General features: G+C 38.3%; 1 protein-coding gene, 1 non-coding gene and 1 pseudogene across 2 annotated transcripts; all 3 read right to left on the reverse strand.

Annotated features, from left to right (window-relative positions):
* Positions 1-19,585: 19,585 nt before the first annotated feature.
* LOC145158638 (endoglucanase 25 pseudogene) lies at positions 19,586-51,068 on the reverse strand (annotated as a pseudogene).
* Positions 22,528-22,634, reverse strand: LOC145161908 (small nucleolar RNA R71). The gene has a single exon (XR_013738765.1). It is a non-coding gene; the product is annotated as a small nucleolar RNA R71 (small nucleolar RNA).
* Positions 51,069-55,950: 4,882 nt separating the features above from the next.
* Positions 55,951-57,773, reverse strand: LOC145161398 (2-oxoglutarate (2OG) and Fe(II)-dependent oxygenase superfamily protein). The gene is made up of 3 exons (XM_079080907.1): positions 57,152-57,773; positions 56,732-57,062; positions 55,951-56,366 (listed from the first exon to the last, which is right to left on the reverse strand). The coding sequence occupies exons 1-3, from the start codon at positions 57,646-57,648 to the stop codon at positions 56,118-56,120; spliced, it is 1,077 nt and encodes a 358-aa protein (XP_078937033.1). The 5' UTR covers positions 57,649-57,773; the 3' UTR covers positions 55,951-56,117.
* Between the last annotated feature and the right edge of the window lie 86,406 nt (positions 57,774-144,179).

The raw sequence follows: 144,179 nt of genomic DNA on the forward strand, positions 1-144,179 counted from the left end.
ACTAGGAGGTGGAATGAACATGAAATACTTGAATTCGACCAAAATCATTGTAATCGCAAACCAAGTAAATATCAATTTCATATGTGCTTCATGCGTTGGCGTTGAACTGGATAGGATGACATGTAGACCACATTTAGGTGGAGACGAGAACATCTCTCAAAGAAGGTTGTGGAGCCATCATATCTCGGAAACAACATTGACGATGCCTCAATATTCTGCCTTGACACTCATTCATGAGATCACACTTTGTGGTTTGGAAGGCCAAGAAATGAGGTTACTGTCGGGAAACACACATTAATCGGATGTGGACCCTTGAGCATCTCGACAACTGCCCTAGTCAATATTCGAGTAAGTGACAAGGTCATATGTAGTGTTCGTGTGAATCTGTAAATTGTGGTCAAGCATGCCCTATGCATAGAGAAGAATGAGCTTTAACACACCAAAGTGCTCCTCATGGGGATTGACGTGTTATTTTTACACTATATTTTTATCAAATTTTATTAATCCTAATTTGTCATGACTCAACTAATGCACATATGTAGTGAACCCGGTCGTGTAATAGTATAGTGATGGTAAATAAATATATTGAACTCTCGGGGAACATGAATGATTCAAATTCAAAATTTTACTATTAATTAAACTAAAGAAAATAATACGAAGGGGTTTTTTTTTCTGATTTTAAAGTTTACAAACTTCTACACTCAATTACTAACGACTAAAACTAACAAACCGTAAACAGATAATGAGCAGAAAAAGATATGAAACAAGATTTTAAAGGTACTTCCATTTAGATTCAATTTCCTTATCTACTCTGGTTAATTTCTTAATTAGTGCAATGGATTGAACTTTGTTATTTACCGATTACTAAATTGATTAGTTTTCTTGATTAGATTATCAATCATTTAATTTTAATTGATTCATAAGTGCAGTGATCAATTGTATTAGGTAATATAAACATTGGTGTTCAGTTCGGAATATGAGAGACTTGATTAACTATTGAAACCATAGATAATAAATTCAATTTAACATATACAATTGGTTTATATATATATATATATATATATATATATATATATATTCTTACACATTAAAGTTATCAATTTTACTATATAACCTTAGGTTTTGATTAAACACTAGTCATACAATCTTACAACATATAAAATTAATATTATTCAAGTATAGAAAGAAATGATGATCATCAAACTAAGTAATACTCAACAATAAATAATAAAAATAGTAGCTTTAACACATAAATTTTTTTATCAAGCAAACATATGTTATAAACAACTGATTTAATCTGAAATCATTGAAATCAACACATAGTTTTGAGGTCTATCCACTGTAAACGAAAGTAAATGGTTTTTACCCAATCATCAAGTAAGAAATATAACTGGAAATCATAAAAACTATGTTAGACATGATTATAATAACAAACCGAATGATTTCACTACGTATCTTTGCTTGATTCCTTCTAATCTCGCTCTGATGTTGATATATGTAACACCCGTTTCAGGTATGAGTTAATTTCTAATCTTAAACTTTCATTTTTGGTGGCCATGACATGGTGGAGCTTCACCATGACGTGGCGGTACTTTTTATAATTGCGGGATTTTAATGACCCGCCACGACGTGCCCATGGGTGCCACTGTATGGTAGCTGTTTTTGGCGAAAACCCTAATCCTTGGGCTTTGGGCCCTATTTAAAGAACATTATGGCTAGAGTTTCATGATCATTCAGCCTCCATCACCCTCCCAAGCTTAGAAACCCTAAACCTAGCCTCCTTTGCATATTGTGAGCTAGTTTTTGGTACTTTTATGATCATTGAAGGAGAAGGAAGCCTTTTGGTGTGGTGGTTCACCTTGCAAGCATCATCCTCATCTTCTAGCTTATCTTCCGGACCTAGGTGAGTGTCTAAGACTCAGTCTTTATGTTGCTAAGATGCTAGATCCCTAGATTTGTTCCTTATTCTTCATGTCTTGGTGGTTTGGGATGGCGAGGTCTCATAAAGTTTACAACTTTATGAATCTCTGGGACATTTGGGGTGTTTGGTGCCTTGGATTTGAAGTAAGAATGAGTTTTGGTGTCATGCATGAAATCTTGGTCATAAAACCTTTATTTTGAACTAACATGAGTTGAAAACATGCATTGGAAATGTATGTATGTAAAGCACACATTTTTATGATAATTTTTGGTGCTAGAAACTCTTCTGGAGCTGATAGACAAGGAACTTTCAAGATTTAGTGCTTAATGCTTAAGTCTATGTTATGTTTTTCCTTGGTTGGACCTAGGGTTTGAGATCTTGATCTCTTGGAGGGGGTCTTAGGGGATAGAAATGGAAACTTTATTCATCTAGAAGATAGGAAGGACCATATCCGAGCTTCGGAGCTCCTAGAATCTAAGAAAACAACTTAACCCATAAACTTGTTAAGACGCCAGTGCCCACGGCGTGACCTTATGTCACCACGTCGTGACGTCTAGGAAAATTCCCATCTATGTTGTCATTTATGGGCACAACGCGGTCATGGATGGCCACGACGTGGCGGTCAACTAAAGTCAACTTTGACAACTGACTTTAACGGTTGACTTTTGACTTGAGTTGACTTTTGGTCAAACTTCTAGTTTTGGAAGGAGGGCTAAGGGTTTACCTTGTGCAACAATATATGTGGTTTTTAGCATCTATATTTTGGATGGGAGAGCAGTAACAATTGATTATCGTCTCAGAGGTGAGTCTCTTCACTGTATTTATGGGTCAAAGACACAAATGTCGGCCTACTGGATTATGTTCGTAGGGTGCTAGCTGTCTTTATGAGTCTTGCATGTGTTTATATGGACTTGGTATGATTATGTATGTTATGGGTTGGGCCCGATTATATATGATATGGGTTGGGCCCGAATTTCATGGGCTGGGCCCAAAGCAATGTATGTTGGGCTGGACCCATTTGTGTTTGATGTATAGTATTTTGGGGAACTCACTAAGCTTTGTGCTTATAGTTTCATGTTTATGTTTAAGGTACTTCCGGTTGCAAGGGGAATAGTTCGACGTGATTGCACTGCATCCACCAGTAATCCGCACTCTATGATTTGTTTTCTAGTATGATGACTTTTGATACATTTTCTGTATACTTTGATTGGGTTTTTGAAATGGACAAGTGGTTTTTTTGGTCGACTTAAAGAAAATTTTTACTTTGTATTTTTCGGACCTTATAATATCTCTTCTCCAGAATAATTATGGGTTGTTTTTGTCGTAATTCTTTGTATCAAACTTATGGTCTCTTTAAAAAGTAAAAGTATATACGTATTTATAAGGTGTCTATCTTTTAAGGGTTCGCATTGCTATGGCTTATTTATCGTGTCCCTAAGCATAATCTTATGACGTGTTCTCAAGTTTAAGCATTCAAAGGTTATCACTTCGTTATCATTTTGGTGTCTCTCGGAACATAGTATCATGCCGCTAAGTTTCAAATTTCCATTTTTTCTTTCTTCAATTACTTTGTTCCAACTTCTTCTTAAATATAGCAATATGGTTCCTTTTTCTCTAAGAACATATTGAAAGCTACAAAACAAATTATAATCTATTTAAGTATCATTTTCTTCTTTTTCACACTAAAATGTGGCTAAAAATACTAAGATATCACTTAAAATATGTGAATAAATATGGCAATATCATAGATCATGCATAAAGAGGAAAATTTGTTGCACAACATACATGCTACCGGTTATGATAAAAGTAAGGTATTATAGCATACCAATAAGGTTGCGATACTCCATGGGGTTTGTAATAGGAGGATCAGAGTTATCCATTTTGGACACAGTGACAACATATTTTCGACATGGCTTATAGTTAAGCATGTCAACTTGCTGCATGATCTTAATAACATAGTTTACTACTAAAAAAGAGGCCTAATGAGTTTTGAATAGTGGATATGTCAAAAGAATAGCGGTGACGCAGGTCTGTCATCGAAAAATTCACTATTAAGATCATACATAATCAACTAGAGGACATCTGTGGATGAAGCGGTCAAAATAATATAATCAACATAAAGTAATAAATCAATAATACAATATCCCTACCGGTAAACGAAGAAAGATATATTTGAGCATCTATTGTAACACCCCATTTTTACCATTATAGTAGATTGTAATATAAAACGATTATTATAAATTCGATTTGGAGATACATTACTTAATAGACTTAGTAATCTAAACTAATGTTGTAGTAATCATAAAACGCGAGAGCGCACATAGTTAGAACTCTTAAATCTAACTTCATAGGAGGAAGTTACGATTTTTAGAAGTTTCAGCGTACCAATATGCGACATAGAAACTTACACTAAGATTGGTCGATTGTTAGGAAAAATAATCTAAATGGGAGTCAAAGATCTCGTCCATACCTATCCGTCAATATAAAGACAGTCTGGAACGAATATCGTATGAGAAAGTTATGATTTTCACACGGACTTTAACAGTCTAAGCCTGTAAAAATATAACTTTAAAAATAAATTCAAAATTAGCCGACGGAGTCTAACTGAAAATTTTAGATATCGGTGATAGATACGAGTGGATATAAAACCATCGAAAATGGAGTTTGTATGAAGAAGATACAAATTTTCTAAGTAAACAAATTTTCCTGCGCGCAGCCGCGCACACAGATGAGATGCGCGGCGCGCCTGACACCCCCACCTGAATCACGTCATGTGTCACCACCCGTTGCTCGCCACATCATCTCTTCCAACCAGGTGGGCGGCACACACCCCTTCCCAACCTATAAAATCCTGCGTTTCTGCTGTTTTTTTCTAGCACACCCTTCCTTCGATTCTCTCTAGAATACTTTCTAGTTTTTATCCTTTTTACTCCCTAGTTCCCGACTATCTTAGTGAGCCCCTGCGACATCAAAGTGACGGAAATTAGAAGCTCTTGGGTCAGAGTTTTGCCCACATAATCCCGGTTTCGCTAGAAACTCTATGTAAGTTGGGCTACACTTACTATGTTTTAAGTATAACTTGTATTTATATTTATAGTCATTGTTATGGATATGTAAATAAAGATTTGTCTGTAATCCTAGTAATAATATTGATCAATCTACTTACGGGAGAGGTGTCTATAATGGTCACATTCGCTTGGTTGTTGGATTTCAGAAAATCTATATGCTGAAATGATCCTACCTCCCAACTGTCATGCCTGACTGATCCTTATTTAATAGAACCATCGTTATTCAATTAGATTAGTAATTGGTATAGTCTACATTACCAGATTACCCTAGGGACTAATAAACTCTAGTATTATAGGTTAATTCCTATTAGGCGTGTACTCGCGAATTGGATCACTCGGTTAGTTGTTAGCCATCTCAAAACTGTCAAGGTGAGTTCATATCACTATATTGTATACTCCAGTATGTATGCACTGTATGTCAGGATATAGTTGCATGTAGTATACACTTAAGCAATTAGGTTAGATAGTTGCCTATAATGTTGAAGTATTCTTGCTATATGTGTTAATATATTATGTGGGAGTTGAGGGCAGACTAGCTTCTTGTTGAAGGCCAATAGACTCGGGCAGACTAGCTTAATGCTAAAGGCCAAGGTGCCAACCAACTATATGATGTAAGGAAAATAGGGCGGACCAACTTTATGCTGAAGGCCAAGGGGCGGATAAACATTATGTTGAAGGCCATTATGTGTATGCATTGTATATACATTCTAGTATGGAATATTTTGAGAGAATTCACTAAGCATTGGCTTATAGTTGTTGACTAACTACTTTTCAGGTTGTTTTTCGGATCGAGGAAACGCTCTCTCATGACTATACTTGCATCGAAGGTAATAAATAATAATTTAAGAATTCCTTTAAGACTCTCTTTTATTATTAAATATGTAATATAACATGTATAAGACTTATATTCGAATAAATAAAAATGAAAAAATTGGCCTTGAAAATCAGGACGTTACATCTATGTTGAAAACCAATGTGCTCAAAAAATCAATCAAGCCGCTAAAACCAAGCATGTGGTGCCTAACTGAGGCCATAAATAGATCGTTGAAGATGACAGACATGGTCACGGAAGTGTTAGTAATGGAAGCTTGATGGTTGATAAAAGTAAATAGTTTCCTCAAGGTTGCCATGGAAGAGCATATTTTAGACATCGAGCTGGTGTATAGGCTAATGTCTGTCCATGGTAAGGATGAGAATTTTCTGAATGGTGGTGAGTTTAACAACCAATATAAAAGTTTTATCCTAGTTAATTACGAGTCTTTGGCCTTTTCTATTAGCGACTAGTTGGGCTTTTGTAATGAGTAAAGGAGCCATCAGTTCTTCGTTATAACTCGGATTTCGGCGTTCTTTATATGTACGGAATCCTTGTAACATATGCTACAACTTTTATTAAGACTATTCCTTCTAAATAATCTTCTATCAAAAAGTCGTTTTCGACACTTATTGTCTCTAAATTGACTAGCCCGGATTTGCGGGCGTTACAATTATCTCCCCCTTAGGATGATTACGTCCCGAAATCATCAAAGAAACAGGGCTTGTTTAATGACTCCATACGTTATCTCTTCATCCTAGGTAATAATCGTAACTCTATGTTTCTTTGAATGAGTATCTAACTCCTGGTTTTCTTGACAAGTAGTGATCGATCTTGAACCTGCTCTCTATCTCATGTTAGATTTTAAATCCTTACCTTCATGTCACAATCCCGATATTTATCAGAGACTCCTTCTTCTTCTTAACAAAGTTAAGATAAGTTGTTTGATTTCCACAATAGGCTGATGGGTCACGTTCTACTGACCTCTCATCGTATGTTGCAATGCTTAGACTCAGGTCTCTTGGAGTCAAATTCCAGAATGGAATATATTTTCTTCCATGTTCTGATGTGATATAATCACATTATAGCATGTAGCACTTCTAGCTACAAGCTTCTTTGACAACGATCGCCATCGCTTTGATTATCTTTCACTTCAATCTTCTGGTTTAAGTCGGATTCTACATCAAACTTGGTTCTCTAAACCACGTAACATACTCATCTTGGTCGGACTCGATATGATATGACCACTAGGGTCAAAATAACAACAATCTTCTTAGTCATTACCGAAACGATGGTAACGGCATACTTGAATAAAACGGAATCAATTACTAGCTTCTTGGTAACCTTGTGTCTTTCCCCGATCCAAGTGTGAGTCCTGTGCTTCCGGTAGTATAGACCTCTACTACCATTCACACCTACTCATACTCGTCCCAAGTATTGTCTCGCAGTTTTCCAAGTTACTATCACATAAACAATTTTAACACATACAAATGTGTCCAAACAATCATAAAATTTTCCTTAGACTCTACTAGGACTTCTTCCATGCGTATCTTCAATCATCGCTTCTGCTTCAACTCGGCTGGTGGTGGAAATGCCAGACGATGGGATAACTTCATGGATTATACAAAAAGTTCTTTCTTTCTGTTAATTGAAAATGTACTTCTCCCGTACTGGACGTATTATTTATTAGACACATTCTAAAGGCAAGATACCTCTCTTACGATATCTTCCAATAAGTGTCATTCACTATCGCAAGCCTCCTCGTTTCCTCCGTTTACTCAATTCGCTACGAGCCTTCACCATGACGTTACATTTACTGAAGCATGCGTTCATTGCATCGAGACGATAATACAAATAGAGAAGATTTTAGACGTGTAATACTCCTTATTACTCTGAAAAGTTACATGACAGTTCTAATACCGTAATCAAACATTTAGAAATCTGAACACGTAAAGTTTCCAGATTCAGTCGGCAACAGACCATAGATCCGATCATATAACACATATCATAAATTATTTAGCACATAAAAGCATGTTAGGCATTTTCCTTAAATAAGCTAATGCTTGTGTCTATTCAGGTGTATTACCTAAATTCATTAGACACACTCCTCACAATCATTGTTTAGCATTCTAAGTTTAAGTCTAGAAATAAATCCATATTCCTAGTTCGCTTAAACTAATGCTCTGATACCAACTGTGACATCCCCAATTTCACGGCCAGAAAAGACCGATTTTGTTTATGCTTTATAAAAATCAGAGTAATTCTTTTAATAAAAATGTTGCGGAATTTGTTCCCAGAAAAACATGATAAATATGTTATCAAAGCATTTCCGAAGAAATGTATTTTTATTCATTTTCAAAACATTGGGATGTCATCGTCAATACCGAAACATAAGCATAAACAGAACTTACATTCATTTACACTAGTGATCTACATCTCTTTTAAATCTCTCAGTGCAAAGTAGCTTCGTATCGACACCTGTGATACAAATAAGCTGGAGTGGGTCAGGTTGGGAAACCTGGTGAGTACATAGGGTTTTCAACCCACAATAATATAATTATTATATTTAAACATCAAACAATCAACCTAATTACCCATCCCCCATTATCTTCTTAAGGATTTACCCTAAGAATCAGCTAATCCTTGTCCATTCATTCCTAAGGATCATCCTAAGGAAACGACATGAAGTCCATTGTTGCCAATGACACAGTGGTCGAGCGCAGCTGCTAATATTATCACTTAGGCACAGCTGCTAGAATTGTGACATTCTCTATGAGGCGCTTCTGTCGGTATTGACCTTTAAACGCTAATGTGATGGTCATAAGGCTCTCTATTAGGCGCAGCTGCCGATACTGTCCTTAGAGCGCAACTGCTAGGACGTTTACCATAGATCATAAACATCTACAGGTTGTGGCGCAGCTGCCAGTGCTCATCTATAGGGTACTAGGTCCATTGCTGCCAATGTTCACCTATAGGGCACTAGGTCCATACTACTAAAGTTCCTTTATATCAGCTTTCATCCCTCATCATTCATCTACCCATGTTTTACCCAACACATTTTGTAGATATAAAATACGTATACAGTTTAAAACATTTAAAACATGTATAAAAATCCTTCACCCAACATAGACAGCAAGTATTCAGATAGTAGGCATACATAGCACGTAATTTATATTAAATACTTCATATCTATGTGTAGGATGAAAGGGACTATGCACTCACCTGATAAGGTGGTGACTCAGTACTCGGACAGCACTTCGTTATCTCAAAATAATTTCCCTCGGACAAAACCTAGTACCAAGATCACTAGGGTTTAGTCTAACGTTAACCGCGCCTAATTAATAGTCTAGCTATTATTACTATTATATATGCGTTAACACAATACTTTTCGCCCACTATATACAGACGAGGCCAGACATGGAACACCGGAGGGCAGGATCATTTCGGCATATAAGCACTTCTGAATCCAGCAACCCAAGCGGCCCTCCAAACCGGAACCCCCGTACCGCGAGTGGTTAAAAAGACATTATAACGACACTTATATAACTCATAATAATAGCCCAAATATTTATTATAAGTTCAAAATAACAATACTAATAGTTATTATAAGTTCATAATAACAATACTAATATTAATTATAAGTTATACGTAAAGTAGGGTAAACATAACTTACTTACAAGGGGGTTTTAGCTAGGAGCCGAGCTCTGCAGGGGCAGAACTTCGTCGCTGAATCTTTCTAAGAAAGATTCGTGCAGCGCTTCAGCGCTCACCTTACTATACTAAAACTACAGAAAGAGAAGTCGAATCACGAGGGACCGAAATGCTAGGGGGATAAGAAGAGAAAGACTCTTGAATCAAGAGAATGGTGCAAGAAATATGAGAGCCCAAGACTCTTATTTATAGTAATTGAATTTTCAAAAACTACCCTCATAGTTACTTAATAACCTTATAATTATATAAACAACTAAACACCCCTTAATAATACTATTTTAAATAGATTTAATGATATTTGTACTAAACTAATGTCTAAAGAACTCAACATTAGTCTTATAATGACCGCATCGTCGATACCTTTCTAATGATATATACATATGTATATATATGTTTACGTATATATGATTTATACTTTATTTTAATACGTAAATATGCTATTATAATTTGTAACTCTTTCATATGAACTCCGTTTTTGACGTTCTTTATATCCACGCGTAGGTGGAGATGTATCTACAACTTTCGTTCAGACTCCGTCGGTTAATTTTGACTTTATTTTTAAAGTTATATTTTTAACAGGCCAGGACAGGAAAAGTCCGTTAAAAATTCATAACCTCTTCATCCGACGTCCGTTTTCGTCTGTCTTTTTACCGTTGTGCTACTATTAATAAGATCTTCAATTCTCATTTAGGTTGCGTTGGCCAAAAACTGCTCGAACTAAAATTCGAGTTTCGGGTCGTGCACTACTATGCCGAATATTAGAAAATTCATAATTTCCTCATACGAAGTCATATTTGGGCGTTCTTTTTATGGACGCTATCGGTTTAACATATTCTATGACTTTCGTTTAGATCACCAAGGCTAAAAAGTCCTCTATCGTAAATTCACTATTTACGTCTCCCGGTGTCGTGCCGGTTTTGCCGTAAAAATTCGACGGGCCATAAGTTCTTCGTTATAACTCGGATTTCGGCGTTCTTTATATGTACGGAATCCTTGTAACATATGCTACAACTTTTATTAAGACTATTCCTTCTAAATAATCTTCTATCAAAAAGTCGTTTTCGACACTTATTGTCTCTAAATTGACTAGTCCGGATTTGCGGGCGTTACACATACGTCCTTCATAGCCTGAGCATACGTCCGGGAGCATGGGTGTCGATGGTGATGTGTAGGTTTAACTGGTGTATAGGTTGGGAGATATGCTTGGCTTGTGTTTGCATGAGATGCGATGGTTGATGAGTTTGGGCCAAATGATTCATTGTTGGGGTAAAGGTGATAGCGGTTTTTCTAAAGAGGCCGAACTGCTCTACTACGGAGACAAGGTAGAGAGACCGAAAGTGAAGGTGGTGGGTTGGTATACTCGGTTTGGGGTTTGGAGACTCAAAAAGTTAATAAAATATGGGTGATGGTGATAAAATAAGCGGGGTTTGATTCATGATCATGTACCAAAAAAGTAGGATTGTCTTTTCAAAGCAGACACACAAGAGATGATGACTTTATAATTAGAGAGATTAAGACATAGATACCAACGATGATGAGATATGTATCTAATAATGATACAGGGAGTGTTGCAAGGAGTAATTTTATTCAAAGTAGTAAGTCGGGGATATTATAAATATCCAAATATCAGAAGATCAACATATGTTGGGTGAGATTGGAAAAGACGAAAAATGTGGTGTTTCATAGTGTGTGTGTGTGTGTCTATATATATATATATATATATATATATATATATATATATATATATATATACACTAACAAATATATCCAATTTACTGCCAACTGTAATTATTTTGCTACTTTTTGCGGTGTAGCTACAAAGAAATGACACATAACTTGCTAGCTACGAAATTGTATATTTATATAATTTAAGAATGTCTCTAATGTTATACAATGAATTGATACATGTTATACACATAAAATCTAACATAAGGTCCTACAAATATGACATTATTTATCTATGACTTTAAATACTTTTATTTGACACTTTCAACTTTCCTATAATTGAGGAGGAGAGAATAATCTCATTATCTCCCAACAAGCTCAACAACGGGACAAAATTGATGCATGTTTCTAAGATTAACGACATGTTGTTTTCCAAGTGGTTTGGTAAAAATATCGGCCAAGGGATCAATAGAGGAGACATGACACATTTTCAATTTTCTAGCTTCAACCTATTCCCTAATGAAATGAAAATCCAAAGCAATATATTTGGATCGTGTGCTGATCATCAGATTTTTGCTCAAGAAAATGGCACCTACATTGTCACATAGCAACATTGGGAATGATAAATAGGAGCTTGAAGATCAACCACAAGCTTCTGGATCCGCATCAGTTCAGTAGTGGTATATGCGAGATACCTGTACTCATATTCAATACTTGAGCAAGAGATAACTCCTTTTTTCTGGGAAGTTCAGCTGATGAGATTGAATCCATGAAATTTATAAATCCATATTGGGAGTGGTTGTCATCTTTATAAAACATCTACCTAGCATCAAAATAGGAAAGTAAAGATGTCGTTGTTCTCAGTTTAAAATGAAGGCCACTTAAAGTACCATTTAAGTAGCATAGCATTCGTTTTACCGCTTGCCAATGAAGATTTGTTGGAGCATGCATAAATTCACACACTTGATTTACAACATAAGTTATATACGGGCGGTTGACAGTTTCATATTGAAGAGAGTCGAAAATTTACCTACAGAGTGTAGGATCATAAAATGACCCATTTCATCAAGCTTTGATGTAGGATCAACATGAGTGGAGACTGGTGTGGATGTGGTCATGTTGCTTCACGCAAGAACTTCATGTATGTAGCCTTGTTGAGACAAAATCAAACCAGTGGATTTTTATGGATGTGTAAGCCGAGAAAAATTAAAGAAGCAAGGTCTTTAAGAGAAAATAGTTGATTCAACGGATTTATGAACCATTTCATCAGTGTGTCATTGATTCATATGATTATGAAGTCTTCAACATACACAAATATATAGATAGTGGCAGATGAAGAATGGTGTACAAATAAAGATGTGTCAGATTGATAGGCCCGAAACCCATGTGACAAGATAATAATTTAGATTGTTGAACCAAGATCTTGGAGCTTCTTTGAGGTCGTAGACAACCTTGACACACCGAATGGTGGCGTTTGACGACGGGGTTGAAGGTATCAAAGAAATCAACACCTTCTTCTTGATTGAATCCTTTTGCCAGTAGATGAGCTTTGTGAAGCTGTATTGAACCGTTAGAGTGCCGCTTTAACCTAAAAATCCACTTGAAACCAATAATATTAAAATTAGTTGGACGAGAAACTAGAGACCAAGTGTTATTTCTCATGAGAGCGTCATATTCTGCTTTCATCTCAAGTTTCCAACATGGATGATTTAGGTATTAGGCAAAGGTATCAGTAGGGATGTCAAAAATCCTCGTGGGACGCCGATTCTATATGAGATATTTTTTAAAAAAAAATCGAGGGCGAGAGCACGGGTGGGATTAAATGCCATTTTACTTTTGGGATTGGGGTCAGGGTGGGTATTTCCGTCCTGTAATGCCTATGGGGGCCCCATTTGTATATACATATATTATCCAATATATATATATATATATATATATATATATATATATATATATATATATATATAATCTGATTTCTAGGGTTTTGTAACTTTGTTTCTTTCCTTTCCTTGAGATATCGCCATTGGGAGTCTGAGAAGAGAAATCGGAGTCATTCACTTAACATCTTCACCCTTCTTTACTTTGATACCTCCATCAGTCTTCTTCTTTGCTGATTCTTGAGAATTGTCTTCAAATCCATGGCTTTTTCTTGAACTCGCATTCACAACTGAACTTGGAACTCGCATTCACCCGCTACCGACTGCCACCTTTTGCCTACCGCCTGTCGTCGAGTTGATTTCATATCTACATTGGTAATATTGTGTCTTATTATTATGATATTCTGGTTTATATATGTGGTTAATAATGAATTTAGAGTTCTGATATCTGGTTTATGTGGTTAGATATTTTATTTGTTTAATTATGTCATTATGTTTTTCGAATTAAATATGGTTGATGTGGTTAGATATCTGGTTGTTGTAGTGTCTCATTATTTATCATGGTTTTTGTTTTGTGCATTGTGTATCAACACTAGCAATATTAAATGAATAAGGTTTTCTTCCACCTAGAGGATGGAGCTTTCAAGAGTACTCAAGGGTGAAAAGAAATTTAATCAAAGGACAGATCATTGGTTTTATTTATGCAACCAAATACTTCAGAGTTATATTGATAATGCTCAACTCCCTCTACGTTGTGGTAAAGCTACTTTTTGGATAATTATCTAAAGTAAGTCATTCTTCAAAACCTTTTTTCATAACTTAATGCAACTTTTATAATATTCTTATCATTTTATTTTCTATTTTATAGTTTCATTCAAGGATGGAATTAGCCATCGAAAATAGATTTTTGATTTTTGTTTTTTGAATAAGTATTTAATTTCTGTCATTATGTGGTTGATAAAAAATATGTTTAGGTCTTTCAAATTCTTGGTTAATAACAAGTTTGATTTGTTATCTTAATTTGATTTGTACTAATAAGATTGATAGTAACTTGATATTTTGTTTTTGTGTGAACCATTTTAAGATTTAATGTCTTTAGTCGAGCCATCCATCCAAATGATTCAAACATAGTTAATGATACCATTAATTCTGCAGTTGAACCTGATGTGAAACAAATAAAATTTAGATCTCCAAAATGGCAGAATTTTTTCTTCCTTTGTAATGTTGGATTGGTTGTATTTTATATTTCTAAATTTTTCAAGTCATAATGTTGGATTTTTTGTTTTTGTAATTTTAGATTTGTTGTTTTTTTAATGTTGGACTTTTATTTTTTGAGTTGGTAAAGACTAGATTTTAAGCTTTTCAAATTGATAGAACCCATTTTGAACGATCGGTGGATGCGGTAGAATAATATCTCGAGATTTATCGGGTATAAAAATATAAACATGAAAAACACATGATGAGAATTCCATAGATAAGAAAAGAAAAGAGAGATGAACATAAAAACGTTACAAGCACATGGGTGGAGAGAGAACTTTCCCTTGGTGGGAGAGATCCCACCAATTTCTCTCTTTCTAGAAAGGTTACATTTTGAGAAGTGCACACAAGAAAAATGACCACCTCTCTCTTTATATAGGAGGGAGAGAAAATACACCTAAAATACAATAAAGGGAAATAAATAACCTAACTATCACTCATTATTTGTAGAGCATTTCCATGCTCCAACACAAATTATGGAAAATAGCTTTTTAGCCCAAAATATTGCATTGTTGTAGCATAAAAAGTCATTTTCAAGCCCATAAAATGGGGGAACTGGGACATGATTGGGGGCGATGGAGGCATTTAGGGGCGGGAATGGGGGTTGGGATACCAAGGTATTTCAGGGGCAGGGACGAGGAGTCTATTTGCGTCCCCATTTGGTCCCGTTGACATCCCTATGTATAAGGCTTGGTATTTAGGTCAAGAGAAAGTGCGGTGGTAAAATTTTTCATTTGATTGAATATATACGAGCTCGAGTTACCATAAAGTGTTGATTTGTATCAAAGGTTCTGTAGTGTGATGTAATAGGTGGAGTTTGTTTGGCACGTGAGCTTATGGTTGGATGTTAGTAATATGGATTGGATGAGGACGGTTGGTATGGAGAAGAGTAGGATAACTTGTGCCGTTGTTGATTGGAAGAGTTGTAAGAGATGATGGGGTAGGTAGACAAGGAGTTGTGATAGAATAAACTTATTGAAGAATGTCTGGAGATAATGGAAGGGGAGGATATGATGGGTGGAAAAGGACTGTGAAAGTTGATATGGAAACATATATTCATTAAAAACAACATGGCGAGAGAAATAAATTCGAGATGTGGCTTGATGAAAACAAAGATAAACTTTGTGAGATTCACTATAGGTAATAAAAACACAGGCGAGAGAAAGAAAAGTTGGTTTTATGATTGTTGTAAGGCCAAAGAAAAGGGCATCATAGTAGCCAAAATTTCTTAAAATACTATAATCTGGGAACTTGTCGTAAAGTTTGTGATATGGAGATTGATAGTTAAGAGATGGAGTTATGGTGCAATTGTGAAGATAACTGGTTGTCTTAAAGGCATGTTCCTATAATTCTTGTGGAAGGGATGATTGAGCAAGGAGAGTAAGATTTTTTTTCAACAATAATATTATTGCATCGTTGAATGACACCATTCTGCTCATGACTATACGAACATGAGATATGATGAGTTATACCATGATTGTGAAGAAGGGTGGAAACATTGTGGAATTCACCTCACCAGTTAGTTTGTAAACTTTTGATATCAAAATTAAACTAAGTTTTGATCATCATACGAAAATGCACAAAACTTGAAAAAATTTAGGATTTTTGTGATAGGAAATATATCCATACAAATTTAGTACATTCATCAATAAACAAAACAAAATATTTATGTACGTTCATTGAAAACTTAGGAGAATGTTCCCAAACATCGGAATAAAGTAATTTATAAGGTTTAGAAGAAGCAACATGAGAAGTGGAAAGAGGAAAATTGAAACTTTTTTCAAGCTGATATGAATCACACACATCTAAGAATTCATTTGAAGTAATAAGAAGCTAAAAAGAAGAAACTAATGCCTAGTTCAAGAGTTATAGCAGAGAAAATAAAAGAAGACAAAAGAAAGTAAGGAGATATAAGAATAGAAAGGAAAGGAAAAAAAATTTGTCTTTTGTGTTCACGAGTTGGAGAGAAATGGAAGGAAAATTAAACATTTTGTACTTTCTCTCAAAGTCCTTCCAAATCAGAAGGAGAGTTAGGAGGGAAAGTGATCATTCCATTTGCTTCCACTTCCTTCCTTTAATGAAACTCGGGAACACAAAGTTATTTTAATACATTCTCACTTCCACCTATTTCCTTTCATTTCTCTCTTTATTTTGAACTCAAGAACGGGGTGTAAACGTCGTAAGAGAAGTTCACGAGCATGTACAAGTTGTCGATGCCATCCATGTAAAGATGTGTGTACACCGGTGAAAGCCGTAGTGGATAATGGTTTATTGGTTGGGAGAGTGAGCCGGTATAAGCCTTCATTAACGTCCCCATGAAGGATGGTTTTTCCCTAAATTGTCTTAACTCAATAGTAATGAGGCCAAATTTTCATAAACATATTATTTTCATAGGTCAACATGAATACACTCAACAAATTTTTTGTAAGTTAGGGACAATTAGCACGGTAGGAAACTTAATGTTTGGCGAAGAACATGAACCAACATGAGAAATAGGCAAATCAGTATCATTTCTAGCTTAACGTTTGTCATCTTCATTGTAGTCTTCAGCAACATTGAGTTTTTGGAAGTACGGTGAGGCATGATCAACGTTGCAGGTGTCAAAGTACCATGAAGGATTGAAAACAATCGATAGACTATTGTATTGAGCAATGTGGACTTGTTGATGCTGGTTCTGTAGATTGGGATGCCGAGAAGAGAAATGTATTTAGTCAGACAGTTGCCAATAATCAATCGAATCATAGGCCGGTTTGCTACAAATTTGACATTGAACCTGACAACGACATGTATCAAGATGACATTGTATAGAAAAGAAACCATACCTACTTTATTGGTGGATGAGATTGATCTAATGTTATAGCGTGTTACAACAAGTGCTGATGATCCATTTGGTTGCTGGGATGGAGTGTTGGAGATAGGGGTAAAAGGTGTTGAAAGGCGGGCATATTCTTGTCTAAGATGTGCTTTCTTCCTGAATTAATAATCCAACCAGATCATCAATAGTGACCACATCATTCTTCATCATAAATGTAACATTAAAAGCTCAATATGAAGAAACAATTCCATTTAAGATATTACGAATGAGATCTTCTTCTAAGATATGATATAGGGTTTCTACAAGAGAATCATAAATTGATCGTGTAACACCCAATTTAGGTATGAAATAATGCTATGCATGGTTAAAGTTTTTATTTGGATTTTGGGAATTTTGTTTTCCCATAGTGCGGTGGTTGGATTACCACAACGTGGTGTTGCCATGTGTACACAACACGGTGGTCATTTAATTGTTGCGTCGCGACGTCATAATAGGTAAGAAACCCTAAATTATGGGCCTTGATCCCTATTTAAGGGATGCGATAGATAGGGTTTCCTCGACCTTCCCTCTCCATCACCTCCAGAGAGCTTATGCCAAAACCCATCCCTCCTGCATGTTCTTGAGCCTTATTTGTCTAGATCTTGTTCTTTAAAGGAATAAGAAGAGTGTTAAGGGAGCAAGGAAGCACTAAGAAAACCTAATATAGTCTTTTGAGAATCTTCTAGGATTTTGTAAGTCTTCAAGGCTCCATTTTATGGGTTTTTAATGAATGTTTGGAATAAAGTTTGCAGCTTTATTGTTTTCTGAAGTCCCAGAAGTATAATATGTGTTATATCCGGTCTCTACTCCCGATTTGGTGCTACGTATGGAGCTATGACCATATTTTACCATTTTTTGACCTAGAATGGTGTGAGACTTGCATGGGTTATGCATCAAAAGTTTCATTTTTTATGGACCATAATATAATACTAAAGCCTTCTAAAAGTTTAAGGCTTGGACTTAATGGATTAAGAGTTTAATGAAGATGTTGTTATGCCAAAAGAAACGCGACATAGTCAAGGACTAACCAAAGCACAGTAAATGATGAAGTCCTGTGACTTTTTTGTCGTGACTAGACCATAACGCGGTCAGGGGTTTGCCACAATGCAGCGGACCATTGATGGTTGACCATTGACTTTGACCAGTTTGACCTTTGGTTAACTTTTAGTGAAAGTATGTCTTAGATAATTGATTAGGAAAAAATGGACTTTTTTCCTAAGATGAGGATTATGAAGAGAAAGAATCATTTAGAGAGGAAAGTTAGTTATTATACCTTAATTATTAAATTAAGGTTAATTAACATGTAGTGATTCGAGATAATTTCAGTGCAACATAGCCCATTGTGTGGATTACCTTATCAGACTTTCAGCTGAGTATGGGCGACACTTGGCGACCAGGGGGTGGGGGCTCGTGTCACAAATAATTACCAAAATGTCAAACCATCTCTCGAGATTTGACGATAAGTAAAATTAAATCTCATCAACATATTTTTTCAATCCTAAGGCTAAAAATTGTGCTTGCAGTTCTCATAAATTTTTGAGTCATCATCAATCGTGTGTGTGTATATATATATATATATATATATATATATATATATATATATATATATATATATTGTGCTTGCAGTTCTCATTAATTTTTGAGTCATCATCAATCGTGTGTGTGTGTGTATATATATATATATATATATATATATATATATATATATATATATATATATATATATATATATATATATATATATGTGTGTGTGTGTGTGTGTGTGTGTGTTCAATAAGGAACGATCTAAAACTATTGAATCAAAGAACCAATCTTGGTTGTTAAAAAAACGATCAAGGACCAAAATGCCATAATATATCACAAATGCCATAAAATTTTTTTATCCATTTCCATAAACATTCATATTTATAATATATCAAAAATGCCATAATATATAAAAAAATGCTATAATATATAAAAAAATGCCATAATAATTGCATCTTTAAGGAGATTCTCTTGAATTTTATTGTCATAATATATACAAAATGCCATAATATATAAAAATGGGAAATAACATAAATGCCCTACGAACTTTCTAGGGTTGGTCCTTTTAGTCCATAAGCTATTTTTGTGGCTTTATGAGGTAACCAAGTCGTGGAAAACCTGTCTTTTTATTCCCTTTTACTTGTTTTAGCCGGGTTGAGTGCAAAATAGACAAAACTTAGGGCCCATCTCTCTCTCACTCTCTCTCTCTCTCTCTCTCTCTCTCTATATATATATATATATATATATATATATATATATATATATATATATATATATATATATATATATATATATATATATATATATCTTAAGAACACAATCTACCAGGCACCCACCATCGTCTTTTTCCTCTCATACTTCCTCTCGAAACCATCTCCTTCTGATAGATCACTTAGTTTACCTATAATCCCAAGTCCAAATGACCTCTCTAACATGAGTAGAAGAATTAAAGGTTTTAAGAATGTAATCAACGCCCCATTTAATAATCTCTGTGACATGAGCAAGCTCTCTTATACCTTCATATTTACACTTGTATTTAATCAAACTCCAACTCAACAGAGTCATGGCCCAAGCTTGAGGGAAATGAAACTGTATCGCATCCCCAACATCATAATATCCACCAACTAAATCTTTCATTACAACTCGTGATTTGTCAAATTTTCCATTGTTTAAACACGAATTCCCCTCCATTAAACATTATTATGCCTTAAAAGCTCTCTAGTTGAAAAGGGAGCAATTATGATGGTAGAATTAAATAGAAACAACAATAGAGCTAAGTAAAGTAGAAAGGTGGCATCTTACATTTTTTTGGGAATTGAAGAACATTAGAGATTTGTGGAGTGCAATATTGTAGTTATATGGTGCTAGAGGATGCTTGTGATGCCTAGGCACGTTCTTGACTATGACTTTAATTATTACGGCTATGAAACCAATTGCTAAAATCAATCCAACCATCCAAATAAAAATCTTACGGCTAGCGATGATACAACCCAGATCTACGTACCTCTTATTCTTCTTTTCTCCTGGACCTAACACCCAGCTGATATGTGTATATTTGGTCGTATATTTTGTGCATATGTTTAATACTTTTAGCTACAATTATGCTCATTTTAGCACAAAAAATACTTATTATGTTTTAAATCTATTTTGTATCAGAAAAGACATGCTCGGGATGAAAAGCGAGCAAATGCGGAGCTGGAAGCATGAAAGAATGAGCCAAGACGATAAGATACAAATAAGATGCTTGAAGACAAAAGCCCACAACATGGCCATATCCTCCATGTCGTGGCGATTGGAAAGTTCGCAATCATTAAGTTGACTGGGAGAATAAGCGTGGATTCAGAATCCCATGGCGTGGCACCTATCCTCACGTCGTGGCGATCAGATTTATGGAAACTATATATATATATATATATATATATATATATATATATATATATATATATATATATATATATTAGATCGAATTCAAGAGGTTGGCTTGAGGATTTAGCTAAGGTTTACGACTGAAAACTCTTAGAAAACCTCTAGAAGTGAAGAATTCTCTTTACACTCAAGCTTTGAAGATAATTGAAGAAAGATTATCACTAAATCATTCGGTTTGCTAGACGTAATCATGTCTTTTCTAGTTAACTTCAATTTATTACTTGTTTCTGTTTTAGTTATGCGCTAATCATCCCATACTACTGTTTGGTGAAGATGAACCCGGATCTTATGTGTTGAATTTGATTATTGGATGTTTTATGTTCATTTTGCTTGTGTTTGATAATCAAAAACCCTAGCATGTTAAAGTTTTAGTTTTTATTGCTTATTAATCAAGTTCTGTGTGATAGATGATCATTCTAGTTGCATGAATTTGTTACCCAATTGTTTATGATCATTAAATAATCAAAGCTAAGATTAATCATATCAATTAAAAGTTAATAACTTTAAATGCATTGAATTGCATAATTAATCATCATTTGTGCTTGGTTGCTTGAATTGATCATAGGAAAGTAACTCTTAGAATTATCATTCATATTCCAATTTGTGATTATATTGATTTTGTGTTTAGCCTGTGCTTGTTCATTGCATGGTAATTCATAAATTTGTACATCTAGGTATTTGGTCATAATAACTAGTTAATGAATTGGTAATCAATATAATTCATCCACTAGAAATCAACCATAGGAGAAAGGGGAATCATAACTAAATAGAAGTACTCTTTAAACCTCGAAGTAAAAGTAGTTTTCTTGCTTGATAGTTTTAATAGTTATTTAGTTAATAGTAGTTTAATTTAAGTTCTTCTGATCTTGCAGAATCAGTAAAAACCCCCAATTAAAGTTTGTTCTCTTAGTTTATTTTTTATAGTACTTATTTTATAAATTGAATTTCGTTCCCTATGTTTGACGCCCGACTTACCCAATCTATTCTATACTCCGACTAGGTACACTGCCTAAAGGTGCATAAGTAGTTAGGTTATAAATTTAAAAGTTGATAGATAGATTTTTATGCACATCAAGTTTTTGGCGCCGTTGTCGGGGATCAACTTATTTGATTTTTAGTTTAGTTGCTTTTAGTTATTCGATCCTTTATGTGGGGTAAAACCCGCAACAAGTTATTTTCCTGCATTAAATTTTATTTTTTCCGTCCAGCAACCACATCGTGGGCCTACGTGGCCAAGTCATGGTGACTAAAGAGTGACTTTGTTTTATTCGTTTTACACGTTTGGATTTTGTTTACATTATAGTGATTTATGACCCGAGGATTCAAAACTCCATTCTTCCACCCTCAAAAATCCAGAATCATCTTTCCACAAGAAGATAGGCAAGAAGGTTAACGAGTCAAGTAGCACTTTCCAATCTGAAAAATTCGAGCTCTTTGAAAAAACACAAAGCAAAAAGAAAGTAGGATACAAGCCAAAAACATCTACTGAGGAAGATTCACAAGAAGACTTAAGAAGCGAGGTTGGAGAGATGGTGGATATCACGACCATGACGATAAGGGAGTACAAGAAAAGGTTGTGTAACAACAACAGTCCAGGTCTTGTGCCACCCGAGATTCCAACTGATAGGGTTTTTGAGCTCAAGGGACACATTCTATGAATACTCAAGGACATAACTTTTTTCGGGAAAGATTATGAAGCCGCTTTCAAGAACATCAATGAATTTTTGGACATTGCTTATTATTTCAATGTTCCAAATGTTTCAAGAGATGCATTGTTACTGAGAATGCTTCCTATGACATTTACTGGAGATGCAAAGATATGGTTGAATTTGTTAGCTCCTAGAACAATAAGAACATGGGACAACCTTCGTGAAGCGTTTATCGAGCAACTTAGTCCTCCATCCAAGATATCTAAACTCAAGAAAAAGATTGCTAATTTTCAACAAGAAGATGGAGAATCCTTGTACAAAGCTTGGGAGAGATATAAAGGCCTTTTGAGAAATTGTACTCAACATGACTTGAACGTGCAACAAGAAGTCTCTATTTTTTATGATGGGGTGAATTTTACAACAATGAAACTTCTTGATTATCATGGACCAATGACAAATAAAGAACCGGCCACCATCAAAGAGTTAATCGAAGAATTCGCAAAGCAATCAAGAGAGTACCATAATCCACGAGAGGACATGAATAGAGGAAATGGAAGTAGAAATGGAGGAGATTTGGTGGCTATTATGGCTAAGTTAGAAAATATGGATCGAAGAATGAAGAAAATGGATCAATCCATACATGCCATACGAGTTGCATACGACAATTGTAATGGGTCGCATTTGAATAAAGATTGCAATTTAGATGCAAATGGGAATCGGAAGGCCCAAGTACATTATTCAAGTGGAGACATATTATGAAGATTCGAGACAACACAAGAAGGAATGGTTGCCTCGTGATAAGTACATGAAGCAAATAGAAGAGAAATTTAGGCAAACAAATCGGGAATTTTATCAAAAAGAACAATTGGCCAATAATAAATTCGATTTCAAATCCATGCTTGCACGCTTTGCATCTGTTTATGAGAAGAGGCATGATGCGGCTATTTCCACAATAAGAAACCAACACGCTTCTATCAAAAACATCGAAACTCAACTTGATCAATTGACGAAAATAGTAAATGAGCGATTGCCGCCCAAAACTCCTGATCAACCTCATGTTATGGAAATTTACATTGAAAAAGAGGTTCTTTCTAAGCCATTAGTGATCCATGATACAACTACTACCCAGCCCGGTCCACAGCTGGAAGGAGAGAAGATTGAAGCAAAAACAGAATCGAGCTCTGCCCAGTGCCCAGGACGTGGCGACCTTACCATGTCGTGGCCACTGGAGAATGGAAATTCTTTTACTTCAAAAATCGTATCAACCTCCTCTGCCATATCCATCTTGATCACTTAATCATACTATAGAGTCAGACCACAAGAAGTTCATGGCACAATTACTATCTCTCTCTAAAAATTCTCTATTCCTCAAATCCATGGCTAAGATTCCCAATTTCGCTAACGATGTGATGACTAACCGAAAAGAATTGGAGAAATCATCTACCATCGTGCTAAATGAGTTGTGTTCTACTACAACCATTGATAGATTTCCAATTAAGATGGGAGATCTGGGGTAGATAACTTTGCCTTGTAAATTTGGCAATTCTTTTTCAGTAAATGTTTTAGCCGATTGGGGGACAAGCATCAATCTCATGCCATACTCTTTCTACGAGAAGCTCGATTTACCAAAACTACAAAACACAACGATGACACTTCGGATGGCGGATCACTCAATCACTCACCCATGTGGAATTCTTGAAGATTTGTTGGTAAAAGCGGGGAAATTTATTTTTTTAGTTGACTTTGTGGTTCTAGACACGAAAGAAGATGAAGACCTCCCCATAATTTTAGGAAGACCATTCTTGAGCACCGCGAGAGCCCTCGTTGACATCCATGATTCTAAGCTCACACTTTGTGTAGAAGATGAAGAAATCAATTTTGAAATGAACAAAGTAGTAAGTAATGACAAGCAATCAGATGAGGCGTCAATAGTTAATAAGTTAAAATGATTTGGAAGAAGAAATTTTTAACTAGCTAGATGAGATTGAGAAATTGATGGAGGAAGAGTTGAAAACTTGGGAAAAGTCTCATGTGGAAGAAGTAAGGTGTTCCAAACAAAGAGCTTCAACTACTATGACGTTTGAAGTGTTCGCATTCACTACACCCAAGGTTAAAGTGGAAGAGGCAAGTGACGAAGAAGAAGGTGATTCGGGTGATGAAGGGGAAATGAATGACAAAAATATTCCAAGATGGAGGTAAACAAAGAGGAACATAAAGAAAATGAGGAGTGGAATAAAAAGATAAAAGGGCAAGGAAAAGGAAAAGGGTTGAAATGCAAACACGAGGAAAGCACCAACACAAAAAAGAAGGAAAACTCGAAAAAGGCGTACATAAGGAGAGTCCAAGCATACAAGGGAAGATGGAAAGAGAAAAAAGGAGCAACATGAGAGCCCAATCCCACCCACAACAATGTAGAGCAGGAAGGAGTCCAACTCATCGACTCTTAAAAAAGAAGCGCTTCTCGGGAGGCAACCCGATGTTTGAAGAAGTTTTTATCCTTTTAGTTTATTTTAGTTTTCTTTGTTTTGTTTTGTATTTATAACCGAATGATTGTGATGTTTTTTGAATTTATCTAGGAAATTTGTTTTATTTTTGGTTGTGCATGATAGAGGCTATGTTTTAAAGAATTTTTTTTTGTAAGAGTTGAAGTGTAAAATCGAGAGCCGCAACTTTGGATAAGTGTGGGGTGCATGTAGAGACTCTAACGAGAGTGTTAGAGAATGAGAGGCTTACAATTTAGACAACGCACGAGTGAAGAAATTCCAAACATTCCCAGAAGAACATTTAAACCGAAGCTGTTTTACTGAACTTCCAGTTCCCACGACGTGGTATCACTAGGCCACGTCGTGGCATTCCTAATTTTTGCGACCTTGATGATTTCTTACTCGACAACACGACGTGGCATTGCTTTGTACGTCGAGGCTAGGCTACGGTGAATATTTTGAAGTTTTTCTACACCACCTTTTAGAGGGAATGGTTATTGGTTTTATTTATATCCGACACATTTACATTCACAAGCAACAGGAGTCCAGTTTCTAGTTTCCGACAATTTATTCGAGATGTCGACCACACAACTTTCAAGAATTCGATCTCGCCACTTCTACCTCAGGGGAGTCTGTTCCAATTTATCCTTATTTATTTTTATGTTCTTTTAGTGTTTAAGTATGTAATGGGGACATTGCATCAATTAAGTGTGGGTAGGGGTTGAATTTAGGAATGCGAGCATACTGATACAAATGATTTAAAAAATGAAGTTGATTTTAAAAAAATTATTAGAAAGATTTGAAATAATAATCTAAAATTAAATCTAGTTAAAAAATTGTTGTAACATTCCAAAAATCACGGTAAAAGTTTCATTTTTGAAACCAATCCAAAACCATAAGTGTTTGCAAATCGTAGTTTCCAAAAGTCATAAACATGAATCAGAGTATCCCAAAATCATAATCTCATAGAATCCAGGATGATGTGCACGATCAAGCCTTTGCCTTGTCCCGATCATTTGAAGTACCTGAAACATAAAACTGAAACCGTAAGCACCAAGATTAGTGAGTTCCCCTAAAGTACCACCACACAAACAGATAACATACACAATCCTGTATGTTGGGTCCACAACCTCTCAGTTGTCTTATCCTGGCCCACAACCTCCCAGTTGGAATGCACTGCATATCATGTATTGGGTCCACAACCTCCCGGTTGGATTACCCTGACCCAAAACCTCCCAGTTGGATTGCCCTGCATATCACATACTGGGTCCAAAACCTCTCGGTTGGATTACCCTGTCCCACAACCTCCTGGTTGGATTGCCCTGACCCACAACCTCCCGGTTGAATTGACCTGGTCTGTTGACTGACAACACAAAGCAATAGTTTCAATCCCAACATAACATGTCAACATATAACAGATATTAAACATATTCAGCAAACATATAATCACACAACGAGTAATCACAGGTAGTCCTACAGATCTACCAGTCTAACGCATATCAGCAGCCATCATATAATCATACAGATCTACCACATACTCAACATATCATCAATCATTATATATCAGGATATCAAATCCAATGGGCCGAACTTGGTGCCTTCAACCCACAAGTACATTGTGGGAAACTCACCTGAATCGAATAATTATGAAACACTGCGATACGATCCCTTTTAAGCACTGCTTGGGCCCGCGAATTCGCTAATCACCAAAACGAGGTAGAATCTCAATGAATAACCTAAAATCCTCAAGTTTGACCCAAAGTCAAACTTTGTCCAAAAGTCAACAGTCAACATAAGTAAACAGTCAACCGTCCTCACGACGTGACCATCTATGGCTCATGTCGTGAGCGACTACATGACAAAATAGTCAAGCCTTACAACCCTCACAATGTGACATGCATCTCCTCACGTCGCGAGATCCGTCTGAGTGCCATTTTGATCCAAAAACTTCTTAATCCATTCAGCCACTAATCCATCTTTTCCAAGAGGCTTCCTAACACTCATAGGATCAAAAAAATTGATGCTTTAAGGTCTAGTATGTCCAATACAATAATTAAGCTGAAACTAGGTCATTTATGAAGAAAAAGGAGTTAAGTTCTTAAGCATGGACTCAAACATCCTCCAAACTTGAGATCCATAAGATATCAGCACCAAGGGACCCCTTGGACCCATAAAGTTGCTAACTTTATGGAGTCCGAACACTCTAACTCTTAAACCATGGTTAATATTGCATAAAACCTTAGATCTAACAACAAGGAAACATAAAGTTTGGATCTTGGTTACTCACAATGGTCCAGAAGTGTACCTAGAGATTGCAAATGGAACTTCCAAGCTGAAACTATGCTTCAATGGTGATCTCTTTTTCTCCAAGCCACCAAAAGTCCACCAAAAGCTCAAGAATCATAATGAGAGGCTAGGTTTAGGATTTTACTGAGCTTAGGGATGAAGGAGGCTGTTTTTGGAACCCTAAAATGAATTTTATGGGGTTTGAATACGAAGGAAACCCTAACAGATCATGGGCTTGGGCTGGAGCTCATCTCAGTCATGAGCTCCTAATGCTCACGTCCTGAGCTCAGTTTAAATCAGAATCTTAGTTATCCACTACTCATGTCGTGACCTCTCTGTGGCGACGTCGTGAGCCATGGTTTTACCCCAAAACCATGCCTTTGACTCCTCGAAGCCCTAAATGGATCCGATATGGAAACCGAGTGTTACAATTCTCCCCCACTTAAATCAGACTTCATCCTCGAAGTCACTCATTACCACTCTTCAGACATACCCGAAAATTTGGAAAATTCCTCCACGACCCCGATCTGAACTGAGAATTCGACTCCTACAAGCGACTGTCTTCCCACAAACAATCGAAACCCAGTATACGAAGAACTACATACCCTAGCTAATAATGAATCCTTGAACCACATCTTTAACCCTTGAAGAATAACCATTACTACTCTACCCGAAATCCGAAAATCCAAAGCCTTGACTAGTTATCCATTGCCGTTAAACCCTCCTCCCAACACAAGTCTCTACTAGAAAGTCGTTGTAGTGAAACACACATACAACACTGACATATTCCATAAATCCCTTAACTGCCTCAAAGTTAAGGCTTCATAGAAAGAAAATTCGAGGAACCACTCAGAAGCCCGCAACTGCCGACCAACAACCCCATAACTTAAAAATGCCCAACTGCAACCATAACTGTAAGACGCAACGTCCAGAGAGAACCATTCAAACCGGGAACTCTCAAAATTACAACCATGAATCAACTCCATCAATATACTTCCCAAATCGGGTACCTATCGGTCTAAACTTCAGAAACCATACCCTAAGACTGATGATCTTACATATGTCGTACCTACCCTTAGTCCCTGACTAGGAACACCACTGTTCCCATGAGTATAATGATGGTCCATCTAAGAATTTCATGTTTCATCTAAATCCCTTATCATCCTAGGTGTACCTTCACCTAACATATCACTCGAGACATCTCCAACGGACTTCGTGACTCGAGATTTTATAACTAATAACTAACCCTGTTAAACAACCTCCTAATAAACAACCTACAAGGAAACGGGTCCACCTTTGCAAATATTCATCAAGCGACTTCCGATGCACAACCAATACATCAACCAAAACAAACTTTTACTAACCACATGATCCAAACCAGTTGGTCCCTGAGTTTCCCGACTTCCAACAGTGCACTAACATCCAAAGTACCACACTTAGAAAATAAACAAACATGATCACTAGGACCACATCCTATGACTGGAATACCTCTACAAGGTCCTCAACATAAGTTTGGATTGCCTCTGAGCTCACAACATGAGTCTGCAATGCCCTTGCCGACCCTTAGCCCATGCCTAAAATGTTCTCGGTATTTTGGCCTTTTAGTGACTACCGATCCAGAACATGCCAATAAGACTAACGATATTGAGACCTAAGAGTCTCAACCAATTGACTTCTAGGTCCCACCCACATGAAACACCACTGGTTTACGATACATCGTGACACCTTATAACCACTAAAACGATAAGCTCACGGCACCACACCGATCTTTTCGTCATTCCATCACTCGCCTGAAAACTCACGACCAACACCACAGAGCCTAAAGATACTCAACCTCAATCCACCATCTTGCGGGAACCCAATCAACATCCCTCTCAACGCTAACCGAACACAATACTTCCATATTCTTTCACCACACACAATTCCTTTCATAGTACACGCTGCTACCAATGCAAAATCCGACGAAACATGGCCGCACATGACCCGAGAAAGGGATACACAGTTACACTCTTGTTCCAATTCAAAGGCTATAACCCAAATAAGAACCATGCATATAATTCAAACCAAGTGCTCCATTTCTATCTTGTCCAGCCCACATACACCCCTCATGACAGTATCTAATGCACTTACCACAATACACACCCTTAAGGGAACCCACAACCCTACCCAAAGGGTGAAGTACCAGAAGATCTAAAGAGATGGCAAACCTCAATCCTTAATAGAAAACATTCTCATGGACGATCGAAACAAGATACCATACCTTGATTGAGACTTAACAGACCCCATTAATACGTAACTATCTCGATAAGACTTTTTAAGTTATCTAGAAATGCTGCTAAAACTCTGGTCGGACCCATCCAAATACCAACCCTGCAAGTAGGACATGCCAAAATTAGATTCTATGCAGATTTAATGTCATGTCTAGAAAGTCTGAACAATGCTATTTCAACTTCTAAACTTCCATTAACCAAGGAAATCTTCCAAACTCGAGTCGAACTTGACGATAGGTTGACGCATCCATTGCACTTCAACTGATACATCTCGAAACTTCCAAAGAATTTCCACTATTGATGATGAGCGTAATGACCAACGATCGAGGATGCATTGACCACTAATCCCATGATCCAATGCACTACTGAACCAAAAACCACGTGGAGCTAAACATGTCAAACTCTTAAATTGACTAACCGACCTGCAGTTGCCCAATCTAGACTATAATTAGTAATCCGTACAACGAGTTGACAAATATCTCAACAACCGATAGTCAACTAGAGTGATCCTAGTGTCTCCTCATCCATTCATTGGCATCGCAGAAGGAAACATTGGCTACAATTGGCCCCTTGACCAACTACTTCCTACTGCAAGACAACTCGTGTATTTCCTGAACACATACTTTTGGTAGCCACTTGCTCTACACCCATGACTTGACCAAAATTTAATCGAAGTCTCACATACTCGCACCGCTGATCCCTATAAATCATTCTTCCGACACCACGAATGATCCTCCAAGAAGAATACCTAGTACTCCCCTACTAAGGGTTCAGACTACCATCAACTGACATTGCAAACCAAACCATATCTCAAACCGGCTCAACTAGGTACAAACCATCCCTGAATCTTGGAATGTATAACACAAACAAGATGATCTTCCAGACAAGGACCAAGAAACCCTAAGAGATTTTGAATCTTAGATGAAGACCTCAGAAATTTCCAATTATAACTACTTCTAACATGAAGAATCCCCGTGCAGGTGCACAAGCAATAATTCTGACAGTCCATTCGTAGCACCGATTTTCTATCACGAAACAAATGGATTACCACTAACCCCGTCCATAATTTTCCAATCAACAATCCGGTTCCCGACTTGCCTATATGCCAAGAAAACAGACCCTAGATCGAATATCAAGGCAACCAATCCACAAAATCCCCTTGTGCATTCCCAAGTTGCCATACTGCCGAAAAAAATCGTAGTCACAAAGCTCCATACTGAGTCTACATCCCAACTCCAAAAATCACATGCCTGCCCTCTCTCTCCTCTGAACACAGAAGGCTGGAGGAACAAGCTCCTGCTGAAGATAGTGATATTCCAAACTATCTACCGATCACTCAACCTCTAGTTGCAATCCTGGAGCCAATCATAACAATCACTTCTTTCTTGAGTCTCTCGACTCAACTGGCACTAACATCGAGCAAGGCCCTCGATACCTCAAATCAACTAACTTACCTAGGCCTGCACCATTCAAACCCAGTAATATATCGCCACTAAATCCCAACCAATCACCAGACTCATCCTCAGCCTGAACAACCATAACCAGAAGATCAACAGATACGAAAACCCTGCCACGAGTCATGGTTATCCAACCATGCTATCTAACTTCAACCAGCTCCTTAGAATCCTCATGACTTCCCTTGATTCAAGTATGGATCATGTGCTTCCAGTAGTACGAGCCTAATACTACTTTCCACACCTATCCATACTTTCCTCAAGAGTCAATCTCGAGTCCTCTAAGTCACCTACTCAAAATACTACTCCCAATACATGCTAAACAACATATAACCCGTACTAAAGCACTTCCTAGACTCTCCTAGGATCCCCACCTCACCCTGCCATCAACTTCTGAAGAACTCCTATTAATGTCAGCTAACCACCTCATGGATATAAGTACATGCAACAAAACTTAAATAATCTTTTGACTAAAAGACTCAACCCTACAACGGTAACATTCAGACGAGAGCTGGGCAATAGGACCAAATCGTTCACTCTAAGATCCCATATACAGTAGAATACTTGACTCTACCCTAAGCCCTTCATCAGACAAGAATAGGAAAAAAAAGGCTAAATCAAACATTCTTAGGCTATAGAATCTTAATTATGTAGAACTATGATGCACGCACTAAGAAACTACAGTAATGATGTCAATTTTATCTAACATATAAGAAATCCTTCTAGGCTATCAGGCATCATACATCAAGCAATTATAACATGCAATTCCCGAAGAACCCTAGCCTACCACTAGCATGCAGTTCTATCATAATCATCATAAGAAAATAACAATGTGGGTATTTTGGGGTACACTTCCTTGCTCCGGCTGATCGTACACATCTCGTCCATCTTTGGTCACCTTTGAAAACAATTTTGAAATTAATTTGAAAATAATTTGGAAACTTTTACAGATCTGTAGTTTGAGTCTGGATTCACATGAATGTTTATCCAATTCACTCAAACCAGGGCTCTAATACCAACTTGTAACATCCCAAAAATTACGGTAAAATTTTTCATTTTTGAAACCAATCCAAAGCCATAAGTGTTTGCAAATTGTAGTTTCCAAAAGTCATAAACATGAATCAGAGTATCCCAAAATCCTAATCTCATAGAATCCAAGATGATGTGCATGATCAAGCCTTCGTCTTGTCCCGTTCATCTGAAGTACCTAAAACATAAAAATGAAACCGTAAGCACGAAGCTTAGTGATTTCCCCCAAAGTACCACCACACAAACATATAACATACATAATCTTGCATGTCGGGTCCACAACCTCCCGGTTAGCATACCTTGGCCCACAACCTCACAGTTGGATTGCCATGAATATCACGTATTGGGTCCACAACCTCCCCGTTGGATTACCGTGGCCCACAACCTCCCGGATCGATTTCTCTGCATATCACATACTGGGTCCATAACCTCCTGGTTGGATTACCTTGGCTCACAACCTCCCGACTGGATTGCCTTGGCCCACAATCTCCCGGTTGGATTGCTCCTGTCTGTTAACTGATAGCACAAAGCAATAGTTTCAACCCGAACATAACATGTCAACATATAACATATAACAAACATATTCAACGGACATATGATCATACACCAGTAATCACAGGTAGTCTTAAAGATCTACCAGTCTAACGCATATCAGCAACCATCATATAATTATACAGTCTAACGCATATCAACAGTCATCATCAATCAGTATATAGCAGGATATCAAATCCAATGGGCGGGCCTTGGTGTCTTCGACCCACAAGTATAGTGAGGGAAACTCACATGAATCAAAGAATTCTGAAACACTGCGATACAATCCCTTTTAAGCACTCCTTGCTCCCTCAAATCCACTAAATCCTCAATCAATAGCCCAAAATCCTCAAGTTTGATCCAAAGTCAAACTTGGTGAAAAAGTCAACGATCAACGAAAGTCAATAGTCAACCGTTGTAACGCCCGGGTTTTCGGGGCTAAGCATTTTAGACGATGTAATAGTCTAGGTCAACTATTGTAACTCCTTTGATGTAATAAAGATGAAATATTTGAGTATTTTGTGAATTATGTGAATTTATATGCTTATTGTTTAATTATAAAATGTATAATTAATAAAAAATAAAAAATAAGCGTCAAAATTAAAGTGCGATATAAACCCGATATCTTTATATAAAGTTTTAGTGGTCGAAACAAGGATTTCGGGGATATAAAGAAAGTCGATATCCGAGTTATAACGAAGAAGTTATGACCTGTCGAAGTTTCGTGATGAAACCGACACGATACCGGGAAGCGTAAATAGTGAATTTACGATAGAGCGAGTTTTAGCCTTAACGATCTAAACGAAAGTCGTAGAAAACGTTAAACCGAGAGCGTCCATAAAAAGAACGCCCAAATCTGACTTCGTATGAGGAAGTTATGATTTTTCGAAGTTTCGGCTTAGCAGTGTACAACCCGAAGTTCGAATATTAGATCGAGTGGTTTTTAGCCGACATAACCTAAAAAAGAATCGAAGATCTCGTTAATAGTAGCATAACGATAAAAAGACAGACGAAAACGGACGTCGGATGAAGAAGTTATGAATTTTTAACGGACCAATCCTCTCCCGGCCTGTTAAAAATATAACTTTTAAAATAATTTCAAAATTAGCCGACGGAGTCTAAATGAAAGTTGTAGAGTACGTTCCCGCCTACGCGTGGATGAAAAGAACGTCAAAAACGGAGCTCGTATGCGAAAGTTATGAATTTTAGAAGTCGGGATGTCAATCTGCGAGATATGATGACTTGGCAAGATCCTAGCCGTTGCTTGCTCCCCACGGTCTCGCTTCGGATGAAGGACATGTCGCCCCTTCGCTACGCCCCGCATCCGAGGATGAGTACGCCCCGTGTACATCGGCTCTATCCACTTTCGAGATTGGCACGTGCGAGACAGCTGGATGCGAGTTGGCATCCTTATCCGAGCACTACACCCAACGTAGCCAAGGTTACGCCCAACGTAATCCGAGGCCTCGCAGGCAATAAAGGGGGGCGAGGGTTTCTGGATTTTTCACTCATTTCTTCATTCCTTTCTCTCTCTACTTTCTCTCACTACCCATTTTAACCCCCTAAACTCTAGGAAAAATCCCTAGCACCCTAAGGAAGCCCCGAGGCTCCCGGAGTCCCGAGAAAAAGGGTCTTTCGGTTCGGAAACGCTGCTCCGAGCACAACCCAATTTTCTTTAAAATCCGCTGTAAGTGAGCTACGCCTACACAATTTTTAATATAACTTTTAAATAATTATAGTAATGTTATTAGGTCCTTAAAATAATTATTTGGGCTATTATTATGAGTTATATTGAGTGTTATTTAACGCTTATATAATAATAATAATAGCTAGACTATTAATTAGTCGTGGTTAACGTTAAAACTAAACTCTAGTGGTATTAATACTAGGTTTTGGTCAAGGAAAAATTGTTTTGAGATAACGAAGTGCTGTTCAAGTACCAAGTCACCACCTAATTAGGTGAGTCATAGTTACTTTCATCTTACACATAGATATTAAGTATTTAATATAAACTACGTGCTATTTATGTATATTGTCTGAATACTTGTTGTCTATGCTGATGAGAGATTTTTATACATGTTTTAAATGATTTAAACTGTATATGTATTTTATATCTACAAAAATGTTGGGGTAAAACATGGGTAGATGTAATAAGACGATATGTGATAAAATGATGAGAGGCCTCGATGTTGTTGGTGATCCAGTCATCTAGCGGAGTATAGATGACGACCACAGACTCTTCTAGACAGTCCACTGGAACGCTAGCAGGCTCGCAACCTGTAGATGTTTGTGAACGATGTGTTCACCGGTGTACTCCATCCCCCTCATGGTTGCCTTTAGGACATATATTGCTGAGGAACCCCCTTAGCAGTAGTGTCCATCCCGATGATGATCCTTAGGCTAGGTCCCTTATGATAGGTGTTTAGGGACGTAAAGTGAGGATAACGGGAACGGGTAATCGGGTTATTGTTGATTGATGAAATTAATAAACTTATTTATTGTGGGTTGAAAACCCTATGTACTCACCAGGCTCCCAAGCCTGACCCACTCAGTTTCATGTATTACAGGTAGTGGCGCTCGAGCATAGATGTGATGTTTTGGATGAGGGATTACGGATATAGGCCTGTAGATATGAAATAATGTAGTAAGGCTTATGTTGTACTGTTTATGCTTTTGATCTGTATCGAACATGACATCCCGAGTCTTTTAATGAAATACATTTCCTTGGAAATGCTTTTGATAAATCTTTATCATATTTTGTTTTGGGACAAATTCCGCAACACTTTTATTTAAAATGTTACTCTGGTTTTCAAACAAGCATAAACAAAATCGGTCTTTTCTGGCCGTGAAAATGGGGATGTCACAGTTGGTATCAGAGCATTAGTTTAAGCGAACTAGGAATTTGTAGGATTTCTAGACTTAAACTTAGAATGCTAAGCGATGATTGTGAGGTGTGAGCACTAGCTTATTTTAGGAATTGTGCCTAAATTGCTTTTATGTGCTAAATGCTTTGTGCCTAACATGATGATATTTGTTCGGATCTATGGTCTGTTGCCGACCGGATCTGGAAACCTTATGTGTTTAGGATTCTAAACGTACGACTACGATATTAGACCTAACATGTAAACATTTCGGAGAGATAAGGATGATTTAAACATCTATCTTGAATAAAGATCTAAATTCACCTTATTCGGTGTATAGATCATAATGGCAAGAACACGTAGTGGAGCTGGGAATGCAAATGGGAATAGGAATCAACCCCCAGTGATTCAGCAAATACCTGTTGTAGCAGATGTTCCTGAGCCAATCACGATGGCCGGAGTGCAAGCGATGATCCAGATGATGTTGGATCGTCAAATGGAGGAAACCAGGCGTTTGCTCCAACAAAATCGCGAGGAAGCTACCATACCAATCGTAGAGCCCGAGCTGAATGATGGGTCGTCTGAAGGAGGAAACTACAGTGGGACTGTTGGTCAAGCCAACCCACCGATAGTTAGGCGAAACCACCAGGATGGAGGAAATGATGGACGTGGATGCAAATAGAAGGATTTCATGGCATCCAAACCACCGTGTCTATCTGGAAACCCGACACTGGTGGAAGTCATGAACTGGATCTCCGAGATGGAAACGATGTTTGAGAGTTGCGAGTGTTGCAACAGGCAGAAGACCGCTCTCGCGGTTCCTCTGTTGAAATCTGGAGTACTAAGCTGGTGGAAGCTACTAGCTGATTCAATGCCCAAAGGAGAAGCGAACAAGATGTCGTGGGAGGATTTTATGGTGCAGTTAAAGATGCAATACTGCTCTGAGCAGGATCTTCTGGAGATCAACAACGAATTCCAGAATCTGAAGAAGGGAAGAATGAGCGTTACTGAATACGCTGCAATATTTACAGAGAAAATGAAGCTTGTCCCTCACCTCGTCCCAACTGAACTCTCCAAGGTTAACAAGTTTGCCATCGGATTACCAGCGGACTTCGGTCCAATGGTCAAGCAAACAATCACTGTGAAAGCCGCCATCTGGCTGCTAAGAATGTGGAGACCCAGATACGAGAGAAGGGTCTGGAGAGAGTAGAGGTGGGAGAGAAAAGGAAATTTGATGGGTCGTCGAAATTCAGCAAGAAAAGCAAGTTCTCAAGGTCTGGTACGTAGAAGTCTGCAGGAGGTGAAGCCAAATGGTGCGACAAGTGCAAGAAGAAGCACCAGGGGAAATGTGACGGAGGATTCACTTGTTTCAAATGTGGAAAACCTGGGCACTATGCCAACGAGTGCACGTTCACTAAGAAGGTCTGTTATGAGTGCAACGAGGAAGGGCACATTTCGAGGGACTGTCCGAAGAAGAAGGAGGCAGGAAGACCTAACATTCCACCGAAGCCGAAGGCAAGAGCCTTCCAGATGACGCTCGAGGCTGCAAAGGAGGCAGCAGACGTCGCTTCAGGTACCTTTCTTGTAAATGGATTGCCTGCCAATATACTATTTGATTCGGGAGCAAACTATTCCTTTGTATCGCATAGATTTGGAGGAAAATTAGCATTGCCTGTAGAAAAACTTGATAATGCCCTAATTATGGAAGTTGCCAGTGGCAAGTTCGTACCTGTTAGTAATCATATTAAGAACATCGTTATCGACCTAAACGGAAACGAATTCCACGAAGAGTTGTTACCCATAGAATTGAACGGTTTCGACATCGTTCTGGGAATGGATTGGCTTAGCGCCAACGATGCTGAGATTCAATGTCGGAAGAAGATAGTAAGGGTAAACCCACCCGGAAAAGAGTCATTTATGGTGTACGGGGACAAACGCCGAGTAAATTCTGGAATCATCTCCCTGATGAAAGCCAGAAAATGTTTGTCCAAGGGATGTGCATCATACTTGGCATTCGTAATCGATGCTAAGAAGGAAAAGAAAGAGGTGCAGAATATACCGGTTGTGTGTGATTATCCGGAAGTCTTTCCCGAAGATCTTCCTGGATTACCACCTGATAGACAAGTGGAAATTCGGATAGACTTCTTACCAGGTACAACACCGATAGCAAAGGCACCGTACCGATTAGCACCGACGGAGATGAAGGAGCTTATGACGCAACTTCAGGAGTTGTTGGACAACGGTTTCATTCGACCTAGTTCATCACCCTGGGGAGCTCCGATGCTATTCGTAAAGAAGAAAGACGGAAGCATGAGAATGTGCAGACTACCGAGAGCTGAACAAGGCAACGGTGAAGAACAAGTATCCATTGCCAAGGATTTATGACCTATTCGATCAGCTGCAAGGTTCGAGCTATTTCTCAAAGATCGATCTTAGGTCAGGATATCATCAGCTGAACGTGAGAGATCAGGATATCGAGAAGACTGTGTAAGTCCCTAATCTGCTTGTGTATCAATCAGATCCGTTTGATGGTGCGGAATCCCAATCAAACGGATGATGTCAGATAAAATAGAACAGAAGAAGAAGAAGAATATGATGAATCTATGTATGAATTGATTAGAATGAAGATCCAGATACAAAAGATTCACACACACAAAACTTCTCTCTAGTTTCTCTCTCTAGAATACCTTACCCCCTCTTGTTCATTCTCTACTCCTCACCCCTTACACCTATATTTATAGGGAACATGGGCCGACACAGTTCACGGTCGTGATTGGGTTTACGGCCGTAAACCCGTTTACGGCCGTAAACACCTACCTAGCCGTAAACACATAAAATATTACATAAAAATACAATTTGCTAGAAAAGTAAAGTATAAACCATATTTTTGACCCAATAATCTCCCCCTTGGTTTATAGCTTTCTTTTCTTAATTGACCCAACAAACTCCCCCTAAAAAGTAGCTGGCTTTTCTTGTCAATCTTCATCGAGAGCTTGGCTTCACCATTAATCTTCAAATTCTTCACAACTTCAAGATGAACTTGATGAATCTTCATTGAATGACTTCATCTTGAGCAGTTGGGCTTTTCTTCAGAATTTGACATTGAACGCACATTGGGTGAGGAGGCTTCTTGTACTGATTCTTGAAAGATAGCGCTTTTAGCTTGAGAATCTTCAGAGAGAACAAATCTTCTGGATCACTTCAGTAGGTTCAAGATAGCAGCAGACTGATTGAGGAGGCTTCAATGCAATCCGTCACATAATCTTCAATTGCAGCTTCACCTTGCTTCTGGGGTTGAAAGATTGAATGTCGAAAGAATAATCTTCATTTCTTGCTCCTTCGAATGAGAATTCTTCGATGATCACGGATGAAGCCTTGGCTCAAAAATCTTCGACACAAACTCCATGAGTTTCATCTTCACCTGAATTCACTTTTCAAGACAAAACAAAACTAAAAGAAAATTTAGCACACAATATTTTTGGGTTTTTCATATTTTCTGAAAAAGAAATAAAACATAAATATTTTTAATATTTTTAATTTTTGTTTGGTTTTCTATTTTTTTTTTGTAATTTTCCCTTAATATTTAAATTAGAAGAAAACTATGAACAAATTTAACAAAAATAAAAATGATATCTAACTTTAAGAGTAATTTGGGATCAAAGTTTTTAGACAGCCTTTATCCGTTTATCAGTACCTCTCCCTTCATGAATAGATCTGGCCAATCGCCGGTATTGTGGTCCACTTAAACACAAGAGATTGTGACAAAATTAGGACATACTATAAGTGACAAGACAATGTGATCCTAAGATCCTAGATAATATTCCTTAAGGACCATTCAACTGACGACGACCAAAGATATTGTTGTCCACCTAAATTGAGCAGCGAGATCTATAGACAATCTGTAAAGTGTTCAATTTTAATTGTACTAGAATGTGTTTCCCGCTTCCTGATATACCCCAATAATAAGGAACTTCCAAAGTACTCCTTACTTTAGGTGAGCAGACAATTATTATGAGAGAAGTCAGATTTAGAGTGCATATGCTATACACCCAGGTCGGATCTCTTCCAATCACGCAGAGGGTGAAACATATGACTAACCAGATTTAGAGGGATTGAGAAGTAGAATGGTGCATATGCTGTATACCAGGTCGGATGTATTTCAATCACGCAAAGGAGACAACATATGACTAACAGATAGGAAGAATTGCATAGATAGAAGATGCAGAGAAATAGAATTGCATATGTTGCAGTCCAGGTCGGATGTATTTCAATCACGCAGAGGAGGAAACATATGACTAACAGAAAGAAAGCAAGAAGATAATTTCCTACAGACCTACTTTATCGGAATTCCCCAGTCGCCCCATCAATACCGGAATTAAGGACAGAGTCCGTACATCGAGGAAGAGTTAAACCACAGTTCTAGATACATATTATTTTAGTGTGACCGGTGGATTATCATGTATATCTCCCTGCTCAACCTATCTGAGCGTCGTATTGTCAGGCTAAATGGATCTATCTAGGTCAAGATTTTTCAAGTCTCTAGATTCCTTAAGTTCATTAATGCCTAGTCAAGTCCATTTTAATCTTACGTGCCTACCAGCGCATCGAACACAGAGCCTAGACAATTCAGATTCAGTCCCTTACACAGATTCAGATTGCCTGTTATCACATGATTATATCACTTCCAAAACATCTCCTGCAAGCACATTCCATTAACAACATATTTTTGATTTTCTGATTTTCTAATGTTTTTGGATTTTTTTAAATTTTTTAAAATTTTTGTTTTGTTTTTATTTCTCCTCCTAAATTTTTGCATAGGAGAGAAACGAAAGTAAATGCGCAAATTTAAACTATCCTAAAACAAAAAATTAGTCTTTAAAGTGAATTAGCTTAAGAAAAACTCAGGAGTATCGAGAAGAAAACTCAAACCGTAAGTCACTGATTGAATTTGCATCCAGAAGGTCTGAGAACAGCACGCATAATCTCAGAAGAGATCCGAAAATTCTTCATGTCATTAAGCACTAACCCCATGTGTGATCCCTTCTTTTCTTCCTTTCCCGCAAAGGACACATACTCCCAAACAAAGTTATGAATGTTGTACAGTTGAGAGATGTCCCCTATCATGTGCCTGGAACAGCCACTACCAACAAACCGAAGTCTGATGATATGCCTCCATAGCTGCTCCGACACAGAGCGGGATTAGTTGGTCTTTGGAACCCAGTCCATTTTGAAACTGGGTTGACCTTTTTCATCCTTGCACGGTACTCTCTCCCATGACATATCATGTTTATCACAAACAGAAGATGAAGAAATATTAGAATCGTTAGAAGATTTGGGAGAGTGAGCCTTTGGAACCCATTTGTAGTTGGGTTTAACCCATTTCTTTTTCGATCTGATGGGTGGCTCAGTACTTGCTTTTGATCTTGATGTCGGCCGTTGAGATGACTTTGACCTAACCGGTCTTTGTTTCACTGGAGCATCTCTTGGATTGGGCTTCTTGGCCGACATTCCCTTCTTGCCCTTGGGATTCGGATTCTTGGCCTTGTGGGTTTGATTCTTGGCCTTCTGCGCGTTCCAGTCACCATTGTCTGAACGTGACCTTGAGGGGTTTCTTTTGAAGTATCTCCCTCTTGGCGCGTTCTGCCAGCCTTGTGCATAGTAAGGAACGTATGCGCGATTTGGACAGTTTCGGGCAATGTGTCCAGGTGTTCCACAGTGAAAACATGTCTTTTTCTTCACTGTGAAGTTATTTCTTCCTGCCCCTAGTGGCGTATCCTTGCCTTGTCTCTTATTGTTCCCACAAGCACTATTACAACAGGCAGTCTGTTTCACTGGAATTGGTGGCATGTATTTCTCAACAGCAGGTTGATCAGAAACAGCTGAGTTCGAAGCAACAGACTCAGAGTTCAAGGAGATGTTGGTTTGTTCAATGGTTTCTCCTTGTTCTCATCTTCTGCTACTTTACCTACACATGAAGTAGAAACATTAGTATTTTCAACCTGAATACCTCCTGATACAAATCCAGCTGGTTTGCCATATTGAAGATGTGCCTCCCTGTCAATTTCTTCCTGTGTCGTAGAGATGGATGTGTAGTTATGATTGAAAGGTGGAGGAACACTATCATACCCTAGACCCTTGTTTTGATTATCTTTGAATTTTAATTGGGTTTCAAATAAGGACTCGACTGTCTTACTTGACGCAGTATAATTTTTGAAACTAACATCTGTTTTTCCACACTTAATTTTCAAAGCGTCAAGTTCTTCGGTTACAGCATCAAGTTGTCTCTTAATATAGTCATAATTTTCACACTTGTTGCTGAATTCTTCCTGAAGTTTCCTAAAGTCCTTTATTTTTGTTTCTAACTGGGCCTTTAGGGGTTTCTGTCCTTTCCTAAGTTGATATCCTTCGTATTTTAGGTCCTCGACTTCCATTTTTAGGAAATCATTATGTTCACGAAGAAGTTTAATCGTATCTTCATAAGATGGAGTACATGAAACTTCATTGACCGGGATGTTTGTGGAACTCATTGTTTTTTGACAATTCAAAGCGTCAAGTTCTTCAATTATATCAGCAAGACTAAGACGATTGAGATCTTTTGTCTTCTTGATGACAACCACGTTCATATCCCACGACTTTGGAAGTGCATTCAGCAGCTTTTTATTTATCTCAGATTTAGTCAAGAAAATCCCAGCTATACTCATCTCAGTAGTAAGTGTAGTAAATCGCTGCAACTGAGCTTCAAGGGTTTCTCCAGGGATATAGTCGAACATGTTGAAATTTTATCTTAACATATCCTGACGACTCTCTTTCATGTCTTCAATTCCCTCGTAAACTTCAAAAACCATTAAAAGCACAACTAGAAGTCAAACTTAAATTTAAAAATGCCATTTGACTATAAACCTCAAAAGTCAACCTTAAAAGTCAAAATCAAAAGTCAAACTTGAAAAGTCAAACTTAAAAGTCAAACCGAAAAGCTAAATTTGAAAATTTAAAAGTTAAACGAGAAAGTCAAAGTTTAAAGTCAAAGGTCAAACTTTTAAAAGTCAAAGTCAAAATTTTAAGTAAAAAGTCAAAAATAAAAGTCAAAATTTAAAAGCTAAAATTTTTGGTTGAAAATGGAATTTTAAAATAAAAGATTTTGAATTTTGGGGTTAAAAGTGTAAAAAATGCAAAACTTGGTGCGACAGGAAGTGGTTATGAATAAAAATCAGAAGGATTAAACCAACAGGTAGCTTGGCCCAAGTGGTAAGATGCATTGTTGTGTTGGGAGGAGACCCGAGTTCGATCCCCGGCACCCCCAAAATCGTTTCGTATTTTTTAGATGCGATGCGAGGCGAGGAAACTGCTGCGATGCGAGGACGCTGTTGCGAGGCGAGACCGAGGCTGCTGAACGAGGCGAGGTGAGAAGCGATGCGAGGTGCGAAGACCGACGACGCGATGCGAGGACCTGGTGCGAACCGGAAACTGCTGCTGACCGTAAACCCGAGCCGTACACGTGCGAGCCGTAAACTCCGAGGCCTCGGACCGTAAAACTTCTCTCTAGTTTCTCTCTCTAGAATACATTAGCCCCTCTTGTTCATTCTCTACTCCTCACCCCTTACACCTATATTTATAGGGAACATGGGCTGAACACAGTTCACAGTCTTTATTGGGTTTACGGCCATAAACCCGTTTATGGTCGTAAACACCTACCTAGCCGTAAACACATAAAATATTACATAAAAATACAATTTGCTAGAAAAGTAAAGTATAAACCATATTTTTGACCCAACAGACTGCGTTCAGAACGAGATATGGATACTACGAGTTCTTGGTTATGTCGTTTGGACTAACCAATGCTCCAGCAGCATTCATGGATTTGATGAACCGGGTTTGTAAACCATTCCTCGATAAATCCGTAATAGTGTTCATCGACGACATTCTGATCTACTCGAAAAGCCAAGAGGAGCATGGAAAGCATCTACGAGAAGTGTTGGAAGTCTTGAAGAAGGAGAAGTTGTATGCAAAGTTCTCCAAGTGCGATTTTTGGATCCGAGAAGTACAATTCTTGGGTCATGTGGTTAACCAAGAAGGGATAATGGTTGACCCAGCAAAAATCGAAGTTGTAATGAAGTGGGAACGTCCAAAGAATCCCACAGAGATTCGAAGCTTTCTTGGATTAGTTGGATATTACCGACGATTTATCCAAGGCTTTTCTTCGATAGCTGCTCCATTGACAGCTTTGACCCATAAAGGAGCTACTTATTCATGGAGTGAGAAGCACGATGAGGCATTCGAGAAGCTAAAGAAGTTATGTGAAGCACCGATTCTTTCTCTACCCGATGGAGTTGAACACTTCGCGGTCTATGGTGACGCATCTGGAGTCGGGTTGGGTTGTGTTCTGACCCAAAGAGAAAAGGTGATAACATACGCATCTCGACAATTGAAGGAGCACGAAAAGAACTACCCCACTCACGATTTGGAGTTGGCAGAGGTGGTTTTTGCTCTAAAGATATGCAGGCATTACCTCTATGGAACGAAGTGCAAACTTTTCACTGATCATAAGAGTCTCCAGTATCTCTTTAATCAGAAAGAATTGAATATGAGGCAACAACGCTGGCTGGAATTACTCAAGGACTACGACTGTGAGATACTTTACCACCCCGGTAAAGAAAATGTTGTTGCTGATGCTCTCAGTCGGAAAGTCAATCTTGAAAGGAAAAGGCCAAGAGCGTTGAGAATAGAAGTTGTCTCGACAATTGTGGAAAGTATCAAGAAATCTCAAGAAGAAGCTTCGGCAAAGAATAACCGAAAAGAAGAACGCTTGGGAAAGACGTTGGTATTCGGTACAAACCGTCAAGGACTGAAGGTATTCCAAGATCGGATTTGGGTACCTAAGACGGGAGGAATAAGAGAACTTATGATGGAAGAAGCTCACAAGACCATGTACTCAATTCATCCCAGTAGCTCAAAAATGTATAGGGACCTAAAACCCTACTACTGGTGGCCGACGATGAAGCTCGATGTTGCGAAGTATGTGGCCGAGTGTGTAACATGTGCGAGAGTTAAGGCACAACATCAGAAACCGTATGGGAGTTTAGAACCTTTACCTATACCCATGGGTAAATGGGAAGACATCACCATGGATTTTGTGACTAAACTACCCAGGACGAAGAACGGTCACGACATGATTTGGGTGGTCGTGGATCGTTTCACAAAGAGTGCACACTTCATAGCTGCCAACGAAAGGTGGTCTATGGATAATCTTGCAAATTCTTACGTGAAGGAAATTGTGAGACTTCACGGTGTTCCTCTAACGATTATATCGGATCGTGATAGTCGTTTCACGTCAAGGTTTTGGAGAAGTCTACAAGAGGAATTGGGTACGAAGTTGTGTTTGAGTACGGCTTACCATCCGCAGACTGATGGTCAGAGTGAAAGAACGATTCAAACGCTTGAAGATATGTTGAGAGCATGTACCCTCGAGTTCCAAGGTAACTGGGATGAGCACTTACCTTTGGTAGAATTTTCCTACAACAACAGTTTCCACTCGAGCATCAAGATGGCACCTTATCAAGCCTTGTACGGACAGAAGTGTCGTACGCCGTCTTGTTGGCTTGAGGCCGGAGAAAAGCAGTTTATGGGCCCCGAGATAGTCCATGAGACTGCTGAGAAACTGAAGGTGATTAGGGAAAGAATGTTAGCAGCTCAGGATCGTCAGAAGAGCTATGCTGACAAGAAAAGACGACCGATGACCTTCGAAGTTGGGGATTCGGTTTTGCTTAAAGTCTCACCGTGGAAGGGGCTTATAAGATTCGGGAAACGAGGAAAGCTAAGTCCAAGGTTTATTGGACCGTTCAAAGTTCTTCAGAAGATTGGGAACCAAGCTTACAAGCTCGAATTACCCGAAGAACTAGATGGTATTCATAACACCTTCCATGTGTATTATTTGAGGAAGTTCGCGGGAGAAGTTCGCGAAATAATTCCGATCTCAGAGTTAAGAATGGATGAAAACAAGAGGCTGATTGAAGAGCCCGAGGCAATTGTTAACTGTAAGACTAAGAAGTTACGACGCAAGATGGTCGACTTAGTGCTAGTCCAATGGAAACATTCGAATGGGCCGAATCTCACTTGGGAAACAGAGGATGACATGATGAGTCGCTATCCGCATCTGTTTGCTGACGCATGATTCCGGGACGGAATCATCCTAAGGGGGAGAGAATTGTAACGCCCGGGTTTTCGGGGCTAAGCATTTTAGACGATGTAATAGTCTAGGTCAACTATTATAACTCCTTTGATGTAATAAAGATGAAATATTTGAGTATTTTGTGAATTATGTGAATTTATATGCTTATTGTTTAATTATAAAATGTATAATTAATAAAGAATAAAAAATAAGCGTCAAAATTAAAGTGCGAGATAAACCCGATATCTTTACATAAAGTTGTAGTGGTTGAAACAAGGATTACGGGGATATAAAGAACGCCGAAATCCGAGTTATAACGAAGAAGTTATGACCCGTCAAAGTTTCGTGATGAAACCGACACGATACCGGGAAGCGTAAATAGTGAATTTACGATAGAGCGAGTTTTAGCCTTAGCGATCTAAATGAAAGTAGTAGAAAACGTTAAACCGAGAGCGTCCATAAAAAGAACGCCCAAATCTGACTTCGTATGAGGAAGTTATGATTATTCGAAGTTTCGGTTTAGCAGTGTACAGCCCGAAGTTCGAATATTAGATCGAGCGGTTTTTAGCCGACACAACCTAAACGAGAATCGAAGATCTAGTTAATAGTAGCATAATGATAAAGAGACAGACAAAAATGGACGTCGGATGAAGAAGTTATGAATTTTTAACGGACCAATCCTGTCCCGGCTTGTTAAAAATATAACTTTTAAAATAAATTCAAAATTAGCCGACGGATTCTAAACGAAAGTTGTAGAGTACGTTCCCGCCTACGCGTGGATATAAAGAACGTCAAAAACGGAGCTCGTATGCGAAAGTTATGAATTTTAGAAGTCGGGATGTCAATCTGCGAGATATGATGACGTGGCAAGATCCTAGTCGTTGCTTGCTCCCCACGGTCTCGCTTCGGATGAAGGACACGTCGCCCCTTCGCTACGCCCCGCGTCCGAGGATGAGTACACCCCGCGTAGATCGGCTCTATCCATTTCCGAGATTGGCACGTGCGAGACAGCTGGATGCGAGTTGGCATCCTTATCCGAGCACTACACCCAACGTAGCCAAGGTTACGCCCAACGTAATCCGAGGCCTCGCAGGCAATAAAGGGGGGCGAGGGTTTCCGGATTTTTCACTCATTTCTTCATTCCTTTCTCTCTCTACTTTCTTTCACTACCCATTTTAACCCCCTAAACCCTAGGAAAAATCCCTAGCACCCTAAGGAAGCCCCGAGGCTCTCGGAGTCCAGAGAAAAAGGGTCTTTCGGTTCGGAAACGCTGCTCCGAGCAAAGCCCGATTTTCTTTAAAATCCGTTGTAAGTGAGCTACGCCTACGCAATTTTTAATATAACTTTTAAATAATTATAGTAATGTTATTAGGTCCTTAAAATAATTATTTGGGCTATTATTATGAGTTATATTGAGTGTTATTTAACGCTTATATAATAATAATAATAGCTAGACTATTAATTAGTCGCGGTTAACGTTAAAACTAAACTCTAGTGGTATTAATACTAGGTTTTGGTCAAGGAAAAATTGTTTTGAGATAACGAAGTGCTGTTCAAGTACCGAGTCACCACCTAATCAAGTGAGTCATAGTTACTTTCATCTTACACATAGATATGAAGTATTTAATATAAACTACGTGCTATTTGTGCATATTGTCTGAATACTTGCTGTCTATGCTGATGAGAGATTTTTATACATGTTTTAAATGATTTAAACTGTATATGTATTTGATATCTACAAAAATGTTAGGGTAAAACATGGGTAGATGTAATAAGACAATGTGTGATAAAATGATGAGAGGCCTCGATGTTGTTGGTGATCCAGTCATCTAGCGGAGTATAGATGTCGACCACGGACTCTTCTAGACAGTCCAGTGGAACGCTAGCAGGCTCGCAATCTGTAGGTGTTTGTGAACGATGTGTTCACCGGTGTACTCCATCCCCCTCATGGTTGCCTTTAGGACATTTATTGCTGAGGAACCCCCTTAGCAGTAGTGTCCATCCTGATGATGATCCTTAGGCTAGGTCCCTTATGATAGGTGTTTAGAGACGTAAAGTGAGGATAACGGGAACGGGTAATCGGGTTATTGTTGATTGATGAAGCTAATAAACTTATTTATTGTGGGTTGAAAACCCTATGTGCTCACCAGGCTCCCAAGCCTGACCCACTCAGTTTCATGTATTACAGGTAGTGGCGCTCGAGCATAGATGTGATGTTTTGGATGAGGGATTACGGATATAGGCCTGTAGATATGAAATAATGTAGTAAGGCTTATGTTGTACTGTTTATGCTTTTGATCTGTGTTGAACATGACATCCCGAGTCTTTTAATGAAATACATTTCTTTGGAAATGCTTTTGATAAATCTTTATCATATTTTGTTTTTGGACAAAATCTGCAACACTTTTATTTAAAATGTTACTCTGATTTTCAAACAAGCATAAACAAAATCGGTCTTTTCTGGCCGTGAAAATGGGGATGTCGCAACCGTCCTCACGACATGACCATCTATGGCTCATGTCGTGAGCGACTACAAGACAAAATAGTCGAGCCTTACAACCCTCACGATGTAACATGCATCTCCTTACATCGTGAGATCCGTGTGAGTGCCATTTTGATCAAAAAACTTCTTAATCCATTAAACCATTAATCCATCTTTTCCAGGAGACTTCCTAACACTCCTAGGATCATAAAAAGCGATGCTTTAGGATCGTGTATGTCCAATACAAGACTTGAGCTGAAAATAGGTCATTTATGAAGAAAAAGGAGTTAAGTTCTCAAGAATGGACTCAAACATCCTCCAAACTGTTGATCCATAAGATATAAGCACCAAGGGACCCCTTGGACCCATAAAGTTGCCAACTTTATGGAGTCCCAACACTCTAACTCTTAAACCATGGTTAATCATGTATAAAACCTTAAATCTAGCAACAAGGAAACATGAAGTTTGGATCTTTGTTACTCAAAATGGTCCAGAAGTGTAGCTAGAGGTTGAAATGGAACTTCCAAGCTAAAACCATGCTTCAATGGCGATCTCTTCTTCTCCAAGCCACCAAAGCTCCACCAAAATCTCAAGAATCACGATGAGAGGCTAGGGTTAAGATTTTACTGAGCTTAGGGATGAAGGAGGCTGTTTTTGGAAGCCTAAAATGAAGTTTATGGGGTTTAAATATTAAGGAAACCCTAAAAGATCATGGGCGTGGGCTGCAGCGTATCTCACGTCGAGAGCTAGATGTGAGCTCAGTTTAAATCAAAATCTTAGTTGATCAATACTCTCGTCATGACCTCTCTATGGTCACGATGTGAGCCATGGTTTTACCCCAAAACCATGCCTTCGACTCCTCGAAGCCCTAAATCGATCCGATCTGGAAACCGGGTGTTACAGTTTTTGTATTGTTGTGTTGAAATCTAGGTTGCTAGAGTTGTGTGGGACGATCTGTTGTGAGTTTCAATGTTTATTTGAGCCAATATATGTTCTAGTGTATTTGTGGCTTCCCAATCCTAGTGAAATCATGGAACAAAAACACGACCTTGCTTAGTTTGAGGGATATAATATGTTTAGCATCGTGTACCAAAAATGTATCCAAGAGTGCTTATGTAGTCATTGCACTGTAGACTAGTACCTTAAACCAATAAGTGTTGAAGTTAAGCTCCCTTTCTTAAGCATATGTTTTTTTTAGGATTTTTAGTTTTTAAAAAAAGTTGCAAATGTTTGAGTGAATAAGAGTCTACAAAGCTATGAAGATCAAGAAATATGAAGAAAAGTTCAAGAAATCCAAAAATCAAAGACTCAAGAATAAGAAAAATTGCCAAGTTATTATATATTGCAAGTTTTCTTTCTAGATTATTTTTTCATATGTATGCTTGGAAGCTTAACCAAAAATACCTTGAGGTTAAGAAAGACTTCTGATGATATATTCTGAGGGATGCATAAAGTGAAGGTTGTTCAAAAGTAGTGGGGAAGTGTTTTTGAAGATTGGAGTATTTAGGATCGGGGAGGTTTTTAGTAAAATTTAGACACAAATACATGCATTGCGGTCTTGATGTAATGGAGAAGCTCAAAATGGATTGTCTTGTGCGATGTTGTTAGCTAGGGTTTTAATGTGATGGTATGATAATAAAAATCAGTTTCGCTTGAGGTCAAGAAAAGAACAAGTGTGGGGTATTTTGATGTGTGCATATTTGGTCATATATTCCGTGCATATGTTTAATATTTTAGCTATGGCTATGTTTATTTTAGGACAAAAGATACTTATTATGTTTGAAATATATTTTGTATTAGAAAAGACATGGTCGAGATGAAAAGGGAGCACATGCAGAGCTGGAAGCATGAAAGAATGAGCCAAGACGATAAGAGACAAATAAAAAGCTTAAAGACAAACTCCCACGACATGGCCTTTTCCTCCACGTCGTGGAAATTAGAATCATTAAGCTGACTTGGAGAATACGCGTGGATTCAGAAGCCCACGACATGGCATGTATCCCCTTGTCGTGGCGATCATATTTATGGAAACTATGTATATCCGGATATTAGGTCGAATTCAGGAGGTTGGATGGAGGATTAAGCTAAGTTCTACAACTAAAAACCCTTAGAAAACCTCCAGAAGTGAAGAATTCGATTTGCACCCAAGCTTTGAAGAGAATTGAATAAAGATCATCACGAAATCATTCGGTTTGCTAGATTTAATCATGTCTTTTCTAGTTAACTTCGATTTATTGCTTGTTTCTATTTTAATTATAGGCTAATCATCTCATAATTCTTTTTGGTGAAGATGAACCCGGATCTTATGTGTTGATTTTGATTATTGGATGTTTTATGTTGATTTTACTTGTGTTTGATAATCAAAAACCCTAGCATGTTAAAGTTTTAGTTTTTATTGCTTATTAATCAAGTTCTGTGTGATAGATGATCATTCTAGTTGCATGATTTTTTTTACCTAATTGTTTATGATCATTAAACAGTTAGAGATAAGATTAATCATATCCTAGGGTTAAGTAATTAAAAGTTAATAACTTTAACTATGTTGGAGAGCGTAATTAATCATAATTTGTGCTTGGTTGCTTGAATTGATCATAGGAAATTAACTCTTTTAATTATCCTTCATATTCCAATTCGTGATTATATTGATTTTGTGTTTAAACTGTGCTTATTCATTGTATGGTAATTCATAAATTGATACATCTAGGTATTTGGTCATAATAACTAGTTAATGAATTGGTAATCAATATAATTCATCCACTAGAAAGCAACCATAGGAGAAGGGGGAATCAGAACTAAACAGAAGTACTCTTTAAATATCGAAGTAAAAGTAGTTTTCTTGCTTGTTAGTTTTAATAGTTATTTAGTTAATAGTAGTTTGATTTAAGTTCTTCCGATCTTGCAAAATTAGTACAAACCCCTAATTAAAGTTTGTTCTCTTAGTTTAATTAAAAATAGTTATTTTATAAATTGAATTTTGTTCCCTGTGTTCGACACCCGAGTTACCTACTATATTCTATAATCTAAATATGTAAACTACCTATAGGGGCATAAGTAGTTAAGTAGTTAGGTTATAAATTTAATAAATATATTTTTATACACATCACCAGCTCTGATGATATTTGTCTTATGGGCGAGAAAGAACCGCCCTGTCGAAGTCGTTTAAGTTCCTGCTCTAGTCATCATCTGTTGTAGAGTCAACCGTGTTTATCTCCAACTGCCCACCCCATGGATCTCTGTCATGCATACTCATGATTGTAACCAAGCTTCAACTGGAGCGAAACCTAGATGGAAAATTGGAAGAAAATGAGTGTTCTTGACGAATTAAGCTTTCCCAAACACGATTTTTTTGATAGAATCACTCGGAACTCTGGTACAAACACAAGAAGTATCGAAAAATTGAAGATAAAGATGAAATCAAGCCGTTGTAATGTGAATCGAATTGGTTATACCATCACTTTAATCCATGAAGAGATGTTTAATCTCCGAGAAACGTTAGAGCAAAAGGACGATTCAAACGCTTGAAGATATGTTGAGAGCATGTACCTTCGAGTTCCAAGGTAACTGGGATGAGCACTTACCTTTGGTAGAATTTTCCTACAACAACAATTTCCACTCGAGCATCAAGATGGCACCCTATCAAGCTTTGTACGGACAGAAGTGTCGTACGCCGTCTTGTTGGCTTGAGGCTGGAGAAAAACAGTTTATGGGCCCCGAGATAGTCCATGAGACTACTGAGAAGCTGAAAGTAATTAGGGAAAGAATGTTAGCAGCTCAGGATCGTCAGAAGAGCTATGCTGACAAGAAAAGGCGACCGATGACCTTCAAAGTTGGGGATTCGGTTTTGCTTAAAGTCTCACCGTGGAAGGGACTTATAAGATTCGGGAAACGAGGAAAGTTGAGTCCAAGGTTTATTGGACCGTTCAAAGTTCTTCAAAAGATTGGGAACCAAGCTTACAAGCTCGAATTACCCGAAGAACTAGATGGTATTCATAACACCTTCCATGTGTGTTATCTGAGGAAATTCGCGGGAGAAGTTCCCGACATAATTCCAATCTCAGAATTAAGAATGGATGAGAACAAGAGGCTGATTGAAGAGCCCGAGGCAATTGTTAACTGTAAGACTAAGAAGTTACGACGCAAGATGGTCGACTTAGTGCTAGTCCAATGGAAACATTCGAATGGGCCGAATCTCACTTGGGAAACAGAGAGTGACATGATGAGTCGCTACCCGCATCTGTTTGTTGATGCATGATTCCGGGACGGAATCATCCTAAGGGGGAGAGAATTGTAACGCCCGGGTTTCAGGGCTAAGCATTTTATACGATGTAATAGTCTAGGACAACTATTGTAACTCTTTTGATGTATTAAAGATGAAATATTTGAGTATTTTGTGAATTATGTGAATTTATATGCTTATTGTTTAAATTATAAAGATATAATTAATAACAAATAAAAATAAGCGTCAAAATTAAAGTGTGAGATAAGTCCGATATCTTTACATAAAGTTGTAGTGGTTGAAACAAGGATTCCGGGGATATAAAGAACGTCGAAATCCGATTTATAACGAAGAAGTTATGACCCGTCGAAGTTTCGCGACGGAACCGGCACGGCACCAGGAAGCGTAAAAAGTGAATTTACGATAGAAGACTTTTTAGCCTTAGTAATCTAAACCAAAGTCGTAGAGTATGTTAAACCGAGAAAATCCATAAAAATAACGCCTAAATCTGACTTCGTATGAGGAAGTTATGATTTTTCAAAGTTTCGGCTTAGTAGTGTACATCCCGAAACTCGAATTTTAGTTCGAGCGGTTTTTGGCTTACGTGACCTAAATGAGAGTTGAAGATCTCATTAATAGGAACTCAACGGTAAAAAGACAGACGAAAACGGAGTCTGTATGAAGGAGTTACGAATTCTTCGCGGTCATTTAGCAGTCTAATCTCCTCCTACTGTTAAATTTAAGATCGGTCAAGAATTAGCCGACGGGGTCTAAATGAAAGTTGTAGATCTTGTTTTTACCTACGCGTTGAAAAAAATAACGTCAAAAACATAGCTCGTATGCGAGAGTTATGATTTTTCTAAGTCGGGAGGCTGATACGCGATATTGGGTGACTTGGCACCACCAGAATTGGACACGTGGCACCACCAGAAGGCTGCCACATGCACCAACTCGGCGAGTCTGAGTCAAGACTCGGCGAGTCCATCAGATATTTTCACTATAAATAGAGGTGCCGGGCATTCCAATTTCCTCACACCTCACCCTTCAACTTTCTCTCTCCACACTCTCTCTCTAAGCTCCCTAAGCCCCCCTAAAGTCTAGGTAAACCCCCTAGCACCCGAAGGAAGCCCCGAGGCTCCCGGAGTCCCAAGAAAAGAGCCTTTCGGCTCGGAAACGCTGCTCCAGCGAAGCCCGGTTTTGAGAAAAACCCGCTGTAAGTGAGCTACGCCTAACCTATCTTTAGTATAGCTTATGTTTTAATATAGTAATGTTATTAGGTCCTTAAAATAATTATTTTGGCTATTATTATGAGTTATATTGAGTGTTATTTAACGCTTATGTAATAGTAATAATAGTTAGACTATTAATTAGTCGCGGTTAACGTTAGACTAAACCCTAGTGATATTGATACTAGGTTTTATCGAGGGATAATTGTTTTGAGATAACGAAGCGCTGTTCGAAGGCAGAATCACCACCTTTTCAGGTGAGTGCATAGTTACTTTCATCTTACACATAGATATGAAGTATTTTATATAAATTACGTGCTATGTGTGCATATTATCTGAATACTTGCTGTCTATGTTGGATGAATGATTTATACACGTTTTTCATGATTTAAACTGTATATGTATTTTATATCTACAAAAATGTTGGGGTAAAACATGGGTAGATGTAATAAGACGATGTGTGATAAAATGATGAGAGGCATCGATGTTGTTGGGGATCCAATCATCTAGTGGAGTATAGATGACGACCACAGACTCTTCTAGACAGTCCAGTGGAACGCTAGCAGGCTCGCAACCTGTAGGTGTTTGTGAACGATGTGTTCACCGGTGTACTCCATCCCCCTCATGGTTGCCTTTAGGACATTTATTGCTGAGGAACCCCCTTAGCAGTAGTGTCCATCCCGATGATGATCCTTAGGCTAGGTCCCTTATGATAGGTGTTTAGGGACGTAAAGTGAGGATAACGGGAACGGGTAATCAGGTTATTGTTGATCGATGAAATTAATAAACTTATTTATTGTGGGTTGAAAACCCTATGTGCTCACCAGGCTCCCAAGCCTGACCCACTCAGTTTCATGTATTACAAGTAGTGGCGCTCGAGCATAGATGTGATGTTTTGGATGAGGGATTACGGATATAGGCCTGTAGATATGAAATAATGTAGTAAGGCTTATATTGTACTGTTTATGTTTTTGATCTGTATCGAACATGACATCTCGAGTCTTTTAATGAAATACATTTCTTTGGAAATGCTTTTGATAAATCTTTATCATATTTTGTTTTGGGATAAAATTCCGCAACACTTTTATTTAAAATGTTACTCTGATTTTCAAACAAGCATAAACAAAATCGGTCTTTTCTGGCCGTGAAAATGGGGATGTCACATTATTACAGTTACCAGAAAAGCACTACTCCCATATCTGTTGGTAAGTTGAAGTATTTTTAAAGTTGTAAATGAGTAAAAAGCAGTGGCATTTGTAGTAATAATGAATGGTTGGTTTTATGCAGTTGCACCAATTTGTTATGCTCATTTAGTAGCCACTCAGATGTCTCAGTTTATGAAGTGAGCATTAAAATTTAAAAATATGTGCAAAAGTATTGGATCATTTACGGTTATACTATACTACAAAAACAATTGTGCTTAATAACTCTAATTTTATCACTATGTATCAAATCCATTAAATCCAGCAAACACAATGAAGGACACAAAACAAGTATCCATCAAAATCGGAACAAAAAAGTTAAATACCTGGAAGCTAAATTGGTAGTGTAGACAAACAGAAGGAGTATTCTTTTGGAAAAGACGAACAATGGCGAGGTCATCCGTCTGCAACTTCCTAGGCACAACGACAATGAAAGCGGAAACTGAGTCCACATCGGTAATTAAGACAGAGTCGGAAAGAGCTACTGAAGTGCAAATCACGAAGCACAAGTTCAGAAATTAATCCAAGGAGGATCTGTGGGTTGAGTGGCAGTCGACAATGGTAGAGGTGGCCGATGAAGGGAGGAGGAAGCCGATCAATAGTCTGGTAGCCTAAATTTCACCTTGCAATGTGCTCGTCGACGATAAGACAACCTAACAGAAAAATCGCGGAATTTTATGGCTTAGAAATCAGATTCAAAGGATCTTATTTCAACGAGTCGTGTAAATTCTTCACCTGACTCGATTCAATGAATAGTGAGACAGTTAATGGAGAAAACTATAGATTTCAGATGCTGGATGCTGCTTCTTGGGCAACGATCGACATGAATCTATAAGAGAAAGAAGGATGATAAGACGAAGACGATCGGTGGATTGAGAGAAAGAGGGCATCGATTGATTTGGGGGAATAATCTTTTCAGTACCATAAGTGTCCTTATATTAATTTCTGAATCATACCCCCGTGTTTAATTTTCCCATTTATTTACAAAAGTGTCATAAAAGATCTTAGCCCTTAATTTTTTTAATCTGATGGTCCACTTTTAGTTCTCGGGTTCTCGGGAAACTATAAGTTCTCAAATGATCATTCATCTCTCTCTCTCTCTCTCTCTCTCTCTCTCTCTCTCTCTATATATATATATATATATATATATATATATATATATATATATATATATATATATATATATATATATATATATATATATATATTCAACATGTGTTCTTTGTCGATTTTTTTAATCTCTTCGACTCTTTTCATCATTACAAGCATCTAGATTGTATCACTATACAATCAATACGATTATTCACATTTAGAAAGAAATAATCGTTGTCTTTTTCTCTCTTTCTCTTTTCTTAATAAAAGTTGCTGTTATATATATATATATATATATATATATATATATATATATATATATATATATATATATATATATATATATATTCTTTAGACCATCGATCATGTAAAAATATTACACAGGTACGATAGTTATAAGGATCACAAGACATTAAATATTTTCATATACAAAAAAGTACATAAATACAAATACGGATGGTGTAAAAAGTCATCCCGGAGGTTTTAAGGATTCCATTAGGGATTTCCCATATACACTAACATACATACATAAATATATGGTCATAGATGTGAAAAATTCATCTCGGGGATTTTAAAGATTCCACCTGGGATTTCCCTTGCGGACCTCTTGTCCTAATGAAAAGTCTGTACTCATCAAAAGTCATTGAGGGATAGAGAGCCGGTGTTTCTTGGGTTACGAGCTCTGATGCTGGATGAATAAGCAAATCACTCTTTGGGTTATAGAAATATGCCAATGACACTCTCTCTTTGTCCGGATTCACTATCACCCTATGTTCTACACTTTTGTATATGGCATTGCTTAAAACCTGCACGATGATGAAAGAAAAAACATAAAAACAAAAGAATATCAGATTACGTTATAATTTGTTTTAAATATCAAAATACCATTATCAACATCACAATTAATTCAGTCGTCTATAATTACGTTATTAATGCTGATAGTTGCTGATCATTTTAATATGACCGATTTGGATTCATTGCGGAAAACCCAAACTGAGTACATGTGATGCGTATTTAATATATTTGTCTTTCACATGGGAATATTTCAATTTGTTAAATGTTTAGGAATGGAAACAAAAGCAACCATCAAATGGTTGGCTCCTATTTGTGCAAGACAAATTTGACATAGATCCGTATAGCCTTTAATAGATTCAATCATTAAATTTCTTACCTGAATTTGATCTCCAATATTGGCGATTATTGCATGTGGGGCAGGTTTAACGGTGACCCATTGGTCACCCCGCCGGACTTGAAGGCCGCTAACATTCTCGTCTGGAAGGAGAAAGGTGATGCCACCAGGATCGGAGTGAGGCGATAGACCCAGAGTCAAGTCCGGTTGTGGGCATTTTGGGTAGAAGTTTACTCTCAGACAAGCCCCGATATCATCTCCACCAAAAGCTTTTTGAAGGTAATCGTGTTTTAACCCAAGGTTTATGGAAAATACCTCGAGCAAAACTTTTCCCAACCGCACTATTTCCTTCGAGTATTCTTCGACAATTTCCCTGCATTATTAAGTGATTGAAGTTTTATTATTATGATGATATGATTAAAGATCAATTTTATTATTATATATATGATGATGATATCTGACCTCAAAGAAGATGGTTGTGCAGGCCATCTGTTGTGATCCTTTAGAGGAGGAGGAAGATAGTGAAGGAAATAATAATCGCTCCAATCAAGTATTGCCCCTTTTTCAAGTCCTAATCTGCTTCCATAACCTTCATATGTTTTGGGTGAATTAGCATATTGTTGCTTCACCTCCATCGGTTCATGAAAGAACTCCCGCCAAATATCCCGAACTCCGTCGACGAGTTCTGCGTTCAAGCCATGATTGATCACCTGGAAGAACCCCCACTCACGGCACGCTGCCAATATTTCCTTAAAAGTAGATTCCCGGAGGGTGAGATCATCGCTGTTCAGTCCGGCGAGGTCGATAACAGGTATGTTTATGTCGTCGGGCGAAGATGAGTTAAAAACGGGCCGATCCGGTGGTGGCTTGATGTATCTGTCGGGAATTACTGGTTTCCCGCTTTCAGATAACGATTGCACTCTAACTACCGGTTCAGGCCAATCGCGGGGACAAACCATGGTTGATGAGAGAAGTTTGAGATGGAGGAGGAGGTGAAAGTGGTGGCTTTAAAGGATGGGTGTGGGTGGCGACTGAGTAAGGGAAAGGGGGGAAAGTGAAAACGACTTAAAGAAAACGTGCAAATATGTTCGACGGTGGCAACCGCAAGTCTTTTAGTATGTGTGACAACGTCACGAACGATGAAGGCCGACATCCAACCTTTTCTAGTTAGATAGGATTTAAAATTTAGTTTTCTTATTTGTTTTCAACTTTTGTGAAAATCTTATTGGTGGTAAAGTAGAATAAGAATGGGTATGAAAATTCGAATTAATGTTCGATTTTCTTACACAATTATACTATCAAATTATTAAGTGACTATAATAAAAGATATTTATCTTTTATTATGGTGACTTAACAATTTAATTTGATTAATTAATATTATTAAATAAGATGGAACTTCTAAGATTGTAACCAATACCTACATGACACCCTCCCCTCTAATCCATACATTTAATTACACGCAATCCCGTTTGTCTACACCACTCTGACACCTTCCCCTCTAATACACACATTTAATTATATGCAACCCAACTTACCCCTTTGACACTACTTTCCCACCTTCCCCTCCGACGGACATCGGTCCACCACCATAAATATACATATTAGGTAAGCACCACAACGACACCATCATCGTCACCATCCCTAATGGTCCCTCATTGTCAAAAAATAACCCCTTATGAAACCCACAATCTCCACCAGATAACTCGCATGGATAACTCTCATTCATTCTTCTGGAAGAGTACATCTACATCTCATTATTGTGGTAAGAGTGCTCTATCCGGAAGATGCGTGCTTAGAAATTTCAATTGAATAGGAATTGGATTCATACATCTTAATCAATTCTTGCATTTTAATCAAATCTTAATTTCTAGTTTTTTATTACATTGGTTGTGGTTTCGATGTTGGATGGGGTTTCTGAAACACCCGTTCACACCGGCTATAAAATAAGAAGTTTCATGAAATTTCTTTAAAGTCTTTTAAAATATCAAATGCGAAATTAAACAGTCCCAAATTACAAAGCATATTTTTAGTTATCAGAGTTTAGTGTATGTGATTTTTTTTTAAATATCATAACAATTATTTAAATAAACCATACATGCAAGAATTTCAAACTTTCCAATCGCATGCTACTATTCTTCAATTCATAATGTGTGAGTACATGTCAAAATAATAGGTTAGGCTTGGGGAGCCCAGTGAGTAATGCAAAAATCAAATTATAGAATGGAATTGGAGATAAAGATACCTAATTCCTAAGGCTAGATTACCAAAAATATTTAAAAACTTTTTCTTCAAAATAACAAATCTTTCCAAAACCATTTTGATTGTATCTCAAATCATTTCATGATATAAGTGATATAGTTAAGAGTTTAGGATAGGCGCATCAATAAAATCATGCAAATGCATATGTAACTAACACAACCTGATCCACTACTCTCATATAAGCCACTTGCATTCTAAGGGATAATGGTGTACATCTCTACCTAAATTGACGTTGCAAGCTAATCTAGTCGATGTCTATTGACTCAACAAATAAATCAATTTATGACTACAAGGTCATATATAAGGATTCACTCATTTAGATATACTTTAGAGAGTCATGTGACCATCAACATAATCCTCATGGAATGAAATTGTGAATTTTATCCCCAAGCTTTTAGCTTATGAGTCTACGATATCTCTTCCGTTAAACTCAAGGGAATTTCTCCCTTCCATACTTTGTTGTCTAAGGAATCACTCCTTTGTAACGAACACTCTCAATTCTCATCCTACACGTAATGGACAAGTAAGAATGCTCCAAAATCACATTCCCAAAACATATACAATTCCCAAACCAAACATGTCAAAGAATATGATTTTATGGCATGCGCACATGTAACATACACGTTTTGAGATCGTGTTTTATATAAATAATATTATGAAATATTATGTGATATTGAGTATTGAGTTCTAACAGATAGTTTTTACTAGAAATAAGGTAAAACTATGTTTAGAATCACTCATAAATTATTGGAAGTCTTATGAGATTCCAATTAAAAGCTAAATAGTGAAATTTAGCGAAAATATAAAATTTAAAATAAGTAAAATTTTTATTTTTGAAAGTTGTAGATAATCTCGTTAGAAACATATAGGCGAAAACCTCATCGAAATCCGAGTTATAACGAAGAAGTTATGACCAATCGAAGATCCGCGATAAAACCGGCACGGTGCCGAATGACGCAAAAAGTGAGTTTTTGATAAAGTACTTTTTAGCCTTAGTGATCTAAATGAAAGTCGTAGTATTCGTTAAACCGAGAAGTTTGTTAAAAAGAACGCCAAAATCTGACTTCGTATGAGGAAGTTATGATTTTTACAAGTTTCAGCTTAGCAGTAGACAGCTAAAAACTCGAATTTTAGATCGAGTGATTATTAGCCGACACAACCTAAACGAGAATCGAAGGTCTCGTCATTAGTAGTACAACGGTAAAAAGTCTGACGAAAACGGACGTCAGATGAAGAAGTTATGAATTTTTAACGGATTTACCAGTCCCGGTCTGTTAAAAGTAATAATATAAAAATAAAGTCAAAATTTTCCGACGAAGTCTATGTTGGATTAGTGTCTAAGTCCATAACTATTTTGGTATGTACTTGACCCGATGGTGCATGGTCCTTTTGGGTTGCCTTCACCAAAGCAACTTGATAGGATGAATTATGGAGAGAAAGGATTAAATATGATTTATTAATATATTATGAGAATAATATATTAAAGGAGAAATCATATTGTTTAATTAATATTAGTCAAGAATTAATTAGTAATTAGTTTTGTGACTAAAAGAGATTAATTAAACTTAAGGGACTAGAATTGTAATTATAAGATAATTGCAATTTGGGCTATGGATTGCCTTATATTAAGGAGTGGACAAATTCTATGGGGAAACCCATTAGAAATCGTCCAAGGCCCTTAAGGAAAGGAGTCTATGGGTTGCTTAGGGCTTAAGCATCCAAATTAGGGTTTCCTTGTTAGATAACCCTAATAACCTCACTATATATAGAGCCCTTATGCCTCAAAAACGTGGACAAGCTTCCTTCTAGGGTTTCCATACGTTTTTGAGAGCCTCATTCTCTTCTCCTCTTCATCCTCTTGCTCTTGGTGTTTGTGAACCATTAGAGGAGTGACACTTGTGACTCTAAGCTTTCTAAAGTCAATACAAGAAGGATTTGAGATTGTTATTGTTACATAACAATTAAGGTATGATCTAAACCCTAATTTATATGTTATATTGATTATCATATACTAGATCTAGGGTTTATAGTCTTGGATGACTTGCATGTACAATAGAGAAACCTAGATCCAAGCATTAGGGTTTGTATGAGCACATAGGATGTTCTTATGATCAAAACCCATCAGTGGTATCAGAGCCTTGATTGGTTTCTATTGTATTGATGCCTTGGTTATTTGTTCAAGCTTCAAAATCGATTTTTTGGCTCCCTGACTGATGAACTCGGCGAGTTCCAATGTGGACTCGGCGAGTTGCTCCAACTCGGCGAGTCCATAGAGGAACTCGGCGAGTTCGAGCGTCGGAAAGAGGGAAATTCGGGATTTCTTGTTGTTTTGCTTGAGGATACTTGCCTTAATTGTTTTGGATCTTTAATATTCGAATTTTATCTTACATTTGAGAATATCCTTTATTAAACAAAAGATAATTACCAATTGATTAGATAATAACTTCCTTATATGATTAAAGATTAATTATTTGTATTAATTGGGTAACTTATCTTGCAAGAAATTGAAATTAGGTCAAATTTAGATAATTATTAAATTAATTGTTTAATTTAAATTATTTTCTATTTGATCCTTGTGTTTTTGAAATGTTTCAAATACTTGCCCTCAAGTTTTGGAATTTAAATTTTGATTAAAAGGTTTGATTTGAAATATTTAAATTCTAAACCCTAATGTTTTGAAATGTTTCAAAACTTGCCCTCAAGTTTTGGAATTTAAAAGTTGATTAAAAGTTTAATTTAGAAATGTTAAATTCTAAAACCCTAGTATTGTTTTGAAAAGTTCAAATCACACCCTTATGGTTTTATTAATTAATTAAAGTGTATAATTAAAAGAGATTTAGTAAATCCATAAAGTTTTGTTGTACAATTTAATTAAATTAAAAGTATAATTATTAAATTAGACCACCTAGTATTTTAAAAAGTGTAAAATACACCCTATACTATATATAACATTAAAGGTCTGACATTATATATATGTATAAGTAAAAGTCAGTCTTACCGTTAGTAGGCCTAATTCACGAAGCTGGTCTATAAGGGGTGTTTAAGGAAATTGCCTATAAAATGGCGATTGAATGGGTATCCACTCTTACCCACCGCACTCTTGACTAGTGGAGGGTCGTTAGCCGAACGGGTAGGATATGACAGAAACCTTCCATTATAAGTATAATGAAGTACAAAAGTAACTAAATGCTTTTACAAAATTCCCAATCTTAGTTACTTTAGGCAAAAGTGAATTGATGCAATTCCATGAAATTACACTTTATGCCCTTGCGAAGACGTTAGTGGAGCGTGTGTGGTTAACCGGCACACTAAATGGTTCTAAGCAAAGGTAGCAAAGGGTGACTCATTGTTTGTCATAGTTCGGTGGAGCGTGTGTGGTTAACCGGCACATCGAATAGGTGACTGTAACATTTGAGGGCACCATGTAAGTTTGCATGGTTATTCACACCCTGTTTTGTGATCCTCGGCATCCCAGTCACAAATCGAGGGGCATATCGAGATTTAAACATGCCATTGAAATGTTCAATGAATCTCAAAAGATCTAGGAATTTTCAATAGATTTAAAACTTAATTTTTTTTTTCGTTTTTCATGGTGGAAATTAGTGAATCGTCATTCACTTACCTTCAAATGTTCTGCAATTTGGGTTACGGCATCCCTTTCCCAAGTTGTAGAGTATTGTGTTGGGTCCTAGCCTTAATATCTCATTTGGGTGATTTATTAAGGACTCAATCAATCAACTAACTTGAATTTTTCTCCCGTTTTGTAGATGTCAAAGTATGACAACTATGGTCTTCCCAAATCCCGTGGAAAAAGCTTTTCACATGAAGATGATATTCCACGATTCGATCGAGGAACACGAGATCATGCTTCACTTCCTCCACCTCCTCCTATTGTTCTCCCTAACCCACAAGTTCAAAAGATTGAAAAGTTCAAAATCACTCAAGCCCTTTTGGCAAGTAAACATGAAGAAGGAAAGTCAGTGTGTGCACACGTCCTAGAGATGAAGTCACACATTGATAGGTTAAGAATGTTGGGATCTATTGTCTGTGAGGAGCTGGATGTTGATTGGGTTCTTCAGTCACTTCCTGACTCATATAGTGAGTTCGTAAGAGAGTACTATATGATAAACCACGACGTAACCTTCATCGATCTCACATATATGCTTATTGCTGCTGAATCAGCAATGATTTGGCGCACTAGAAAAGCAAAGTTGATTGGTGGATCTGCCTTCCAGACCTCTATGGATATAGACAATGGCAACGAAAGGCATGCCATGATCGAAAAGTTTGATCATAAGAGAAAGGCAAAGTCAGAAGTAGTTCCGTGTGTTGTTCCAAAAGAGTCAATTTGCTTTTATTGCCAAGAGAAGGGGCATTGGAGACGAAGCTGCCCTATTTACCTAAGAGATCTAAGAGATGGGAGAGTCAAAACGTATGGCTTTACTTTAGGTAAAATCCATTAACTAACTCTTTTAAGTTCCTATTCTAGATTCTTAATACATAATGTGATAAGATTACATTTCGATGTCTTGCAAAAGAGAGGAATCTTAAGGGAAGAAGTGAGCGGAATCTAATCGTGAAGAAATGGATTTCGATCGCATTACTTGAAGATTAGAATCTTAAGCTACTACTTGGAGTTAGAATAGATTGCTTAGGAATATTTAACAACATAGTTTTTCAGTTGAATTGCATTGTAAGGACAAATTTTTCCGCAATAATATAAATTTTGATTTTATATTATTTATTTATCTTTGCAATGGCGTGTATGAAAAATTGATGTAAGTTTCTATTATTAACAATAATGGATTTGATTCTTAATTATGTTATTTGTGGAAAGGTCAAGAATTTACCAAATAGGGAAAGTTTCTCATCGCCCAAGTTTCAATTGGACAGAAACTTGGAATCATACAACTTGGTTGCATGATGAATGAGAAATTTCATATTTGGAAATTAGACTAATTCATTGACAAAGTGTCAAGTGAAGGACTAGGAGATCGAGTACACAAGGTTGTGTGTTGATCAAGTCCACCACAAGAGTAACAAAGATATTCGTCATGATTTACTAAGGTTAAGTAAATATGATTATACTTATGAGATTAAGTGTAATTCTCAATTGATTGAAAGAGTTTCAATAAATAGCAGAACGAATAAGAAGAATCAAGTAGGCAGAAAGATAAAAGTTTCTCTATTCTAAGAAGAAGGGAGAGTACCTTTTTATTATGTTTTATGATAGGTCTTAATGATTAAGAACCATATCTCAATTGATCCTCTAAGTGAGTCTTAGTGCAATTGTATGTCTGAGAAGAGGAATCAAGAATTGAAGAAATGGTTAAATCAAGAAGTCAATCATACTTCGTTCCAAAACCAAGTCTTAGAGTTAAGATTGTGAATTGAGTGACAAGTCTTAAGAAGATTTATAACATTCATCAAGTGTGAAATTTGAAAAAAGGTTTTCTTATTCTTGCACAATTGGAAAGTTGTGATGTCTTGGATAAGACAAAGACCAACTAGGGCCAATTTAGTGAAATGTTTTGTCTTGATATAAAACTACACTAACTCTTGAATAATTGTTTGTCGAGAAATGTTTATTGACAAAAGAATCTTATATGTCAAGGAGTCAGTGGGAGTCTTAATGGTCTTGAAAAGTTTCAAGAACTAATCGAGAATAAACCTTATCGATCATCACTAGCACACGACTTGAGGTTTACAACCTATCGTGTTGACATTATTTTGTTTCTGTGCCATTCCAATTAAGTTAATTATGCATGTGAGTTCTATGAGTTCTCATTTGAACGCATAAAAGGCAAGCACCTTGATCAATGAAAAGTACGTTGATATGAAAGGGTGAGCTGCTTAACTACTTGGAAGACATGGTGGGCACTCGTGTTACCATAAGGCAAGAAATCAAGATTGAGAAAGTTCAGTCCATATGACTTTGGATTTGTCGCAAACTTTGGTTTTGACAAATTCGCATGGATAGGAACACATACACCATTAAAATCTAAGTGTCATAAGATTCCCTCCTTCATGAAAATGACTGTGAGGAAATGCTTTCACTAAGAGAGATTTTAAGAAGATAGTGATTGTGAAATTGTAATCTCGAATTCTATTATGGTTACGGCATCCCTTTCCATAATTCGATTGTGAGATTTGGCAATTAGTCTGGATTGTTTAGACACACATATGAGCTATCTAAGGCAAAGGTGTATAAGTTTAAGAAGCTTAGATAAAGGATTATCAAAGCATTAGGTATTAGAAATATGAACTTCAAAAAAATTCAATAAGTATTGTTTTCTGGAAGTTCAGTTGTTTTCTAAAACATGTCAAAGCTAGTGGGAGCATAAGTGTTATGCTTATATGATAATAATCATCATGATAGTGGGAGCATAAATGTTGTGCTTGTATGATTATTAAGGCAAGTATTGCAAGTTAGCAATATTAATTATAGAAAACAAGAGTCATACTTTGCAAAGTCGTAAGGGTTGAATAGTTGTTTTGCTATAATTAAGGGAGAGAATATTGTACTTCGTTTCAAAATCTAAAGCTTAGATTGAGAAATTTTAATAAATTTAGTCAAAGGATACATAGTGTGCTCTTAAATTTCGATTATGATTACGGCATCCCTCTTCATAGTTCGAATTATAAGAACGAGACACATAAAATATTATGGCAGAAGATGGATAAAGCATCATATCTTTATGTAAGACATTATGCATCGTGTTCCATACGCTTCGGGTATAGGATCGATTGCAAGTGCTATAATATTTGACCATTCTAAAATTTTCCAAATGTCTAGCACATTTAGAGGGAAAAAGGACTAGAATCGGTTTTGACTAAAATAATTAAACAACTATCAAAGGACAATCCAAAGCTCGCTGAGGATTGGTCGCTTGTGAGTAGTTGGAAGTATGGTATTGGATGACATTAATATGAATAGACAAGATTCTATTAAGAATGAATTGTCATATGCCAAATATGGAAATATTTCCATATTGGGAGTTGGATATTAAGAATCTATGTCTAGATTAGAAACTTTTATGCAAGAAGGATGTTCAAAGGAATGTACTTTGAGTGAGAGACATCATATCTATAGAATTGTTTCTGATAGAGATTGGCCAAGTCTTGATGATTTTGAGCTATGACTTTACGAAAGAATCATTGCATAAAATGTTAGAATCTAGCATAAGTAACAAGAATTTGATATTATTATACTTATGAAAAGGATTGGAAGTTGTGAAATGAGTATGATTGGAAATGTGTTCATTTGATCTATTTCACAAAGAAAGGACCGTAAACATTGTGTGCATGCTGAGAGCATGGGACAAGTGTAGTAATAATTCAAGTAAGAAGTTGATTACCCGAAACAACAAATAATGAGTAATCGATATGGTGATAAATAAAAGGTGTTTTATTTATACTCAAAGGTTTGGGACCATATAGGATTAGTATTATTCTTGTGTTTCACTTTGCATGTTTTGACTTCCTGAATAATTAAATTGGTTCAGAACAATCAAATTATTCGAACGGACCACAGTCGTTCATATGTTGGAAGTAGGTATGAATGAAGACTGTCGTGAATTGGTGTGTGGATTGTCTAAAGTGTATTAGACATAAGCAAATGTTTGCTGCAACGTTCATGAGTGCTTATGAATATGATTTGAGCATTGGATTAAACCCACGCTCACTTGGATCACTTCATGGATTTTATCACGAGTGATTGGTGAGACGATAATATCTTATGTTCTTGAAACCGAGATGTGTGAGTTGTATCTTACGAGTCGGTTACACATTGATAATATGTAAACGCACCAGTAACTTGGTGTTATAAAACATATTGTTGTGTGTGATTCGGTGAGTGAGTGCAAGCGAGCATTGAGTCGAAGTTTATCCGTTCCTTTTACCCTAAGTAGGATAAAAGTGATATATGTGGGCCCCTCGATGATTTAGTGATGACAAAGGAAAGTGCTTGGCCGGGCCAAGGCTAATTTGATTTGTTCAATTAGTCAGTCGTCGTAAATCAGAAATCGGGAAACAACACATAGACTGAGAGAATGATTTCAATCCATGTCTCACGTCTATACGATATCTAGAATGGAGGAATATATGATCCCTTATCTAAAGGACACGCGTATCTGATAGGATCAGAGTTGACAACGGCTTTGGAAAGCTACGATTGCAGATCAGGATCTGAAGTCATACGCAGAATAGTTATTAGACTTATCCAAGTGGGAGACTGTTGGATTAGTGTCTAAGTCCATAACTATTTTGGTATGTACTTGACCCGATGGTGCATGGTCCTTTTGGGTTGCCTTCACCAAAGCAACTTGATAGGATGAATTATGGAGAGAAAGGATTAAATATGATTTATTAATATATTATGAGAATAATATATTAAAGGAGAAATCATATTGTTTAATTAATATTAGTCAAGAATTAATTAGTAATTAGTTTTGTGACTAAAAGAGATTAATTAAACTTAAGGGACTAGAATTGTAATTATAAGATAATTGCAATTTGGGCTATGGATTGCCTTATATTAAGGAGTGGACAAATTCTATGGGGAAACCCATTAGAAATCGTCCAAGGCCCTTAAGGAAAGGAGTCTATGGGTTGCTTAGGGCTTAAGCATCCAAATTAGGGTTTCCTTGTTAGATAACCCTAATAACCTCACTATATATAGAGCCCTTATGCCTCAAAAACGTGGACAAGCTTCCTTCTAGGGTTTCCATACGTTTTTGAGAGCCTCCTTCTCTTCTCCTCTTCATCCTCTTGCTCTTGGTGTTTGTGAACCATTAGAGGAGTGACACTTGTGACTCTAAGCTTTCTAAAGTCAATACAAGAAGGATTTGAGATTGTTATTGCTACATAACAATTAAGGTATGATCTAAACCCTAATTTATATGTTATATTGATTATCATATACTAGATCTAGGGTTTATAGTCTTGGATGACTTGCATGTACAATAGAGAAACCTAGATCCAAGCACTAGGGTTTGTATGAGCACATAGGATGTTCTTATGATCAAAACCCATCAGTCTAAACGAAAGTTGTATGAGCACATAGGATGTTCTTAGGAGCTGGCTTCTGTCCGAAGTCACGTGATCTCGTATGCGCCCTCGTGCCCGACCCACGCGTAGTCTCCTGATTCGACTGAGGCAGCCGACCCGATCCGAAGCCAGAAGCCGCGTCATCCGACCAATGCGAAGCGAGCACCTGTCCGTCCGAGCCTAACCCTGCTGCCACCTGGTCCGAACCTCGCAGCCGCGTGCCTTCCTCTCCTCGCTTCGGATCCGAGGCTCGCACCTATATAAGGGGTGCGAGACCTCCCGGTTAGAAGTTTAAAACTTGGCCTTTTTCACCCCTTTTCAACATTTTCTTACATTCCGACTTCCCCCGAAGCCCTGGTACTTATTCCAAAGCCCGAAACGCCCCCCGAGATTCCCGAGAAGCCCGAAAAATTTATCTTTTTGGTTTCGAAGCTCTACCTTCGCAGAGCCCGGTTTTCAAGAAAACTCCAGGTTTTCAACAAAGAAAGTCATATTTAAAGCCGAAGTGCTGCCCAAATTACTATTTTGACCACCGGTTATTTCTCGGTGAGTTTAATATATAGGAACAATTGTATGTTATGTGTTATATGTGCTATGTACTTTTCCATGTTATCATCTCGAGTTGTTGTATCTGCTATTTTATAGCAAGGTTGTACCTCTGACTTGAAGTGTATGACATAAGCATCACTTGGGTATTGGTATGAACCGTTGACCATGAAGTGTATGACATAGGCATCACTTTGGCTTCAGTAGTATGCTAAGATAAGGCTGAAAGCCTACATATTCTAGCAAAATGATATTCCTGAGTATTTACTGTGCCATTTGTGCTGAAACTTTATTGATTTTATATCAAGTATGGAATTTGTTATGTCTCATTGATTAATATGGAAAGCTTTTCGCATTATGCCTTTGTTGTTCCTTGTTCATCTTTGCTTCTGGCATATTACAGTATATATATGGCATAACGTTATATTGTATCTATTATTGAACTCAATAAGCGTCACCGCTTACCCCTCTCAATGTTTAACTAATTTGCAGGAGATAAGCACCCAGTATAGTGATATACTGGTAGAAGATTTTTAAATAGTTTGAAACTACTGTTTTTGTAATGCCCGTGTTTCTAGGCTAGGCATTAATATTGACATTATAGTCTAGGTTAACCTTTGTAACTCATCTTGAAGAAATGAAAAGGAATTATGTGAATTTTATGTGAATTATGTGTTTTATGCTTAATTATTAGGGCTTAATTAATTAAGAATAAAAATGAGCGTCAAAAATTAAATTTTAGATATAGCCGATATCTATTAAGAAACTTGTAGTGGGCGTGACAAGGATTACGGATATATAAAGAATGCCGAAATCCGAGTTATAACGAAGAAGTTATGACCTGTCGAAGTTTCGCGACAAACCGGCACGGGGCCGAATGTCGTAAAAAGTGAGTTTTCGATAAACTACTTTTTGGCCTTAGTGATCTAAACGAAACTTGTAGTGTTCGTTAAACCGAGAAGTTCGATAAAAAGAACGCACAAATCTGACTTCGTATGAGGAAGTTATGATTTTTCGAAGTTTCGGCTTAGCGGTAGACAGCTAAAAACTCGAATTTTAGATCGAGTGATTTTTAGCCAACACAATCTAAACGAGAATCGAAGTTCTCGTCATTAGGTGCACAACGGTAAAAAGTCTGACAAAAATGGACGTCGGATGAAGAAGTTATGAATTTTTAACGGATTTCCTGTCCCGGTCTGTTAAAAATAATAATATAAAAATTAAATTCAAAATTTGCCGACGAAGTCTAAACGGAAGTTGTAGAGCGTAATTTTAGCTACGCGTGCATATAAAGAACGTTAAAAACGGAGCTCGTATGCGAAAGTTATGGATTTTAGAAGTTTTGGCGCGAAAACCTAGAAAATTTGCATAGTCACGAATTGCCACGTCACCCTCGCTTAGAAGGTGACACGTGTCCGAAATCAGTGACTCATGCGAAGCCACGTGGCGAAGTCTGCTGAGTCACCCTCGCATGAACAGTGCCACGTGTCGGATTCTGATTTGACCGAAGGGAGGTCTAATCCGAGGCTCGCATATGGACCGAACCTAGCACCGCCTAGCTCCGAGCCTTGCACATGGTCACGACTCCGCGGTCCAATCAGCAAGTGCCACCGAGGACCTCGCACGTGCTGACCACCTGCGCACCGGAACCGACTTCGGACACACGCCTCGGTCCAATAGGAGACTGCCAGCGAGCCTTCGAATCTGCTGCCCTCGTGCGAGACACCCCCTACGAAACCTCTCAGCCGTCGGATCAGGAGCTTCTCAGCCGTTGGATCAGAGCTTCGGACCCTATAAATAGAAGGGTACCTGCGAAGCCTCTCGGGTACTTATGGAAATTTACCATCTTTCACCCCTTTCTTGATATTTTCTTCATCTTAGAATCCCCCGAAGCCCCGGTATCGATTATAAGCCCCGGAATACGCCACGAAGAGCCCGTGAAGCCCAGAAAATTTATCTTTTCGGTTTCGAAGCCCGACTTTTGCAGAGCCCGGTTTCTCAATAAAACTCCCGGTTTTATTAGAAACGAACGTTTTAGGAAACGAATTGCTGCCCGATTATCATCAAAACTAGTGAGTGTATAGTCACTTTCATTTTACACATAGATATGAAGTATTTACCATATAAAACGTGCTATGTGTAAATATATTAATTGTTTATTTGAGGTGACTGTTGAGTTGATGTTTTATATAAGTTTTAAACTGTATAAGTATTTTTATCTACAAATATGTTGGGTAGAACATGGGTAGATAGTGATGTGTGATAAAATAAAAGTGATGAGAGGCCTCGTTGTGATTTGTGATTCAGTCATCTAGCGGAGTTTGGATGACGACCACGGACTTTCTAGACAGTCCAAAGGGAAACATTAGCAGGTCCGCAACCTGTAGGTGTTAATGAACTTGGGTGTTTATTCGCTGTACTCCATCCCCCTCATGGTTGCCTTTAGGACATGTATGGCTGAGGAAACCCCTTAGCAGTAGTAGTGTCCATCCCGATGATATTCTTTAGGCTAGGTCCCTTGTGAAAAGTGTTTAGGGACGTAAAGTGAGGATAACGGGAATGGGTAATCAGGGTTATTGTTGATTGGTGAACTTAATAAGTTTATTATTACTGTGGGTTGAAAACCCTATATGCTCACCAGGCTCCCAAGCCTGACCCACTCAGTTTTTTTATGATTACAGGTAGTGGACCCCGAGCTTAGTCGGTGGATGACGTGGGATTTTTGGATTATAGGCCAGTAGTTGTAAATAACTGTAGTAAGGCTTATATGGTCTTGTTTATGCTTTTGATCTGTATCGGAACATGACATCCCGAGGTTTTGATATATATATGAAAAATATATACCTTCTTAATGAAAGGTTTTGATAAACTTTTATCATATGTTGTTTGGGGACCAATTTCCGCAACATCTTTTGAAAAGATTTCTCTGATTTTATTTTAAAAAGCATAAATTAAATCGGTCTTTTCTGGCCGAGAAATTAGGGGATGTCACAGTTGGTATCAGAGCATTAGTTTAAGCGAACTAAGAAATATCCTACGATTTCTATACTTAAACTTAGAATGCTAAGTGATGATTGTGAGATGAGTGTCTACCATATTTTAGACACGTGCACTAGTTTATTTTAGGAAGAACGCCTAAAATGCCCTTATGTGCTAAATGCTATATGTTGCCATATATGCCATTATTTGTTCGGATCTATGGTCTGTTGCCGACCGGATCTGGAAACCTTATGTGTGTAGGATTCTAAGCGTATGATTACGAGATTAGAACTAACATGTAAACGTTTCGGAGTGATAAGGGAATTGACATGTCTAACAAGGATAAAGACCTAAATTCGCCTTATTCGGTATATAGATTGTAATGGCAAGAACTCGTAGTGGAGCTGCGAATGCAAATGGAAACAGGGATCAACAGCCTCAACCTCAAGGAGTTGAGCAAGTACCTGTTGTAGGAGCTGCACCTGAGCCAATGACGATGGCTGGGGTACAAGCAATGATGCAGATGATGTTAGATCACCAGATGGAGGAGACAAGGCGATTACTACAACATCATAGGGAAGAGACTACGATGCCTGTTGAACTGCCCGTATTAAATGAAGGGCAATCAGTAGGTGGGAACTATAGTGGGACTCTTGGTCAAGCCAACCCACCGATAGTTAGACAAGACAACCAGGATGGAGGAGCTGATGGACGCGGGTGCAAATATAAAGATTTCATGGCATCTAAACCACCATGTCTATCTGGAAGTCCGACACCGGTGGAAGTCATAAACTGTATCTCCGAAATGGAGACGATGTTTGAAAGCTGTGAGTGCAGCAACAAACAAAAGACCGCACTTGCAATTCCTCTGTTAAAGTCTGGTGTGTTGAGCTGGTGGAAATTACTAGCTGGTTCGATGCCCAAGGGAGAAGCTAGTAAGATGTCTTGGGAAGACTTTGTGCTACAACTGAAACTGCAATACTGTTCTGAGCAGGACCTTCTGGAAATTAATAATGAGTTCCATAATTTAAAGAAGGGAAAGATGAGCGTTACTGAATACACTGCTAGTTTTACTGAAAAGATGAAGCTTGTTCCTTACCTAGTTCCAACTGAACTCTCTAAGGTCAACAAGTTTGCCCTCGGATTACCAGCGGACTTTGGTCCGATGGTTAAGCAAGCAACCACTTTGAAAGCCGCCATCTGGGCTGCTAAGAATGTGGAGGTTCAGATCAGGGAGAAGGGTCTGGAGAGGGCAGAAGTTGGTGAAAAGAGAAAATTTGAAGGAACTTCAGGTTCCAACAAGAGAAGCAAATTTTCTAAGTCTAAGAAGTTTGGAGGAGGAGGAGGTGAAGTGAAATGGTGTGAGAAGTGCAAGAAAAAGCACTCTGGGAAATGTAGCGAGGAGGTAACTTGCTACAAATGTGGAAAGACTGGGCATTATGCCAACGTGTGTCCATCCGACAAGAGGGTATGTTTTGAGTGCCATGAAGCAGGGCATGTTTTTAAAGACTGTCCAAAGAGGAAGGATGCAGCAAAGCCCAATCTACCACCAAAGCCGAAGGGAAGAGCCTTTCAGATGACCCTTGAAGCTGCAAAAGAAGAAGTCGATGTCGCTTCAGGTACCTTTCTCGTAAACAAATTGCCTGCCCAAATTTTGTTTGATTCTGGAGCCAATTACTCCTTTATATCGCATGAATTTGGTAGAAAACTAGCTTTGCCTGTAGATAGACTAGTTAATGCCTTATTAGTCAAGATTGCTAGTGGCAAGTTTGTACCTGTTAGCCATCGTATGAAAAATATCCTTATTGACTTGGATGGGAATAAGTTCCACGAGGAATTATTGCCTATCGAGTTAAATGGATTCGACATAGTTTTAGGAATGGATTGGCTTAGCGCCAATGACGCCGAAATATTGTGTAGGAAAAAAATAGTAAAAGTAAACCCGCCAGGGAAAGAGTCGTTTATGGTGTACGGAGACAAACACAGAGTAAACTCTGGAATCATTTCCCTAATGAAAGCCAGAAAGTGTTTGGCCAAGGGGTGTACATCATATTTAGCGTTCGTGATCGATGCTAAGAAGGAAAAGAAGGAGGTGCAGGATATTGCGGTGGTGTGTGATTATCCAGAAGTCTTTCCCGAAGATCTTCCCGGATTGCCCCCTGATCGACAAGTTGAGTTTCGTATCGACTTGTTACCAGGAACGACGCCGATAGCCAAAGCACCGTATCGATTAGCGCCAACCAAAATGAAAGAACTTATGACACAACTTCAGGAGTTATTGGACAAAGGTTTCATTCGACCTAGTTCATCACCCTGGGGAGCCCCTGTGTTGTTTGTAAAGAAGAAAGACGGGAGTATGAGAATGTGCATCGATTACCGAGAGCTGAATAAAGCGACAATAAAGAACAAGTATCCGTTGCCGAGGATCGATGACCTGTTCGACCAGTTGCAAGGTTCGAGATACTTTTCGAAGATCGATCTTAGGTCAGGATACCATCAACTGAAGGTGAGGGAGCAGGATATCGAAAAGACTGCGTTCAGAACAAGATATGGACACTATGAATTTTTGGTTATGTCGTTCGGATTAACCAATGCCCTAGCAGCTTTCATGGATTTGATGAACAGGGTTTGTAAACCATACCTTGATAAATCCGTGATAGTATTCATAGACGATATCTTGATCTATTCGAAGAGCAAGGAGGAGCATGGCAAGCATCTGCGTGAAGTGCTAGAAGTTTTGAAAAAGGAGAAGTTGTATGCAAAGTTCTCCAAATGTGAATTTTGGATTCAAGAAGTCCAATTTTTAGGTCATGTGGTTAACCAAGAAGGAATAATGGTTGACCCAACAAAGATTGAAGCTGTGATGAAGTGGGAACAACCAAAAAGTCCTACGGAGATTAGAAGCTTTTTAGGATTAGCTGGATATTATCGAAGATTTATCCAAGGCTTTTCTTCGATCGCTACTCCATTAACAACTTTGACCCACAAAGGAGCTACTTATGCTTGGAATGAAAAGCATAAGGAGGCCTTTGAAAAGTTAAAGAAGAGACTGTGTGAAGCACCGATTCTTTCGTTACCTGAAGGAGTTGATGACTTTGCAGTTTATAGTGATGCCTCTGGAGTTGGGTTAGGATGTGTTCTGACCCAAAGGGATAAAGTGATAGCGTATGCATCGAGGCAGTTGAAAGAACATGAAAAGAACTACCCCACTCATGATCTGGAGTTGGCAGCGGTAGTATTCGCCTTAAAGATATGGAGGCATTATCTTTACGGTACTAAGTGTAAACTTTTCACTGATCATAAGAGTCTTCAATATCTCTTTAATCAGAAGGAATTGAACATTAGACAGCGGCGCTGGCTGGAACTACTCAAGGACTACGATTGTGAGATACTTTACCACCCTGGTAAAGCAAATGTTGTTGTTGATGCTCTCAGTCGGAAGGTAAATCTTGAAAAGAGAAGGCCAAGAGCGCTGAAGATTGAAGTTGTCTCTACAATTGTGGAAAGTATAAAGAAAGCTCAGGAGGAAACTTTGGAGAAAAATGACCGGAAGGAGGAACGTTTGGGTAAAACGTTGGTGTTTGATACAAACGGTCAAGGATTGAAGGTATTCAAAGATAGGATTTGGGTACCTAAGACGGGAGGAGTAAGAGGTCTTCTGATGGAAGAAGCTCACAAAACCATGTACTCGATTCATCCCGGCAGTACGAAAATGTATAGGGATCTAAAACCCTATTACTGGTGGCCGACGATGAAGCTCGATGTTGCTAAGTATGTGGCCGAGTGTGTAACATGTGCTAGGGTTAAGGCACAACATCAGAAACCGTATGGGAGTTTAGAACCTTTACCTGTACCCATGGGTAAATGGGAAGATATCACTATGGATTTTGTGACTAAACTGCCCAGAACAAGGAACGGTCACGACATGATTTGGGTGGTCGTTGATCGCTTCACTAAGAGTGCGCATTTCATAGCCGCTAACGAGAAATGGTCTATGGATAAACTTGCGAATTCTTACGTGAAGGAAATTGTGAGGCTACACGGTGTTCCGTTAACAATTATATCCGATCGTGACAACCGTTTTACCTCAAGGTTTTGGAGGAGTTTACAAGAGGAATTGGGTACCAAGTTGTGTTTGAGTACAACTTACCATCCACAAACCGATGGTCAGAGCGAACGAACGATTCAAACATTGGAGGATATGCTGAGAGCATGTACCCCAGAATTCCAAGGTAACTGGGATGAACACTTACCTCTAGTAGAATTTTCCTATAATAATAGTTTCCACTCGAGCATCAAGATGGCACCTTATCACGCTTTGTATGGGGAGAAGTGTCGAACGCCATCATGCTGGCTGGAAGCTGGGGAAAAGCAGTTTATGGGACCTGAGATAGTCCATCAAACTGCTGAAAAGTTGAAAGTGATAAGGGAGAGGATGTTAGCTGCTCAAGATCGACAAAAGAGCTATGCTGACAAGAAAAGATAACCGATATCCTTCGAAGTTGGAGATTCGGTTTTACTTAAAGTCTCGCCGTGGAAGGGACTTATAAGATTTGGAAAAAGAGGAAAGTTGAGTCCAAGGTTTATTGGACCATTTAAAGTTCTTCAAAGGATCGGGAATCAAGCTTACAAGCTAGAATTACCGGAAGAACTGGAGGGTATTCATAATACCTTTCATGTGTGCTATTTGAGAAAGTTCACGGGAGATGTGCCCGACATAATTCCCATTTCTGAGTTAAGGTTGGATGAAAACAAGAGGTTGATCGAAGAACCTGAGGCAATCGTTGACCGTAAGACTAAGAAGCTGAGACGCAAGATGGTCGATTTAGTGCTTGTGCGTTGGAAACATACGATTGGGCCAAATCTCACTTGGGAAACGGAGAGTGACATGAGGAGTCGCTACCCGCATTTGTTTGCTGATGTGTGATTCCAGGGACGGAATCATCCTAAGGGGGAGAGAATTGTAATGCCCGTGTTTCTAGGCTAGGCATTAATATTGACATTATAGTCTAGGTTAACCTTTGTAACTCATCTTGAAGAAATGAAAAGGAATTATGTGAATTTTATGTGAATTATGTGTTTTATTCTTAATTATTAGGGCTTAATTAATTAAGAATAAAAATGAGCGTCAAAAATTAAATTTTAGATAAAGCCGATATCTATTAAGAAACTTGTAGTGGGCGTGACAAGGATTACGGATATATAAAGAATGCCGAAATCCGAGTTATAACGAAGAAGTTATGACCTGTCGAAGTTTCGCGACAAACCGGCACGGGGCCGAATGTCGTAAAAAGTGAGTTTTCGATAAACTACTTTTTGGCCTTAGTGATCTAAACGAAACTTGTAGTGTTCGTTAAACCGAGAAGTTCGATAAAAAGAACGCCCAAATCTGACTTCGTATGAGGAAGTTATGATTTTTCGAAGTTTCGGCTTAGCGGTAGACAGCTAAAAACTCGAATTTTAGATCGAGTGATTTTTAGCCAACACAATCTAAACGAGAATCGAAGTTCTCGTCATTAGGAGCACAACGGTAAAAAGTCTGACAAAAACGGACGTCGGATGAAGAAGTTATGAATTTTTAACGGATTTCCTGTCCCGGTCTGTTAAAAATAATAATATAAAAATTAAATTCAAAATTTGCCGACGAAGTCTAAATGGAAGTTGTAGAGCGTAATTTTAGCTACGCGTGCATATAAAGAACGTCAAAAACGGAGCTCGTATGCGAAAGTTACGGATTTTAGAAGTTTTGGCGCGAAAACCGAGAAAATTTGCATAGTCACGAATTGCCACGTCACCTTCGCTCAGAAAGTGACACGTGTCCGAAATCAGTGACTCATGCGAAGCCACGTGTCGAAGTCTGCTGAGTCACCCTCGCATGAACAGTGCCACGTGTCGGATTCTGATTTGACCGAAGGGAGGTCCAATCTGAGGCTCGCATATGGACCGAACCTCGCACCGCCTAGCTCCGAGCCTTGCACATGGTCACGACTCCGCGGTCCAATCAGCAAGTGCCACCGAGGACCTCGCACGTGCTGACCACCTGCGCACCGGAACCGACTTCGGACACACGCCTCGGTCCAATAGGAGACTGCCAGCGAGCCTTCGCACCTGCTGCCCTCGTGCGACACACGCCCTGCGAGACCTCTCAGCCGTCGGATCAGGAGCTTCTCAGCTGTTGGATCAGAGCTTCGGACCCTATAAATAGAAGGGTACCTGCGAAGCCTCTCGGGTACTTTTGGAAATTTACCATCTTTCACCCCTTTCTTGATATTTTCTTCATCTTAGAATCCCCCGAAGCCCCGGTATCGATTATAAGCCCCGGAATACGCCACGAAGAGCCCGTGAAGCCCGGAAAATTTATCTTTTCGGTTTCGAAGCCCGACTTTTGCAGAGCCCGGTTTCTCAATAATACTCCCGGTTTTATTAGAAACGAACGTTTTAGGAAACGAATTGCTGCCCGGTTATCATCAAAACTAGTGAGTGTATAGTCACTTTCATTTTACACATAGATATGAAGTATTTACCTTATAATACGTGCTATGTGTAAATATATTAATTGTTTATTTGAGGTGACTGTTGAGTTGATGTTTTATATAAGTTTTAAACTGTATAAGTATTTTTATCTACAAATATGTTGGGTAGAACATGGGTAGATAGTGATGTGTGATAAAATAAAAGTGATGAGAGGCCTCGTTGTGATTTGTGATTCAGTCATCTAGCGGAGTTTGGATGACGACCACAGACTTTCTAGACAGTCCAGTGGGAAACATTAGCAGGTCCGCAACCTGTAGGTGTTAATGAACTTGGGTGTTTATTCGCTGTACTCCATCCCCCTCATGGTTGCCTTTAGGACATGTATGGCTGAGGAAACCCCTTAGCAGTAGTGTCCATCCCGATGATATTCTTTAGGCTAGGTCCCTTGTGAAAAGTGTTTAGGGACGTAAAGTGAGGATAACGGGAATGGGTAATCAGGGTTATTGTTGATTGGTGAACTTAATAAGTTTATTATTACTGTGGGTTGAAAACCCTATATGCTCACCAGGCTCCCAAGCCTGACCCACTCAGTTTTTTCATGATTACAGGTAGTGGACCTCGAGCTTAGTCGGTGGATGACGTGGGATTTTTGGATTATAGGCCAGTAGTTGTAAATAACTGTAGTAAGGCTTATAAGGTCTTGTTTATGCTTTTGATCTGTATCGGAACATGACATCCCGAGGTTTTGATATATATATATGAAAAATATATACCTTCTTAATGAAAGGTTTTGATAAACTTTTATCATATGTTGTTTGGGGACCAATTTCCGCAACATCTTTTGAAAAGATTTCTCTGATTTTATTTTAAAAAGCATAAATTAAATCGGTCTTTTCTGGCCGAGAAATTAGGGGATGTCACAGTTTTGATATAAGATTTTCGAATAGTTTGAAACTATTGTATTTTGCACTCCCATATGTATAAAACTATAGTATCCTGGGGAGTTATGTAATATATAACACTATGAAATAGTGGGTTTGTATCCAGTAGTTTTTAACCGTTTTATCAATATAAAATATTGTTTTATGAATATGCATGTAGCATGTTTCGGAATAACAATTGTCAAGTATGAAAATTTGGGTCTTTCAGAAATATGAAAGTTTAGAAAGGGGTCCTTTCAATCATGGTATCAGAGCAGTGGTTTAAGTGAACTAAATTTCATGGATTGGTATTTAGACTTAAACTATTGGAAGTTCAATATATGAACTTAATCATTATAAGTATAGGGATACAAACCATAGGAAATATATATATATATATATATATATATATATATATATATATATATATATATATATATATATATATATATAAGTATTAGGTAATAGTAAACCCTAATATTCTAAAATACAATATTACTCCCTATTGCAGAGCAATGGCTGAACAGGTTAGTAGCCATACCCCCGAGGTTGGTGGAGGTCCTCAGCCTGAGGAAGTGAATACTCCAGTATCTCCTCATGAGGAGCGACTCTTGGGTAAACTTACCGGTGTTATTCGACAGACTCTCGAAGAACACAAAAAGAGTGGTGATAAAGGAAAAGAGAAAGCCACGGGAGAATCTTCAAAGGGAGAGGTGAAGCGTCCCTCGTTCAAAGATTTCAAGAGTAGTGGTGCTACAGAGTTTTCTGGTGTTACCTGGATCCAGAACACAGAGAAAGTGTTTCGTATCTCTCATGTGGATAATGAAGACAAGGCTAACTATGCTTCTGCAATGCTCATCGGAGAAGCATTGGTCTGGTGGGAAGCAACATATGAAGCTCTAAACGAGTTTGACCAGGAGAATTTAGCCTGGGAAATGTTCAAAACTCGTTTGTTAGGGAAGTATTGTCCTCTAGATATGAGGAGGGGATTGGAGAAGGAATTCCTCGAGCTTAAACAAGGAGGAATGACTGTAAATGAGTATGAAACTCAGTTCAATCAAAAAGTACGGTTTGCCGTAAAGTATATCCCAACTGAAGATGAGAAAATTCAGTTATTCTTAGAAGGAGTATGACACGAAATTCACGATTTCGTTGCCAATCGGGAAGTACTGTCGTTTGATAAAGCTGTTGAGTATGCTCGAAAGCGTGAGCATGACTTAGAAATATGTGGTGCCACTCTTACTGTTCCGAAACATCCACGTACTGAAAGGACTGCTCCTGCTTCCCCTATTCCCCCAACTCAATCCGTTCGATCTGAACCTAGCAAGCAAGTACAATCTCAGAGTGCTTTTCGTGGCCACGGCAGGTCACAATCTTTTTCTCTTCAGTCGCCAGCTTGTCGAAATTGTGGAAAGAATCATCCGGGCGAATGCAGACTAGAGGAAAGAACCGTGGTCTGTCTTGGATGTGGAGAAGTAGGACACAAGAGGCTCGTGTGTCCAATGAAAGGTGTTACATGCTTTGCATGTGGTGTTACTGGCCACAGGAAGCGTTTTTGCCCCACTCTTACTAGTCAGATGACGGGAAGTCAAGCTTCCGTTCAACAACCGGCGAAAAGTCAAGCTTTCGTTCAACAATCGGCGAAAAGTCAAGCTCCTGTTCAACAATCAAGGGGTACTCCAACTAAAAAGGAGGAGGTTCCAAAAGCTAAGGGTCGTACATTCCAGATCACCACAGAAGAGGCACGCGAGGACCCGAATGTTGTGACGGGTACATTTCTTGTTAACTCTAGACCTGCTCACATCTTATTTGATTCTGGTGCCTCAGATTCTTTTGTGTCTTATGAATTTGCGCATTCTTTTCAAATTGCTTGCTATGCACTTGCGCAACCTTTCCACGTAGAGACTGCTGGAAGTATATAATTACTTGCCGATAAAGTCTATAGGAATTGTGTTATAGAAATTGAAGGCTACAATTTTCTTGCTAATCTAATTCCTATCTCCTTGCCCAACTTTGACATTATTCTCGGCATGGATTGGTTGTCGAAGAACCACGCAGACCTTTTGTGTTATGAAAAGATAGTACGTATTCCCATTGAAGGGGAAAATCCTATCTATGTCTATGGTGAACAAGGAACCTTAAAAATAATATCTTTCCTCAAAGCCCGTAAATTCATATCGAAAGGGTGTTCTATCTATCTGGCCTACACAGTCGATGTCTCGAAAGAAGATAAGAAAACGGTGAATGATGTTCCCATTGCTAAGGAATATCCAGATGTTTTTCCCGAAGAATTGCCTGGACTTCCTCCGGACAGGCAAGTAGAACTCCGAATTGATCTTGTGCCTGGTGCTGCTCCGATTGCTAAGACTCCTTATCATCTTGCGCCAGCTGAGATGAAAGAAATGATGATCCAACTGGAGGAATTACTTGATAAAGGCTTTATCCGACCAAGTACCTCTCCCTGGGGTGCTCCGGTATTGTTTGTCAAGAAGAAGGACGGATCAATGCGGATGTGCATTGATTATCGTGAGCTGAATAAGGTGACTATTAAGAACAAATACCCACTACCTCGCATTGATGATTTATTTGATCAACTTCAGGGTGTTAGCTATTTCTCAAAGATTGATCTAAGATCTAGCTATCATCAGTTGAAAGTTCACGAGCAGGATGTACCGAAGACTGATTTTCGTACCCGATATGGGCATTACGAATTCCTTGTTATGCCGTTTGGTTTAACGAATGCTCCTGCTGTATTCATGGATATGATGAATCGGGTATGCCGCCCAATGCTTGATAAATCTGTCATCGTATTCATTGACGATATTCTAATCTATTCCAAGTCTGAAGCTGATCATGCTATTCATATTCGTGCGGTATTAGAACTTCTTCGAAAGGAGAAACTATATGCTAAATTCTCGAAATGTGAATTCTGGCTTCGCCAAGTTCAATTTCTCGGCCATGTTATTTCTGGTGATGGTGTATCTGTAGATCCTACTAAAATTGAAGCTATTCAAAATTGGGAAGTGCCCCGTAATGCTTCCGAAATTCATAGTTTCTTGGGTGTCGCAGGATATTACCGGAGATTTATTAAAGACTTTTCTCGTATAGCCGTACCTCTCACGAGTCTTACACGGAAGGAAGTGAAGTTCGAATGGGGTGAAGCCCAAGAAAAAGCCTTCTCGACTTTAAAAGATCTTTTGACTCATGCTCCAATCTTATCACTTCCAGACGGTGATGATGATTTCTCTGTATATAGCGATGCTTCAAGATTAGGACTCGGTTGTGTGTTGATGCAACGTGGTAAAGTGATAGCCTATGCCTCAAGACAACTGAAAGATTATGATCTCGAACTCGCTGCAGTGGTATTTGCCCTAAAACTTTGGAGACATTACCTCTTTGGTACAAAATGTCAACTGTATACCGACCACAAGAGTCTCAAGTATATATTCAGTCAGCAAACTCTAAATATGAGACAACAACGAGCCATGGAGCTGATCAAAGACTATGACTGTGAAATCCTATATCATCCTGGAAAGGCTAATGTAGTTGCCGATGCACTTAGCAGAAAGGTTTATCGTAATAGTATGTGTTATGCTATTACTCACACCACAGTAAAGTTCACTATTCTAGATGAACTAGAGAAATGGCAAGTAGAAGCCTTAAAGCCAGAAAATGTGAAGAAAGAAGGAATGGTACATTACACCGATGTTTTACTTGATGATCCAAGAGGACTGAAGGTATTCAAGAATCGGCTATGGATTCCGAAAATTGGTGGATTACGAAAGAAGATTTTAGATGAAGCCCATAAGTCTAAACTGTCAATACATCCTGGTACAAGTAAAATGTACTATGATGTAAGAGCTGATTATTGGTGGCCTGGATTAAAGAGAGACATTGGAAGATATGTACAAGAATTCTTAGTATGTTTACAAGTCAAAACAGAGCACCAAAATCCTTACGGAACCCCAGAAAGCCTTAGTGTACCTGTATGGAAATGGGAAGAACTGTCCATGTATTTTATTACCAAATTGCCAAAGACTGCTAGATAGCATGATAGCATTTGGGTAATCGTCGACTGCCTGACTAAAAGCGCTCATTTTCTTGCCATGCGTGAAACGACTCCAATGGAGAAATACGCACAAGTATACTTGGATGAAATTGTTGCAAGACATGGTGTGGCACTAAAGATCGTTTCCGATCGTGATACTCGCTTCACTTCTCACTTTTGGGCGAGTATGCAACTGAATTGGGATCTCGAGTTGCTCTGAGCACAGCCTATCATCCCCAGACAGATGGTCAGACGGAGAGAACAATCCAAATTGTAGAAGATATGCTTCGTGCATGTGTCTTGGAGTTCGGTGGTAACTGGGATAAATACTTACCTCTTGTCGAATTCTCGTATAATAACAGTTACCACGCTTCAATCAAAATGCCGCCATATGAGGCATTATATGGTCGCAAGTGTCGTAATCCATTATGTTGGCGTGAAATAGGACAGAAAATCCTTGGAGGCCCTGAAATGATTCAAGACACCACCGACAAGATTCAAATTATACGAGAAAGAATGAAAGCCGCCCAGGATCGACAAAAGTCCTATACGGAAAAGAGGAGGCGACCAATAGAATTCCAGGTGGGGGATTTCGTAATGTTGAAGGTATCCCCATGGAAAGGTCTTATACGATTTGGAAAGAAAGGAAAACTAAGTCCTAGATTTGTTGGTCCTTTCAAAATCCTTTAGAGGATTGGTAAACAAGCATACCGCTTGGAATTGTCTGAAGATTTGGCAGGTATTCATGATGTCTTCCATGTGAGTTATCTATGCAAATGCTTGAGAATCTATGATGAGGCAGTTCCATTATCCGAGGTGAAACTGGATAATAAGTTAACTTATGTAGAAGAGCCTGAAGAGATCGTAAACGAAAGAACGACTAAGCTACATAATAAGGAGGTAGAGTTGGTGCTTGTCAAGTGCAAACACCATCGAGGCTCGAACTATAATTGGGAAAATAAGAATGAGATAAGAGCGAAATACCCCCATTTATTTTAATCGATGTAATTTCGGGGACGAAATTCTCAAAAGGAGGAGGTATTTGTAACATACACGTTTTGAGATCGTGTTTTATATAAATAATATTATGAAATATTATGTGATATTGAGTATTGAGTTCTAACAGATAGTTTTTACTAGAAATAAGGTAAAACTATGTTTAGAATCACTCATAAATTTGTAGATAGTCTCGTTAGAAACATATAGGCGAAAACCTCATCGAAATCCGAGTTATAACGAAGAAGTTATGACCAATCGAAGATCCACGATAAAACCGGCACAGTGCCGAATGACGCAAAAAGTGAGTTTTTGATAAACTACTTTTTAGCCTTAGTGATCTAAATGAAAGTCGTAGTATTCGTTAAACCGAGAAGTTCGATAAAAAGAACGCCAAAATCTGACTTCGTATGAGGAAGTTATGATTTTTACAAGTTTCAGCTTAGCAGTAGACAGCTAAAAACTCGAATTTTAGATCGAGTGATTTTTAGCTGACACAACCTAAACGAGAATCGAAGGTCTCGTCATTAGTAGTACAACGGTAAAAAGCCTGACGAAAACGGACGTCGGATGAAGAAGTTATGAATTTTTAACGGATTTACCAGTCCCGGTCTGTTAAAAATAATAATATAAAAATAAAGTCAAAATTTTCCGACGAAGTCTAAACAAAAGTTGTAGAGCATAATTTTCTCTACGCGTCCATATAAAGAACGTCAAAAACGGAGCCCGTATGAGAAAGTTATGGATTTTACAAGATTGGACACATTTTTCGATAATTTTCGCATGAATAGTGTTCGATCCACGTGGCGTCTCCTGATTGGACCGCAGCCTCGCGTGGCACCCGCTGATTGGTCCGAAGTCGTTACCTCTTTCCCCATTGGACCGAAGCTCGGTCCACTTAGGAGCTGGCTTCTGTCCGAAGTCACGTGATCTCGTATGCGCCCTCGTGCTCGACCCACGCGTAGTCTCCTGATTCGACCGAGGCAGCTGACCCGATCCGAAGCCAGAAGCCGCGTCATCCGACCAATGCGAAGCGAGCACCTGTCCGTCCAAGCCTAGCCCTGCTGCCACCTGGTCCGAACCTCGCAGCCGCGTGCCCTCCTCTCCTCGCTTCGGATCCGAGGCTCGCACCTATATAAGGGGTGCGAGACCTCCCGGTTAGAAGTTTAAAACATGGCCTTTTTCACCCCTTTTCAACATTTTCTTACATTCCGACTTCCCCCGAAGCCCCCGTACTTATTCCAAAGCCCGAAACGCGCCCCGAGATTCCCGAGAAGCCCGAAAAATTTATCTTTTCGGTTTCGAAGCTCTACCTTCGCAGAGCCCGGTTTTTAAGAAAACTCCCGGTTTTCAACGAAGAAAGTCATATTTAAAGCCGAAGTGCTGCCCAAATTACTATTTTGACCCCCGGTTATTTCTCGGTGAGTTTAATATATAGGAACAATTGTATGTTATGTGTTATATGTGCTATGTACTTTTCCATGTTATCATCTCGAGTTGTTATATCTGCTATTTTATAGCAAGGTTGTACCTCTGACTTGAAGTGTATGACATAAGCATCACTTGGGTATTGGTATGAACCGTTGACCATGAAGTGTATGACATAGGCATCACTTTGGCTTCAGTAGTATGCTAAGATAAGGCTGAAAGCCTAAATATTCTAGCAAAATGATATTCCTGAGTATTTACTGTGCCATTTGTGCTGAAACTTTATTGATTTTATATCAAGTATGGAATTTGTTATGTCTCATTGATTAATATGGAAAGCTTTTCGCATTATGCCTTTGTTGTTCCTTGTTCCTCTTTGCTTCTGGCATATTACAGTATATATATGGCATAACGTTATATTGTATCTATTATTGAACTCACTAAGCGTCACCGCTTACCCCTCTCAATGTTTAACTAATTTGCAGGAGATAAGCACCCAGTATAGTGATATACTGGTATAAGATTTTTGAATAGTTTGAAACTACTGTTTTGATAGAAGATTTTCGAATAGTTTGAAACTATTGTATTTTGCACTCCCATATGTATAAAACTATAGTATCCTGGGGAGTTATGTAATATATAACACTATGAAGTAGTGGGTTTGTATCCAGTAGTTTGTGACCGTTTTATCAATATAAAATATTGTTTTATGAATATGAATGTAGCATGTTTCGGAATAACAATTGTCAAGTATGAAAATTTGGGTCTTTCAGAAATATGAAAGTTTAGAAAGGGGTCCTTTCAGCACATATGTCGTAAGGCTACATAACAAACAAGTCATATATGCATATGTAATACTTCTCATAGCATTTTAAATAAGTAGTAAGTGACATGTATTTTGCGTATGTACTCATCTCAACAACATTTGGTGCTTATGCGCCTTGCTTCAATTCTCAAATAGCATCCAAATTACCACCTAGTTATGTATACAAAGGATTAGTAAATGACAAAAATATCCCTAAGATATTTGTAGACTCAACTTAGTGCTTTAATAGTGCACTTAGATTAGAGTACTAGAAGAATTTAAGGTGCTAAACAAATGACCCATGGTCAATATAGCATAACATACCCTTCTCATAACACTACACAATAGTTTTTTTATTTATCATTGGCATTACAAAGTCGTGTAATGCCCACTACAGCACAAACAATCCGATTTTTGCCGTTAAGGCTATGTACTTTGCTCAATTTGCTTCTAAACCTCATCCAACTTCATATATGAATCCAAAATGAATTTAATAAGTTCAAATAACATTATTTATGCTAATTATGTCTTTCATTTCTAATGACATAATGATTAAGACCTTTTAAAGTCACAAGAGCTATAAGGAAGTTGATATAGACCTTCAAGTATCAACATTGCACCATAAGATCTTATTAGCTTTCCAGTCCATCAATGACCATTCTGATTACTTAATAAACTCTAAATCAACATTAAAACTGATAGGTTTTCTCTATACTTCCTAGATTATCATATGACAGCGGACACAAACAATTTTAATCTAAGGCAAGCAAACAACTTAAATCTACAAGGATCTTAACCTAAATTATATGAACAACTACAAGAGATATAGAATTAATAACATTTAGCTAAACTAACTTTCTTGAAGAACCTTTGATTTTGATCGAATTCCAACAAGCCAAGGAAGATAGCAACCAAGTAGATTGCCTCTTATGGTTCACACCTAACACTACCAAATTATTGAATGTTAGAAATTAACCCTTAGAACAATAGAGATTAACTAAGGAATTAATCAAGAGAGAAGAGAAACTATGAAAATATAGAGTGGGACGAAATTATAAGTGCTTAGGAGGGGGTATTTATAGTTTCTAGTTGCTTGCAAAAAAAAAACAGTTTTCAATAATTAAATAATCCAATTTAATCCAAAATTCAAATTCCTCCCTTATCTAAGACTTCGATGAAATTTCAAGGCTTATCCCTTAAAATTTTCATTCATTCCTCTAAGGGATCTAGATTGTTCAAATTATTCAACTATTGAACAATTAACATTCATTTCTACACTTTTTAATCAACACAAATTAAATCCAAATTAATTCTAATTAATTCCAAACTAGTTTCTAATTAATTAATCATCACATGAATAACTAATAAACTATTTATAACAATCTCTTATAACATCCTAATACTATTTGGATCATTGAGGGCCGCCCAAAAAGGACCTTGCTATTAATGGAAAGTCATACCAATTTAGTTATGACATTAGACACTATTCCATCAAAAACATCTTAATAAACTCTTAATAAATAATTATTTAAGTATTCTTAGTTTCGAATGGATGATTCCATGATTTGATTACTAAAAAACTTAAATCTATAATTTGAAAATCAATTAGTTTCCAAATCTCTTAATGATTCTCTTTGTTAAACCAACTCATCAAATTCCAAGTTTAAATCATTTCAAAACATTTATACTAGGATTTGGGTCAAAGTGTGATGTTCCATTCATATGAATAAATTAAAATTCAGTTAGTTTCCATGGAATACATTTAAGTTCCATTTTCATAACAATAACTTGATACTCATAGATCATCAGAGTTTGAAATTCAATTTGACTTAATGGATCACTTTAATATTATTTCCAATTGTTTTAAGAGATTTAAAACTATTTTGGACATATATGAAACTCAATCCATCATAGAAGCATCAAGTCAAAATGAAATTCTCAAATCAAAACCCTAGATGCATATTTTAATCAACTTATACATTCTAAAACTTAAGATTAGTTTAAAAACAACTCATAAGCTTAGGATTGACATTCGTTTCAAGGAAATGTATGCTAACTTGAAATCCACCGTTGATGCTCATTATAGCTTTTCAAAACTCATAAAATCTCAAATCCAAACCATGAATGAGAAGAGCAATAGTATACTTGATATCTTTAAGCTAAAACTCACTAGAAATAACCATAAAACACAACATTCATTGTGATTTTCGGATTTGCGGTTTTCACCAAACCCTAGATTGATAATGATGATGAAGATAATAATATTATACCTTCCCACACTTCCTAAGAACTTCCTAGCATCTTCACTTCTAAAAATCTTCAAATGTAACCCTAGTGTTCTTCTTCATTTCTATAGATCGGCATCTCCCTCTAAATTTACATATTACACCCTTAACTTCTTAAATTTTAACATAATGACCTAACAATGACATAACTAACAGAATTTGTAAGTAGACTGATAAGTATTATTATTGGGATTGCTGATAAATCTTTATTTACATATTCATAGCAACAACTATGAATATAAATGCAAGTTACACTTATAACATAGTAAATGTAGCCTAACTTACAGAGAGTTTCTAGCAAATAGGGGATTATGCGGGCAGAACCCTGACCTGAGAGCTTTTAATCGTCGTCACTTCAATGTCATAGGGCCTCGCTAAAGTAGCCAAGAAATAGGGCGTAAAGGGGATAAAAACTAGGCAATATTCTAGAAAGAATCGGAGGAAGGGTGTGCAGAAAAATGAGTTGATACGAAGGTTTTTATAGGCTAGGAATTGGTGCCCCACACATGGTCGGAAGTGTGACATGGCCATTTTCTAGTGGTGGCATGGTCGGAAGTGTGACGTGGCCGTTTTCTAGTGGTGACATGTGTCACGATTCGGATGGGGGTGTCAGGTACGCCCCATATCTGGTCTGTGCGCGCGACTACGCGCGAGGATTTATGATTTCTTAAAAATTGCATAACTTCTCCGTACGAGCTCCATTTTCAACGCGTTTTATAACCATGTGTATCTATCGACAATATCTATAAATTTCTTTTAGACTTCGTTGGCTAATTTTGACTTTATTTTTAAAGTTATATTTTCACAGGCTTAGACTGTTAAAGTCAGTGTAAAAATCATAACTCTCTTATACGATATCCATTTTCAACTGTACTTATATCAATGGAATCCCATTAACAAGATCTTCAACTCTCGTTTAGATTGTCTTTCCTCACAATCAACCGATCTCAAATTCAGTTTCTGTGTTGCATACCTCTACGTTGAAACTGCTAAAAGTCATAACTTCCTCAATTGAAGTCAGATTTGGACGTTCTTTATATGCACACTCTCTGTTTAATGAATACTAAAACTTTTGTTTAGATTCCTTAGGCTAATAAGTAATATATCTTTGATTTATATTTTACGACGCGCATAGTCATGTCGGTTTAATTGCAAAACCTCGAAGAAGCATAACTTCTTCATACGAAGTCGGATTTACGCATTCTATACATAAACGTAAAACGTATTCATGTTTTCTACATAATGAAGAGGATTATTTGGCCACAAAAGTAATGTATTTCTACTTTGTTATTCATAATAACCGGTTATTATTACAATCCACGGGAGTAGTAAAAATTGGTTGTTACAACTCTCCCCTACTTATAAGGATTTCGTCAACGAAATCTAACTAAATAACTTTGGATAGTTGCCTATAATGTCTTCTTCTAGCTCCCAAGTCCAATCCAATCATTTTTGGTGTTTCCATTGAACTTTTACCAAGCTGATCACCTTGTTCCGTAAGGTCTTTGTCTTCCTATCTAGGATTGCTACTGGTTTCTGCACATAGTTCAGACGCTCGTCTACATGAATGTCTTCCAAAGGCGTATTCGCGAATTCATCTGTAATGCACTTCCTCAATTGGGAGACATGAAAGCTGTTGTAGATCATACTGAGCTCTTTTGGTAGATCCAGATGGTAGGTAACTTTGCCCACTCGAGCAATGACTCGAAATGGTCCGATATGCCTAGGGCCTAACTTGCCCCTCTTTTGGAACCTGATGACACCTTTCCATGGTGAAACTTTAAGTAGTACAAGATATCCGACTAGGAACTCAAGATTTGACCTCCCTTGGTCTACATAACTCTTCTTCCGACCCTGAGCAGTTTGCAATCTTTATGTTACTTGTTGGATAAGTTCGGTGGTCTTGATCACAACATTAGTGATCCCCATGACTCACCGTCCAACTTCTCCCCAGCATATGGGCGTCCAACACTTCCTTCCATAGAGCATTTCGAAGGGAGGTCTACCAATACTAGAATGGTAGCGGCTGTTGGATGAGAATTCTGCTAACGGTAGGTACGTATGCCAACTACCACCGAAATCAAGTACACATGCCCTTAACATATACTCAAGAGTTTGTATAGTCTGTTCCCTTTGCCCATCGGTCTAAGGGTGATAAACTGTGCTGGTATGCAATCGGGTGCCCAACTCATCGTGGAACTTTCTCTAGAACCGAGAAGTGAAACAGACATCTCTGTCAGAGATTATTGAGACTGGTACTCCATGGCTAGAGACTACTTGATAGATGCCATTTTATGTATCTTTTAGGGTAGTTTTTATTAGAATTTTGCATCATATTTTTTACATTTGCATTTCGTTAGTTAAATAATGCTCAACTAATGTCTTTTATTAGAGTTCTTGTATTGTTAACGTTTTTGTGTCATTTTCAGATAAATTGAGTGGAGCGGTACTTTGGGAGCACCTGGATACATGTTTGGAGCCTAAATGGAGCTGGAACTGAAGAAGCATGCTAGGGAACACAAGGAATTCTTAAACTGAAGAATCGCGACCGAAACGAGCTAGAAACTTAGATCTGCATTTGCATTTTCAGTTTCTACGATCGCATAAATGCAACGAAGTTTCACATGGTCGAAATAAGTCATCTGGAAGCCATCTGAGAAGAAAAAGTAAAAATTATGATCACATATGTCCATTCTACGATCGCATTTTTGACACGTAGTCCCAGAAACTTCAGATTTGGCATCGTACTTCATTTAAGCACAATTCCGAAAGAAATAGCAAAAACTACGATCGCATAACCCATATTTGAGATCACATTTTTGTCCTGAAACCTCATAAACGTCGAAAATAGCGTCATACATCATTTAGGGGAAAATATGGAAAAAAAACCCTGACATCTCTTATCGCAATTTTGCTTCTGCGATTACATTTTTGCCAACTTGTTCTGGATGCTTCTGTCTCGCATATGAACAATACCCTCATTATCAGATTTAGGGGTTGGACAATTCGAAACGAAAGAAAACAATTTTAAAGGCGATTTCTGATACCTTTCAGCGATTTCTGAAGATCTGAAGGATGTGAATCATCTCATTCGTTTAGTTTAGAAGATTATTCAATTCGTTTTTCTTTTTACTAGTTTAGATTCGCTTTTAGCCATGTCTGGCTAAAACCCTAGTTTTTAATTTCGCATATGTTGTGACATGTTCACATATGGTTTGGATGCCGAACGAAGGATCTGTATGGGGTGCTGGCCTGAGAACACAATCATAAGAGAACCGTTAGAGGACGGCCGGGTAATCTCCCGGGACGTCACTCCGACGATCAAGTTAGTTTTTTTGAGGGATAGAGAAAATCTGAGAGAAGTCTTTTTTATAGGAGAGAAGATGGATCCCCTCCTTTAGGCGGAAGAGATCCTTTTGTACCTGTTACTAACGAATCATGGGGATCGTGCCTCATAATCATGCAACGTGGCCTCCTCTTACTGAGAGAGCTATTTATGCTAACTAACTCTCAGGTGACGTCAGTTCTGGGCGTCACCCGGGCTATTTGTTGCCTTCTCATTGGCTATTAGTAAATGAGAAGATCACATGGAATGTTCTTACCATGTGACAAAAAGTGAGCTACTGCCCTGGCCTTGGCTCGCTTAGGCCAAGACCGGGTCTTGGCTAAAGTAGTAACATTTCTGTTACATTTTTCGTTACATTTTTTGTTACATTTAACGTGTCCGTTAGGTAATGTTAACAAGTCCCTTAGACCAGTAGGCTTCTGCGTTCGTGATGTAGCAGAGTTGTTCTGGTCTACTTCACTAACACGTGGCAGGCTGCTATTGATGGCCTATTGCCGATGGCAGGGCGAAGTTATCGCTGATCGATGGTTTCATCATGAAGGCGGTTCGTTGCCCCCTTCTTTGTATTTAAATCTCTGTCTTCCCTGGCACATCTTTCCCACCGACTACCTTACTTTCTTTACACTTCTTTTTTGAAAGAAACCTTTTCGTTTTTTTTCCTCCAAATCCTTCCATGGCTACTTCTCACATTTTGGGAAGGGATCCCACTGTTCGAAGAGTGGGAATCTTTCCAATTTCGGTTCGAATTTGTTTCCGAACATGGGGTACAGATCCCTTAGTCTGATGCTTCTTCGTAGAGTCCTCCTGAGGGTAAAGTCGGGATCCTGATCGCTCTGTTTGAGGCAGGTTTGCGCTTACCTACCACCTATTTCTTCAACTCGATCATTCGGGAGTACGAGTTTTCAGTTAGAGAGTTGACCCCTATCGCCATCAACAAGATAGTGGGCTTCAAACTCCTTTGTCGTGCTCTAGGCCATTTGCCCACCGTTCCTGCTTTTAAGCACTTCTTTAACGCCTCCACCCAGTCGGGGACTTGAACTCTTTCTCGCCATCGGGGAGTCCCTGTTCTTATCCAAGAAAAGAAATCAAAGAAGAACTGGCAAGAGAAATTCTTATGGGTGAACGACAATCTCGTGGTACTCAGTTACCCGAGGACCAAGGTGTACGTCGACCGTGCCCCCGTGTTATTTGGCGCTGACACGGAACTGGTTGATGCCCTAGAGAAGATCAGCATCGTCGGTGAAGATTGGCTTGACTGTTTCTTGGCCGCCGGCGGGATGAGTCTTGCTTGGAGGGCTCGTGGGAAGATGCCTGAATTCTTCGTTGATAAAGAGGGTATTTCTTTTGCTTCTCTTCTCCTCCCCGCTCTTTTTTTATATGAAAATATTGGCAGGTTGTGTTCGAGGCGGTGTTGTGGCTAAACCAGCATTGTTTCTTGTTTTTACCAGGTGTGGAGGAGACTGTTTCTTTGGAGAAAGCTCTTCGGGGTCTGTTTGACGGCGCTCTTCAGGTTCACGGCGTTGACCTAGTGGAAGGTCTTCCACCTCCTTTTTCTGGCTAAGGATTTATGGCAACCGCCGGTTCTGGCAGTGTCGTCGGTGCTGGTGAGGATCCGGACCTACAAGAAGTTGTCGTCACTTGTGCTTCTCAAAAGGATCCTACACCGTGCGGGTCCCCGAGGAGTCTTCGTCGAATTAAGAGGTGTTTTGCACTCTTGGTAACCTCTTCCGGTGGTAGTTCTGAGGCAGCTAGCACCGGGCCCCCTCTACGTAAGAAGCGTCACTTGAGTCTCTTACTGGGGGGTTCTAAAGATTACAACTGTGCCCCCAATGAAAGTCCTCCGAAACTGCTGGAGGGGGCACAAACCGGGGCGACTGAACTGCCCTGTCCTACTAGAGATGGAAGCACTGAGAAAATCAGCCATGTTCCCACAATCGAAGGAGCTGAGACAAAGACTTGGTCTCCGCCTCCTTACGATCATGCCACCACCTCTTCTGGTAAAGCCACAACTACCCCCTACTGATGGGCTCTCATCCTGATGATTATCAGCCAGCTTGGGGGCCAACCGCCCAGGATCTTGTCTCTGATCATGCCATCGCTCTCGAATGGTGTCAGCACGCATTTCCTCCTGCCACGACTGAGGCCCTAAGTGTTATGTTTGACGAGCATATGGTTGATGGCTTGCGTTACGCTGCTCCCCGAGTGTCGTCTTATTTGGTCGCAGTCGCCGAGTGCATTTCCGAGATGGAGGCCCTTCAGTCTGATTTGGACAAGAGGGACACTGAATGTGAAGAGTTGAAGGCCCATGTGGCGAAGCTGGAGGCCGATAAGAGCAACTTGGGAGCTAGGCAGGAGGAGGTGTTACTTGAGAAGGCGAGCCTGGCGGATCAAGCGGTAAAACTGGGGGAAGAGGTGGAGTTTTTGAAGGATCGTATGGGGGTTCTGTCACTGGAGAACACTGGTCTAAGCAAGCGGGTGGCAGAGCTGGAGATTGATCTGGTGACCGAGAACGCCGCAAATGGAGCACTAGAGAAGGATATTTCTTGGATCCTTAGCGACGGGATTAGTCGGGTTGTGGATAGGTTGATTGAAAGTCCACAATTCCTCCAAGGCTTGGTCCTTGTGAAAGAAGCTTGTGTCGTCGTCGGTGTAGAGTAAGGTAAGAAGATGGTTTGGGATCAGGTGTTCACCGGGGAGGTTGACCGACAGTCGGAGGAGAATGTAGCGGTCAGGACGCAGGAGATGGAAGACGCTCTAGTGACTTTCATGAAGACAGACTTTGCTGGCCATCTTTGCTTGGGCACCCTGGACATGGTTGGGCTTCGGAATCTCTGCCAGGAGTCTCAGAACGAGGATTCCTCCCCCGGTGATGATAACACTTCTGTTGGGATGTAGCTTTTGTATTTGTTGTGATGTAACCTTGTTGAACAATTTTCACTTTTTCTTGCTTTATTTTTTGTATTTGTTGCCCCTAGGGGCGACCTGAAAGTCTGGGAGTCCGACAATGTTGACAATGTTTGTTTTGTATCTGTAGGTATGAATGGTTGCAATTACCGCACATGTATATATATATTTTTATATATTCTTCATGTATGGCTTATGTTTGGCCATCACATGGTATTTACGCAGGGTTTGCTTACACCCCTCGTGAGAGTTCTATTGCTAGTGAATTCTTTTCACTTTACTGAAGCTGGTCTTTGAGAAATTTGTTCTAATCTGCTACTTAAAGACCCTGGGTGTAGCCAAGATCGTCATCTTGAGGCTCAACCAGTTTTGTTTTTTATAGTCGTGGAAGGTTATGACCCTTCGACACTCGTGTCACATGTCCTTTAGTTGATGAACATGTTTTGGGAGGAAGGTTATGAGCCTTTCTAATATAAACTCCCTGGCTGCCTTCTTGTAACGATTTCGCTCGTGTGACGTTGGATGGTCAGTCCTTGTTGTCACACGGTAAACGTACACAGCCTCTTTAGATTTGGATATAAGGAGCATCTGAATTGCCCCTTTTTTTTATTCACTCTAGCTTTACTTAGAGCAAAATATAACTGAAAATAGTAAAGTAATTTATATTGATTACATTTACATACTAAAATGAACACACAATGCATTAGCTAGCATTGGTGCTACCTTTAACTGCCATTTCAAGAGTAAAAGTGGCGTCGGCTCTGCGCGTTCCACGTTCTTGAAATGGCACGCCCATCTTGAGCTTCTAAGACATATGCACCATTTTTATGTGCTTCTACGACTTTATATGGTCCTTCCTACGTGACACTGAGTTTTCCCAATGGTTCAGCGTGGCTAGACTCATTTTTCCTTAGTACCCATTCTCCAACTTTGAAGTTCTTGACCTGGACTTGGCGGTTGTAATAGCTCTCAGTCCGCGACTTATACAGTGCTTGGCGCATCTGTGTTGCTTCGCGTTTCTCGTCGAGCATATCCAGGTCTTGGCCTCGCCCTTCCTCGTTGGCTGCCTCCTTGAAACTTTCCGTTTGCAAGGAGCCAACAATTATTTCCAATGGGAGGACCGCTTCCGTCCCATAGGGTAGACTGAAGGACGTTTCTCCCATGCTAGACCTTGCTTTGGTGCGATAAAACCATAACAGTGTCGGGAGCTCGTCCACCTAGGCGCACTTTGATCTGAGAAGCCGTTTCTTGAAACCATTGACTATGTTTTTGTTGGATATCTCCGTTTGTCCGTTGACCTGAGGATGCGCTACAGATTGAACCGACGGTGGATTTTCTTGTCCTCACGCCATTCCTTGAAGGGACTTCCTTCAAACTTAGTGTCGTTGTTACTTATGAGGATCCTAGGAGTTCCAAAGCGAGCTAAGATGTTCTTTGTTATGAACTTTATCATCTGTTTGCCAGTGACAGTGGCCAGTGGTTCCACTTCTATCCACTTGGTGAAATAGTCTACGACCACCAGTAAAAACTTTACTCCTCCTGGGGCCGGTGGAAATGGTCCCAGTATGTCGATCCCCCATTGGTGGGAGGGCCAGGGGTTGGTGATGCTTGTCAATGGCATGGTTGGTTGATTTTGGAAGGGTGCGAATGCTTGGCATTCCTTGCATTTCTTGGCTAAGGCTACGACATCGTTATACACGTCCGACCAGTATACTACAAGGCGGAGTATCTTGCCTATGAGTGCGCGGGCGCCTTCATGTACTACCGTGTCTCCGGAATGTCTTTCTTCGAGAAACGCCTGCCCCTCGGTCTTAGAGATGCACCTGAGCCACAGGCTTAAATATCCTCTTCGGTACAATTGATTGTCCCTTATGGCGAAATGCAGTGCTTTGATTTTGACTTTTCTGGCTTCCTGTGGATCATCCGGAAGCACGTCATGGCGTAGGTAATCAACGAATGGTTTTGTCCATTTTGGAGGGGCTGATATGGTATTGACATTCTGGTTATCCATACTCCTTTTCGGGGGTACTTCTACCAAAACTTTCTTCGTGAGATGATCGTAGGAGGTAGAGGCCAACTTGTTAAGGGCGTATGCCCGCACATTTTTCCCCCGAGATATTTGCTTTATTGAAAAGCTTTTGAACGTGCTGGCTAGACTACAGACCGTATCTAGGTACTTCTGCATCCTAGGGCCCTTTGCCTCATATACTCTGTTGATTTGGTTTGTGACGAGCAACGAGTCGCTGAGAGCTGCTAGTTGTTTTGCGCCAACCTCCTTAGCCAGTCTTAGTCCAGCCAGGAGTGCCTCATACTCTGCTTCATTGTTAGATACTTGGAAGTCAAACCGTAGTGCATAGGTGATTTCTTCACCTTTGGGGCTTTGGAGGATCAGGTCTGTGCCTGAGCCTTCTTTTCTTGTTGCGCCATCGGTATACAACTTCCAAAGTTCTTTACCGGCCTCAGGCTCGAGTGGGTCGACAGATATTGTCGTTGGTACTCCTTTGATGGTATCTGGGAATTCAACCAGGAAGTCGGCAAGCGTCTGGCTTTAATGCTGGTTCTGGGTGGTATTGGATGTCATGTTCGCCCAACTCTATGGCCCACTTGGCCAGGCATCCGGATTTTTTCGGTCTTAGCAGCACTTGTTTTATTGGGTAACTGGTCAGGACCTCCACCTTGTGGGCTTGAAAATACCTCCATAAACGCCTAACTTCGTAGACCAGGGCGAGGACCAGTTTTTCCAAGGCGGAGTAATTTCCTTTTGGCCCTTGTAGGGCCCTACTAACGAAGTGAATGGGGATTTTCTTGCCTTCCCTTTCCACTGCTAACACGGAGGAGATAGCCTCCTCAGACGTTGCTAAGTACATCTGTAGCGTCTCCCCCGGGAGTGGAGAGGCAAGAGCCGGGAGTTGTTGCAATGCATCTTTTAATTTTTGCAAGGCCAAGTCCGCTTCCGCTGTCCATCTGAATTGATTTTTGTCTAAGCATCCTTTGAGTGTTTGATACAGAGGGAGCGACTTTTCTGCGCATTTGGCAATGAATCTTCCAAGCGTCGTTAGCCTACCGTTGATCTCCTGTACTCCTTTAAGGCTGTGGGGAGTTTTCGACTCGAGGAACTCTTGTATTTTGGTGGGATTGGGTAGAATCCCTTCCCTGGACACCTGATAACCAAGGAATTGTCCCTCCTCAACTCCGAAAGTGCACTTAGCCGGATTTAACTTCATCTGCGCTTTGACTAGCGTTTTGAAGGTTTCTTCCACATCTTGGAGTAACATCTCTTCATTGCGGCTTTTGATTACCATATCATCAATGTAGACTTCGATATTCTGACTGATCTGGTCGGCGAATACCTTATCCATCAGTCTTTGGTAAGTAGCGCCGGCATTTTTGAGCCCAAATGGCATTTTCTGATAACAGAAGGTGACATTTTCGGTATGGAAGGTTGTTTTTGCTTCATCTTCTCGCTTCATTTGTACCTGGTGGTAGCCCTTATACGCGTCGAGAAAACATTTGAATCGAAAGCCTTCAAGCGATTGGACTTTCTGATCGATCTCTGGGAGAGGGTAGCAATCCTTTGGCCAGGCATTGTTGAGATCTGAATAATCTATGCACATTCGCCATGCCCCATTGGCTTGCTTCACCATGACCGGGTTTGGTATCCATGTTGGGAACATTACCTCTCTGAGTATACCAACACTCACCAGGTCAGCCGCCTCTGCGTTAATAGCCTTATTGCGGTCTGTCGCCCGTCCTCGCTTCTTTTGCTTCAAAGGTTTACTTCCAGGTGCGATGTTGAGGCTGTGTTCTATGACCTGTCGGTCGACGCCTGTCAGATCCATTTGCTTCCAGGCGAATATGGTAGAGTATTTCCTCAGGAGTGCCACCATTCTTGTCTTAGTTTCGTCCGTTAAGTGAACGCCAATTCGCACGAGTTGTTCCGGATATTCCATGTTTATATGGTGTTGTTCGGTGGAGCATCCCTCCTTAGACTTCTTTGGCGCTGGCACGAGTTGCGGGGTGGCTATGATTTGGTGGCAATGTTGTGCTCTGCTGCTTGTGGCAAGGATCGTCGCCGATCCCTGGCGTGTGCTGAATTTAATGATGCTATGTATCGTCGATGGCACGAGATGCAGTAACGCGATTGCTGATCGCCCAAGCAGGATGTTGTGTTCTGCTGGGTATCAGATCACAGAGAATTCGACTGTCCTTGTGATTCGATCCCTTTCATTGTGGCTGACCAATGTTAAGGGCAACTGAACGGTACCTAGTGGCCACAAGCTATGCCCGGTGAATCTACTAATGGTCCACCGGTTGGGGGTTGTAGCTCTTCCTTCCACGTATCAGGTAGCTGCTGGAAACAATGTTCATAGAGTATATCAGAGCAACTACCATTGTCAATGTATATTCGGTGGATTTTCGTGTTGCGAATGAACCCTAATATAAGGAGTGGGTCTCGTGGATCCCAATTTGATGGTCTGGGATCGTTGCTCGAGAAGCTGATGTTGAGTAGGTTTCTCGAGAGTGCCTCAATCTCGCTTTCTGCGTGGTGAGGTGCATTCCTCTTACGGGAGTTAGAGATAGTGAATACCTTAGTGCCGTCAAATGGATCCGTCTGAGATAGATTGGGGTTTGATATCATCATCCGATTTTGTGAGATATCCGATGACAATTGCCGGAAACTGCTCTGGAGGCCTGGTTTTGCTGTTCTTATCGCGACTGATGGGATTTGTGTTATCAGCACCTGGGATGGTTCGGGTGTTTCGAACGGATCTTGTACTGCAATTCCAGATACTGCTGGGCTTAGATCCCCTTTATATAGAGAACCAGTGTCGTCCTTTGGCTATATCACTCTGAGGATACGTCTGGATGGCGCCAAATGTTGTGACATATTCACAGATGGTTTGGATGCTGAACGAAGGATCCGTCTGGGGTGCTGGCCTGAGAACACAATCACAAGAGAACCGTTAGAGGACGGCCGGGTGATCTCCTGGGACATCACTCCGACGATCAAGTTAGTTTTTTCTGAGGGATAGAGAAAACCGAGAGAAGTCTTTTTTATAGGAGAGAAGATGGATCCACTCCTTTAGGCGGAAGAGATCCTTTTGTACCTATTACTAACGGATTGTGGGCATCGTGCCTCATGAGCATGCAACGTGGCCTCTTCTTACTGGGAGAGCTATTCACGCTAACAAACTCTCATGTGACGTCAGTTTTGGGCGTCACCCGGGCTATTTGTTGCCTTCTCATTGGCTGTTTGTGAATGAGAAGATCACATGAAATGTTCTTACCATGTGACAAAAAGTGAGCTAATGCCCTGCCCTAGGCTCGCTTAGGCTGAGACCGGGTCTTGGCCAAAGTAGTAACGTTTCTGTTACATTTTCCGTTACATTTAACGTGTCCGTTAGGCAACGTTAACAACATAGACTAGTACTTTTCATTTTATTAGTTTTTAGATCTTGTTTTCTTTTGTGTTTCTATCTAGATTTTTTAAGTTTTGAGCTTAATGAGCGTTTGAATTTTATTCTTATTAGTCTGATCACCTAGCTACGGTTTTTATCATTCTAGTTAATCAGTTAATAGAATATGTAATTGTTCTTGTCAACTAGTAATAAGTAACAAGTATCAGATTGGTTCTGTGTTTGGGATTTAACTATGATATAAACTGTAAAAATCATATCTTTACGCTTCCGAGCTTGTGAGAAGTATTGGGTATTGCTGGGAATTTTACACAGATCATAAAGTTGCTTTTCTGATTTAATTAAGAGCTTGTTTAATTGAACAGTAAAAAGTTATGGTTAATTCAAAGAGCTTATTTTGGTTAACTAATTTAAGTAAAATAGATTATACTAGAGCTTCTTAGTTTTTCTTAGTACCAGCTTAGATAGAACGCATTCTGAATAACCAGATCTGGGTTGATTGCATGATTAGGAAAGTCGCAGCAGAACTAAAATCATTTTAATTTATTACTGAGTTTTATTTAATTTATTTTCACTGCAATTTTTAGGTTTTAGTTTAATTAAAAAAAATTCCCTTTTTATATTTTCTGTTTCTTGACTAGAATGTACCTGACGCAAAAAGGCATTGACCGTTACGCTGTGTCCCTAAGGATTCGACCCTACTTCCCTGTGCTATATTATTAGTGAAACCAGCAGTGAAAATCTTATTTGCTTAATACACGCACGATAACGTGTTAATGCTACTTCCTTAACGTAAATATTTGAATGCTTTTCAGCCGAGGAGCTTTCTTGGATAGGCACGAAGTGCACACTCTTGGTTAATCTATACACTATCACTCAGATAGTTTCTACTCCACGAGGAGTCTTTGGAAACTTGGTGATAAATTCCATCGTTATCTGCTCCCAATTCCACATTTGGATATCAAGAGGTTGTAATTTTCCATGCGGAATATGGTGTTCAACCTTGACCTTCCGACAAGTCCAATACCTTTCGATGTAACATGCTACATCTCTTTTCATGAAGGGCCATTATTAACTATGTCCGAGGTCGACGTACATCTTTGTAGCTCCTGGATGAATTGAGAACTTGGCGTTGGCCTTACCTGGGTGGTAAAGGATTTTGCAGTCATAATATTTTACTACATCCAACCATTGATGTTGCCTCATGTTCAGGTTGGGCTGATCCATTAAATATCTTAGGCTTTTATTGTCGGTGTATATGGTACACTATACTCCATACAGATAATGCCTCCAAATCTTATAAGCAAAGACTATTGCTCCTAACTCTAGATTGTGCGTTGGATAGTTAGCTTCGGGAGGCTTCAATTGTATGGCGGCATACACGATTACGCTGATGGGTTTTATAGGTTACAAAAATTTTATTTTGTTAGAAAAACTTAAACCCTAAGTTCACATGCAACCTAAAGGATCTATGTTCTCACTATGATTTGCAACAAACAATTAAATATCAAGAACCCTAAAAGTACACTTATATTTTCGATATTATGAAAGGGTTTTGGAAAACATACCTTTTTTTATTATAGAAAATAAACAAATATTCCTTCTTGATTGGTGTAAGGTCACACCTTATTCTGATGAGTCAAACACTCTACGCGCTATCTGTCAGCGGTAGCGTCAACATAACCGTCAGCGCCAGCGTATGAAGTCCATCAGCGTCAGCGCTCAGTATCGTTATTCTATGTAATCTTTTGTATATTAGGAAATGGCATAGATAAGTATAGAATAGATATTAGATTTTATATCCTTGTGATGAGGATCGGTTCTTAGTATAGATAAGATACAATCCCTTTAATCAAGGGATATACTTGTATAGATTAGTATATAATCAACATTAAGGTAAACCCTAATGTAGAGTTCATCTTGGTGACCGTCTTTGTGACAACCTGTCTTCTTGGTGAAGAAAAACCATTTCTTGGTGAAAGAACAATTTTGAGAACTCCTTGTGTTATTTAAAATTTGTCATTTGTTTGCTTAGATTAGCTTACTTTTGTTCTTTATATTTGAAGTGTATCCGATCATTACAAACCTGCAATTAGTATTAGAGCGGGTTTTTGATACACTCAATTAATCATGTGGACTTCCAAAAATCTCAAATTCTTTGGTCTCTACAAGATTCCTCCATTTGATGAGCAAAACTTTGCCATGTGGAAAACTAAAGCCATGGTTGTTCTGGAAACTATGGACTATGAGATGCTTAATATTTTTGAATAAGGCCCCCATGTTCCAATGTATCAACCTAAGGTCAATAATGCTCCCGTTGGTCCCTTGAAGCAAAATCCAGAGACGAGTTATGATGACGATGACAAGAAGCTGCTTACTCTTGATGTGAAAGCCAGGGATGCGATAGGAAACTATCTTCCCTATCACGTGTATCATCTTGTTCAAAACTATGAATTAGCTCAAGAGATGATGGATATGATGACAGTGGCTTATGAAGGCACTGTGGAAGTCCAGGCGACAACCATTAACAACCTCAATAGAAGATATGATCATTTCTTTGCTCAACAAGGTGAGTCACTTACCCAAACCTTCAATAGTTTTAACTGCTTGGTTAATGATATGTGCAGGCTAGGAACTATCAAGCATTCATCTCAGTTGGTTCTGAAGTTTCTCGAGTCTCTTGGGAAAAACTGGGAACATCACGCTAATGTACTTAAGAATAGTGAAAAGATCAACGCTATGGATCTAAACACCTTTTTTGGAAATTTGCGGAATTACGAAGGGATTAAAGCGCTTTGTAAAGACATCATGAAGGACTCGAGCAAATAAAAGTCTATAGCCTTGGTTTCTAGAAAGAAAGCAATGAAGCACATCAGCGACTCAGATATCTCAGATCAGGGTGAGGAGAGTGATGAAGATCTCACTGATGAACTTGTTGCCAGCGTTGCACTTATTGTCAAGCGTTATGAAGAAAACAGGTCAAATGGGAGTCGAAGAGCTCAGTTTAAGTGAGGCAATTCAGTGAGAAGGTCCACTTTAGAAAAGAAAAACTCAGGTAACTGTTTTAATTGTGGAAGCCCTGATCATTTTTCCAGGGATTGCAAAGAGAAGAAAGGAGCTCAAAGTCCTGAAAATTTTGAAGTGATGTACAAGAAGTTGTTAGCTCAGATGAAGAAATAAAACATCTCTCTGCCAAAAGCCTTCATTGCAAAACAAGAGGATCATGAAGAATGGGTAGAAGAAGAGGATTCATCTAAAGATGAGGGGCTGAATGTTAAGGGTCTAATGGCTCTTATCAATGATTCCCCTGATGGTAATCTTAACATGTGTGAAGCAGATGATTCTCACGCTGTCGAAAGATCAAGTCTAAATCTAGGACAAACTTGGTACCTAAATAGTGGAAGCTCAAGATACATGACTGGTATCAAGTCCCTCTTAACAAAATTTGTATAGAAGGATGGTCCAATGGTGTTCTTTGGTGACAATAGTGGAAGAGTTGTTACGGGTGTTGGAAATTTGAATGCAGGACGATCAAGATGAAGGATGTGTTTTATGTTGAGGGTCTAAAAGGCAATTTCATCTCATTCAGTCAACTTTGTGACGTTGGTTATAAAGTTCTTTTCGATTGCCATTAGGGAAACGTGTTTGATTTTGAGAACAAAATTGTGCTTACTGCACTCAGGGAAAACGACATTTATATGGTTTGATTTTGTATGTTTAGACATTGACACTTTATTTTTACTTCGCTATTTTTAAATTTCTGAACATAAGCTGCTACAGTTTTAGTTTATTTTTTATTTTGTGCATTAAAATATTTCCTTTAACTTTTATTATACCAAAGAAGTATACATTGTACATTTTTCTACTAACATTTTTTGACTGGTCTACTTTGAAGGGATCAACTTGTCATTCCTTGAATTCATCACCTTCCTTGTAGAGCTAGTTGAAGTTGACTCTGCATCTTTTCTTCAGTGCTAACCATGCTCTCCCTGATGCTGATGCTCACGCTGATTGATCTGTTACATCCTGTTGATGAGACCAGATAAGGATAACTGTGCCACTAAGTATTCTTCTGAACAGATATCTCCTCCGTCTTGAATATCCTACCTCTGTTGAAATGGGATAAAGTGAAGTTAGGTAACTTAGCACATCTATTTTTATAGATGCTCTTACAGCAACACCAACTCCCCTATGAAATCCAGAGGCATCTTCAACAAGACAGTGGTCCCACCTTCTCTTCCTTCAAGGATTACAATAAGTGGAACCTTCGAGTATTGTCTTGGTGACTCTCATAACTCAAAGGTTACAAAGATTGGATCTGCTTAATTCATTGGTTACAATGACTGGTTCATAGTCCTCTCTTGTTCTTGGTGAACATGAAGCTTGGAATCAATCTGCAATACCTCAACGATTAAAGGCATTCTCTCTCTTTGTCTACTATGAATTGTGTTTTTATATGGTTGATCTTGTTTTCTCTCTTTTATAGCCAGACTTGAAGGGTAGATATTTTGAAAAATGGAAGTTCAGTTATGACCATTCAATTCAAAATATTTGATGGATCAAGTCTTTACCATCTTTCTGATAAAGTTGAACATATTTCTCTTTTAGAATATTTGCTTGTTGACTAACTCTCTTATTTGTATTCTTATATTATTTATTATTTTGTACAATTTTTTTAAAAAGGATTTGACGGTGACAATTCTAAGCCAAGTATGCAACTTTTGACAAATTATCGTGCCTAAAAGCATGCTGATGTATGTGACTAAATCTCTCTAAGTCTCTCATCAACGAGACCATCTGTTGAGAACATTAAGTCACCCCTAACACTGATTGTTTAGCATCGTCTAAATTTCTAAGTGAGATTGCTTGGTCCAAATATAAAAATTGATAGAAAGTATGGGGTGTTTATTATTAGTTATCTATTCCACATGACTCTGTCCCTGGAAGCATGTTTGTTGTATGCATCAAGTCTCATGATCTGCTACAACATTAAGCATAACCCAATGGGTTACCCTGACTGAACAGTCATTAGCATAAGAGATACTTGTCTGGTCCTTAAATGGTAAAGGTTTGTTCATGTCCATGACCTCCTATACTGAGGTTTGACATGTTATCATTATGAATCGACCATTAATCTTTGATTCTAGACTGTAACTAAACTTTTTGATGCAAGGATCAAAAACATTTCTTGCTGATGAGTAATACTGGTTAATGATTCATGCTGATTCCACCTCGGCGTGACTGAAACAATCCATTCTTTCTTTTATCTTCTTAATAAAACTTACCGATTCACTATGATATACCACACATTGATAAAAGTTTGAAATTCTATGTTGATGGTTATTTTACGTACCATAGGCTATCACAGGCACAAACCTATTCTTGTCCTTATATTCTTCTTTAAAGCTTTATGATTCAGCATAATGTACCATATACTGATGAGAGCTTAACAAATCTATGCCGATGGTTAAGCTAAAACACCACAGCTGATCACACGCATCAATCTATTCTCTCCATATATTCTTCTTTAGAACTTCATGATTCAACGTATGATACCAGACGTTGATGAGAATTCGAAAAATCTGTTCTGATGGGTATATCATTTTTCGTGATATATTACATGCATCTACCCACCCTTGCCTTTTCCTTCTAATAAAAGTGATTAATGATTCAGCATATGAAACCATACACTGATGAAATATCACAATACTATGTCACTGAATGATAGTTTAAGCCCACACTATCAGGAGACATCATAAACTTACTAAATTACAAGTTGTATTTATTTTACACTTATTGATTCCGCTGATAACCATTGCCTCTAATGTTATGTCTCACTGATGTATCATTCTTATCTCAACGGTAACTTTTTGGATGACGGTTAAAAGATCTATCAATATCTTGGGATACGAGATTTTTATAGAACATATCTCTTCAATCATGATTACATAAAAAGGAACGAAGGTTTTGGTATAAATTAGGAATACTCCTTCCTAGGTCACTTTTACAAGCTATTCAAGCAATTGGGACTCTCCTCTCTCTTTCGAAAAAGGGTCTCTCAACAATCATCTTCCTCAATATTTCACCATGTCAAAGCCTTTGTACAAGTTTTCCCCCAGCGTTAATCTCGTTAAAGGTCCTCATGCTCCTGAATCTCCCATCATCATTCAAGCAACCAATGTGGCGTTCTCGGATGACATCCCAAAGCAGTTCACAAACTCAAGAATTGGAGATTTCTTCGACTATGTCAACAGCTGCCCTCTTCGATATGCCTTTTGCGAATTCCTAGACCCATTCTACCCTAAACAAGTATGTGAATTCTTCTATTCATGCTATGTTGATTCTGATGCTCGAAGCATTAGAGATGGTAAATATAGGGTTACTATTGATGTGGAAGCTTTTTGTACTGCTCTTCATTTTCCTCGATTTGAAAATTACTTTGAAACTCCCTCGGAAGAAGGTTGCAAATTTGTTCGTGAAAAAATAGGGTATATTTTAAGACTTCAGGGCAACACTCGTGATCCATACAAAAACATTCTTCGTCGGTGTTTTAATGTAGGATGGAAGTATTTAACAGGTGTTATTAGCAAATGTCATGGACACAAGACTGGGAGTTTGGATCAACTAAGTCTCTTTGAGCAAAGGACTTTGTTTTCTGTTGTGTACAACAAAAGACTGGATTTTCCTCAACTTTTTCTTGATCAGATGATTGATTGCATCACTGGGAACAAAAAGCCAGTATATGTTCCATATCCCCGTTGGCTTGGACTGATCTTATCTCGTGAGGAAGACTATTTTGAAAGTCATGGGATTATTATTCTAATTCCTACCCTCTCCTCAAAGATTATTAATGTGGCTCCACCTAAAGGTGACTTTCTTATTACTGAGAAAATGAAAAAATGGATTGACAAGGATGATAATAATGATGATGAAGACGCTGGTAATAAAGAAGGGGCTGATGAAGAAGAAGAAGAAATTGATAAAGATGAAGAACAATGAACTTCTGATAAGGGAGAAGACTCTGTTCAGGGAATAAACTCTCCTCCAAGGATGAACAAGCATATTCGATTCTCATTCACTTCTTCTTCCACTCCATCTACAGGTGATGTTGCACAACGTGGATCAACCCCACCTTTAATGGTTACTACTAAGCCACTGATCCAAGATGAGGTCTCTCGAAGACCAGCGTCTCCCCTTCAATCACTGAGACTATTCCTCCTATGCCAACTCCTATCAAGAATGGTGCTTTTCATCAGGATGATCAGGAAGAATCCAGCTCCAACTTTCAAAATGTTGTGCTTTCCCAACTCTCTCTAATAGTGCAGATAACTCAATCACTAGAAAAGAGGTTGACTAAAATAGAAAGGGATGTGGCTAACATGAAGCGATTTATGGTCTTGGTTGATGATGATGTTGATGATATGGTTTTTGATGACACCCCACCAAACTCTCCAGGTGATAATCCTCCTCCACCTCACCTATATCATCAAATCCTCCACTACCTCCTCCACCAGCTAATTCTCCTCCTCGTACTCCTTCATCACCTCCTGGCTCTCCTCCCTAATCTGATGCTGCCAATAAGGGGGAGAATAGTCAAGAGAGTCATGATCAGCAAAATCAAATGGTAATTGCACCAATTCCATCTCATCCTGAGATGCCTGAATCAGGAAGAGTTGAAGTTGACTTTCAAAAGGAAATTATTGTTGCTGATGTTGACATTCCAAATGTTGATATTTCAAACACTGATGAAGCAACTAATGACTAGCCTATTCTAGACACTGGTGATCAATCAGAAACCGATGACTATGAAGGGTTTCTTGATCTTGGATTCATGCCACAAGTTGTTGTTCCTGTTGTTCCCTTGAATGTCATCTACCATGATTCTTACTTTCAGGGGGAGATTACTCAAGGAACTAATAGTGACATTGATGATGATCAGCTCAACCCTCAAGGGGAGCTCAGTCGTTGAAAAAGGAATGCTTCATCCTCAGGGGGATCCCATGATGTTGAAGCTGGAAGTTCTATTGTTGGTGATCCTTCAGCACCTCCTCCTTCCAAGAAAAGCAATCCCATCTTTGATCTGAATTATATGGCTAAAATATGTAGTTTAACTATTAATGAAGTCAAAGAGATCATGATAGAGAATAATGATGCTATTCGATTAAAGAAAGAAGCTAGAAAAGGAGAACGTTTGTCTGCGAAACTTACTCAAGCTTTTGGTTCAACTGATGGAAGTGCTGATGTTCAAAGCATGGAAGAGCATATTCGATTGAAGAGGTACGCAGACCCTCGCATGGAAGAGCATATGTGGGGAGAGAAGGAGTTGCTGAGTCGGATGGGAAATGCTTAATGGTAACAACCGAAAGTAAGCATGAGAAAGCGAAGGTCATAGAAGACAAATGCTTCGCTGCCAAGCCCATGAGTGAAAAGATCAGCGACTGCGATCAATTGATCAAGAAGGTACAAACTATCCTAGAATCTCATAAAGTACCAATAACAAACTATGAAAAATACTTAAATGATTTAAAATCCAAGTTTTCCAATTTAAGTGGTAGTCTTATGCAAACTCGCTTAGCCAATTCTAACCTAACTGACCAACTCAGCAGGGAGTCTTCCAAGAGTGAGGAGAGAAGGATGTGGATTCAGCAGAAGGAGTTAGAGTTAAGTAGGGCTAGGGATCAACTTATTTATTTGCAAAGAGACAATTTGAAATTTTTGAAACAACGAAATGTTTTCTGTTTGATTGCTAAACGCCTATATACTAATATCACTCAGTTACATTTAGATTGTGAGATAGGAAAACAGATTCACAAAATGATTTTGCCTTTCCTTGAATTTAAGGAGGACGAAATCATTGCTGAATGTGAATCTATAATGTCCTCGGATGAAATCTCTGTCACCTACAAATATGGACTGGACAAAATTGAATCTTTCATTGAGTCTAAAGAACATAAGTGTATGCTTAAGAATTTACTAGACGAAAATGATAAATTAAAAATAAAGACCGAGACTATACAGAAATTTGACTCATCCAACGCCAAACTGAGTTCAGAAAATAAAATCAATTTAGAAACCGGATCAAAGATGAAACCTATGAAGAAGGTCTTCTGTTTGAAGGAACATAGTCAGAGTCACTAGAGGATGGGGAAGGAGACTTTGGTCTACGAGCCTGCTTTTTGGTCTGGATTCACTTTGGGCTGTATTCGACCGAATCGGAAGCGAACCTATGATTGGGTTCGTTTATTTGCCTTGGAACGAAAGAGGGGAAAGCGAACCTGTGATTCGGTTTGGCTAAGGTTTCGCTTTTCTCATGAAATTGGATTCACATCTTGATGCTCGGAACGAAAGTCTAAATTCGGGGGTTATTGATTTCTTGGGTTTGTTATTTGATCGTGAGTTGTGTCGCTGTGCTCTTTCATCTACGTCTAAATGGGGAAGAAGATAGTAAAGTTTAATTGTTGGTCCCTGCAACTTCAGCACATTGACACTTTTGGTCCCTGTTGTTTTCACAGCTTGGTGATTATGGACCATTTTCAGATTTTGTCACAAATAAAGGGGGTATTGATGCAGAATTTCAATTTCAGTCCCAGAATTTCTGCAAAGTGACAATTTCAGCCCTGTATTCCGAAACGTTTAGAAATTTAAGGGCAGGTGAACAGTTTTGGATTTTTTTAACGCACATATTTTTTCGTGAACAACAAAATAAAGATTCCATCAAGTCTTGGCGGTTCGGAAAGTCGTTTTTCGTGATAACGTCAAATTTTTCACGACTTTTTCGAATTTTATACTTCATTGTGTATATCATTTTGTTGCGGGGGAGCTTAGTAAATTTTTATCCATTCAAGATCATTCTCATGACCATTTGAAGGCTTTATATAAATCGGGGGAGAATTTGGTATGGCCATTCGAAATTGGATTTGTGACTTTTCATAGTTGAAGATTTTTGATAAAGCTTGTGGTAGAATTATGAAGGTAGCTTTTATAGTAGAAGTTCTTCATCGAGCTCTGCTAAAGCTTTTACAGAGAAGTATCCTTTACAGTAGAAGTTCTTCATCGAGCTCATCTAAGGACTTGTTATATCTCCGACTTCTTGTATTTTCTCAATCAAGTGGCGTTACGAATCTTAAAGTTTGGGTTGTTACATGATATTTTTTGATGGCTTATATCATTAACTTATTTGAAGATCATTGTGACTTGGAGGGGGAGCTCTTCAAAGACAAGAAGTGATTTGGTTTCTTTGTTCTAAAATGGGTTTTTCATGGCGGGTTTGGTTTTCATGAAGTTTTTTTGGGATTACATTCGAAAATGAAGTTTAAAGACATTACTTCAGTGCTTGGTTTATATATCCTAGAGCCCGTGTTTGAAGACTATTGAAGAATCAAGATTTGCGGATTGCTTCATATATTCCTCGTTGCAGATCTTTTTATTTGCTAGATGCTTGTTTTGGAAGTTAAAGCATTGTCATCCATTCCATACTTTGGAAGTTAAAGTATTGTTATTCTATGTAATATTTTGTATATTAGGAAATGATATAGATAAGTGTAGGGTTTCAAAGCAGTCCATGGATGGTGGCAATGGGCCCCTTGATGAAGTGTAGGTTAAAAGCCCAAGACTTATCTTTTCCCTATAAATAGTCATGTATTATTCATTATTAGGGTTAAGAGGGAGGCAAAATGTAGCCGCCACGTTGTTAGGTTTCTTATGTAGTGTTAAATTCTTTAGTCTATGCTGAAAGTGTAATTTATTCCTCATGTTTGAATAAATCGAGTGATCATTCGACATATCTTCTTTATTTGTGTTTGTTCTTATTTTCCGCATCTTGTTCATCAAATCACAATTAGAGTTTTAATCCCAACAATAAGTATAGAATATATAGCAGATCTGATATCCTTGAGATGAGGATCGGTTCTTAGTATAGATTAGATACAATCCCTTCAATCAAGGGATATACTTGTGAAGATTAGTATATAATCAACATTAGGATAAACCCTAATGTGGATTTCGTCTTGGTGACCTTCTTTGTGACAAACCGTCTTCTTGGTGAAGACAAATCCTTTCTTGGTGAAAAAACAATTTGGAGAACTCCTTGTGTTATTTACTTTATGTTATTTGTTTTCTTAGATTAGTTTACTTTTGTTCTTTATACTTGAAGTGTATCCGATTGATACAAACCTTCAATTGGTCTTTGAAAAGCAACCACCAAAAGTCTCGTGCCTCTAATGGCACACACCCAAACCCTAACAATTGGAAGCTAAAGAGGAGAGAGGAGAAGAAGGAAGAATTTCAAAACTAAGCTCTTAGAATGAGATGGATTTTAGAATTCTAAACCCTTAGGGGTTTATGTAGGTGTTAGGAAGGTTGTATGTAAGGTATGTTTCTTTTAAATAACCCTAACCCATTGCTTCCTCCCTAAGGAATTCCAAGCTTCCTTAGAGCCCAAGAATACCTCTAGAAACCCTCTAGAAACCGTCCGCTCTATGGGAGGTTCTAGAACCGGTCAATGCTCAACTTTAAAACATTGTCACCTTTAGTCCTTCTACTTTTAACTAATCCAATTAATCCCAAAATTAATTCCAATTAATTTCTGATTAATTTTTAATTCATCAATAATATTTATAATTAGTATATTATTCTCATAATATATTAATAAATTATTTATTTTGATTTCTAATTAATTTATTAACCATATAATAAATTAATAAATCTCATTCCAAAAAGCATTCCAGTCAATTTCCAAGTTTGAGGACAACCCAAAAGGACTCTATTAATAATTCAGGATTATACTAATTTAGTTATTGGCTTAGACACCTAATCCAACAGTCTCCCATTGGATAAGTCTAAATTTAAATTACAGGTATAACTTCTAAATCAAACAGCAAAGGGTGCTTTCCAAAGCAATTGTCAAACTCTGATCTGATAAGATATTGGTCCTTAGATAAGTGATCAAATATTCCTTCGTTGTACAAGATATCATATGGATATGAGACATGGATTGGAATCAATCTCATTGTCTAAAATTATGTTTCCCGATTTTCTGATTTGTGATGACATCATAAGACTTCTAATTGAACACATCAATTTAGTCCTGGTTGGGCCCAACACTATAAGTCAACAACAAATCATCGAGGGGCCCATATATATCATTTTTCCCGTTAGGGAAAACGGAACGAATATGTAATGCCTGTTTCCGTTTAATGATTTCGAAATGAGCTTGATAAATAATAGCGAGTAATTAATTAATTAAAGACTAAATTTGTAGATTTGGCAAGTGAATTATTTAAATAAAAGGTAATATATATAAATGTAAAGGGGTTAAAATGATGATGATGATGATAATAATAATAATAATAATAATAATAATAATAATAATAATAAACATAAATCAATTTGATTAAATTAGTTTGGAATTATGAGTCCAGGGTCAATTTTGCTATTTTTAGAAACTTAAAATGTTAAGAGAATCTAGGGCAGGGGTGATTTTTGTCAATACGCCAAAGGTCGAGGAGCAACACTGTCAACTTCAGAAATCCTGTTTTTCGTTTTCCTTTGTACATAGACGCATCCTGTGAAGATTTTTCCGTTTTGAATCATGCAAATCACGATCATTTTAAAAGGCATTTGACCCTGGCCATATTTACCCATTTAAATACTAGCATTTGAAGGCATTAGGGTTGGAGGAAGAAAGCGTCGTGTTTGGGCTGATTTGTTTGTATGAGTGAGCTCCGGTGGTACTCATAATCGTCTCCGGCAAGCATTTATGTAGGAACTCAATCGCCATCTGTGTGTGTGTGTGTGAGAGGGAGAGAAAACCTCCGGTGGACTGAAGTGTTTTCCTGGTGGCCATGACGACATTCACGGAGTTGAGTTAGACTTCCGGCGAGGTCAAGTTGTTTCCGATAAGTGCGCTTTCCAGTGAAGCACAAATTCCGGTGAACTATTCACGACGAGGCCAGTGGCGGATGCAGTGTGTAATAAGTGGGGTCCATGGACCCCCCTTGAAATTGATTTTCACCATATATATACATCTTCATTTTGGTAATTAGATACAAGGTTCTATATTTGGCACCCATTGTCAAGATATGAAATATTAGAAACTTCTTTAATTTTTCTTTCTTTTCTCCCTCTATACTAATTATTCCCTTCTTTTTCCCTCTGGTTGCTAAACTGCCGCAGTTTCCTTTCTCCAAAACATATAACCACAAAAATGTAAGCACAACCTTAGTGATTTTTCCAAAAGCACATCTTCCTCTCCTCTGATTCCTTTCTCCAATCCTCGTCGACCTCTCCATTATACCACTGAGAAATCCGGCCACTACCTTCACCCCATCGCAGTTTTGTTGGGAAACTCACTAAGCTTGTGCTTACAGTTTTGTTGGCTGTTTTAGGTACTTTTGGTTCTAAGGGCGAGGGCCCGACTTGATGGCGCAGTATGCACTCTCCAGTATTTTTGCACTTATTGTTTTGGATACTCTGATCTTTTGGACAAGAGTTTATGTAACGGAATTTTGGAAAATAAATATGGTTGAAATTTCTAATTATTAAATGAAAAAAATTTATCTAAATTTTCGGGCTGTTACAGAATAATAAACTTTAACTCATATGCTTGTATCTTTTACTCACCAAATCGCACATAACAATAAGTTTTATAACATCAAGTTACTGATGCGTTTTCGCAATACAAATATACAACCGACTTGTAAATTACAACTCATATATCTCCATTTTAAGAATATAAGATATTATCATCTCATAATTACTAGTTATATAATCCATAAAGTAATTCTCTGAGCATGGGTTTATCCAATACTCAAAATATCCATTTTCTAAGTACTCATGAATATTGTAACAACCATTGCAATGTCTAATCTCCATAGAAAATCTACAATTCAATTCATGACAATCTTAGTTCACTACTTACTTCCAAAAGTATGAGCGACTGTGGAATTTTGAATAATCAAATCATTCAGGAAGTAAAACATACAAAGTGAAACTCAATAATTAACTAATTAACTATGGTCTCAAATCTATTGAATATAAATAATTTGTGTTATTTAATCACCATAATAATTACGACTTTGTTCATTGTATAATCACCATAATAATTACGAATTTGTTCATTGTATAATGTTTCAAGTAATCAACTATCTACTTAAATCAAACATCAGTCATGCCATGTTATGAACATGCATACTATGCCTCTTTATGGTCTTTCCTTTGTGAACAGATCAACTGAACATTATTCTAATGATTCTCATTTCGCAATTCCAAATTCTTATCATTATCCAAGATGTGATGCAATTCCAACTTAACATGCATTAATCTCCTATGATATCAAGATTCCAAAGTCTCAAAGACTGAGTCTTTGATATTACAGAATATTTCATTGGAACTTTGTTATTAGAAACAATTCCATGGTAATTTCTAATTCAAGGTACACTCCTTGAACACTTCTCTTTGCATTAAAGTTTCCAACTCACATGTAGATTTTTCAAGTAGCTCCCATTATGAAAATATTTCAACATTTCCATATGACCATCAATTTTGATCAAGAACCATTTCAATCCAGAATCATGTCACTATGGTCCATCTGAATTAATATCATACTTTTTAACTATCCACAAGCAACCACTCTATTGTTATAACCTTAGAATGTTCTTGACAGTTGTTTAACAACTTTAGTCACACAAACTTCTAGTCTTTTTCCTCGCAATGCTATGAGCATTTGAAAAACATTAGAATAAGTGAATAACTGAATATTATAACATATATAATCGATCCTATATCCGATGCATATAGGACTCGATTCATGATGTCCCTCACAAGGATTTGATATTTGTTCAATCTATTGTTATAATATTTCCATATATCGAATTTCCTATGTTGAACTATTTCAACATGATATTAATATACGTCTATGACTAAGTTCTATTAAACTATACAATCTAAACTTTTATAATCGAAACGAAGTATGAATGCCTTCGCCCTTAAGTCTACTATAGCAAAACAATTCCCAAACTTTGTAATTTGCAAATTGAAAACTTTGTTCCTTATGAACAATATTGTCAACATGCAATACTATCATACAAATTATGCTCCCACTAGCTTTGACATGTACCCAACAATCAATTGAACTTCTAGAAATCAATACTCTTGACTTTCTTATTGAAGTACAGATTTCTGTTACACGATGCTTCGATAGGTATCCAACTAGACTTCTTAATCTTATACACCTTCTTTGGATATCATATGTGTGTGTTTAAACCCTTTCAGAACTTGTTGTTATATGTCATGAAAGTTCAAACAATTTCTTGCCATTCCTCACAATTCGAAATATCAAGAGGGATACCGTAATCATGTTATGAATTTGAGAATACAATTAACACATCCGATATCCATAATGTTCTTTATCAGATCTTTAAAATCCATTAGCGAACGTATTTCCTCATAATCATTCTCATGAATTAGAGCGAATCTTTTCCATATAGATTTCAAGGTACATACGTTCCCATCCATGTGAATCTATCATTTCCAACTTACAATCATAAGACAAGGTTCAGGACAAAACCAAATTCAAATTTAGCTTTCCTTCATGGACTGAACTTCGCTATTTCTAAATTTCTTTCCCTCTGGTAGTACAAGGGCCTACAAATGCTTCCATGTTGTTAGCAACTCACCTATATTGATCAATGTACTTTCACTAACCAACATGCTTTTTCTTTTGCAGTTAAATGAAGACATAAAACTCATAAGCTTTGCTAACTCAACTAGAAGTGCACAAAAATAAGAATGTGTCAACCAAACATGATAGGTTATCAACCTCGGGTGACGTGCTTCTGATAACTAAAAGGTTTATAGTTAATTGACTCTTGAAACTCTTAAGATCAATACGACTCCCACTAACTTCTTGACATATGACTTTTCTCTCAAGGAACATTCCTTGACAAGCTAAAGCACATATTCAAAAGTTCGTGTGGATTCTCGACAAGAAAACACTTCATAGAATATGTATCAATTTATCTTTTGTTTCTCGATTAATGAAAACATCACAACTACAATTCTATATGTGCTAGAGTAAGAAGACTTTTTACTCCACATATTTCGAGGTGTTTTCAACCTTATTAGTTTGAAAAGACTGTCAAGATACGATTCATAGTTACTATAGCATGGCTCTACAACTTGATTTGAAATGAAGTATGACTCATCTCTTGATCGAACTATTTCCAACAATATCTGATTCCTCGTCTTAGTCATATAATTGCACTAAGATATTTTTCGAGGATCAATTGTGATATAAATCCACAATCACTAAGATGATCATAAAACATGATACTAAAGTACTCTCCTTTCCTTTCAGATTTGAGAAACTTTTATCTTTCCGCCTAACAGATTCTTCCATTCATTCTGCTACTTATGAACTTTTCAAAAGTTTTAGAATTATTTTTAATCTCATAAACACAACTATATTTACTGAATGATCAGTAAATCATGACAAATAGAGTTATCATCCTTTGTGGTGGATCTGAATAGTCCATATTAACATGTACTAGATCCATCAGTCCTTCACATGTCTCACATAAACCTGTGATCAATGAATTAGTTATAATTTTCAAATGAACAAGATTCTCATATACTATGGAATGCAACTTGTACAACACCAAATTGGTGATTTGATTTCTTTTCACTTGGTCAATTATGACAATACCATGCGATATCATAAGAATCAAATCCACAATTAATATTGCTCATATTTGAAACGTAACAAACACTTCCATAAATTCAATTGCAAAGAAATATAAAATAAGGCAACCAGATAAACCAAAATTTCACTTTTATTGAAAATAACGAAATTTGGAACTTGTCCTTACAACGCATAAAATGAAAACCATGTTTCTATACATCTCTGAATAGTAATATCAACCTATTAAATTATCTAAACTTCTCAGTAGTAGTACCAAATTCTGATATTCGAACCATATGACCAAAGTCCATTTCTCATTATCAGATTTAGCTCACCTTGCTCAAGCTTCCTTCTTTCTCTAAGCTCCTTTAATACCATCAAAATATGATCATCACATCATGTATTAAGAGTGTATGAATAGGAACTTATAAAACAATGGAGTCAGATAATTGATGTAGTTGAAGTAGAGTCCATCGTCCCTTCAATTGGTAGTAGAAACAAATGGACTCTTTGACTTCAACACATGGAACGATCCCAGAACTAGCGTTTCTATTTACCATAAGATCAAATTGTTTAATCTTGGACAACCCTTTTCCATTAGGAAGATAAATCTTTTCTAGACCACCATTGTCACCATTGCCAATATCCCTGAAAATTTTTGAATCAGACCCAATAAGCATCTTTACTTTGGATGTGCTCTTAAGTATCTCTGATTCAGCAACTATCAACATTTGGGTTAGATCAATTAAGGTCATGTCGATATTCCTCATATGAAAGTTATCAATGAACTAATCATATGACTTTGAAATCGAGAGAAAAACCAAGTCAATGGATTGCTCCCTTGGGAAAAACAACACCCAATTTATCCAACTTGTTAATGTACGATTTCATTTTCAGAACACGCGCACACATGAAGTTTCCATCTTGATGTTTACATACCAATAGGGATTGAGTAGTCTCATATATTTCAACTTAAAGAAAAATGTGACGTCGGGAGAGTCACGTGAGGATGAGGTGGTCGAGTTGAAGCGAGATGATGTCCAATTCCATCATTTCCTAAGGAAGGGAAAACAATTTCACATTCACTTGAAATTGGAAGACCATCTCCAGAAGATTGAGGAAAACCATTTCCATAAGAATGAGGAAGACTATTTCTATCTTCATAAGACATCAAAAATGGGAGAAAAGAAAATTCAAGTTAGTTGATTTTAATCCTTAATTATTAATCCATAAATTTAAATTAAGGCTAGGATCCATATTTTCGATTTGAACTTTGAAGAGGGATGTCGTAATCAAATTTGAATCTATTTTAGGTAGGTAAGGCTTTTTAGCAATTCCAATCTTATGAAACTCCTAGATCTTTTAAGATTCATTGAATCTTATCAATGGCATGTTTAATCTCAGATTATGCTCTCACTTTTGTGACTGGGATGTCGAGGATCATAAACGAGATGTGAATAATCATGCAAACCCGCTTGAAAACCTCGATGTCATTTTTCATCTCAAATTGATGTGCCAGTTAACCACACAAGCTCCATCAACAATGATAATTTTCAATATGCCCATCATTTCTATTTAAAGTCCCTATTAGTGTGCCGGTTAACCACACATGCTCCACTAATGACATATTAAAGTATGGTATACATTTTCATGGATTAGCATACTATTTCACATTTTTCCTAAAGTAACTATAGTGGGATTTTTAAAGAAGGTTCTAGTACCTTTATATCGTTATACTTATTAATGAAATTATGTCCTATCAAATCCGTTTGACTAATACCCCCCACCATACAAGAGAGCAGTGGGTAAGAGTGGATACCTAATGGCGGTCATTTTATAGGCTGCTTGTGAATGATGCATACTAGCGATTTGACTGACTTGTCTTATACATATAATAATCTTTTAATTATATAGTATAAGGTGTATTTTAAAACTTTTCAAAAATTCTAGGTTTAAATTTAAATTTTCGAAATTAAAATTAATTTAATTTAAAAATAAACCAATTTTGATTTAATCTTTATCCTTTAATTAAACAATTAATTAAATTATTTAAATCATTATGGATTTAATAGTTATTTACAATTAATCAATTAATAAAATAATTCAAATTTAATCCTAATCCTAAGCCTTCAAATTTTGGAAAACAGGCTAGGGTTTATCAAGTTTTAATTGTTCAAATTTTAAGGCTTTTAAAATAAAAAATAAGGAAACAAGGTAAACCCTAAAAGGGACACCTCAATTTTCGAAAATAGGCAAAGGAGGCTAGGGTTTCTAAAACCCTTTCTAACATCGAAAATATGAGGGTGGAGGCTAGGGTTTCAAGAACCCTAGTAAATTTCGAAAATTTCCTCCTTAGGGTTTAGTTTCTATAAATCCTAATTTTGATCTATTCAACTTTGTGAAAGATCAATGAGAACAACATGCTCTGATACCACTGATGGGTTTTCTAGGTTACAAAAACCTTATTTTGGCGAAAAACTTAAACCCTAAGTTCACATGCAACCTAAAGGATCTATGTTCTCACTATGATTTACAACAAACAATTGAATATTAAGAACCCTAATAGTACATTGCTATTTTAGAAACTATGAAAGGGTTATTGGAAAAACATACCTTTTGTTTATTATAGCAAATAAACAAATATTCCTTCTTGATTGGTATTTGAAAAGCAAGCACCAGATGCCTCATGCCTATAATGGATCACATCCAAACCCTAGCAATTGGAAGCTAAAGATGAGAGAGGAGAAGAAGGAAGAATTTTAAAACTAAACTCTTAGAATGAGATGGATTTCGAAATTATAAACCCTTAGGGGTTTATAAAGGTGTTAGGAAGGTTATATGTAAGGTAGGTTCCTATTAAATAACCCTTACCCCATTGCTTCCTCCCTAACACATTCCAAGCTTCCTTAGAGCCCAAGAATACCTCTAGAAACTCTCTAAAAACCCTTTAGAAACCGTCCCCTCTATGAGAAGTTCTACAACTGGTCAATTATCAACTATTGAATATTTTCACCTTTAGTCCTTCTAATTTTAATAAATCTAATTAATTCCAATTAATTTCTTACTAATTTTTAATTCAACAATACTATTTCTAATTAATATATTATTATCATAATATATTAACAAATTATTTATTTTGATTCCTAATTAATTTATTAACCATATAATAAATTATTAAATTAGTCCCTCTTTCCAAAAAGTATTCCAGTCAATTACAAGGTTTGAGGGAGTCATCAGGACCAACCATCACATTACTGCCTCAATCTTGGCTGAGTCTACAAAAGTACCATCTTGGTTGACAAGATGCCTGAGGAGCTGGACCTCTCTTAACCAAAATTGGCATTTGGATAACTTTGCATACTACTTCTCCCTTCTTCGAAGCTCGAGTACTTCTCTTAGATGCTCCTTATATTACTCTTGAGTCTTTGAAAACACTAAGATATCATCGATAAACACGATTACCGACCGATCAAGCATTGGTCAACATACTAGTTTCATTAAGTCTATGAATGCGGCTGGTGCATTAGTTAGCCCGAAAGGCATCACTACAAACTTATAGTGGCCATACCAAGTTCTAAAGGTTGTCTTTGGTATATCTTCGTTTCTTACTCTCATTTGGTGGTATCCGGAATGTAGATCTATCTTGTAAAACCATGATTCTCCTTGGAGCTGATCGAATAAGTCGTCAATATTAGGCTATGGGCAACAATTTTTCACCGTGAGTTTGTTAAGTTCTATATAGTCGATTCACATTATATGTGATCCATACTTCTTCTTAACAAACAAAATCGGTGATCCCCACGAAGAACTACTTGGTCGAATGAATCCCATGTCCATCAAATCTTGAAGTTCATTAGACAACTCTTTCATCTTTGGGGGTGCGTGACGATAAGGTGCCATAGCTATAGGTGCCTCACCGAGAACTAAGTCGATACTAAATTCTACTTGACGTTCTGGAGGCACACCAGGTAAGTCTTCGGGAAACACATTAGGGATTTCACAAACTACTGGTACTTCCGTAATGGTTTCCTTTTTCTCCTCTCGAGTGTCAATCACATATGCCGAAATACCTCACAATCATGTTTTAGGTATTTTTTGGCCCTTGCAGTGGAACAAAACGTTGAACCACTCTTCGAGTGTGACAACCGGAAATTTTGGTCAAAGTTAAGTCATCAAGTCAACTCGGTCAACTCAAATAGTACTAATATGTTAGGGATTTCTCTATGTTTCCTAATGTATAACTTGCCATTTTAATACAAAGTATCACTCAGAAGTTTCATATGTTCAAACATCTAAACCCTAAATAGGGTGAGAAACATAACAAGTTGGTAAACACAACTATGGATCCTTTGGGGATCGATAACACTCATAACACGACGTAGTGGAGTTCATAATCTTAACACTACGGGGAAAAAACCATAACACGGGCTACAAACACAATCTCTCTCTTTCTAGCTCAATCTCTCTCAATCTCTCCCAAATCTCTCCAAATCTCTCTTGGTAATAAAAATCACATTTTACAACTTTTCTATGGACATCCATACCATCCCAAACCTTCCCTTAGTCGAAAACAACTCAAAACGGAAGAAGGAAACCAAAAAGGGGCATGAAGGTTCACAGGTTACTATTCACCTGCGAACCCTCGCAGGTATTCGGAGCCTCTCCCAAGTTGCGAACCTCTTAACCCACCTGCGAACCTTATCTTCGGACCAAACCCACAACTTTCGCATGCGAATCCGAGAAGTTTCGCATCTGCTCGGACACCTCCGCTGCGAGCCTCAGACATTCGCACCCGGGAGCTTCGCACTCGCAGCCTTACCTCTCGCAACGAATCTTCCCCTCTCATCCGAGGCCAGCAACCTTCGCACCTTCAGATTTCATCCCAGATTTTTGGCAGTTCCGCATCTTTCGTCAGTTTTTGGAGTATTTGACGTGGGATTTCCACCAAATTCATATTTTTCACATCTTAGACTCCCTAAACTCATATTTTATCCACATCTTGAAGATTTATTAATTATAAATCATAGTTTTACATAAAGAAATGTCTAAGGATAAATGGATATCATATTGTACAAGTAGGTCAAGTGGATCCCTACTTGTCACCTTTATGTCACTTCCATACTTCCTATTGGTCAAATCATTATCCATTACACATATCAAGGCCAATTCACTTGCATTATTATATTCTATTCAAATTTATATATAACCCACCTCCAGGAGAACCAAAATCACTTTTCCATATCTCTCCAAAATCCCACTTTTTCTCCACAAAAGTGTTCTCACCTTTTCTCTTCTTCCAGCACATTTTTGAAGTGTTCTTGAGTTATTTCTTCACTTTTGGGTAAGTACTTAACTCTTATACTCTTACATATTTTCATAACAATCTCATATCATCTACACACATATTCACACATTATCGTTCATAGGATCATCAAAATCTCCAAGTGTTCTTCAAGTGCTCGTGACTTGAAAACTCGTCATCCTCACCCTTCCACTCACCAACTAAACACATAAGGTGTGTTCATACCCCTACATTTTTATGTTTTCTTCAAATTTTAGGGGGGGGGGGGAATACAAGTTATAACACTAAAAACATAATCTAAACCTAAACATCAGTTTTCAACAGAAAAGTTATAATCTGTTCACAGACTATTGTGACCATCTTAAACTTAATATAATTCAAAACTGTACAATATGCAAATAGTTCAGGTTTATACCTTTCTAAGGACTACTTGCACGCGTAAATTTACGGCGATTTTTACAAAACTGCTTATCATTTCAGAAATGATTTCGGACCAGTCTGTGAAGATGAACATTTTCACACTAGTTAGAGACAACTAAAAATCATGATAAAAATTATGAACCAAGTAGACTAATTTTCTCAACTCTCAGAGTTGACGGATTCAGATTTCGACTTACGATTATTTTTCTATAATTTTTCTATAAACATGACCAGAAAAGTTTAACTAGAAATACGGTTTATGATTTAACAACACTTTGTAACATGTTGAGCAAAGTGTATAATATTAAGGAAAAATACACTTATTATTTACATGCCATCTTATTTCCATAAAAAGGTGATAATCATGCATATAAAGGTTTTCATCACTACGAAACAACTATGATAAAGTATAATAGCTATAGTTTGTGGGGCGTTTTCGCTATGAAAGAGTAACACTCACGTTTACAACAAAAATTAGTTTTCATTTCATTTTAAGTAAACTTGTTAATGAATAAATTTGTGAGACATTCGGCTTCACGGTACATATAAAGTACTGCATAAAGTCCTGTAATTGTAACCAGAATCTCTTGTAGTGAGAGCGTTATACTTATGTATAGATCTATACGAGACTGACAATCCCGCACCTAAACTGTTAGCTATAGTTAGATCGAAAAGTGTGGGGTGACAAATGTCATAACATTCCGACACCTGAAGAATGTCGTTACAGGCCGACTAGGTCACTAACATGGTTATAATAACTCACATGGGGTATTAACAATACATTTTGGTTTATGGGGTTAACAAACACTTGAATAGTTTTATATACATATAAAAACTACATAAACTATTCTAAGTATGGAAAATACTCATACATTTCAGACTTGGAACATTTAAGACTACAACCCATTTTATAGAAAATATTGGACTTTCTGGAAACAAACACGATTTCTTTACACGGAAAGGCATACATTTTCTCATACAAAATGCTTATGAACTCACCAACTTAATTGTTGACACTTTTTCAAAACAACTTGTATTCTCAGGGAATCAGTAATTCAGGTAATCACCAGCTTTTGAAGACGGGACGCTAAGGCGCCGGTTAAGAACTCATATTGTCATCATATTGTAATTTATTTGGAAACATTGCAACAATGTAACCTTTTAAATTATATTTATGATGGTTGTGTTTGCTTTCTTTACTATTATTCAACTGTTATGATACTGTACATGACGTCAGCCGTCCCTGAACGTTTCCATCGTTCCGGTTTGGGGTTGTGACAGATTGGTATCAGAGCATTGTTTATTGTGAACTAAGTATATCAAACCACGTAAGATATACAAACTATAAATACAATGGGACTAAAACTCTCTGACGTAACGTTTTCGTACAAGTATACTTTAAAATATTATGATATTTTTATAAAAGTATAAGTACAATCATACTCACTAGTTCATTGTCGTAACAGTAACAAAGCAAAAAGTATTGAGATGAGTTGGACACTGCGAGTTGGCCTCTTGGTATGTAATCAGATCGGGGATAAATATAGCCTGATCAACTATAATTATCCGGGATGTGACCAACGTATGTCGAGGAATGGTCGTAGTGAACAACAAATCTAAAACTTACCAAACCCTCATACCAAGAAACTCCAGAACAAAACATAAAAATTTTAAAATACTATAAGAGTATTTTTTTAAGAACCGTAACAACAAACATTTAGGCCTCGATATTTATTAAAACTAGTAATCATTAGGAAACTTCTCACGAAAATAAAGCACATCCTTCACATAAAAACTAAAGACCCTTACTGGTAGGTCTATAATTGTAAAGTGTATACGCTAAGGTTATATATGATTAAGATTCTATAGACTTAGGATTTGTGATTCCGCTCTAAATCTCGTTCCTTGTTTGGTTGTGGGTTTAGAGTGGAGCTACTTATCTGACGGTCTATTCGATCTTGATTACATACAACATGTATACACTAGGTAATTATAGGCTGACCCGGTATGAGCCACAATTTTTTTAATTAAAATTATTTCTATTAAGAATTTATTTTTCCCTGACAAAACTGGAAATTTGGTCCTTGTGGTTTGCAAAAATCTTTGGATGGGGTCCAAAAAGTTTCCAGCTTGCACAGAAGGTCCAAAAACACGGTTTTTCTAGGTTTTTAGTCCAAAAAAACTTGAAAAGACGATTATACCCTTTTAATTTCTTTTTTTTTATTATTTTTTACAATTATTCTAATACCATTTTAACTTAAAAATAAAAGAAAAGAAATGTATTATCCCCCACCCACCCATACGTTCTCTCTCTCTCTCTCTCTCTCTCTATTCGTCTTCTCCAACACACCAATCTACAACTTGGAAATAGCATTCCATCATCAAAACTGCAAAACCCCACCCACATAATTCCTGGTATGTTCACATAATTCATCTCCAGATCATTTGTAAAATCACTTAGAACTTCGAAGAATCAAATTTCTTTCGAGAATTACTCTAGGGTTTTCAAGGGTTTTCATGTTCTGGGTTCATCGATTTCCTGGGCTAACAATTTCAGGGTTTGAACGATTCTTGGGTTCTATTTATTTACAACATAATGAACAATAAAGATGATTTCTACAAATCTCAATCCAAGGAAGAAAGAACAAAAAAAATGATTTTTACAATTGTGTGTGTATGTGTTTGTTTCTGGACTCAGGAACAGAACCTTCATCTTCGTGCTTTTCGTTTCAAGAATAAGAATAAACCTGTTTCTAGGATCAATTTTCATATCTCGAGTTCTGGGGATGAACACGAATCAATTTCCAACAACACACCCATTGGACACATTTCTGGGTCTGAAAAAGGACCTGATGATGAGTCGAGTTTCAATCTTCAGTTTTTGAATTATTGGTTCTGAAAAAAAGAAAAAAAGGAGAGAAATAAGAATATGATATGAGTGTTCTTGAGTTCTAGTTTGTTCTTGATCTAAGAGAAAAAAATCAGAAGAGAGAGATAGAGAGAGAGAGGTAGAGAGAGAGGGAGAGAGAGAGAGAGAGAGAGAGAAGTATCAGTGGAGGGAGGGAGGGAAAAAGAGACGTAAGAGAGATAGAGTTTTACCCATTTTATTATTCTTATTCTTATTATTATTATTATTATTATTATTGAAATGTTAATAAAATGTAAAAAATGTAAAAGTAAATAAATAAGGGTATAATCGTCTTTTCAAGTTTTTTTGGACTAAAAACCCAGAAAAACCTTGATTTTGGACCTTTTGTGCAAGCTGGAAACTTTTTGGACCCCATCCAAAGATTTTTGCAAACCACAAGGACCAAATTTGTAGTTTTGTCTTTTCCCTCAAAAAATATTACAGAATTATACACTTAAATTTTTCATACATTTCTCATATCCCTATTCTCGCACAGACGCAATGGCAGGATTCCACTTACCTGGAGATCCCTACCCCCTAACCATGGAAACGAAGGTTGGATAGTGGAAGATCCAGAGGAGGAGTCTGAAGAGATTTCAGAAGAAGAAGAGGACGAAGAAGAAGCCGAGGAAGACACCGACTCAGAACCCGAAGTTTACAACCCACCACAAGTCATCCAAAACCCCCGACGGAACTTCGAGGGCCCGACGCCCCGATGGGCAGTGGAATTGAAGAGATGGAGCCAAGAGCAGGGACAACGCCCACCCTATGGTATGGAACAAGGTTTCTGCAACCTTGATAAACGGGGTTCAGCAGACAGGGCTCTTCTTGTCATGGTCCGTAGCATCGCCAGTCATGGCGAACAAGCAAGGGCATCCGCCAACCAGATCATGGAGGTTGGTGCTACAGCCGAGGTTACTGCAGTTCATCTTCGTCATCTGGAAGAAGATCATGATCGGACATGGGATCATACCGAGGACGTGCAGAGGGAAGTTTCCGCGACTCGGGCTGATATAATAGAATATCGGGAACGTCAGGCCATAATGGAGAGGTGTGTATTTGAGGCGGAGCACCGAATAAAGGGAATGCAAACCTTCATGACTTCATTGCATGGCTCTCCTAGCAACACCCGCCACGAGTAGTGTATACACTACTCACATTTTAATATAGACTAGGTTTACGAGTAGGCGTTTGTGCTACTCTTTCCTATATATATAGATTCGACCCTGCGATTAAGTGACTACACATTTCGAGGGTTTGTAATGCTGTCAAAATTTTTCCTCACATTGATGTAATGTAGACCTAAGGTCAAATTTTCCAAACACTATGTATTAAAATTATATCAATGAAATTGGCATGCATTTTATTTCATTGGGAGTATTACCACAAGTTTCATAACATTGTTTGTACAAATTATTTACTCATGGTGAAATCTATGATTACTTAGTGCTTACGTTAAAGTTATATGTAATTAAGATCCTATCGACTTATAAATGGTGGGTCCGCTTTAGGCCCTGTTTCTTGTTTGGTTGTGGACTTAGGGAAGACCCATTAAATTCGACGGTCTATTCAATCTTAATTAAATATAACAGGTATGCACCAAGTAATTATAGAAAAACATGGTATGGATCAAGTCACAGATTTTCATTTGAGGCATCACTATTAAAATTCATAAGTTTGTTTTATATAGACTTCTATCATGAATTGCTTGCAAATGCTTTAACGTAGGAACACAATACATATAGAACCGATATAATCTAGTTCAATGATATCCGACTTATAGCCACTACTAAAGACTTACCATCATTTCATCTTTAAACTCTATGGTAGAAGGATGCCACCACGTAGATCTAACAGGCGTGTCAACAACACGTCAACAAATCCACCACCATCACCACCACCACAATTTGAACCTATCGTTTTCGAGGTTGCAGTAACAGCCGTAGTGGCGGCTGCCATATCACAAATCAGCACCAACGCTACCAGTGGAGCAGGAAATGGTGCTACAAATTCTAACCAGGGAGACAGTCAGGGATGCTCAAGGGAATGTTCCTACAAAGACTTCGCTAACGGAAAACCCAAATCCTTCAATGGAAGCGGGGGTATTATCACTCTAATGCAATGGTTCGAGAAAACATAATCACTATTTGAAATTTGTGCATGCCCAGAAGCAAGCAAAGTCAAATTGCAGCTTGCATTTTCTCTGATAGGGCCCTTACCTGGTGGAACGGTTATGTCAAATCATTGACTCTCCCAGTAGCCAACCCCATGAGCTGGGAAGACTTAAAGATTCTAATGCTAACAGAATACTGCCCAAGGGGCGAAGTGAAAAAGCTAGAGCAAGAACTATAGGTCTAACAATGAAGGACTCCGACATTACAACTTACACTGCCAGATTTAGTGACCTGGCTATATTATGTCCCGCGATGGTCACCCCGGAAAGTAAGAAAGTAGAACGATACATCTGGGGACTATCTCCCCAGATCCAAGGAAACGTGATAGCTGCAAATCCACTTACTTTTGACAGTGCCAAACGTCTGGCACAAACACTCGTGGATCATGGAGTCCGCCAAGGCATAATGGCCCTTGCCCCCGAGAAATCAAAAGGGGGAAACAATAAAAGAAAGTTCTGGAACAAAAAAAGAACCAACCGGCACAAGACCCCGCCAAGAAACAACAGATTTTTACCGTTCACGCTGCCACTACCCCTGCCGCTCCAACGCCATTGAGACAATATGTCAAGAACTTACCAAAATGTAACAAATGCAACTTCCACCACAACGGTGCTTGTCGGGAAATGCATTTCAATAATTGCAACAAAAAGGGGCATACAGACCGTTTCTATAAGGTACCAGTCCAACAAGTCACCCAGGCCGCCAATGTTGGGGTAAGCCGAGCCTGCTACGGCTGTGGAGAGACCGGACATTTCAAAAGAGATTGCCCAAAGGCAAGAAACAATAATGCTGGTGGTGTGGGAAGAGTCCTAGCCATAGGACACGGAGAAGCTGTTGAAGACCCCACAGTGGTGACCGGTACGTTTCTCCTCAATAACTCATATGCATGCATACTTTTCGATAGTGGAGCGGAGAGGAGCTACGTAAGCCACAAATTTAAACACATACTCAATCAAATACCACAAACACTCAACGAAATGTTCACAGTAGAAATGGAAAACGGTAAAACAGAAAGCACTAAGGATATGTATGTATTGGATATAGTGTCTAAGTCCATAACTTTATTTGGTATGTACTTGACCCGACCCGGCATGGTCCATTTGGGTTGCATGGCATTGCAATACTTGGATAGACTAGATGAGAGAATAAGGCACTTATGATTATTAATATATTATAAGTTCTAATATATTAATAATAGTATTATTTAATTAGTATTGATCAAGTATTAATCTAGTATTAATTTGGTGATCAAAGTGAGACTAATTAAATATATAGGGTTGATTATGACAATCATCAATTCTTTTATGGTGGATTAATGATCCATGGTTTATGGGTTTGGTTATAACCATATGGAGCTCCATGGATAGTCCATGGGAGTTACAAACCCATGGGTCATGAGAAATCCAGAGTCATGACAATTAAGGGCATTCATATGTAAACCCTAATTGTGAAAACACTATAAAAGGAACCCTATGGCTAGTAAAATCGTGACCTAGTTTTTCTAGTGAGGGCATAACCGATTTTCAAGTGTAAGAAGTATTCTCTCAAGTTATTCCAAGTCTTGTGGTGTTGTGTGAAGCATTTGAGGCACAACATTTGGGGTGCTAGGCTCACAAAGTCTTGAAGGAATCCAAGCAACAACAAGGTATGTATTTCTACTAGTTTTATGTTCCATGTAATCCCCATGCCATGCTAGTTAGGAAATAACCTTGAAAAGGAATTTGCATGTATATAGAGAAAACATAGATTCAAGGTTATTAGGGTTGCATGTACACTTAGGAAGTGTTAGAATGCTCAAAATCCCATCAGTGGTATCAGAGCCTAGGATTGTTTTCTGTATACTTGATGCAAAACTGCTTAAAAATCGAAAATTCTGCACTCTGACGACTGGACTCGCCGAGTCCATGGGGAGGACTCGCCGAGTCCATGAACAAATTCATCCTACTCGACGAGTAGAATAATGCACTCGACGAGTAGGAGCGTGCTGGGCAGTTTTTTTGAGTTTTGTTGCTGGAAATGGATTAAGATCATTATCCCAATCTGTTTTGGACTTGTAAAATCTGTTTTTCAAAATGATAATGATTATGTTAACCCATTTTACATGACTTTTATCAATTTTCAAGTATTGTATATGTTTATATGATTTTCTTGAAATTGCTTGGCATGAATTTGTGTTCATATGAGTTTAGAAGATCATAGGAATTATGTGTAACCTCCATGTGTGTTTAATTCATGATCTTATTGGCTATGATGGTGTCCATAACTTGTCCTCAAGTTATGGATAACCAAAAGTCGCTTCTTTTAATTATGATTAAAGAACTAAAGAGGTTTCATAAAATGAAGAGTCTTCATTTTTTATGAACCATTAAAACTCATAAGTTACAAATTGATGAGATTGAAGAGACTTGGAATAGTTTCAAATCTTGCCCTCAAGTTTTGGAATTTGAAAAGTCTTACACTTTAATACTTTAATTCCAAATTAAACCTTAGATTTTTTAAAAAGTTTAAAAAACCAACACTTATACTATTATTATAATTTTATTATATAGATATGTATAAGAATATGTCATTCTTACCGTTAGTAGGCCTCATTCACGAAGCCGGTCTATAAGGGGGGTATAAGGTTGTTGCCTATAAAATGGTGACTTAATGGGTGTCCACTCTCACCCACCGCTTCCTTGATCGGTGGAGGGTCGTTAGCCGAACGGGTAGGATACGACTTTAAATACTCGTTAAAAGTATAATGAATTATAAAGTAACTATACATTATAAATTCCCAATCTTAGTTACTTTAGGAAAATGTGAAATTGGTGCTAGCCCATAAAATTACACTTTGTACCTTACCAAGTCGTTAGTGGAGCGTGTGTGGTTAACCGGCACACTAACATGGACTAGTAAGAGTGGCAAAGGGTAACTTGACTTTATTATAGATCGGTGGAGCGTGTGTGGTTAACCGGCACATCGATTAGGTAATATTGTTGAGGGTACCAAGTCAATTTGTATGGTTATTCACACCTTGTTTGTGATCCTCGGCATCCCAGTCACAAACTTGAGAGGGCACAATCGAGATTCAAACATGCCATTGAAAAGTTCAATGTATCTCAAAAGATCTAGGAGTTTCAAAACCAATAAAACCTAATAATAAAATATTTCGTTCTTATGGTGGAAATTGGTAAATCGTCATTTACCTACCTTCAAATATTTTATAGTATGGATTACGGCATCCCTCTTCCAACTATAAATAGTTTGTTGGATCCTAGCCTTAATATTTTATTTGGGTGAATTATTAAGGATTCCTAATCTAATGAAACTTGTCTTTCTTTCCTTTCAGATGTCTTCCAACAATGTTTCTGGCTCAAACCCAACAGGCTCCTTTTCCCTTATGAACTTGTGTGGTAAGGTCATCTTTGATGGATCCAATTTCAATGAGTGGATCAGAAACATCATAATGATTACCCGCTATGAGGACAAAGAATATGTCCTCGATAGGGAGCTTAAGGTTGTGAATGAAGCCACTGCTACTCCTGAAGAGTTTGCGGAGTTTGTTGCACATGAAAAGGATGCTACTAAAGTAGCATGCATCATGATGGCCACCATGACTCCTGAACTTCAAAAATCCTATGAAGATTTCTACCCCTATGAGATGCACCTGGATCTGATGGAAAGGTACCATCAGAGCGCGCGTCAGGAGAGGTATGAAATCATCTCCTCCATGATAACCGCAAGGATGAAGGATGGTGAACCCATCACCGGTCACTTGCAGAAGATGCAAAGGTTCGTTGACCGGTTGCTGAAGCTAAATGTTGACTTTCCTGAGGAAATGGCGATTGACATCATTCTCCATTCCTTACCTCCAAGTTATGATCAGTTTCGTATGACTTATCATATGAACAAGGAGGAAGTCACACTTAGCAAACTTCAAGGACTCTTAAGGACAGCTGAAAATGGCCTTAAGGGTAAAGCGGTTGTTACTTCTACTCCTTCAACAGCCCCTGTTCTGGCTATTGGGCAGGGAAAAGGTAAGAAGAGGAAAATCCCTTCGAAGGGTACCAAGGGTAAGACTCTTGATGGTTCCTCTTCAAGTGGGACAAAGAAAGGTCCCATTACTCCTTCTTCAAACCCAAAGGAAGCACAGTGCTTCTATTGCCAGGATAAGGGACACTTCAAGCGAAGCTGCCCTAAATATCTGCAAGATGTAAAGGATGGGAAGGTTAAACCCACCCATGTAGGTATTTACACAATATTGTCTAATAACTCATCTAATGCTAATTCTTGGGTGCTTGATACAGGTTGTGGTATTCAAATTTGTACTGATTTGCAGGCACTAAGAAGAAGTGAGCAAGTGGAGCATGGGAAGATAAACTTAGTCATGGGCAACAGGAAGGCATCACCTGTTACCAAGATAGGAGTTTATTCTTTATTGCTTAATAATGGGTTAATGTTAGATTTGAATAAGTGTTGTTACTCGCCCGAAATGGCGAGAAATATTATTTCTTTTCATGGCTTGTACAAACAAGGTTTTTCATTTTCATTTGATAATAAAAATGGTGCTATTAATGTTTATTACAATGATGTATTTTACTTTAAAGCATTACCTTGTGATGGTGTATATGAAGCCGTGAATGTTGTAGACAATCTAGGAAATAATGTGTTGTATATTGATTCTTCAGATAGCTTGGATAAAGCATCCTTGTGGCATTGTCATCTTGGACATGTTAACAAGAAGTGCATAGGCCAACTCCAAAAGGCTGGAGTCTTGGAATCATTTGACCTCAAGTCAGATGATAGTTGCGAGTCTTGTTTACTTGGAAAAATGACAAAGTCACCCTTCATAGGTACTTGTGATAAGGGTGAAGGTTTGTTGGACCTTGTACACACGGATGTGTGTGGGCCCTTCGGAGTTGCTACAAGGGATGCTAATCGCTATTATGTGACTTTTACTGATGATTACAGTAGATATGGATATATTTACTTAATCAAGCATAAGTCAGAAACCTTTGAAAAATTCAAAGAGTTTAAGCAGGAAGTCGAGAATCAATTGGGCAGGAACATCAAGATGCTCCGATCCGATCGGGGAGGAGAGTATCTTAGCATTGAGTTCCTTGACTATCTTAAGGAATGTGGGATTGTCTCACAATTGACACCTCCCAGAACACCACAGTTGAATGGTGTAGCTGAGAGGCACAATCGAACCTTGCTGGATATGGTTCGTTCCATGATGACTCGAGCTTCGTTACCAATCTCTTTCTGGGGGTATGCCTTAGAGACTGCCGCCCATATCCTTAATCTAGTCCCTACTAAAAAGGTTGCCAAAACACCTCACGAGATGTGGACTGGGAAAGTTCCCAATTTGGACCACATCAAGATTTGGGGTTGTGAAGCTTTCGTGAGGCGTGAGACTCATGATAAGCTTGAACCTCGAAGTGAGAGGTGTATTTTCATCGGCTACCCACATAGATCCTTTGGTTACCTCTTCTACAGACCCAGTGATAATGTGGTCTTTGTAGCAAGAAGAGGAGTCTTTCGTGAGAGAGAATTCATAAGCCAAGGGGACAGTGGGAGGCAAATTGACCTTGAAGAGCTTCAAGAGTCAAGTGGTGAAGGAACCTCAAATGCTATCGACCAACCTGAGGAGGAAACTCCTGTTGATCCGATAGATGAGTCTGTACCTCCAAGACGTTCCACTAGGGTGAGGAACACACCTGATTTTTATTATGGTTATCACATCACCACTGAAGGTGATACATTTATTAGTGATAGTACACTAATAGATTTGGATGAACCTAATAATTACAGGGAAGCCATGGCAGGCCCTGAGTCTGCTAAATGGAAGGAGGTTATGGACAGCGAGATTCAGTCCATGTATGACAATCAAGTTTGGAACTTGGTTGACAATGTACCAGGTCGTAAGACAGTTGGGTGCAAATGGATCTTCAAGAAGAAGACCGACATGGATGGGAAGGTACATACTTACAAAGCGCGACTGGTTGCGAAGGGCTTTACTCAAACTCCGGGAGTTGACTATGATGAGACCTTCTCACCAGTAGCTAAGATTAAGTCTATTAGAGTATTGTTAGCCATAGCTGCATTTCATGATTATGAAATATGGCAAATGGATGTCAAAACCACGTTCCTTAATGGAAAGTTGGCTGAGGATGTTTACATGGCTCAAACAGAGGGTTTTGTCGATACAAGATACCCTAATAGAGTGTGTAAGCTTGATAAATCCATTTATGGATTGAAACAAGCATCTCGCAGATGGAATCTTTGCTTTGATGAGAAAGTCAAAGAGTTTGGCTTTTCTAGGAGTGAGGATTAGTCTTGTGTGTATGTCAGGGCTAGTGGGAGCATAGTTAGCTTCTTGGTGTTGTATGTGGATGACATACTTCTCATAGGAAACGACGTCCCAACCTTGCAGGAGGTTAAGTCCTGGCTTGGGAAGTGTTTCGCTATGAAGGACCTTGGGGAAGCTGCCTATATCCTAGGGATAAGGATATTGAGAGATAGGAGTAAGAGACTAATTGGACTTAGTCAAAGTACTTACTTGGATAAGGTGCTGAAGAGGTTCAGCATGCAAGAATCCAAGAAAGGGGAATTACCCATCTAGAGTAATGCCAAGCTGAGTAAGACTCAGAGTCCGAGTACAGAGGCTGAGATAGTTGAGATGAGTCATATACCATATGCTTCCGCTGTGGGCTCAATCATGTATGCTATGACTTGTACTCGCCCTGATGTGGCCTTTGCTTTGAGCATGGTCAGTAGATATCAAGGGAACCCTGGCAAGGCACACTGGACAGCGGTAAAGAACATTCTCAAGTATCTGCGGAGGACTAAGGATTGGGTCCTTACCCTCAGAGGCAGTGATGACTTGAGAGTGGAAGAATATAGCGATGCTAGCTTCCAGACTGATAGGGATAATTTCCGCTCTTAGTCAGGTTGGGTCTTTATCCTAAATGGAGGGGCAATTACTTGGAAAAGTTCCAAGCAGGAGACAGTAGCTGATTCTACTTGTGAATCAGAGTACATAGCAGCAAGTGAAGCAGCTAAGGAGGCGATATGGCTAAAGAACTTCATCGGAGACCTTGGAGTTGTACCAGCTATAAAGGAGCCAATGGAAATTTTCTGTGACAGCGAAAGTGCGGTTGCTTTGGCTAAGGAACCGAGAGATCACGGGAGATCTAGGCACATTGACAGAAAATACCATTTCATCAGACATCGAATAGAAGAATGACTCCTCGTGGCTAAGAGGGCATCATCAGATGAGAACCCGACAGATCCCCTCACGAAGGGACTGAGCAGGGTTAAGTATTTACAGCATGCGAGGCGCATTGGGCTGAAGGATGATATTAGTTTCAATAATTAGATTCCTGAAACTTGTAAAATGTAATTGACATTTGATGATAAATAAAAGTTGTTATTTATTTATGAGTAAGGTGTTACTATCTTGTGTTGATTGTTTACTATGTTTCAATTTTGCATGTTTTTACCTTCCAGAATAATTATGTTATTATTCAAACCATCCACAGTCAGTCAAACTTTGGAAGTAAGTATTGATTTAAGACTGTCATGAATTTGGCTTGTATGATTTGTCTAAAAGTGCTTTGGACAATGCAATGGTTGCTACAACATTCATGAGTACTCATAAGGGCTGAGTATTGGATCCAACCCACGCTCACTTGCATCACTTCATGGAATTTATCTCGAGTGATCGTGAGACGGTAATATCATATAAATCTTCAAACCTAGAGATATGAGTTGTTGACTATGAGTTGGTTATTCATTGATTGCACGCAAACGCATTGGTAACTCGATGTCATAAAACGTGCCTTTGTGAATAATTCAACAAGTAGTTAGTACAAGCATATCAGTCGAAGTTTATCTGTTCCTTCTAGAAATAGAAGCGATATCTGGGCCCCTCGATGATTTGGTTTTGACCTATGTATCGGGCCCGGTCAGAACCTAATTGATGTGTTCAATTTAGTTCTATGTCGAAACAAATCAGAGATCGAGAAACAAATGCTGGACAATAAGTAAGACCATGTTCCATGTGTTTGTCCGGCTGATATCATCAGAACAGAGGATTATATGATCACTTATCTTAAATGGCGTATCATCATCATCTCAGTTCCGAGAGACTTTGAAAGAGCTACGATTGCTAGTCGGATTTTGAAGTCATATTTGCAAATATAGTTATTAGACTTATCCAAGTGGGAGACTGTTGGATATAGTGTCTAAGTCCATAACTTTATTTGGTATGTACTTGACCCGACCCGGCATGGTCCATTTGGGTTGCATGGCATTGCAATACTTGGATAGACTAGATGAGAGAATAAGGCACTTATGATTATTAATATATTATAAGTTCTAATATATTAATAATAGTATTATTTAATTAGTATTGATCAAGTATTAATCTAGTATTAATTTGGTGATCAAAGTGAGACTAATTAAATATATAGGGTTGATTATGACAATCATCAATTCTTTTATGGTGGATTAATGATCCATGGTTTATGGGTTTGGTTATAACCATATGGAGCTCCATGGATAGTCCATGGGAGTTACAAACCCATGGGTCATGAGAAATCAAGAGTCATGACAATTAAGGGCATTCATATGTAAACCCTAATTGTGACAACACTATAAAAGGAACCCTATGGCTAGTAAAATCGTGACCTGGTTTTTCTAGTGAGGGCATAACCGATTTTCAAGTGTAAGAAGTATTCTCTCAAGTTATTCCAAGTCTTGTGGTGTTGTGTGAAGCATTTGAGGCACAACATTTGGGGTGCTAGGCTCACAAAGTCTTGAAGGAATCCAAGCAACAACAAGGTATGTATTTCTACTAGTTTTATGTTCCATGTAATCCCCATGCCATGCTAGTTAGGAAATAACCTTGAAAAGGAATTTGCATGTATATAGAGAAAACATAGATTCAAGGTTATTAGGGTTGCATGTACACTTAGGAAGTGTTAGAATGCTCAAAATCCCATCAGTATGCAGGATGCACTCTAACACTAAACGAACATCCCTTCAAAATCGATCTATTACCGATCACTATAAGAAGCTTCGATGTCATTATTGGCATGGATTGGTTAATTCTTTACCGTGCCGACATCATGTGTTACGAAAAGGCCACTCTCCTTAATCTGCCAAGGAACAAAACCCTCGTCATTTATGGCGACAAACCCGATGCAAAGCTACAAATCATCTCTCGCATCAAAGCCCAAAAGTATCTCTGCAAGGAATACCATGCCTTCCTAGCCCACGTGGTGGATAAGAAACAAGAAATGAAGGACATCAAAGACATTTCGGAGGTCTGTAATTTCCCCGACGTATTCCCAGAAGACCTTCCAGGTGTTCCACTCACACGACAAGTCGAATTTCAAATCGACCTAATCCCTAGAGCCACCCCGGTAGCCAAATCCCCATATCGTCTAGCACCGGCAGAAATGCAGGAGTTGTCCAGCCAGCTGAATGAACTCCTAACCAAGGGATTAATTAGACCAAGCTTCTCGCCTTGGGGAGCACCGGTCCTGTTCATAAAGAAGAAGGATGGATCATTTCGAATGTGCATCGACTACCGGGAGCTGAATAAACTAACCATAAAAAACCGATATCCTCTACCCCGAATCGACGACCTATTCAACCAACTTCAGGGAGCAAGCTACTTTTCAAAAATCGATCTGAGTTCGGGATACCATCAACTACGAGTCCAGGAGGAGGATGTTCCTAAAACTGCATTCAAAACCCGTCATGGTCACTATGAGTTTGTAGTCATGCCCTTCGGATTAACGAATGCACTCGTAGTGTTCATGGATCTAATGAACCGCGTATGCCGGCCTTACTTAGACAAATTCATGATTGTTTTCATTGACGACATTCTAATCTATTCACGGAGCAAGGAAGAGCACAATCAACACCTACGACAGGTCTTGGAAACATTAAGGGTGGAGAAGTTGTACGAAAAATTCTCGAAGTGCGAATTCTGGATCCGGGAAGTGGACTTCTTAGGACACGTGGTTAGCAAGGAAGGAATACATGTGGATCCCTCGAAAATCAAGGCAATCGAAAACTGGGAAACACCCAGAACACCAACAAAAATCCGACAATTCTTAGGCCTCGCTGGCTACTACCGAAGGTTCATACAAAACTTCTCCAAGATCGCCAAACCACTCACTACCTTGACTCAAAAAGGAGTGGCATTCATCTAGGGGATAAACAAGAGGCTGCTTTCCAAACACTGAAACAAGCTCTATGCAGTGCTCCGATTTTGTCCCTTCCAAAACGAACGGAACACTTTGTAGTTTATTGCGATGCATCAAACCAGGGCCTTGGGTGTATGCTCATGCGGCGAGGAAAGGTCATTGCCTACGCCTCGAGGCAGCTAAAGACTCACAAGGTCAACTACACAACACATGACCTCGAACTAGGAGCGGTAGTGTTTGCCCTGAAGATCTGGAGGCACTACCTTTACAACACAAAATGCACTATCTTCACCGATCATAAAAGCCTCCATCACATCCTCAACCAAAAAGAGCTCAACATGAGGCAAAGGCGATGGGTAGAACTGTTGAATGATTACGAATGCGAGATTCATTATCATCCAGGAAAAGCCAATGTAGTCGCAGATGCACTGAGTAGAAAGGAATAATCGGGCCGCCGAGTGAAGTCGTTAACCATGACAATCCATTCACACCTGTCCACACAAATCAAAGGGGCTCATCTGGAAGCCTTGAAACCAGAAAATGTGACAGGCGAAGCCTTAAGAAGGATGGATAAAAACCTAGAAGTCAAGGGTGACGAAGTTCGTTATCTCATGAATCGGATATGGACACCGAAGTTTGGTGGATTCAGAGACGTTGTCATGAACGAAGCACACAAGACTCGATACTCCGTTCATCCCAGTTCAGACAAGATGTATCTGGACCTCAAGAAACTTTATTGGTGGCCGAACATGAAAGCCGAAATAGCTACCTATGTGGGCAAGTGTTTGACTTACGCCAAAGTCAAGGTAGAATACCAGAAGCCCTCACGTTTGTTACAACAACCAGAGATACCCAAGTGGAAGTGGGAGCAGATAACCATGGATTTCATAACCAAGTTACCCTAGACGACGGGTGGACTTGACACCATCTAGGAGATCGTCGACAGGTTGACCAAATCCGCGTACTTCCTACCAATAAAGGAAACCGACAAGATGGAGAAACTGACTAAAACTTACATTAAAGAGATAGTACGACTACATGGTGTGCCGATATCCATTATCTCCGACAAAGATAGTAGATTCACCTCACGGTTCTGGCAGTCACTACAAAAATCCCTGGGGACTAGACTAGACATGAGTACAACCTACAACCCACAGACCGACAGACAGAGTGAAAGAACTATTCAAACATTGGAAGATATGTTAAGAGCTTGCGTGATAGACTTTGATAAAGGTTGGGATATCCATTTACCACTTATTGAATTCTCATACAATAATATTTATCACACTAGCATCAAAGTTGCTCCGTTTGAAGCCCTATATGGCTGTAAGTGCAGATCACCTTTGTGATGGGTTGAAGTGGGTGATACGCAACTAGCTAAGGGGAAAGTTCCTAACAACACTCTCATTGGCCCTAAAATCATAAGGGAGACAACAAAGAAGATCGTCCAAATTCGGGAACGACTGAAAGCTTCTACAGACCGACAAAAGAGTTATGCGGATAAAAGACGGAAGCCCTTGGAATTCCAGGTTGGGGATTGAGTACTATTGAAAGTCTCACCCTGGAAAGGAATGATACGTTTTGGAAAACGTGGGAAACTAGATCCAAGGTATATCGGGCCGTTCGAGATCCTTGCCAGGATTGGCCCGGTAGCATACAAGCTTCGATTACCGCAGGAACTCAACAGCATACATCCCACCTTTCATGTGTCCAACTTAAAGAAGTGCTTGTCCGATGAGACTCTCGTCATCCCACTTGACGAAATCGAAATCAACGAGAGGCTCCACTTCGTAGAAGAACCTGTAGAAATCATGGACGGGGAGATCAAAAGAACGAAACAAAGCCGCATACCCATTGGAAAGGTCCGCTGGAACGCCAAGCGAGGACCTGAATACACCTGGGAACGGGAAGATCAAATGAAACAAAAGTACCCACATCTTTTCCCCAGCCCTTGAAGGCCCACTCAAAATGCTAATTTCGGGACGAAATTCCTTCTAACGGGGGGATGATGTGACAACTAGAAATTTTTGCCAAATTTAAGTCAGCAAGTCAACTTGGTCAACTCAACTAGTACTAATATGTTAGGGATTTCTCTATGTTTCCTAATGTATAACTTGCCATTTTAATACAAAGTATCACTCGGAAGTTTCATATGTTCAAACATCTAAACCCTAAATAGGGTGAGAAACATAACAACTTGGTAAACACAACTATGGATCCTTTGGGGATCGATAACACTCCTAACACGACGTATTGGACTTCATAATCTTAACACTACGGGGCAAAAACCATAACACAAGCTACAAACACAATCTCTCTCTTTCTAGCTCAATCTCTCCCAAATCTCTCCCAATCTCTCCCAAATCTCTCTTGGTAATAAAAATCACATTTTCCAACTTTTCTATGGACATCCATACCATCCCAAACCTTCCTTAGTCGAAAACAGATCAAAACGGAAGAAGGAAACCAAAAAGGGGCATGAAGGTTAGTAGGTTACTATTAACCTGCGAACCCTCGCAGGTATTCGGAGCCTCTGCCAAGTTGCGAACCTCTTAACCAACCTGCGAACCTTATCTTCGGACCGAACCCACAGCTTTTCGCATGCGAATCCGAGAAGTTTCGTATCTGCTCGGACACCTCCGCTGCGAGCCTCAGACATTCGCACCCGGGAGCTTCGCACTCGCAGCCTTACCTCTCGCAACGAACCTTCCCCTCTCATCCGAGGCCAGCAACCTTCGCACCTTCAGATTTCATCCCAGATTTTTGGCAGTTCCGCATCTTTCGTCAGTTTTTGGAGTATTTGACGTGGGATTTCCACCAAATTCATATTTTTCACATCTTAGACTCCCTAAACTCATATTTTATCCATATCTTGAAGATTTATTAATTATAAATCATATTTTTACATAAAGAAATATCTAAAGATAAATGGATATTATATTATATAAGTGGGTCAAGTGGATCCCTACTTGTCACCTTTATGTCACTTCCATACTTCCCATTGGTCAAATCATTATCCATTACACATATCAAGGCCAATCCACTTGCATTATTATATTCTACTCAAATTCATATAAACCCATCTCCAGGAGAACCAAAATCACTTTTCCATATCTCTCCAAAATCCCACTTTTTCTCCACAAAAGTGCTCTCACCTTTTCTCTTCTTCCAGTCATATTTTTGAAGTGTTCTTGAGTTATTTATTCACTTTTTGGTAAGTACTTCCTCTAACTCTTATACTCTTACATATTTTCATAACAATCTCAAATCATCTACACACATATTCACACATTATCGTTCATAGGATCATCAAAATCTCCAAGTATTCTTCATGTGCTCGTGACTTGAAAACTCGTCATCCTCAACCTTCCACACACCAACTAAACACATAAGGTGAGTTCATACCCCTAAATTTTCATGTTTTCTTCAATTTTTAGGGGGGGGGGAGGGGGGAATACAAGTTATAACACTAAAAACATAATCTAAACCTAAACATCAGTTTTCTACAGAAAAGTTATGATTTGTTCATGGACTGTTTTGACCATCTTAAACTTAATATTTTTCAAAACTGTACAATATGCAAATAGTTCAGGTTTATACTTTCTAAGGAATACTTGCATGCATTCATGCGATATTTCTACAGTTTATGACGATTTTTACAAAACTGCCTATCATTTCAGAAATGATTTCGGATCACTATGTGAAGATGAACATTTTCACACTAGTTAGAGACCACTAAAAATCATGATAAAAATTATGAACCAGGTAGACTCATTTTCTAAACTCTCAGAGTTTACGGATTCTGATTTTGACTTACGATAATTTTTCTATAATTTTTCTAAAAACGTGAACATAAAAGTTTAACTAGAAATATGGTTTATGATTTAACAACACTTTGTAACATGTTGAGCAAAGTGTATAATATTAAGGAAAAGTACACTTATTATTTACATGCCATCTTATTTCCATAAAAAGGTGATAATAATGCATATAAAGGTTTTCATCACTATGAAACAACTATAATAAACTATAATAGGTATATTTTGTAGGGCGTTTTCGCTATGAAAGAGTAACACTCACGTTTACAGCAAAAAGGAGTTTTCGTTTCATTTTAAGTAAACTTGTTAATGAATAAATTTGTGAGACATTCGGCTTCACGGTACATATAAAGTACTGCATAAAGTCCTGTAATTGTAACCAGAATCTCTTGTAGTGAGAGCGTTATACTTATGTATAGATCTATACGAGACTGACAATCCCGCACCTAAACTGTTAGCTATAGTTAGACCGGAAAGTCTGGGGTAACAAATTTCATAACATTCCGACGCCTGAAGAACGTCGTTACAGGCCGACTGGGTCACTAACATGGTTATAATAACTCACATGGGGTATTAACAATACATTTTGGTTTACGGGGTTAACAAACACTTGAATAGTTTTATATACATATAAAAACTACATAAACTATTTTAAGTATGGAAAATACTCATACATTTCAGACTTGGAACATTTAAGACTACAACCCATTTTATAGAAAATATTAGACTTTCTGGAAACAAACACGATTTCTTTACACGGAAAGGCATACATTTTCTCATACAAAACGCTTATGAACTCACCAACTTAATTGTTGACACTTTTTCAAAACAACTTGTATTCTCCGGGAATCAGTAATTCAGGTAATCACCAGCTTTTGAAGACAGGACGCTAAGGCGCCGGTTAAGAACTCATTTTGTCATGGTATTGTGATTTATTTGGAAACATGTAACTCTTGCAACAATGGAACCTTTTAAATTATATTTATGATGGTTGTGTTTGCTTTCTTTACTATTACTCAACTGTTATGATACTGTACATGACGTCAGCCGCCCCCGAACATTTCCGTCGTTCTGGTTTGGGGGTGTGACATCGAGCCCTCACCCTGGATGGTTAGTTCTCCCCCACTTGGAGTCCGAACCCTTACCACCTTCCTCCTACAATCAATTATGGATTCAAATTGGTCCATCCAGTCCATTCCTACTATTACATTCATTTCTTACATTGGGATAGGGATTAGATTTATCGGGAAACTATCTTTGTAGATTATTAAGGTATAACTACAGTAAACCTTTGATGCCTTAATGGACTGATGGTCAGCTATCTACTCTTAGATGATTATATAAATCTCCTATTGTATTATCAAAGCTTTTGCCAAACTTAAGTGCTACGAAGGAATGACTTGCTTATGAATCGAATAATACTAAAGCAGGTATGGAGTTTACTAGAAATGTACCAACTACAACGCCGAGTGCCTACTTAGCTTCTTCTTCCATGAGTTGAAAGGCTTTCCCCTTAGCCTTTGGGGCTTCAACTCTGCAATGATGTCTATCGGTTATCCTCAGGGTTGCAGGTGCCAAAGCTTGCATTTCACTTGTTGGCTTCAGAAAGGGAGCACTCGGCCTTGAAGTGACCTAACCAGTTGCAATTGAAACAGATGCGCATGTTATGTTTGCAGTCCCTGGCATAATGTCCTTACTTCCCACACTTGTGGCATCCTAGTCCTATTTGACAAGAACCATCATGGAACTTTCCTCACTTGTTGCAAGTGTGTTCCTTCTGATCTCCAAACCTTGAACCAGTGGATTTGAACTTCTTGGCCGCGGGTTGAAATAGAGTCGAAGTCTGCCTTTCTCCTTTGTCTGGTTTTCCAACTCAATCTCTCTCCTCCTAGCATGCTCATGCATCTCAGTTAGATTATTGTATCGATGGTTCGACACAAACTCCCTAACATCATCCTTGAGCATACTCAGGTATCTAGACATCTTCACTTGTTCCGAGGATTCATACTTGGGGCAGAACAATGCTCTTTCCGTGAACATTTTGGTAATACCCGTCTCTGTTTTAGTTGTCTACTTGAGCGACAAGAATTCATGAGCTAGTCGTTCTCTTTCCACTAGTGGAACATATACGTCACTTAACTTCTCCACAAACTGTTCCCAGGTCACTGCATTCTTCTCCACCGGTGAGTAATCTTTTGTGACAAAGTTCCACCAGTCTTTCGCCCCATGACGGAGGAGATTATACGCATACCTAAACATTAGGTTAGCTGGGCAAGCACAAGTATAGAAGGATACTTCTAGGTCTGAGACCCATCTCATAAAACCAACTGGATCTCTAACACCATCAAACTTTGGGGTCCTGGTGTTATTGAACTCTCGATAAGGAATTTCCTTGTCTCTAGGCGAGGCTGTAGCAACAACAGTAGCAATGGCGGCGGTTGCAGCAGTACTAGCAATGGTAGCATACCGTTCGTCAAACAAAGCAATTAGTTTGGTTTTGATAGTTTCAAACAATTCTGGGATCATCTCT

The sequence above is a fragment of the Lactuca virosa genome, chromosome 2 (assembly GCF_052849685.1).
Source record: "Lactuca virosa cultivar CGN04683 chromosome 2, Lactuca_virosa_CGN04683_v6, whole genome shotgun sequence".
NCBI classification, from domain to species: Eukaryota; Viridiplantae; Streptophyta; class Magnoliopsida; order Asterales; family Asteraceae; genus Lactuca; species Lactuca virosa.

Excerpts from the sequence above, each read along its gene's own strand:
- LOC145161398 (XM_079080907.1), bottom strand. The coding sequence starts at position 57,648 with ATGGTTTGTCCCCGCGATTGGCCTGAACCGGTAGTTAGAGTGCAATCG. Across the intron at positions 57,063-57,151 it reads GCACAACCATCTTCTTTGAG|GGAAATTGTCGAAGAATACT; the intron begins GTCAGATATCAT and ends TTAATAATGCAG. Across the intron at positions 56,367-56,731 it reads ATATTGGAGATCAAATTCAG|GTTTTAAGCAATGCCATATA; the intron begins GTAAGAAATTTA and ends ATCATCGTGCAG.